Source organism: Salmo trutta, chromosome 18 (genome assembly GCF_901001165.1).
Source record: "Salmo trutta chromosome 18, fSalTru1.1, whole genome shotgun sequence".
In the NCBI taxonomy this organism is placed as follows: Eukaryota; Metazoa; Chordata; class Actinopteri; order Salmoniformes; family Salmonidae; genus Salmo; species Salmo trutta.
Window position 1 is genome coordinate 45,707,932 of NC_042974.1, and position 123,027 is coordinate 45,830,958.

Sequence of the window (123,027 nt, forward strand, 5' to 3'; positions counted from 1 at the left end):
AAGCTGGTCCTGGGGCTCTGTTCACAAACAGGACCCAGGACAGCAACACAATTAGACTCAACCTATCATGAGAAAACAAAAAGATAATTACCTGACTCATTTTAAAGAAATAACAAAGAAACAGAGCAAACTAGAATGCTCCTTGGCCCTAAACAGAGAGTACGCAGTGGCAGAATATCTGACCACTGTGACTGACCCAAACTGAAGGAATGCTTTGACTATGTACAGACTCAGTGAGCATAGCAAGGTGCTGTTGAGAAAGGCCACCGTAGACAGACCTGGCTCTCAAGAGAAGACAGGCTATGTGCAACACTGCCCACAAAATGAGGTGGAAACTGATCTGCACTTCCTAACCTCCTGCCAAATGTATGACCATATTAGAGACACATATTTCCCTCAGATTACACAGACCCAAAATCTAAATTGGGGTTGTTTTCAAATTCTTTATCTCCCATATCTACTGTGTGCCATCACAGCCATCACAGCAGCAAGATTTGTGACCTGTTGCCACAAGAAAAGGGCAACCAGTGAAGAACAAACACCATTGTAAATACAACCCATATTTATGTTTATTTATTTTCCCTTTTGTACTTTCACTATTTGCACATTGTTACAACACTGTATATAGGCATAATATGACATTTGAAATGTCTTTATTCTGTTGGAACTGTGAGTGTAATGTTTACTGTTCATTATGCACTCCACTTGCTTTGGCAAGTAAAAGCCCTTGAATTGACATAGAGAGAGAGAAGGTGAAGGCAGAGTTGAATTCATTGAATAATTTATTGATCTCGTCCAACCCCTGAGCTATAAATTGCCCTTTAGTTACAGATGTAGTCAATAGGTAATTAGTTGGTGGTGTATAGAAGAGGCACACAGTGCCTGTAGCCTGGGAGGCTTCTGATTTTGTTTATTTATTAAATGTAACCTTTTTTTAACTAGGCAAGTCAGTTAAGAACAAATTCTTATTTACAATGACCGGGGGAACAGTGAGAACGACGGATATTTACCTTGTTAGCTCTGGGATTCGATCCAGCAACCTTTCGGTTACTAGCCCAACGCTCTAGCCACTAGGCTACCTGCCGCCTCTGATTGCAGAGCTTCTATTCTCTACACCAGATGTACCGGGACACATAATATAACAACACACCTCTACTACCACTGAGTAAAGGCTACACCAAGGTTATAGACAAAAGGATTTCTGATCCCATTTGTTACTACCACACCAGTGCTGCTAATGAGTGTTTTAATGAGGTATAGAGCTTATTCACGCCATGACCATGATCGTTTGAAATCCAGGCTCGCGTGGCAGTATTGAAGTACTTCATAGAGTCTATGGGAAATGTTTTAACACTTTCACGTTCAACCTTTAAATTAACAGACAATTAATAAACCGACCAACTGAAAATACGAGTATCTGTAGAAGTAGTTAAGTTTTGAAACTGGTTTTCCAGTTGTTTTTTTCTCAAATGTTTTGCCGTTTGAAATACTTCCGTCAGATGCCAGCTAGTGGTAATGTAATGTGAACTAACAGCCAGCTGTACTGTGTATATTTGTATGAGTTTGGTCGGCACTCTTGACAGCTCTGAATCCCTTTTATCTCCTGGACTCTGTCAGTGTGGTTGTTGTTTTTATCATGCTGTGCATCAGTACATTCCATGTTTATGATGCAGTCTGTGGAAGTGTAGTAATATAGACTGGATGAAGTTCTACATCAGCTATTTGCTAGTTCTCTAACGTTGGAGATATTTCCATTGGCAGTCTCAAAAAATACCCTTGCTAGCTAGCTAACGGCTTGCTATCTGAGGAAGATACAGAGCTAATCGGAGGCCAGCTCTTTCTCTTTACTGTAAATTAAGCCCAATGTATTTTTCTAGTGATGCCGATGAGACTAATCAGAATTATATTTGTGTTTCTCTCTCTCTCTTCCTCAGGCGGGGAGTCCCACCTCCGTCAACGCCCCCTGCAGCTTTTCACGGTCATCGGTCACCCCCTCCAACCAGGACATCTGCAGGTACTGTACACACACCTTTAAACAATAACCTTTAAACTCTAACCCCTGAACCCCTGACCTTTAACTCTCCAACCATGACATCTGCTGGTGTACATCCTTCAAATGCTTTGGGCTGCTGAGGGTAATGCTTGGCTCTGGATCTTAGCAGTCCCATGTTTAGTTGATTGTATGTAGGGTGAAAGCATGGTGCCAGATGGGTTACAGACGGTGTTGTCTGATGCTAAACAGAATAGATGGGAGCTAGATATGGCAGTGAGGAGTACTACACTGTACTGAAGAATAATACGTTATTGTCCAGAAATGGTGTTCTGCTTTATGCCAACCCCTTTGTGCAAGGTCAGGGAGGGAGCTTCCCTGATTTAACTCTCCATCCTTTCCTTTATCTTTTTTGTTTGAATGCATGCTGGCCTTTTGTTTCATTTCATATATAATTTTTCTACCCATCTCTCCTGTACTGGTTTTCTGCTATCGTCTGCCCGACCATCCCTTCCTTTCTCCCCTCGTCCAACCTCCATCCCTCCGGTCCCTCACACACAGCCCTACCGCCACATCTCCAGACCAGGGCTCCGAGAAGCCTTTGCAGACCACCGTGGTTCTGATGAACTCCAACAGCAAAACCTCTCAGGGGTCAGGAGGGGGCATCTCTGTGACAACACTCTGCCTGGACACCCCCCCAGCCTTCAAGCCCTCCAAAGGCCGGGGCAGGCTCTCCTTCGGGACGGAATGGCTCTCGTTGCTCCGCCCCTCCACCGTCAACGGGACGCTGAAGTTCTCTCACTCTCTGAACGATGTAGGCCAGCGAATGGACAGCCTCTGTAGCGGACTGCACTTCATAGACCGGACCTGTTCTGAAGGAGAGCTGGATGTAAAACCTAAACAACTCAACACGGACCAGAAGTCCAAGATGTTCAACAGCAAAGCAGCCACACTCCCACACCAGGCCTCGAACCATCCTCCCTTCCCCACGCACACACTCACCCGCACACACACTCACCTTGTTCCCTCATTCACCAACAACTACAAGTACCTCACCCACGAACACTGCCTCCAACCTCACTCTTCCGACGTCCCTCCTCCTCCACCACCACCTCCTAACTCCCACCTCCACCCGCCCAGCTCCAAACTCCTCCGCCTCTTCCTCCCCTTCTCTCGCTCCTCTACCTCTGCCAGTCTGCAGTGTTCTGAGCTGGGTAGCTATGCCTCCCGCCTCCATGTGACCAAATCCTCCAGCACCCTAATGGGGGGCAATGAGCCTCCCCTGGGGGGAACAGAGGGCCTCCTGGGGGATGACGATGTGTTTGAGATCCCCCAAGGAAGGACCGGAACTTGGACAGGGGCTGGAGCCCCAGGAAGTGGTGCCAGAAGCGGGGATTCGGGTCTGCTTGGGGCAGCCCCCCTTTGCTACATGGACGAAGACAGCGATCTGGACCGTTTTTCAATTCTAGACCGGTGTTCGTCACCTGCCCATTCTGACAAAATGGGGCCTCTCACGCCAGGCCCGCTCTCGCCCTCTTCGCTGTCCGGAGACTGCTGCAGGTGGGTGATTCCTGGATAGTGACCCCCCTGTGCTGTGAAGTGGTAGACTCCTCCTGCTCACCCCCGTGCTGTGATGTGGTAGAGACACATAGAATTCCATGGCTGGATCCTGCCTACGCCTCCTGTGATATGACGTGGTAGAGCCCTGCCCATCCCTCCTGTGAAGTGGTAGTGACTGTGCGATCAGGACTAGCTGGAATGGAATGGTCAGTCACACTGTGGTCTACTCTCCAAGTATGCTTGCGTGGGTGTATTTTATTTTTAAATTGAAAAATAGAATTTAAATAATTAGCTTGCTGGTTGTCCACAGGGACAGCAGGCGTGGTGGTGGCGGGGGGGAGAGACACAGACAGAGGAGAGAGAATGACAAAAAGAAAGGGCGAGAGGGAGCAAGTGCTTTTGGATGAAGGTGTTCTGATTTATCACTCCTCCTCTGTACCAGTGGAGGCTCCTCAGAGGAGGAAGGGGAGAACCATCCTCCTCAGTGAATTTAATAAAAATTGTGAAACATTAAAAACGTTATCCTTTTTAGATAACACTATACTAAATATATTCATTCACGTGTCACCAAATAATTTATTAAAACACACTGTTTTGAAATGAAGATCTACAGTAGCCTCAACAGCACTCTGTAGTGTAGCACTATGGTGTAGCTGGAGGACAGCTAGTTTCAGTCCTCCTCTGGGTACATGGACTTCAATACAAAACCTAGGAGGCTCATGGTTCTCACCCCCTTCCATAGATTTCCGGAGGACATCCTCCAACCTATCAGAGCTCTTGCAGCATGAACTGTTGTCCACCCAATCAAAGGATCAGAGAATTCATCTAGTACTGAAAGCATAAGCTACAGCTAGCTAGCATTGCAGTGCATAAAATGTGGTGAGTAGTTGACTCAAAGAGAGAGAAAGACAATAGTTGAGCAGTTTTGAACAAATTCATTTCTTCAAAAATGAAGGAGAAGCTAGAGAGATGGAGTGAAAGAGGGCTAGCTATATTTTGTTGCATATTCACTTAGCTAGCGAATGCAGCTAGCTAGTTTAGCCTACTCAAACACCAGGCTCAAACAGTGGAGGATGCTATGTTAGCTAGCTGGCTATGGCTATCCAACGCTGGAACCTCTTCCAAATCAAGGTAAGCTTTTGGTTTTATGAATTTATTTTCACCGGGGCCCACCGATGTAACTGCTAAACTGATTGCTGAATGTACACCGCACTGCATGATTGTAGTGGGTTTACTAACTCGTTAGTTCTAGTAGCTATGTTGACTATGATGTGAGCTAATATGCTGACAACGATGTAGGCTGTGTGTAGCGGTAATGATTTGAAGGTTTGGTTCGGAAAGGTTGTTTCGCCTGGTCACAGACAACTGATGTGTTGTGCACTTAAGTCCACAATTGAAGGGAAAAGGTGAGAGGAGAAGAGCGCGTAGATGCGATAAGGAATTATACAATGAGCAAAAATGATCTGCTGTTTGTATGTGGCTGCTAAGAAAGTGAACTGTGTCTGCATGTGATCAGGGGTGTATTCATTCCTCCGATTCTGTTGAAAAACATTTCTTAAACGAAAGAAAACGGAAAGAAACGGGGATAAACATACCTGAATTTGTTCAAAAGAAACTCTTGTTAGCAACTGATAGATGCAGGCAAGAGTGTGCAAGGTGGTATTGAATGTGTCACTGTCTGCCACCTTGATTACTCAAATTTTTCGCTTGACCTGTAAACGTTCATTCATAGGCCAGGTTAGGGTGTAGCAACCTCATGATGGGTACAGGGAAAATGTGAGTATCATGTAGTAGCCTAAACCTATCAATGTTACATTGAACTGGGTGAATGGAATATGAATGACAGTCATCCAATATGCTGTAATAGAAATAAGGCCATGCTCATAAAAAATATTGTTCTCCCTCATCTTAAATTTTACCGACTGCCACTGCTCTGTACTTCCTGTAGTGTCAGTGGTAAAATAACCTTTACTTAACTAGGCAAGTCAGTTAAGAACAAATTCTTATTTACAATGACGGCCTACACCGGCCAAACCCGGACGATGCTGGGTCAATTGTGTGCCGCCCTATGGGACTCCCAATCAATGCTGGTTGTGATACAGTCTGGATTCGAACCAGGGTTTCTGTAGTGACGCCTCTAGCACTGAGATGCAGTGCCTTAGACCTCTGCACCACTCGGGAGCCCAAGGAGCTTTAATTGGACCCTGTTCCCTTTATATGGGCCTATGCACCCTGGTCAAAAGTAGTGCCATTTGGGACGCACACATGGACTTCAGGGTTGAGACAATTCTAATTTAATTCCAGGCAATTCAGAAAGTAAACCAAATTCCAATTACACATTTTCCTCATTGAAAAGCATTGAAGAGAATTGGAATTTCAGTGTACTTCCTGAATTGACTGGAATTTAAATGGAATTGACACCCAACCCTGATGGACTGAGATCACCACTTATCCAAATCCTTCCTGTTTTGTCTGCTCTGTTCTGTTCTGTTCTGTCCTGGCTGCTAACCTAATAAAACAGTCTTTCTGACACATTATTGGAGTGGCTCTCCCTAGTTCAAGTCAACCTGAACAAGAGGAAATGATCAGAAATCGAGCCAGCACAAATGTGTTGCAAGAGATATCAGTACAGTGGGAGTTGGAGAGACAGAATTTTGTTGCTGAGAATTTTCAGATGAAGAAATGCAGACGAGCTTCTTGATTTCCATAAATTCACTGAAAACCTACACTAACATATGATTATTTTGACAGTATTGCACTTTCCATGTATACTTCAAGCCATCTACTGTAATAGCCTAACCACTGATCAAGCAACGTTATGGACTAAACGTTCAAATCCTGTTACTGCAAGATTATTTTGCTGTGACAATGTAGGTCAAATGAAGATCCTACATCTCTGCAGGAATACACAGGCGGTGACCCGACATCAAGGCGGTGACCCGATCCTGTAGGTTCATGCTCTACAACATTCGCAGAGTACGACCCTGCCTCACACAGGAAGCGGCGCAGGTCCTAGTCCAGGCACTTGTCATCTCCTGTCTGGATTACTGCAACTCGCTGTTGGCTGGGCTCCCTGCCTGTGCCATTAAACCCCTACAACTCATCCAGAACGCCGCAGCCCGTCTGGTGTTCAACCTTCCCAAGTTCTCTCACGTCACCCCGCTCCTCCGCTCTCTCCACTGGCTTCCAGTTGAAGCTCGCATCCGCTACAAGTCCATGGTGCTTGCCTACGGAGCTGTGAGGGGAACGGCACCTCCGTACCTTCAGGCTCTGATCAGGCCCTACACCCAAACAAGGGCACTGCGTTCATCCACCTCTGGCCTGCTCGCCTCCCTACCTCTGAGGAAGCACAGCTCCCGCTCAGCCCAGTCAAAACTGTTTGCTGCTCTGGCACCCCAATGGTGGAACAAGCTCCCTCACGACGCCAGGACAGCGGAGTCAATCACCACCTTCCGGAGACACCTGAAACCCCACCTCTTTAAGGAATACCTGGGATAGGATAAAGTAATCCTTCAACCCCCCCCCCCCCCAAAAGATTTAGATGCACTATTGTAAAGTGGTTTTTCCACTGGATATCTTAAGGTGAATGCACCAATTTGTAAGTCGCTCTGGATAAGAGCGTCTGCTAAATGACTTAAATGTAAATGTAAATGTAAATGTTATAATGAAGTTATCTTTGTTTCTCTATCATCCTGTTTCCATCATCATTTTAACCCGTGTTTCCCGCTGGCATTTGAATGCGTTCCATGTCGAGATACTCTCTGGCACCTGCCATCTCACTATCTCTGCTAAACAAGACGTGTTCTGGCTGACGGAGCAAGGCAAATTTAATCCCTGTTTCTGTAATATTCCCAGCAAGCCAGCAGTGCATAAAATGTACACCAATACAGCCAATTTATTTGCCAATCAACAGAGAGCTTAGGAACAGCTCACAGTCGTCTGGTAAAGCACTGTCTCACACATCTGAATACTAGTACACATACTTTATGAATACCATTATGGACTCAGTCTGGTGTGGTACGTGTTGATTATAATCTCTCGTTAACTCTTCTAAATTAGTGAGACGGATTGAGGGAATCAATTTGTTTTTCTCAGTGCTTTGCAGAGCTGCATACAAACACACCACAACAACCTACCCCAGCAATAAACACTACCTCTTCTTTATCCCTCCATCTATTCCTCCATCCCACTCCATCTTCCTCCACCTCGACGACTCCTTTGTTCATGTTGTTGTTTAATCTTGTGAGGCTTTGGGCAGATCAAACTCATTATCCTCTTACCTGACTCGCTACACTCACCTCCCCACTTAACCAAGGTGTGTGTGTGTGTGTGTGTGTGTGTGTGTGTGTGTGTGTGTGTGTGTGTGTGTGTGTGTGTGTGTGTGTGTGTGTGTGTGTGTGTGTGTGTGTGTGTGTGTGTGTGTGTGTGTGTGTGTGTGTGTGTGTGATTCACCTCATGGTTATGATCAGACAGGAGGCACTCTTTTGACAAACTTATTTCTAAACCCTGCTGTGCTCTCAGCCTCTGTTCATTCCTTTCTTCTTTTCTGCTCTGTTCCGTTTTGTTATTTTATTCTGACTGAATATCATGCAAAATGCTGTTTTCATTGTAATATGGCTCTATGAACACTTGTCAAGGACAACTAAGAAGGCTTTGTCAGTAAATTACAATGGCAGGTCATTTCAAGTGTCTTTAGGCCTTGAGGGAAATCACTAGTTTCATGTTAAGTATTAATCTTCAAAGAATTGCCCTTTACTCTGTTTGAACACAAATGATGCCTTCATTTTACATTCATTTTGAAGTAAAGCCAACGGTATTGGGTGAGAGAAAGGGCAATATATTTTAAACCAAACTGTGACCATCTCAACTATAGTGGTTGGTTTTTCTGCCAGAGAATTATCACCACTTTGTCCCATAGCTCCCTTTACTCAACACAATCCTATTCTGTTTTATATAAAACCACTTTGTCCCATAGCTCCCTTTACTCAACACAATCCTATTCTGTTTTATATAAAACCACTTTGTCCCATAGCTCCCTTTACTCAACACAATCCTATTCTGTTTTATATAAAACCACTTTGTCCCATAGCCTACTTCCTTAAAAAATAAAACCACTTTGTCCCATAGCTCCCTTTACTCAACACAATCCTATTCTGTTTTATATAAAACCACTTTGTCCCATAGCTCCCTTTACTCAACACAATCCTATTCTGTTTTATATAAAACCACTTTGTCCCATAGCTCCCTTTACTCAACACAATCCTATTCTGTTTTATATAAAACCACTTTGTCCCATAGCTCCCTTTACTCAACACAATCCTATTCTGTTTTATATAAAACCACTTTGTCCCATAGCTCCCTTTACTCAACACAATCCTATTCTGTTTATATAAAACCACTTTGTCCCATAGCTCCCTTTACTCAACACAATCCTATTCTGTTTTATATAAAACCACTTTGTCCCATAGCTCCCTTTACTCAACACAATCCTATTCTGTTTTATATAAAACCACTTTGTCCCATAGCTCCCTTTACTCAACACAATCCTATTCTGTTTTATATAAAACCACTTTGTCCCATAGCTCCCTTTACTCAACACAATCCTATTCTATTTTACATAAAAACCACCTCATATTTTCCTATTTCAAATCAGCCAGGCCTTTTTGGAGAATTGTGTTGTGAAGCAGACTCATTGAGGATTAATCTCTGTTCTGTTTCGGCTCAGCTCTGTTAGAGGGCAAGGTCAGTGTTCTGACAAAGGCCACATTTGCTTGAAATTTCAATCGTCTTGTGCTCCTGCTCTCGTTTTATATTAGCCTGTCAGATTGTGGGGAGTGTGTGTGTGTGTGTGTGTGTGTGTGTGTGTGTGTGTGTGTGTGTGTGTGTGTGTGTGTGTGTGTGTGTGTGTGTGTGTGTGTGTGTGTGTGTGTGTGTGTGTGTGTGTGTGTGTGTGTGTGTGTGTGTGTGTGTGTGTGTGCGCGCAGGGGGGGTGTGTGTGCGCGCAGGGGGGGTGTGTGTGCGTGGAGAGTATTGACTTCAGAGATTTCTGTGCTGCCCTGACAAGTTACTCTGCATTTTCAGCAGTGAGTCTAATCCCACCCTCCTCGCTCTCAATTTTTCTCTCCATCGATTTTCCTCCCTTCAACTTCTTGCAACACTGGCAGCAGCTACCACAGATCTGATTTACAGGTGAGGAGGAAGAGAAAGGAGAGAAAGAGAAAGACAGAGACAGCGTGAGAGAAAGAGACCGGACAGAGAAGCAAGTTGATAGAGAGAAGAGGTGCAATGTTACAGATCTGATTGGTTCCCTGAAATATACCTTTCCTGTGAAGGAGCAGATATTTGATTGAACGTGTATGGTGTGTGTGTGAATGCTCAGAATTCTCAATAGAGGGGCGTGTGTGAATGCTCAGAATTCTCAATAGAGTGGCGTGTGTGAATGCTCAGAATTCTCAATAGAGGGGCGTGTGTGAATGCTCTGAATTCTCAATAGAGGGGCGTGTGTGAATGCTCAGAATTCTCAATAGAGTGGCGTGTGTGAATGCTCAGAATTCTCAATAGAGGGGCGTGTGTGAATGCTCAGAATTCTCAATAGAAGGGCGTGTATGAATGCTCAGAATTCTTTTGTTGTATTTGAATTTGTATTGTTGTATTTGTAAGCCATACTGTAATAAACTATACATGTCATTCTAGGCCTTCCCTATGGATGAGTACCACAGTATGAGTCATAATACCCATAAAACCTAGCGGTCAAACAGGGAAATGGTTCCAATCGTTTTTCCACCATTCATTTTTCCCACAGGGGATTTTAGAAGTCACCTTGTCTGAGAGAGATTTACACGGTTATCAAAACGTCACGCCAGGGTAAGCCTACACAAAACACAACCCTTATTTTAAGTGTTTCTAAATTCCCCTATGGGAAAAATGTATGGTGGGAAAATTATTGGAACCATTTCCAATTTCCAGTTTTATGGGTATTATGACACCTCCCACCCATGTCTCTTAGAAAACAGCAAATGATTCATGACTGTGAAGTTGATTTGGGAATAATTACATTAGTTTGTCATTATTGAGTTTCCTCTTGGGGACATAGTCTCTGTGTTGGTTCAGATGTGATCAGTATGTCTGTCTGTGTCTGATATAGACTCTGATATCTACATTTCCTGGTAACATCACTGAGTTGTGTCTCTGTCTGGGCTGTATTCTGCCTCTGGAGTCCTGTCTGTATACTCCTCTAGGGTCACTGAGAGTGTGTTAACTCTGTATCAGTAACTGTCTAGAGACTGTCTGTTGTCTGCGTATCTGCTATGGTCTACTAATCTGTGTCTGTGTCTCTCTCTGTAGGATCTGTCACTGCGAAGGAGACGATGACAGCCCACTGATAACACCGTGCAACTGTACGGGCAGCCTGCGCTTCGTCCACCAGGCGTGCCTGCAGCAGTGGATCAAGTCCTCAGACACACGCTGCTGTGAACTCTGCAAGTACCAGTTCATCATGGAGACCAAGCTCAAACCCCTTCGCAAGGTGAGACTGAAGGTGTGTGTGTTTTTTGGTGGGGGGGGGGGTTGCGCATACTACACTCATTCTGTTCTAGTTCTACACTCCCAGAGATGACTGTGACCAGAACATGCAGATGTGAATCCCACTCGAAGACACTGACAAGACAGAAAGCTGTTTTATTTATCTAATACTGATAAGAGTAGCATGACATTGGGTTTTCGGCTTCTGCAATTGGTTTTGAGTGTTTTGAACATGATACAGTCTTATTTAAGGCATTTATCAATCTTTAACGCTTGCAGATTCAACATTTTAATTAAAATGATAAACTGAACAAAAGCACTTAAATTCTGTTAATGGTTATCGTTGTTGCCCCCCGGGTTAATTTAGATCCTGGGTTAATTCAGTACAATACCATGGAAACCAAGCCAAATCCTCATTACTCCTCATCCTCCCTCCTCCTCCTCTTCCTCCTCCTCTCTCTCCCTCCTCCTCTCCCTCTTCCTCCTCTCCCTCCTCCTCCTCCTCCTCCTCTTCCTCCTCCTCTCTCTCCCTCCTCCTCCTCCTCCTCTCTCCATCAGGATGAAGTGTCTTTATTATCTACCTCTGTTCCTCTGTAAACGTTGCATTATTCAGGAAGTCATGGTGCCAGGATATTGGTTTATAGGGTTGGCACACTGGGATCTATCGCCAAGGAAGACAGATCTATACCTCCTTTCTGCCAAGGAACAGTGGATGGGCAGAGAAGTCCGCTTTCCCTCCCTGCTCCTCTTCTTCCTATTCTCTAATCTGTACTCTCCCCATTCTATATTCTGTCATCCCTCTCCTCTCCTCCACTCTCATCTCTCCCTCTCCTCGAATCAATGTCAAAAAATTGTCTACATTCATTTCCTGTTTGTCATAAATCATTTCGACATCTATGAAGGTTAGGGAGAAATTGCATCTGATATTCAGGAGGTATAATGTAGCAAAACCTTTCTTCATGTATTTGACTTTGAACATTGATTTCAATGGGTTTCATGGATCAATAAAGAAACAGTCCAGTGTGTTGGATCTATAAGAAGTTGAGTAGTACTGGATAGCTGATAAATGGTTAACCAGCATCAGTGTGTAACTGAATGATCCACATAACACGGACAGAATGATGGCCATCAAATATTTAGCACTCATTTAAGCAGCTTGTGAAGAGGGACATGCGAGCACTTTCTGCCAGACTACTCATAGTCCATTAATGGTCAATCGCCCAAACCCTGTCCGAGAGAACATAATGGACTATTTAAGTGTGTGTATCTGACTTAAACTTTTTCCTTTTCCCTCCCTCCCTCCCTCCCTCCCTCCCTCCCTCCCTCCCTCCCTCAGTGGGAGAAGCTCCAGATGACGTCTAGTGAGAGGAGGAAGATCATGTGTTCTGTGACGTTCCATGTCATCGCCATAACCTGCGTGGTGTGGTCCCTCTACGTGCTCATCGACCGCACTGCAGACGAGATCAGAACAGGTCATCACAGGCACCAAAACAACACCCCTCAGAATGGACACTGCATACCCTTAAATACTTTCACTGCATGGCAAAAAAAACATTACACCCCTCACTCAATACAGTCATAACAATGCCAAAGCACCACAACGCAATAGGCAACTCTAGTACAGTACATGGTGCAAGACAATTACAACTGTTTTTCTGGGTCTGGTAAAGAGCAACTGAAGGCAATAAACAACTTCTTCGGTAGAAAACAGCCTATGATATTAGTCAGAAACATGTATTCTAGTGTGAAATATACAAAATATGATACTTTTGGTCATAAAGTCAGTCTCATTCAAAACAGAGATTTGCGAGATAATTAGGAAAAAAGTTATGTCACTGAATGAAGGGTATCGTAAAAGTTTTCCTTGAATTTGGTTTATTTCAATCCTGCCCACATGCCCACAGCTGGCATCATCCAAGTAATCATCAATTCTAAGAGCGTCTGCACACAACCGATCGTAATGCCCATGGTCAAAATTGTCCGAAATTCGATATCCCTATGGAGCTAGTTTGGGAACATCAGTAAATTACACAATATACATGGGACAATATTTAAAAATGTCAATAGCTCCACATTTCAATGACTTAACCTCAAACCAACTCTAAATTGTAGAAAGGCATATACAAATATTGAAAGCATTTAATAAAACAACTAAAAGGTGTGCAACATGAAAATATTGTTCCATTTACCTTGTGAAATGTATTGACGGTCCCTAACTAGCCCCATAGATAGGCTACCCGTATGAAGCTAATTGGCAAAAGAAGTTGCCTATCTTGCGAGATAGTCTTGGCTACTTCCAGACACAAGACCTGGTTAGACTGTTTCAAGTTGTCTAGAAGGGTGAGTGACTGTAACTGTGCACTGTGTTGGCAGAGTAAAAAGACAAAACGCTTCCCACGTTCGAACACGTACACAAGAGACACCCACCTCAAAGCACGCCTCCAAAAAAATCTCCATCTCAGTCGCATTTCCTAATGAGGAGAATTGAAACCAGGAAGTTCAGTTCCCCTTTAAGCTATTATTGTACTGCTAGAGAGAGGAGTGGGGAGAGAGGATAGGGCCCCACTCTCTTTTCACCAGTGTAAGTGAATAAGCAGTATAAGTGCATGATAAACTGAGTTATAAACTCTTTACCCTCTCTGTCTATCTGTCTATCGCTGGTAATACATTGTAATGGCAATCTCTTCACCCATGCAGCCGGAAGAATCCCAGGTAAACTTTTCACCTTTGACCGTTAACCATGTTTTATTTAATTTCCTGTGAGACTGGACTTTGGTCTATAGGGCTTTTTCTAATTGAATCTTACCTTGATTCCTGTCATCCTCCATCTTTGCCCTCCCCCCAGCACTGACTTTGTTGAGGAGAAGTTGTACTTACTGTACTATGACTGTGATATGTGGTTGTCTTACCTAGCTACCTTAAGATGAATGCACTAACTGTAAGATGCTCTGGATAAGAGTGCCTACTAAAATGTCAAATGTTTTTAAAATGCATTGGAGAAGGCCAGAGTGGAGGGACCTTGGACCTTCTTCTCCAATCTGTTTGGGAAGGAGGTGAGGAGATAGGATGCAAGGAATTGCAGAAAGAGGAATTGAGATAGAGCCTAGTTCCTGTTCCTCCTTCCTACAGTACAATACCCTCCCTTTCTTTACCCTCCTCTCCTCTTCATGGTAGAACTGATCCAATTCTTTCATCCTCCATCTCTTGTAGCATCTGCATCCTAGATAAGCATATAAATATTTGTGACTGTTGTGAATGTATTTTACATGTCTCTCTCTCTCTCTCACTCTCCCTCCCTCCCTCTTTCTTTCTTTCTTTCTTTCTTCCTTCTCGCTCTCGCTCTTCTGACTCTAACCCCAGGTATCCTGGAGTGGCCATTCTGGACCAAGCTGGTGGTGGTAGCCATTGGCTTCACGGGTGGCCTGGTCTTCATGTACGTCCAGTGTAAAGTCTACATCCAGCTGTGGAGGAGACTCAAGGCCTACAACCGGGTGATCTACGTCCAGAACCGCCCAGAGATGTGTAAAAAGCAGGTGTTCGAGAAGCTGCCCCTCATGGAGCCCAGTTTGGAGCACAAGGAGGCTCTGGCCCTCACCCAGTCTGACAGAAACTCCTCCCAGTACACAGAGACAGAGGACTACAGTATGGAAGTGCTACATGTCTGACCAACATATTACTGAAGCGCCCACACCATTTTACATATACTAATACACAGACACACTCTGGCTGGCCAACATATACACACACAACCACGAGCAAACCGAGTAAAAAAACACAAAACACACAGACATACATAAGACTATATTATGGGGTTTGTACTAAGGTGTGAGTGACCCACCTTCACCCTGCCCCCATCTCCACACAGTCTGAACAGTATGGACCAGTTTCCTCCCCTCTCCCAGGACTAGACCTATTTCACTGGGGCTCTGAAAAGCCAATAGTCCCCTCATAGCCAATGGTCCCCCCCCCCCCCCCCCCCCCCAGGACTGAGACAGATGATCTCACTCGGCTCCAGAGGTTTCAGTATTTCTGTTGAGCTGTTTGTTTGTTGCTTTGTGTGTTTGTTAGCTTGTTTGTTTGGTTTATTTGTTTTACTTCCTGTGAATCATGGGCTAAACCATCATGGATCAGTGTGGTGCGCCCCCGTTTCTCTGGAATATTATAGAACATTCTGGAACATTGAACATTCCAACTACTGCCACCGTACTGCTGTCGTCCGAGAGCCCGCTAAGGCCCGTTCCCCCGCCTCTCTGAGTTTAGGTCTGGATCTGACTGGATTGGACCGGATCTGACCATGCATTGAAGCACTTTTTGGTTTCTACCAATACCCCTCTCAACCCACTTCTCTTTTAATATGAATAAAGTACTTTATAGTATATCCCAGCAAACAGGGGACGTCCTAAGCAACATAGCCAAAACCCTAAAAGGGGCCTAATGGCAAAATGTTATTCCACTGCCGTTCTGAGAACATTCTAGGAATATTAAAACATGACATTAACTTCAGGACGATAAGGGGACGTTCAGTACTGATCCCCGTTTGGTTGTAGTATAACGTTATAATAAGGTCATTTGATGTCCAATAGGGAACATTACAAATAGGTTCCGATAACCGGGAAGTAGACAAAAACACAAGACCATGACACAATGTTTAGGATACAATATCCTGACGTTCCGGGGACGTCCTATGTACACTTTTGTTTGCAGGGATAAGTGTGGGAAATTGTACAGCGACAAATAGGAAGATTTGTGTACAAATCCCTTGTTTTATATTTGACATTTCTGTCCCACACACAGACCTGCCCTCCCTTGGATGGAAATCGTGGAAAGCAATGAATGATGGGGGGAATGGATTTCTGCTGAAATGATCATTGCACTTTTCACTTAACACTGAAAGTAATGCTAAATATGGCCTACTGGTTACTCAAGCCCTGTGGTTTTTAATACAACCAAAACACAACTTTGGGATAACATCAGATACAGCCATCCACCTGACATTACCTCCCTCTACCATAAGAACTCTCAGAAGGCTCTGAGAATGTAACGTTTTTAAAAGCATTTTCTACCAACCATTCATTCACAGGAAATCGCTAAATAATCTCCCATGTCAGTCATCATCATAGCATGACCTTTGGAAAACCAACCAATCGGTCATGTTTTTTCTATTGTGCGAATGATACAGTACTTGTGGTATTCCATGTGCAGTTTTTAATAATAGTAATCATGGGTTCTATGATGCCTTGAGGAAGCTACAGCCTGCTATATTTAGACTGTTCTCTTCTCATCCTCCTATTGACTTCTCTGATCACACTAATAATGATCATGCAGATGGGATTATTCAAATCCAAATTTACATAAGATTGTGAATTTGATCAGAGGCAGTAAGAGAGAAGCCCTGTATCCTATTATCATTATTATGAGAGGCCCTATGAGACAATACTGAGCCTATTTTTACTATGGTGATGATCGTGGGTGGGTTATACTGTAGCATGTCTTTTTGGTTTAGTTTTATACATACAGTCAGTCAGTGAGACTCAGGTGAGCAACGGACAATCACCTGATACAGAGACCCGCGACACAACATACATTTTTCAGTCGAGCTAAAGTCTCTGTTGCACAGTCAGACAGCCTCCAGTTTCCAACCACGATAACTCAGATGTATTACGTTACAACGATCAGTCCCTAACCCACCTGCTGTTTCACTAATTATTATTCAATGTAACTTCATGTATCGTTCTTCCTCACATCTGGCATTGTGAGGGTTTGATTAGACGCATTTGTAAATTGATCATTTTCAGTTCAGATAATGTTTTCTAAAGTAACATCTGATGGCTGCTCTCCAGTAAAGCAGAGTTGCCATATGTTGACAATAAAGACACTGTTTCCCTGAGCCAAATGCCTTGTGTTGTTAGTCATATGCAGTGGTGTAAAGTACTTAAGCAAGTACTACTTAAGTATGTTTTGGGGGTATCTGTACTTTACTATTTATTTGTGACAACGGTTTACTCCACTACATTCCTAAAGAAAATATGTACATTTTACTCCCATACATTTGTCCTGACAACCAAAAGTACTCGTTGCATTTCAAATGCTCAGGCAGGGCCGCAATATGGTTGTCATCCCTACTGCCTATGATCTGGCGGCCTCACTAAACAAAAATACTGCGTTTATAAACTGTCTGAGTGTTGGAATGTGCTCCTGTCTGTCTGTAATTATTTTTTTAAGTTACAAAAATGGTGCCGTCTGATTTGCTTAATATAATACATTTAATTTAAATCATTTACTTTTACTCAAGTATGAGAAAGGAGTACTTTATCCACCATTGTACTGAAGTACATTTAAAACCAGAAACTTTTAGACTTTTACTCAAGTAATATTTTACTGGGCCACTGACTTTTACTTTAGTTATTTTCTATTAAAAGGTATCTTTACTTTCACTCAAGTATGACAATTGAGTACTTTTTCCACCACTGGTTAAATGTAACTTGGTGAGAGTCTAATATAATGTAAAATTCAAGCTGCACAGAAATGCAAGAACATGATCTCTTGACTTAATTACAATACTGTAAAAGTGCAGAGCATGACAGAACATGAACTATTGGAACTGTCAGCAAAAAAAGTGAGGGTAAGGACCTGATTGGGTCGCCATCTAGTGTTGGGAGTAGGGAAGTGCAGTCTAAACAGGCCTTCTCAAGGCAGCACGGTTTTGGGCTTACAGTCTGTTGTGTAAGTGCTTTTGTATCTGTGAGAGAACCACATTGCCAGTGTCTTCTCGGGCCCTATACAGCCATTCCAGCAAACACACATTTTTAACCACGGTGTTTTTGATACCAGTGTAAATATACATAACAACAAGAGGTCCAACCAATGCGGCGTCCATGACACTTCTACTGTACAATGACGACAAACAAAATTGTTCTTTCAACATCTGTATTTCCTGAAATGTAAAGCTCCATCGTATTCTCCAATTGTAAAAGTCAGGTTTGGAGTTGTGGGTAGTGTAGTATTTGAGAAGCATGTTTGATAAGGGCCTAATGCTTCTCAGGACCAGCACAGAGATGTATTAATACATATTATCTTTGTATTATATCTGTGGACACGATTTCAATGTACAGTGTACATTTTAGGACACCCTCACACAATTACCAAGACGCTCTGTACGATTAGACAGAAAAAGTGCAATTACCTTAGTTGACCTGGTCAATTCTCCAGTACTGTCGCTGTTTCTCATCCAGAGGTTCACTCTCTGGATACAATATTGCTTAAATTGTTTGTGTCGTATTTATATTTGCGTCAAAAGATACCCCTTCAAATTGTGATTTTATGCAACTAACACTATCAGTATCCAATTCCAGACATGAGCTATTTGAGCTTTCTCCCTGGAAACCAATTCCACTTCTTCTGTATGTGACTTTCTCATACTGTCCTAGTTATTGTCAGAGGCAAAAGTCTTTGAGAGGGCAATACTTAATACAGTGAGGCCAGCATTCAAACTGCACTGCATTTGACTTTTAAAGGTAACTTACACTTCAGCTGTCATCTATAGTTCTACCCCTATAAGATATTCAGCCAGCTTTTATCACCACTGTACCCAATGAATACAATGGATCCAAATGATCAATGCTTTTATTGTATTCAGAGAAATATTTGAATGTACACGATTGATAAATTAATTTAAATGATGGATTTTTGATTATGTATAACTGGCTCCTATAATTGTGATTTTGAGAGAAGAGACTAGATGTTGTCCCTTCATGCTTCTTTGCATTTTTTACCTTAAGACTTTTATGGACAAGGCTTTGCTTAGCTACATGAACAGTTTTTATTGCTAAGCTCTATAATAACTTTGTAATGGCTACAGTCTCAAAATTCATGCAACTTTACCCAAATTCCCAGGTTTTGTCACAAATGAAAGATTCCCGGATTTCTTGAAAACCTGGGAGTTTTGGGAAAGTCAGCAACACTTTGCAACCCTAAACCATATTGTATAACATTACATTTTATTTTGGGGATGACCCTGTCAGAGTGTGTTCTTTTAAAGTAATTTAAAATGTAAAAGAAAACACAGCTCTTCTGCAGAACATGACATAAGCAGCCATTCCATCCCCCCTCATAATAACTCTTGCTGTGCTGAGAAAGTGTTACTTGCATAAAACTACAGTGCTTTACTACAGACTCGACTTGAACATACAAGACTGTTTCCCTCCTTCAGATATAATTCCACACGTTTGTCTCAGTTTACTTATGAATGGTAACTGTAAATATATATTTTTTTTAAGTACTTGTTTTTGAAAATAAATATTGATGTGTTTTCATTTGTTTAATTCCCAAATGTTTGAACAAAGTATGTAGAATGAAAAACCAACCAAATAAAAATGAAAACCTAAATGTCTTAGTTTTAGCTACTGGATATGCTTATGTTTTCATTGTCACCAACAGTTTTACACTACTATAAGGAGAAATAGAAAATACAATTTTGAGCATTTTTATTTGACATTTGAAATGTACACCAATGAAGTTTAATAGATAGTCCCACATTGAAATCATGTGGATTTATCTGTAGAAATAGCTAGCAAAAAAGTTGAATGGCATCAGTGGGTATGTGCTTATCATAGCAAACGATACTTACAGCACAGTATGTAAGAAACAACACCATAAATGTTTGCAATACACTGAGTATACAAAACATTAGGAACACCTTCCTAATATTGAGTTGCACCCCCTTCTGCCCTCAGAACAGCATCAATTCGTCGGGGCGTGGGCTCTCAATCTGGTCTTAGAGCATTTTGTATTATTCTCTATGTAAATCCAAGACACTCCATTTCATATGGTATGTATTAATTTGTGGATGTCCCATTTTTTTATGATATGTTATGAATTATAATTTGTATTATGTGTTACGAATTTGCAAAAAGTACAATGTTCCCAAAAAAATTTAAACATACAATATGTTATGAATTTGCAAAAAGGTACAATATGTTTCATATTTGAAAAACGTATATGTTACGAATTTTAGCTAGGTGGCTAACGTTAGCTAGGCTAGGGGTTAAGTTTAGGAGTTTGGTTAAAGGGTTAGGGGGAGGGTATCTAAAAGGGTTAAGATTAGGGGAAGGAATAGCTAACAAGCTAAGTAGTTGCAAAGTTGCTAAAATGCTAAAGTTGTGAGATTCGAACCCGCAACCTTTGGGTTGCTAGACATTTGTGTTACATGCCCACCCATCCACCCTACTTTCATTTTTGACTAAATAAGAATTTGTTCTTAACTGACTTGCCTAGTTAAATAAAAAAATACTTAAGTAACCATCTTTCTAATGTAACCATACCAAACGTATCATTCTAAATGGAGTGTCTTGAGTTTACATACAGAATAATATGAAATGCTCTGAGACCAGGTTGGGATTCTACAAGGGGTCGAAAGCTTTCCACAGCGATGCTGGCCCATGTTGACTCCAATGCTTCCCACAGTTGTGTCAAGTTGGCTGGATGTCCTTTGGGTGGTGGAGCATTCTTGATACACACGGGAAACTGTTGAGTGTGACAAACTCAGCAGCGTTGCAGTTCTTGACACAACCAGTGCGCCTGGCACCTACTACCACACACTGTTCAAACCACTGTTCGTGGTTGTTCCACTGGATATCATAAGGTGAATGCACCAATTTGTAAGTCGCTCTGGATAAGAGCGTCTGCTAAATGACGTAAATGTAAATGTAAAGGCACTTAAATATTTTGTCTTGCCCATTTACCCTCTGAATGGCACACATACACAATCCATGCCTCAATTGTCTCAAGGCTTAAAAATCCTTCTTTAATCCATCTCCTTCCCTTCATCTACACTGATTGAAGTGGATTTTAACAAGTGACATCAATAAGGAATCATAGCTTTCACCTGGTCAGCTTGTCATGGAAAGAGCAGGTGTTCCTAATGTTTTGTACACTCAGTGTAAATCTGACTATATAGCTATCCCTCCTCCTTGTTCCCTTCCTTGCTCTCTCCCCTTCATTCCTTTCTCAGACAGCCACACTGTTAGGGATGCGGTCGGGAGAGAAGTAGTAGTAGGGTAGTTTCTTGCCTTCGTTGCGAATTTTGATGACACTGCTGACCTCTGCCAGTCTCTTCCTGAACGACTCCATGGCCTCCTTCACCGGCTTCTCTATGAAGTGCTCATCTGGGTACATCCCCAGGAAGAGCTGACAGAGAGAGGACACACAGGAATTGGAGGGATTTATTTATTATTAAGAACAAAATTAGACAAACACCATGTGTGTTTATCCGTACGTGGGCATGTGGTGTGTGTACCTCGTTCTCCTGGAACTGACTGAGGGCCCAGACGGCCCCTAGGTGCCAGCAGGACCGGCCGCGGTCAGGGAGACTCTGGATGATAAACTTCACATCTACCACCCCCTTCTGTCTGGGAGGGGGCTTACGCATGGTGGGGGGTGCATTGGGGATCCACGAGCACCAGTCATACTGAAATACACAGAGTAGGCAGACATTAACATCTAAGGGAAGCTAGGTAGTGCTCTTGACAACGTACAGGCTCTTGTTTGTAAGCACTGATCAAGCTCATCTACAGTAATGTTGACCAACTGTCCCAAGGCTACCTGACTATATAGCCTACCTGAGCAAATCTTACATTTACAAAGCCTAACTGACCAAGTCTTACCTGTCCAAAGCCTACCTTTACAAGGCCTAGATTCAATCAGATCAAGCGTTGCAGACACCAACATAGCGGATATTTTGGGGGTGTTTGAGGTGGAACTGCATTGGAGCCGTCAAATTCGGTGAACAGTTGCTAACGAAACCACACCCGCCCCACTCGCATTAAAAGTTCAGAATGAGAAACTGTAGGCTATATAGACATATTTATGCTCAGATTGAAAAATCATGAAACAAATAATGAGGATTTCAATTATCCTAATTGAGGTGTAGATTAAATCTCACATTCCAGTAATCGAACTTGGAAACAAGGCTAGATGGGATTTCTGTTAATGCGACTCAGTGCAGCCAAAGGCAATGTCCGTTTCATAATGCCTGGAGCCACTTGGAATTGACAGCTCTGACGTAGTTCCACCTCAGACACCGCCAAAACAACTGCTAAGCGGATGTTTGCTAAAACGGATCTGATCATATCGAGCCCCGAGCCGTACCTGTCCAAAGTTGACAGCAGCGTGATGTGCAGAGGCAGTGAAGATGATGACAGTCAGATACTCTGTGAGCTCCTCGCGTGTCTTCAGGGACTTGGGAAACCCTACAGGAAGGGTTATTTGCGCAACACATGTTTATTTTGACACTTGTTTCATCAGTGAGTCACTAAGGCCAGTCCCTAGACACACAGTGTCATGCAATCACAGACTACAGTATTGCTTAGCAATGCACAGCACCAGTCTATGAAGGCTGCATCTCCTGCTGGTTTTTGAGTCCCCTGGCAATTCATGTTGACTGGGCAGAGGTGGATATACACCTGGTTACCCAGTGGTTCTGTCAGATGTAAACCAGCAGAGTGGCCCTCGAAGAGTGGAGTTGTGGCCCCTACTAGCCTGATCAGACCAGACTGAGTTTCTCACTCGCACACCACTGTTACCACAGTAACAGACAAGCACAGAGGCTGTTGGCCAACTTAAAAGGGAAGTACGTTTCTGCATAGCTAAATATTGATAATGTTACTTTCAACACAGTCCAGAGAAATAAGAAGTGTGTATTTGTATTGCAGATAACTAAAACAGCATTTTAATGCAGGATAGGCCATTGTAGTGTTTGCTGGTTATAATGTGTTTGTACCCACCACAGCAGTCAAGGTCCTGCATCCCAAAGCTGCAGACATCTTTAACAAACGCCTGGATCTCCTCATCCTTCTGTACTGTGTCATCACTGTCGTAGTAGATACACACCACGTCCCACACAAAACTAGGGAAACGGCAAATCAAATTTAGGGTTAGGGTAATGGCTAAAGCTTTAGGGTTACGATTATGGCTATAGGGTTAGGGTTGAGCTGGGGTGTGGACATGAAGCTAGGGTTAGGGTAATGGCTAGGGATTTAGGGTTATGGCTATAGGGGTGGGTTGAGCCAGGGTGTGGACATGAACCTAGGGTTAGAGTTAGCCATCTCATGGCCATTTCATGGCATCTTTTCCTGGTGATTGGCCTGGTTCTCCTCCTCCTATAAATGTGTCAAGAAGGACACACACAGACCCCCCACATCCCCACGATCTCTGACCTCTTGGTGACATCCCAGACCCTGTTCCCGTCGTCTCTGTAGTAGTAGTAGGGTAGGTCCTCAGGGCTGTCCACCCCGCGGGCCTTAATGGCATCAGGGAAACACAGAGACCTGAAGGTCAGTGACCTCATAGCCTTCTGGATCATCTCTACATGTCCTCCACCTCCTGTACCATTGGCCTGGGGAGAGACAGTACACATTAGCTCTCTATGTCTCCGTCTCTAGGCCCATTTTTACCTGGTGCTAACATGCATCCTTTGTCCTGATCGTGTCCACATTCTGATTGGGCCCACATTTTTAGACAGGTTTAGACGATTAAAAGACATATTTTGATCTGATTGTGATCAGATCATCCTGACCACCTCCGGAAATAATCAGGCACAAATTGTGTCTGGAGATCTTACAAGTGTAGACAGATCTGGACAGCAAACCATTTCAATCATAATAATCCCGCCCTCAAAAACACAGGAACTATTACTGCACGTTATCAATCGGTGCTCATAGTATAAAGACTAGGGTTGCAAAGCTTCTGTAATGTTTGTAATTAACAGGTGATCTATTGTCATTTATACTTGAATAACTTAAAAAAATGTATTCATATATAGTATTTATTTTTTGTGTCCATTTTGTCCATGAGTTTCTTGTGAATAGACCATATAGTTCGAAAGAAAATAGCCTAATCAAAAAAAAAAGAAAAAAGCATCTAATCAACAACGGCATTATATTCAACTGCAACTCTCCCAACTATTTACTTTTTCCACAACTGCCACCAGTTCAGTGCAAAAACATTTACAACCAAGATATAAACTCATGAATAACATTGGTGTTTAATATGAGGGTTTCAACATGAAATATCTTTTATTTATAAACATTTTTACACACTTATTTATCTTACTATGTCTATGGTTTATATTTAGGATAATGTTTTACAGCTTTATTTGTTTTATTTAAAAATCATCTTATTTGATTATGTTATATATTTTACATGCGATAAGGCCAGATAGAGGGTCAGCGATAATTAGACACCTATGATAAACTGAAGGGCCACTAGATGTCTTGTGATAAATTACATAAAATCTTTGAAAGTTACAAAAATTCTGGTAATTTACTGGTAAACTTTAAAAGTTTCCAATAATATGAGCCTCCCGAGTTGCACAGCGGTCAAAAGGTACTGCGTCACTACAGACCAGGGTTCGATCCCGGGCTGTATCACACCCGGCCGTGACCGGGAGTCCCATAGAGCAATTGGCATGCTGACTGCAGGAATGTCCACCAGAGCTGTTGCCAGAGAATCTAATGTTAATTTCTCTACAATAAGCCACCTCCAACGTTGTTTTAGAGAATTTGGCAGTGCGTCCAACCGGCCTCACAACCACATACCACATGTACCACACCAGCCTAGGAATCCACATCTGGCTTCTTCACCTGCGGGTTCGTCTGACACCAGCCACCCGGACAGCTGATGAGACTGCGGGCTTGCACAACCAAAGAATTTCTGCACAAACTTTAAGATACCGTCTCAGGGAAGCTCCTCTGCGTACTCGTTGTCCTCACCAGGGTCTTGACCTGACTGCAGTTCAGTGTTGTAACCGACTTCAGTGGGAAAATGCTCACCTTCGATGGCCACTGGCACACTGGAGAAGTGTGCCCTTCATGGATGAATAACGGTTTCAACTGTACCGGGCAGATGGCAGCCAGCATGTATGGGGTCATGTGGGCCAGCGTTATACTGATGTCAACGTTGTGAACAGAGTGCCCCACGGTGGTGGTTGGGTTATGGTATGGGCAGGCATAAGCTACAGACAACGAACACAATTGCATTTTATCAATGTCAATTTGAATGCACAGAGATACCGTGACGAGATCCTGAGGCCCATTGTCGTGCCATTCATCCACCGCCATCGCCTCATGTTTCAACAAGATAATGCTTGGCCCCATGTCACAAGGATCTGTACACAATTCCTGGAAGCTCAAAATGTGCCAGTTCTTCCATGGTCTGCATACTCACTAGACATGTCACCCATTGAGGATGTTTGGGATGCTCTGGATCGACGTGTATGACAGCATGTTCCAGTACCCGCCAATATCCAGCAACTTCGTACAGCCATTGAAGAGGAGTGGGACAACGTTCCACAGGCCACAATCAACAGCCTGATCAACTCAATGCAAAGAAGATGTCGCGCAGCTTGAGGCAAATGGTGGTCACACCAGATACTGACTTGTTTTCTGATCCACACCCCTATTTATTTTTTTAAGGTATCTGTGACCAATTCCCAGTCATGTGAAATCCATAGATTAGGGCCTAATATTTTTATTTCAGTTGACTGATTTCCTGATATGAACTGTAGAATCTTTGTAAAATCTTTGAAATTGTGGAGTGTATATATTTTTTTCAGTGTAATTTACATACAGGGAGGGACCAGGAAATCTAGTCACAATGAAGACAGATAAGAGACAGATTTTAGTACCATGTGTAGATGCACTTCTGAATATGTCTCAATGTCCCTCGCTCACACACTCACCTTATCGAAGATGCCAAACTCACAGATGAGCTGCTCTCTGGCCTTGGTGTTGATGGCGATGGTGAAACGAATGTGAGGAAGGAGCAACTAGAGGACAGACCACCAATAAATAAATAAACAAACAAACAAACCAATCAACCAACCATCTAACTAAACAATCCATGAATCAACTAATCAGCCACATTATCAGTCACAAAACACAGGCACAGACTGAAGTGTACTTGGTGTACCTTATAAGCAGGGTGTACAGCAGGCAGCTGTCTGAACATGGCCACTCCAAACACCTCAGAGACCAGGTGAGTCCTCAGCAGGTGTGTGACTGTCTGGTGGATGTGGAAGTCAGAGGAGCGGACCCAGATCTTAGCTAGCATCCAGTCATACTGACCATCACTGGGCAGGAAGATAGGGTTGTCCTTCCCTGGAGTCTGACCCAGCTGGGAGAGAGAGAGGAGGAGGAGTATGTTTTGTTAGATGGTGAAGAAACACTGCTCCATGCTCTTTTTCTAACCATGCAGAATAGCCTACCTGTATGGCCAGAGGCAGGATCTTGCTCTGGCTGTTGTTGTACAGCAAACAGATAGGAGCAGCCAGGTACTGTAGAGTACAGGGGTCTGTACTGTTGGGACTGATGTCTTCCATCAACTCATAGTCTGCTATGTAGATGTTACCAGCCTGCAAACAACACGTAATACAAGTTTGTTTTATTTAAAAAAATATATATATATTTCACCTTTATTTAACCAGGTAAGCTAGTTGAGAACAAGTTCTCATTTACAACTGTGACCTGGCCAAGACAAAGCAAAGCAGTGCGACACAAACAACAACACAGAGTTACACATGGAATAAAATCTATATACAGTGTGTGCAAATGGAGTGAGGAGGTAAGACAATAAATAGACCGTAGTAGCGAAGTAATTACAATTTAGCAAATTATCACTGGAGTGATAGATGAGCAGATGATGATGTGCAAGTAGAAATACTGGTGTGCAAAAGAGCAGAAAAGTAAATAAAAACAATATGGGGATGAGGTAGGTAGATTGGGTGGGCTATTTACAGGTGGGCTATGTACAGCTGCAGCGATTGGTTAGCTGCTCAGATAGCTGATGTTTAAAGTTAGTGAGGGAAATATAACTCTCCAGCTTCAGAGATTTTTGCAATTCGTTCCAGTCATTGGCAGCAGAGAACTGGAAGGAAAGGCGGCCAAAGGACGTGTTGACTTTAGGGATGGCCAGTGAGATATACCTGCTGGAGCGTGTGCTACGGGTGGGTGTTGTTATCGTGACCAGTGAGCTGAGATAAGGCGGCGCTTTACCTAGCATCGACTTAGATGACCTGGAGCCAGTGGGTCTGGCGACGAATATGTAGTGAGGGCCAGCCGACTAGAGCATACATGTTGCAGTGGTGGGTGTTATAAGGGATTTTGGTAACAAAACGGATGGCACTGTGATAGACTGCATCCAGTTTGCTGAGTAGAGTATTGGAAGCTATTTTGTAAATGACATCGCCAAAGTCAAGGATCGGTAGAACAGTCAGTTTTACGAGGGTATGTTTGGCGGCGTGAGTGAAGGAGGCTTTGTTGCGAAATAGGAAGCCGATTCTAGATTTAATTTTGGATTGGAGATGTTTAATATAAGTCTGGAAGGAGAGTTTACAGTCTAGCCAGTCACCTAGGTATTTGTAGTTGTCTACATATTCTAGGTCAGAACCGTCCAGGGTAGTGATGCCAGTCGGGCAGGCAGGCGAACGATTGAAAAGCATGCATTTGGTTTTACTAGCGTTTAAGAGCAGTTGGAGACCACGGAAGGAGTGTTGTATGGCATTGAAGCTTGTTTGGAGGTTAGTTAACACAGTGTCCAAAGAAGGGCCAGATGTATACAGAATGGTGTCGTCTGCGTAGAGGTGGATCAGGGAATCACCCGCAGCAAGAGCGACATCGTTGATATATACAGAGAAAAGAGTCGGCCCGAGAATTGAACCTTGTGGTACCCCCATAGAGACTGCCAGAGGTCCGGACAACAGGCCCTCCAATTTGACACACTGAACTCTGTCTAAGAACTAGTTGGTGAACCAGGCGAGGGTGAATGTCTTACAATATGAGCCTGTAAACCTTGGAGTCGGTCTGTCTTTCTGCATGTCTTGTCAGTTTGTGTGTACAATAGGTCACAGATTCTGTGAGTGGATGTGATCTGTGCATGCATGTGTATAGGCTTGCATAAATGCGTGCATGTGACATGTGCATATGTGTGTCTCAGTCTCCACCTCAATCTCCTCCTCCAGAGTCATCTCTCTCTCCAGACAATCTGCCACCATGTCATGTGTAACGGGGAACTTCTCTGGCAGCTTGGTGCACTTCTGGATCATCACTGGGTTACAGCCGTTCAGGTACTGGTAGCCGAACATAAAGTCTTCTTTCCAGTGCTGCATTACATACTCTAGAATAGGAATACGGAGAGGATGATTTTTTGAATAGGATCCGCATTAGCTAAGCTGCTCAAAGAGGAGAGAGGAGTCAGAGACCACATTCTATGGAGAAAACAGAGACCACACACCTGAGATGGTGTTTTTGATCCTGACGAAGATCCGCTCAAAGTCAGCAAAGTCATTCCAGGAGGACTGGAACATGTGCATGAACTGGTTCACACAGAGGTTCTCTATCCTGGGGTGGAGAGAACAACATCATCAAGCTGCAGGGAAAGATTTAAGTAGCCTGAGCCACCATCTTGACCGCTGCAAAACCATAGAAAAACAGAATGTCATTTTGCGAGATCAGGATGGTCGAACGAGGCTAAGATTTATGTCTAGAGTTATTTTCTTCCAATTTCACTGTGATCACCAAACAAAAACTAATGGATTCAGAAAATGTCAGTCACTGACTTACTGACAACAGGGAGTTGACGTTTACTACTCATGTATTACACACGTATCCACGTTATTTTCAATCGTTAGCAGCGTTGGTTGCCACTTTCCAGGGATGAATTTATTAAGAAAAAGAGTTTCTGCTTCCCTTCCTGTCTATGATTCACACACACGTGTGCAGTACTTTGCCAGTGCTCAACACTTGGGATGCTAAGGATGTTGCTGCTAACCTGCTGGTGAGTAAAGTTTGCTAGTCATTGGTACAGTACATTGATACTGTCAATGTAGGTTATTATGCTTTAAATCTAATCCTATCCATTACCAGTCTGGTAATGCTACATCAAGCAAGCAATGCCTGAATAGCATAATGCACTGAGTAATAGTTTATACCCTGTGCTCTCTGCAGATGAGCTGTTATCAATGCAAATTCAGCTGCACAAACAAGCCACAAGTAAGCAGCAGAACCACAGTCAGTCATAACACTTCTATTAATACACGTCAGTACGTGTCTTGCTAACCCCAGCCACTTCTTCTAGTTCCTCATCAATACATGACAAGTCTATTATAGATGGTTGTTGTTGATAATGAGGGCTACTCTCCCATAACTGAACTACTACAGAGCAAAGACACACAACCTGTCTGGAAGGTTGTTATCCCTCCTAAGCAATCAAAAGATGAAAAAAAGCATACTAGTACGCTGATAGGTTTGAAGCAAAGTATTTGTCAGAGCACACAGCCAGTCTCATTAAGACAATATGTGTATGTGTTCAGCCTGTTGGTGTGTAGGATACATGCAAATGTCCCTGGTTACTCATACAATGACTCTCCTGATCAACATGATTTCATACAGAGCTTTAAAACAGGCTTCCTTTTAGTCACATCCACATACTCCCGAGTGGCGCAGCAGTCTAAGGCACTGCATCTCAGTGCTAGATGCGTCACTACAGACCCTGGTTCGATCTTGTGCTGCATCACAACCGTCTGTGATCGGGAGTCCCATAGGGCGGCGCACAATTGGCCCAGTGTTGTCCAGGTTAGGGAAGGGTTTGGCCGGGGTAGGCCGTCATTGTAAAATAAGAATATGTTCTTAACTGACTTGCCCAGTTAAATAAAGGTTCAATATTTAAAAAAAATGTTTTTAAATACTAGTAGTTCCACATACTACTCACCAACCACCCACCTACTGAACTAACAGCTTCTTTCTGTTTCCCATTTAGCTTTTATTCAAACCAGGAAGTCCTGACATTTAGAAAATAACATCACTGTAATAAACAAATACTGACCCCAATGAACGGAAAATCCCCTACCATGACAAGTATGGGCTTTCTACATGGACATCTCCACATTAGAAAGAGGCCTACTGTAGGTTTAACACTGGATGAGTGTAAAAATGGAACAGAGTATAAGACTGTATGGACAATGTTGCAAATAAGGGGAAATAGTTGCAGCAGAGTGTAGTGACAGGACAATGACACTACTCTGCCATAAAACCCCAGAACTCTTGGCAGAGTCTGCAATGCATATAACAAATAAAGGGAGTCTACACTAGGTTACAGAGTGTAGTGTGAATGCAGTACTTACGCCTTACTGTAGTTGAGTATGAAGTCCACCCCTTTCTCGCTATCAAACTGGATGTCTCTGGGAAGCTCCTTGTGAGTGTTGGCATCTATACTCATAGGAATTCCAGGCTGCCACTCCCTCCATCTACACACAGGAAGACATCATAGAATCAGGTTAAGCACCACTACGTAAGACTGTGTACAGGTCATTTAATGTTGGTAGGCTACACTATATGTAGTTTCAGTGCATTGAATAAATACTAGAAAAACATTTACTAGTTCAATACATTGGATAAATGTATTTGTTGAATGCATCTTGGTATAACATCAATACGTCATTGTGAGGTAGATGTGTGATACACAATAAACCCAGCTCTTGCCTGTAGGTTTTCCGTCTGCTCTCCAGCTCTTTGTGTCGGTGTTGCTTTACCAGTCTGGTCTTGTCATCCTTTGGCAGCAGTGCTTTAAAAAAAGGGTGAATAACGATAGTGAGGATGATTTTAGATTCACTTCTATGTTCCTTAAGCTAAAGACTGGGGACAGTTTATTGACAGACATGACCGACCGGCAGACATAGACCCGACAGACAGGTACCTTTGCCGTCCCTGAGGACCACCTCCTTGTCGTCCACCAGCCAGTGGAAGCAGGGGAACTCTACGTAGTCTCCAGAGGGGGTCTTCACTGTGATGTACTTACAGTACCAGTCATCTTGAACCCAGTACTTCTTCTTCTCTATCTTCACCAGCTCCAACTCTCCCAGGTTCTCCCCCACCGTCACATCATACGAGTCCACCTGAGAACAGACAACCAGGTTTAGAGAGATTTGAGCAAAGTGGACAAAATGGGACAGTTTTCCGGACCCAGATTAAGCCTAACCTGAGGACGGACAATGGTCGTTACCAAGTGGTAATTATTACATAAAGTGCATTTTTTTAATCAATGGCTTTATCAATGTGTTTGTTTGGCTGCCCATTAGCTGTTCCTTTTGCACCAGATACTTTTTCTGCGGTCCTGACACAACCGCCCAAAACAGCAAGAAAGAGACAGCATGAGGTTAGTAGCAGCTCATGAGTCATTAATGGTTGGTGCAATATACAGCCACTTGCATCATGAACTAAAGAGTACAACTGGATGTAGTGTCCAGGATTAAGACACTGGTGAAGATTTTAATGCCAGAATGAATTGACAGTTTATTAGATAGGGAAGCTTTTGTATTGATCTTCCATGTGGTGTTCATGGGCCATAAGGCCATGAGCAGGTCACTAATCAGTAATTGGCTGTAATAGAGGTTTGGTAATAGGCCTTGTTATTATTTTTGCGTCATTAGAGTAAAAGCACAGAGAAATACACTCATACACAGAAACGGTGATGGCACCTATAGGGCGCACTCTGCACTGGAGTTTAGCCTCTTCATCTGTCACTGTACTTGGCAGTGGATAAGGCAAGTTTCTACAAGACAATGTAAAGTGATTTGAGCACCGGGAAAAGTGTTTTATGGAATCCAATCCATTGTATTTCCAAGTGAAAATCAAGTAAAAAGCACTCTGTAAATGGCTCTTATTGCTTGCCTGAGTATCACAGTCCCTCACATAGTAGTATTGAGAGCAATGACCATTTATTTCCTCTTTATGCTATGGATTACTCTCATTACCTCATTTTGCAGCACCGTTTCAAGCACTATTTATTGAATAGAATAGAGGGGCTGGGGTTGCTCCTGCAATACATTCTGTGGCAGATCTTACACCAGGGAACAGTAAAATAAAACAAATGATTTATTTGTACATTTGTTAAGGAACTTTGTGCAGTTATTAGCAGTATGCATTTAAAACATTGCACAACATTTTCTGTCAAATGTCAGTCCTTAATTCCGTTAAAATAATAAAAAATGAATAATACAATGTTGGTGTAATAAATATGAATATGTCCAAAAGGCATGTCAAATGTTATTGTTACACTACAATGTAATGTAAGTTCATTCACCCAGACTAAGGTATTGTGAGGGCTTCCAGAGGGAGATATCTTGTGGTCTAACAAGTATGTCATTTTCAACACAAACTAGTAATCAGTCCAATTAGTATGCATTATTTGAGTTGAGGCTTCAGGACAGATACTAGAGGAAGTGTGCTTTTTATTAAGCATTGACTGAGAAGTGATGAGAAGTGTGCACGTGCACATTGGGGGAAGGGTGAAGAATCAGGATGCAGCCACAGTTTCAAATCTGATAGTTACTGGAAATACATTCTCTCTATCATTAACAAGGTCACCTCTGAGTGTATTTGAAGTAATGCACACACTGTGAAACTTTCAAACTGACTCTTGCCACTGTAACTCAACTCACCGCCCCTCTCTCGAAGTCGTTGTAGAGTGGTTTGTCCAGTAAAGTCCTCTCACTGCATCCCTCTGTTCCCACCAGGGTGATGTATATGTAGTCATCAGTCCCTGCAAACCACTGGCTTCCTGTAGCCACTGTCACTGTGTAGGATGGCATGATGGTACACACACACACACACACGATGGACAGGAGAACTGATATCCACTGGTTGTCTGCAGGCAGATATGATAGTCAACAACCGACACACTTGTAGGAGGCTAAGAGTCTGGACAAAATTAGATTTCCCCTTTTTGCTAATGAATTTATGTAGACCCTAACACTTTCTAGATATCCTACTCTCGGTCTCTCTCTCTCGCTCCTCCCTCCCTCTATCTCTAGCTCACTCTCTCATAAACATCCCCTTATATACTGACACCACACATGTAATGCAAATGCTGTTAAACAGCTAGCTAGAGGATGCAGAGGCATTGGATAATGTTTCACACTGGCTGGTGTACTTGTTTGAGTGAGTGTTTGACCCCACCCTCTTATCATGCCTGAAGGAATGGCCAGATCTCTCTTTCACTCTCTCAATGTTTATGACAATACCAATATACAGTGCATTCAGGAAGTATTCCACATTTTGTTGTGTTACAGCCAAATTTTAAATGGATTCGATTTTTGGGTCACTGGCCAACACACAATACTCCAAGTGGAATTATGTTGTTTTTCAAAATGTTTACAAATTAATTGAAAATGAAAAGCTGAAATGTTTTGAGTCAATAAGTATTCATACCCTTTGTTCTTGCAAGCCTAAATAAGTTCAGGAGTAAAAATGTGCTAAACAAGTCACATAAGTTGGGTCACTCTGCTGGGAGACAAATTCACCTTTCAGTAGGACAATAACCTAAAACACAAAACCAAATATACACTGGAGTTGCTTACCAAGACGACATTGCTTACCAAGATGTTCCTGAGTGACCTAGTTCCAGTTGACTTAAATCGGCTTGAAAATCTATGGCAAGACTTGAAAATGGTTGTCTAGCAATGATCAACAACCAACTTGACAGAGCTTGAAGAATTTAGAAAATAATGTCCAAATATTGTACAATCAAGGTGTACAAAGTTCTTAGAGACTTACCCAGAATGACTCACAGCTGTAATCACTGCCAAAGGTGATTGTAACATGTATTGACCCATTTTATTGAATACTTATCTAATCAAGATATATTAGTGTAACATTTTTCACAAATGTACAGTACCAGTCAAAAGTTTGGACATACCCACTCATTCAAGGGTTTTACTTTATTTTTACTATTTTCTACATTGTAGAATAATAGTGAAGACATCAAAATGATGAAATAACACATGGAATCATGTAGTAACCAAAAAAGTGTTAAACAAATCAAAGTATAAAATAAGTAGCCACCCTTTGCTTTGATGACAGCTTTGCACACTCTTGGCATTCTCTCAACCAGCTTCATGAGGAATACTTTTCCAACAGTTTTGAAGGAGTTCTCACATATGCTGAGCATGTGTTGGCTGCTTTTCCTTCACTCTGCGGTCCAACACATCCCAAACCATCTCAATTGGGTTGAGGTTGGGTGATTGTGGAGGCCAGGTCATCTGATGCAGCACTCCATCACTCTCCTTCTTTGCCAAATAGACCTTACACAGCCTGGAGGTGTGTTTTGGGTCATTGTCCTGTTGAAAAACAAATGATAGTCCCAAAAAGCTCAAACCAGATGGGGTGGCGTATCGCTGCAGAATGCTGTTGTAGCAATGCTGGTTAAGTGTGCCTTGAATTCTAAATAAATCAATCACCAGAAAAGCACCCCCACCCCATCACACCTCCTCCATGCTTCACGGTGGGAACAACACATGCGGAGATCATCCGTTCACCTACTCTGCGTCTCACAAAGACACGGCGGTTGGAACAAAAAATCTCAATGTGGACTCATCAGACCAAAGGACAGATTTCCACCGGTGTAATGTCCATTGCTCGTGTTTCTTGGCCCAAGCAAGTCTCTTCTTCTTATTGGTGTCCTTTAGTAGTGATTTCTTTGCAGCAATTCAACCATGAAGGCCTGCTTCACGCAGTCTCCTCTGAACAGTTGATGTTGAGATGTGTCTGTTACTTGAACTCTGTGAAGCATTTATTTGGGCTGCAATCTGAGGTGCAGTTAGCAAACTTATTTTTGGTTACTACATGACTCCATATGTGTTATTTCATAGTGTTGATGTCTTCACTATTATTCTACAATGTAGAAAATAGTAAAAATAAAGTAAAATCCTTCAATTAGTAGGTGTGTCCTAACTTTTGACTGATACTGTATACACTACTGTTCAAAAGTTTGGGGTCACTTAGAAATGTCCTTGTTTTTTAAAGAAAAGCAATTTTAGTAAATTTTTAAAATAACATCAAATTGATCAAAAATACAGTGTAGACATTGTTAATGTTGTAAATGACTATTGTAGCTGGAAACGGCAGATTTTTAATGGAATATTTACATAGACGTACAGAGGCCCATTATCAGCAACCATCAATCCTTTGTTCCAATGGCACGTTGTGTTAGATAATACAAGTTTATCATTTTAAAAGGCTAATTGATTATTAGAAAACCCTTTTGCAATTATGTTAGCACAGCTGAAAACTGTTGTGCTGATTTAAAGAAGCAATAAACTGGGCTTCTTTAGACTAAAATCTGGAGCATCAGCATTTGTGGGTTCAATTACAGGCTCAAAATGGCCAGAAACAAAGCACTTTCTTCTGAAACTCATCAGTCTATTCTTGTTCTGAGAAATGAAGGCTATTCCATGTGAGAAATTGCCAAGAAACTGAAGATCTCGTACAACGCTGTGTACAGTACTACTCTCTTCACAGAACAGCGCAAAGATAGACTCCAATGGCAGAAGATTGTTGCAGTATTACATGTACACTGTATGTCCTACCCGGGACAAAGAGGACTAAGTAAGTTAGGATTGTGTATGTTTGCCATTCAGAGGGTTAATGGGTAAGATAAAAGATTTAAGTGCTTTTGAACGGGGTATGGTAGTAGGTGCGAGGCGCACTGGTTTGTGTCAAGAACTGCAACTCTACTGGGTTTTTCCTGCTCAACAGTTTCCTGTGTGTATCAAGAATAGCTTACCACCACCCAAAGGACATCCAGCCAACTTGACAACTGTGGGAAGCATTGGCGTCAACATAGGCCATCATCCCTGTGGAACGCTTTTGACACCTTGTAAAGTCCATGCCCCGAAGAATTGAGGCAGTTCTGAGGGCAAAGGGAGGGTGCAAATCAAATTAGGACGGTGTTCCTAATGTTTGGTATACTCCGTGTATAAAAGCTTCAGAAAGTTATTAGTAAAGGTTTTAGACATCATAAGATATTATCAAATCCACTTCCTTTTCCCCATCACAGTGAATACTTCTTCTGTTTGATGACATCACAGCTATATTGGCTCCATTATATTATTTGGTTTCCAAATCATGAGCAGTGCACACCTGTATAGCTCAGCCGACTAGTCTAGGGGAACACCCACACAATCACTACCACTGAGGATCAAATGGGAACTTCCAATGTCAATATTCAACCAAATATCTGTACTTACAGGGTTCATTTTACTAATGCTCCCAATGTTCCATTACCAATGAGAGGAGATGGGAATAGGCCGTATAGGTCTAATGGAATATGTTATGCTATATATGGGAGAGGGAAATGTCTCTGTGTTCCAAAATGATTACATTAAATAGGTCTAATATAGCCTGGTCCAAGAACTGATTGTGCCGTCTTGCCAATGCAAAATTACTATAGAAAAGTGGCAAGACAGCAGAGCTGGCACAAGGCTAGGTTAAATATAGGATGGGGAAAACAAGGGTGCAGAGATCATTCCATTGACAGTGAATACTCAGAAAGGCAGAGAGCAGCTCTCTAGTCAGTAATAGGCTACACATATATTTACCAGTCAAATGTGCTGAAGTCAGACAACAAGTGTTGGATGGTTTCAAGAAAAATACATGCAAATATGGAATCCCACTATTTCACTGCTGGATACAGTATGATATACTAATATACTTCCATATTGTAGCAGTACTGTATGTGGTTTGGTTTGTTCTAGTCTCTCACTCACAACCAAGGAGTAGGCTGCAGTTGCACTGCCTAGACAGTCATCTAAAGTCAGTTTTGTGTCGATTGGATTGGTGGAGGGTAAACTGATCCTAGTTCAGTTACAGGCAGCTTCTAACTCAAGCCATGGAGGAATGAAGAAGCTCAATAATATCCAGCTTACTCTAATGTTATGCAGCAATCTAACCTTAATGTTACAGTTGTGTGTAAAGCAACGGGCAAGACAACATCCACAGCAGTCCTACTAAGGGGAGCTGCAACATAACAGGTTTAGCCTACATATTCAAATTATATATTTATGTAGCTAATTTTGTTGGATAACAATACATTTCTTACTTGATCAGTAAGTGAAAATGTATGCACTCCCTACTGTAAGTCGCTCTGGATAAGAGCATCTGTTAAATTACTAATATAAACCACACGACCAAATCATAAGTACTGTATGAGAAATAAGAGCCTTTATTTTCATATTGACTCAATAAGACAACATTTTAGCCAATTCAGATCTTTTATAATTTATAAAATCAGAACAACCAAAACTGACAATTTCTGCCTAAATGGACAAATGAACCTGGTAAAAAAAATAAAAAAAAAAAAAAAAAAATCATTCTTCAGTAGTACCCAACAAATTATTTACATTTTCAGACAAAACCAAAATTCCCTTCCTGATATTATAATAATATATCATCATATACATTTATCATAAATAGACCGACCTGAAGACAGGGTAGTTCTAGCCTGGTTACACCACCAGACATAATGCTGTGCTCACCATTGTCCAGAGTGTAAGGTGAGCACAGCGTTTAGTCTGTTTTAACCAGGCTAGGATAGTTCATGTGTAGTCTATTGTCAGGTTACAATGAGCAGCAGTGAGTTGATTGTACTCTTTAGGCCTGAATCCAGACAAGATTTGGCTCAATTCAATATTAATTCCACAGGTAAACCAAAATTCTAATTCTCGTCATTGCTTTTCAATGAGGATAATTGGAATTGGGATTTCAGTTTACTTCCTGAATTGAAATGGAATTGACTTGGACTTCTCTGTAAACCATGTATCGATATAAATGGGGAATTTACCTGAACATTTGAGTTACAGTGAGGGAAAAAAGTATTTGATCCCCTGCTGATTTTGTACGTTTGCCCACTGACAAAGAAATGATCAGTCTATAATTTTAATGGTAGGTTTATTTGAACAGTGAGAGACAGAATAACAACAACAAAAATCCAGAAAAACATGTAAAAAATGTTATAATTTGATTTGCATTTTAATGAGGGAAATAAGTATTTGACCCCCTCTCAATCAGAAAGATTTCTGGCTCCCAGGTGTCTTTTATACAGGTAACGAGCTGAGATTAGGAGCACACTCTTAAAGGGAGTGCTCCTAATCTCAGCTTGTTACCTGTATAAAAGACACCTGTCCACAGAAGCAATCAATCAATCAGATTCCAAACTCTCCACCATGGCCAAGGCTGGAATGGGATACAAGACCATCGCCAAGCAGCTTGGTGAGGTGACAACAGTTGGTGCGATTATTCGCAAATTGAAGAAACACAAAAGAACTGTCAATCTCCCTCGGCCTGGGGCTCCATGCAAGATCTCACCTCGTGGAGTTGCAATGATCATGAGAACGGTGAGGAATCAGCCCACAACTACACGGGAGGATCTTGTCAATGATCTCAAGGCAGCTGGGACCATAGTCACCAAGAAAACAATTGGTAACACACACCGTGAAGGACTGAAATCCTGCAGCGCCCGCAAGGTCCCCCTGCTCAAGAAAGCACATATTTATTTTACCAGGTAAATTGACTGAGAACACATTCTCATTTACAGCAACGACCTGGGGAATAGTTACAGGGGAGAGGAGGGGGATGAATGAGCCAATTGTAAGCTGGGGATGATTAGGTGGCCGTGATGGTATGAGGGCCAGATTGGGAATTTAGCCAGGACACCGGGGTTAACACCCCTACTCTTACAATAAGTGCAATGGGATCTTTAGTGACCTCAGAGAGTCAGGACACCCGTTTAATGTCCCATCCGAAAGACAGCGTCCTACACAGGGCATTGGGATATTGTTTAGACCAGAGGAAAGAGTGCCTCCTACTGGCCCTCCAACACCACTTCCAGCAGCATCTGGTCTCCCATCCAGGGACTGACCAGGACCAACCCTGCTTAGCTTCAGAAGCAAGCAAGCAGTGGGATGCAGGGTGGTATGCTGCTGGCAATCATATATACATGCCCATCTGAGGTTTGCCAATGAACATCTGAATGATTCAGAGGACAACTGGGTGAAAGTGTTGTGGTCAGATGAGACCAAAATGGAGCTCTTTGGCATCAACTCAACTCGCTGTGTTTGGAGGAGGAATGCTGCCTATGACCCCAAGAACACCATCCCCACCGTCAAACATGGAGGTGGAACATTATGCTTTGGGGGTGTTTTGGGGGTGCTAAGGGGACAGGACAACTTCACCGCATCAAAGGGACGATGGACGGGGCCATGTAAATCTTGGGTGAGAACCTCCTTCCCTCAGCCAGCGCATTGAAAATGGGTCGTGGATGGGTATTCCAGCATGACAATGACCCAAAACACATGGCCAAGGCAACAAAGGAGTGGCTCAAGAAGAAGCACATTAAGGTCCTGGAGTGGCCTAGCCAGTCTCCAGACCTTAATCCCACAGAAAATCTGTGGAGGGAGCTGAAGGCTCGAGTTGCCAAACGTCAGCCTCGAAACCTTAATGACTTGGAGAAGATCTGCAAAGAGGAGTGGGACAAAATCCCTCCTGAGATGTGTGCAAACCTGGTGGCCAACTACAAGAAACGTCTGACCTCTGTGATTGCCAACAAGGGTTTTGCCACCAAGTACTAAGTCATGTTTTGCAGAGGGGTCAAATACTTATTTCCCTCATTAAAATGCAAATCAATTTATAACATTTTTGACATGCATTTTTCTGGATTTTTTTGTTATTCTGTCTCTCACTGTTCAAATAAACCTACCATTAAAATTATAGACTGATCATTTCTTTGTCAGTGGGCAAATGTACAAAATCAGCAGGGGATCAAATACTTTTTCCCCCTCACTGTCCTAGCGTACAGTGGCAAGAAAAAGTATGTGAACCCTTTGGAAATACCAGGATTTATGCATAAATTGGTCATCAAATTTGATCTGATCTTCATCTAGGTCACAACAGACAAACACAGTATGCTTAAACTAATAACACACAAACAATTATACGTTTTCATGTCTTTATTGAACACACCGTGTAAACATTCACAGTGCAGTGTGGGAAAAAGTATGTGAACCTTTGGATTTAATAACTGGTTGACCCTCCTTTGGCAGCAATAACCTCAACCAAATGTTTTCTGTAGTTGCGGATCAGACCTGCACAATGGTCAGGAGGAATTTTGGACCATTCCTCTTTACAAAATTGTTTCAGTTAAGTAATATTCTTGGGATGTCTGGTGTGAACTGCTCTACTGAGGTCATGCCACAGCATCTCAAATCGGGTTGAGGTCAGGACTCTGACTGGGCCACTCCAGAAGGCGTATTTTCATCTGTTGAAGCCATTCTGTTGTTGATTTACTTCTGTTTTGGGTCGTTGTTCTGTTGCATCACCCAACTCAATTGGCGGACAGATACACTAACATTTTCCTGCAAAATGTATTGATAAAATTGGGAATTCATTTTTCATTCAATGATGGCAAGCTGTCCAGGCCCTGAGGCAGCAAAGCAGCCCGAAACCCTGATGCTCCCACCACCATACTTTACTTTGGGATGAGGCTTTGATGTTGGTGTGCTGTGCCTTTTTTCCTCCACACATAGTGTTGTGTGTTCCTTCCAAACAACTCAACTTTAGTTTCATCTGTCCACAGAATATTTTGCCAGTAGCGCTGTGGAACATCCAGGTGCACTTTTGCAAACTTAAGACGTGCAGAATTTTTTTTTTGGACAGCAGTGGCTTCTTCCACTGTTTCCTCCCATGAACACCATTCTTGTTTAGTGTTTTACATATCGTAGACTCGTCAACAGAGATGTTAGCATGTTCCAGAGATTTATGTAAGTCTTTAGCTGACACTAGGATTATTCTTAACCTCATTGATAATTCAGCGCTGTGCTTTTGCAGTCATCTTTGCAGGACGGCCACTCCTAGGGAGAGTAGCAACAGTGCTGAACTTTCTCCATTTATAGACAATTCGTCTTACCATGGACTGATGAACATCAAGGCTTTTAGAGATACTTTTCTAACCCTTTTGAGCTTTATGCAAGTCAACAATTCTTAATCTTAGGTCTTCTGAGATCTCTTTTGTTCAAGGCGTGGTTCACATCAGGCAATGCTTCTTGTGAATAGCACTCACATTTTATGAGTTTTTTTTTTTAATAGGGCAAGGCAGCTCTAACCAACATCTCCAATCTCGTTTCATTGATTGGACTCCAGGTCCTGACTCCAATTAGTATTTAGAGAAGTCATTAGACTAAGGGTTCACATACTTTTTCCAACCTACACTGAATGTTTAAATTATGTACTCAATATAGACCAGAAAAATACAATAATTTGTGTGTTATTAGTTTAAGCACACTATGTTTATCTATTGTTGTGACTTAGATGAAGATCAGATCAAATTTGATGACCAATTTATGCAGAAATCCAAATAATTCCAAAGGGTTCACATACTTTTTCTTGCCACTAGATCTCAAGTTAGGATTTCGGACCGTAGCGTTTCAACAGCATGATTTAGGCCTACAGAATAAACACATTACTACATTCATTACAGGCACTCCACTTATTAATGCAACCAATCTCACTCTAATTAGACATTTACAGAGACAATTATGGTCCTTTGTAGCTCAGGGTAGTGGGTTCGATTCCCGGGACCACCCATATGTAAAATGTATGCACGCAGGACTAATTTGCTTTTATCCAAAGCTAAATAGCATACATTATATGTAAAACCCATGTGAAGGTTAACAAAAGAGTTAACAGGGCCACGTTCAGTAAACACCAAATGGGATAAAACATTTTGAAACGGAGAAGGAGATGCTACCTCAATCTGAGAAGTGTTGTCCTCAGACCTGGAGGGAAGCTAAAGTTATTTGACTACCCAAGATTGGTAATGAACCCTTTACTGATTCTAACAGCCAACCAATCAGCTTGCTGCCAGCTCTTAGCAACCTTTTGGGAAAAAAATTGTGTTTGACCAGATACAATGCTATTTCTCTGGACAAATGAACACAAACTTTCAGCTTGCTTATAGAGAAGGGCACCAAACATGTACTGAAATGACATTAATGATTTGTATGTTGTTAGACTTCAGTGCAAAGTTCGATATTATTGACCAGAATCTGTTACTGAAAAAATGTGTTATGGTTTTAAATCCTCTATCAAACTAACCTGTCTCACGATGGTCTAAACCCAGCTCACAGAGGCTTCTATAATGTAAAACAAGTAAAGTGTGGTATTTCGCAAGGCAGCTCTTTACTGTTCTACATTTTTACTAATGATCTATCACTAGCATTAAACAAAGCCTGTGTGTCTATGTACGCTGATGATTCAATATTATGCATGTCAGCAACCACAGGTAGTGAAATCGCTGTAACCCTAAAACAAAGTGTTGGTCAGTTTGGGAATTGGTGGCTAGTAATAAACTAGTCCTGAACATACCTAAAACTAAAAGCATTGCATTTGGTACAAATCATTCCCTAAGTTCAGCTGTTGAGCAAGTTGAGGAGACTAAACTTTTTGGTGTCACCTTAGACTGTAAATGTTCATGGTCAAGCCATATTGATTCATGTGCTGTAAAGATGGGGAGAGGTCTGTGTGTTAAAAATCTCTAACACCACAGTCAACTAAAAGTCCTGCACGCTCTAGTTTTATCTAATCTTTACTATTGTCTGGTGATATGGTCAAGTGCTGCAAAAGACCTAGAAAAGCGGCAGCCGGCGCACAACAGAGCAGCACATCTTGCCCTTCAATGTACAAAGAGGGAAAATGTCAACAGTATGCATGTCAGTCTCTTATAGTTCAAAGTAGGAGAGATTTACCGCATCAATTCTTGTTTTTGTGAGAAACAATGTGTTAAAAATGCCAAAATGTATGTCGGTCTTTGCTATTCAGAAAATATTCAGACCCCTTGACTTTTTCCACATTGTTACGTTACAGCCTTATTCTAAAATTGATTAAATACATTTTTTTTTTTTTTAAATACCTCAATCTACACACAGTAACCCATAATGACAAAGCGAAAACAGGTTTTTAGAAGAAAAAAAAAAATCTGAAATACCTTATTTACATAAGTGTTCAGACTCTTTGCTATGAGCCTCAAAATTGAGCTCAGGTACATCCTGTTTACATAGAAACATCTCAAGGATGATCAACAACATGATTGGAGTCCACCTGTGGTAAATTCAATTGATTGGACATGATTTGGAAAGGCACACACCTGTCTATATTAGGTCCCGCAGTTGACAGTGCACGTCAGAACAAAAACCAAGGTGACCAAGAACCAGATGGTCACTGACAGAGCTCCAGAGTTCCTCTGTGGAGATGGGCGAAACTTCCAGAAAGACAACAATCTATGCAGCACACTACCAATTAGGCCTTTATGGTAGAGTGGCAAGACGGAAGCCACTCCTCAGTAAAAAGGCACATGACAGCCCGCTTGGAGTTTGCCAGAAGGCACCTAAAAACTCTCAGACTATGAGAATAAGATTCCTTTGGTCTGAGTAAACCAAGACTGAACTCTTTGGCCTGAATGCCAAGCGTCACATCTGGAGGAAACCTGGCACCATCCCTTCGGGGAAGCATGGTGGTGGCAGCATCATGCTGTGTGGAGATTTTTCAGTGGCAGGGACTGGGAGACTAGTCAGGAACGAGAGAAAGATGAACAAAGCAAAGTACAGAGAAATCCTTGATGAAAACATGCTCCAAAGCGCTCAGGAACTCAGACTGGGGAGAAGGTTCACCTTCCAATAGGACAACAACCCTAAGCACACAGCTACAACAACGCAGGAATGGCTTCGGGACAAGTCTCCGAATGTCCTTGAATGGCCAAGCCAGAGCCCAGACTTGAACCCGATCGAACATCTCTGGAGAGACCTGAAAATAGTTGTGCAGCAACATTCCCCATCCAACCTGACAGCGCTTGAGATGATCTACAGAGAAGAATGGGAGAAACTCCCCAAATACAGGTGTGCCAAGCTTGGAGCGTCATACCCAAGAAGACTTGGGTATGACGCTGCCAAAGGTGCTATAACAAAGTACAGAGCAAATGGTCTGAATACTTACAGTTGAAGTCGGAAGTTTATATACACCTTAGCCAAATATATTTAAACTGAGTTTTCACAATTCCTGACATTTAATCCTAGTAACATTTCCCTGTCTGTCAGTTAGGATCACCACTTTATTTTAAGAATGTGAAATGTCAGAATAATAGTAGACAGAATGATTTATTTCAGCTTTATTTCTTTCATCACATTCCCAGTGGGTCAGGAGTTTACATGCACTCAATTAGTATTTGGTAGCATTGCCTTTAAATTGTTTAACTTGGGTCAAACATTTCAGGTGGCCTTCCACAAGTTTCCCACAATAAGTTGGGTGAATATTGGCCCGTTCCTCCTGACAGAGCTAGTGTAACTGGGTCAGGTTTGTAGGCCCCCTTGCTCGCACACACTTTTTCAGTTCTGCCAACAAATTTTCTAAGGGATTGAGGTCAGGGCTTTGTGATGGCCACTTCATTACCTTGACTTTGTTGTCCTTAAGCCATTTTGCCACAACTTTGGAAGTATGCTTGGGGTCATTGTCCATTTGGAAGACCCATTTGCGACCAAGCTTAAACTTCCTGACTGATGTCTTGAGATGTTGCTTCAATATATCCAGATCATTTTCCTCCTCGTGATGCCATCTATTTTGTGAAGTGCACCAGTCCCTCCTGCAGCAAATCACCCCCACAACATGATGCTGCCACCCCCGTGCTTCATGGTTGGGATGGTGTTCTTTGGCTTGCAAGCCTCCCCCTTTTTCCTCCAAGCATAACCATGGTCATTATGGCCAAACAGTTCTATTTTTGTTTCATCAGACCAGAGGACATTTCTCCAAAAAGTACGATCTTTGTCCCCATGTGCAGTTGCAAACCGAAGTCTGGCTTTTTTATGGCTGTTTTGGAGCAGTGGCTTTTTCCTTGAAGAGCGGCCTTTCAGGTTATGTCGATATAGGACTCGTTTTACTGTGGATATAGATACTTTTGTACCTGTTTCCTCCAGCATCTTCACAAGGTCCTTTGCTGTTGTTCTGGGATTGATTTGCACTTTTCGCACCAAAGTATGTTCATTTCCAGGAGACAGAACGCGTCTCCTTCTTGAGCAGCGTGACGACTGCGTGGTCCCATGGTGTTTATACTTGCATACTATTGTTTGTACAGATGAACGTAGTACCTTCAGGTGTTTGGAAATTGCTCCAAAGGATGAACCAGACTTGTGGAGGTCCACAATTTTCTGAGGTCTTGGCTGATTTCTTTTGATTTTCCCATGATATCAAGCAAAGAGGCACTGAGTTTGAAGGTAGGCCTGGAAAAACATACACATTTCCAATTTACATTTAAGTCATTTAGCAGACGCTCTTATCCAGAGCGACTTACAAATTGGTGCATTCACCTTATGATATCCAGTGGAACAACCACTTTACAATAGTGCATCTAAATCTTGACTCAAATGATGTCAATTAGCCCATCAGAAGCTTCTAAAGCCATGACATCATTTTCTAGAATTTTCCAAGCTGTTTAAAGGCACAGTCAACTTAGTGTATGTAAACTTCTGACCCACTGGAATTGTGATACAGTGAAATAATCAGTCTAAACAATTGTTGGATAAATTACTTGCAAAGTAGATGTCCTAACCGACTTGCCAAAACTATAGTTTGTCAACAAGAAATTTGTGGAGTGGTTGAAAAACAAGTTAATGACTCCAACCTAAGTGTGTATAAACTTACAACTTTAACTGTATGTAAATGTGATATTTCAGTTAATACATTTGCTAAAAATAAAAAACACCTTTGATGCACCTGTACTGACCTCGCCTTCTGGATGATAGCGGGGTGAACAGGCAGTGGCTCGGTTGGTTGTTGTCCGTGATGATCTTTTGTGACATCGGGTGGTGTAGGTGTCTTGGAGGGCAGGTAGTTTGCCCACGGTGATGCGTTGTGCAGAGCCTTACGGTTGTGGGCGGAGCAGTTGCTGTACCAGGCGGTGATACGATTGTGCATCTGTAAAAGTTTGAGTGTTTTTGGTGACGAGCCAAATTTCTTCAGCCTTCTGAGGTTGAAGAGGCGCTGTTGCGCCTTCTTCACCACGCTGTCTGTGTGGTTGGACTATTTCAGTTTGTCCGTGATGTGTACGCCAAGGAACTTAAAACTTCCCACCTTCTCCAATACTGTCCCGTCGATGTGGATAGGGGGCTGCACCCTCTGCTGTTTCCTGAAGTCCACGATCATCTCCTTTGTTTTGTTGACGTTGAGTGTGAGGTTATTTTCCTGACACCACACTCTGAGGACCCTCACCTCCTCCCTGTAGGCCATCTCGTCGTTGTTGGTAATCAGGCCTACTACTGTAGTGTCGTCTGCAAACTTGATGATTGAGTTGGAGCCGTGCATGGCCACGCAGTCATGGGTGAACATGGAGTACAGGAGAGGGCTGAGAACACACCCTTGTGGGGCCCCAGTGTTGAGGATCAGCGGGGTTGCGATTTTGTTTCCTACCCTCACCACCTGGGGGCGGCCCGTCAGAAAGTCCAGGACCCAGTTGCGCAGGGCACAGTCGAGACCCAGGGTCTTAATGACGAGTTTGGAGAGTACTATGGTGTTAAATGCTGAGCTGTAGTCGATGAACAGCGTTCTTACATAGGTATTCCTCTTGTCCAGGCGGGTAAGGGCAGTGTGATTGCGAACCAGGGGACTCTTCACAGTCCCCAGGTCCAGAACAAATTCAAGAAATCGTACAATATTATATAGAGCCACGATTGCATCTCATAGCGCAAGTAAACAGCAAACTGGGTTAAAAAAAAAGAAATAAAGCAACACCTCACAACGCCTCTCCCCCATCTGACTTAATTTTTGTGTGTATGTACTAGTGAAAGGTTTGGACACACCTACTCATTCAAGGGTGTTTCTTAATTTTTGCTATTTTCTACAATGTAGAATAGTGAAGACGTCAAAACTATTAAATAACAGATATGGAATCATGTAGTAACCAAAAAAGTTAAATCAAAATATATTTGAGATTATTTCGCCTTGATGACAGCTTTGCACATTCTTAGAATTCTCTCAACCAGCTTCTTGAGGTAGTCACCTGGAATGCTTTTCCAACAGTCTTGAAGGAGTTCCTACATATGCTGCTTTTCCTTCACTCTGCCGTCCAACTCATCCCAAACCATCTCAATTGGGTAGAGGTCGGGTGTTTGTGGAGGCCAGGTCATCTGATGCAGCACTCCATCACTCTTCTTGGTCAAATAGCCCTTACACAGCCTGGAGGTGTGTTTTAGGTCATTGTCCTGTTAAAAAACAAATGATGATAGTCCCACTAAGCCCAAACCAGATGGGATAGCGTATCGCTGCAGAATGCTGTGGTAGCCATGCTGGTTAAGTGTGCCTTGAATTCTAAATAAATCACAGACAGTGTCAGCAGCAAAGCACCCCCACACCTCCTCCTCCATGCTTCACGGTGTGAACCACACATGCGGAGATCATCCGTTCACCTACTCTGCGTCTCACAAAGACACGGCGGTTGGAACCAAAAATAAAACATTTGGGCTCATCAGACCAAAGGACAGACTTCCACCGGTCTAATGTCCATTGCTCGTGTTTCTTGGCACAAGCAAGTCTCTTCTTCTAATTGGTGTCCTTTAGCAGTGGTTTCTTTGCAGCAATTCGACCATGAAGGCCTGATTCACGCCATCTCCTCTGAACAGTTGATGTTGAGATGTGTCTGTTACTTGAACTCTGTGAAGTATTTATTTGGGCTGCAATCTGAGGTGCAGTTAATTGCCGATTAACTCTAATGAACTTAGTCTCTGCAGCAGAGGTAACTCTGGGTTTTCCTTTCCTGTGGCAGTCCTCATGAGAGCCAGTTTCATCATAGAGCTTGGTGGTTTTTGCGACTGCACTTGAAGAAACTTTGAAAGTTCTTGAAATTGTCCAGATTGACTGACCTTCATGTCTTAAAGTAATGATGGACTGTCATTTCTCTTTGTTTATCTGAGCTGTTCTTGCCATAATATGGACTTGGTCTTCTACCAAATAAGTCTATCTTCTGTACATCACCCCTACCTTGTCACAACAACTGATTGGCTCAAATTCATTAAGGAAAGAAATTCCACAAATTAACTTTTAACAAGGAACACCTTATAATTGAAATGCATTCCAGGTGACTACCTCATGAAGCTGGTTGAGAGAATGGCAAGAGTGTGCAAAGCTGTCATCAAGGCAAAGGTTGGCTACTACTATTATTGAAGAATGTCAAATATATTTTGATTTGTTTAACACTGTTGGTTTCTACATGATTCCATGTGTTATTTAATAGTTGTTGTCACGATTATTCTACAATGTAGAAAATAGTAAAAAGAAAAGAAAATCCTGGAATGAGTAGGTGTCCAAACTTTTGACTGGTACTGTATGTGTAACTGATAGATGTGCACACACCCACACATTATTCTTTTTTCATATTTTTTTGGCCTTTAACATTTTTCTATTAAATGTTTAATATACAAGTCTGTAATGTCTATGTTAAAGTTTTAAATGCATGTACATTGTAAAGTCTTTTTCGTTATGTGTCGGACTCCAGGAAGACTGGCTGTCGTCGGCTAATGGGAACCGTAATAAAATCATAAATCTTTCATTTGAAAATGTTTTCTCCCGTTTATACCCGCTGAATACAATCCCGGTTTCAGTCAACTATGCACTGTTGTATAAAGTTTTCTAGCACCGAAAGAACAAAACACCATAGAGGATAGAGTCTGAGCATCAATGATATGGGCTTGGAGGTGTAGGCAAAGGGCTGGGAGAAATCATAGGTAAACATAATCTCATAGGAGAGAGATGAGCATTGGGACAGGGCATTAGTGCTCCAAAGAAAGTACGGTTTCACTTTTTTGTTATAGCACTGCAACATGTAAGTAACACCTCCCCCTTTGTCGCTTGGCATTCATGCATCCACCACCTGTGAAAGTGTGAGGGTGCATCTCAATAGTCTAGTGGCTTCCTCTCCTCGCCTTCATCTGCACTGATCTGAAAACACAGGATGGGTGAAAGCAATATGTAAAGCTGCCTATAGTGTTTTCCCTCACTACACAGACTAGCCAGCCAAGTAGAAAAAAGTAGCCATCCCTGGCCGAACAAGCGCCATTTGTGGCGGCCTCTGGTACATTCTAATGCCTTGATTACATCTCAAATACACAGCAAAATTATTGAATACTTTATCGAGTACACATCCCAGATTGGTAAAATGAGTTGTGGTAGTGTGTAGAAAGACATCACTTTACAATTTAAATGACTGAAAACGTGTGAATTCAGTGTATTGTTAGTTGTTTTGGATATTTTCTAGGCCTATATGATCAGGACTATTTTCTAAGAGGCAAACATAAAAACATTTAACCTGTCTTCCCTTAAAATTAAAGTCGTATTTACAGTTTTACTGCAATATATAAATTGCCAGAATGATGTTTGTTGTTCAAGTTAAAGTAAATAGGGCACATTATCTTGAAAAATAAATTAAAGTTTAAATTGAAAAAAATAAAATGGTTATCAGTCAGTATTATAGCTTTCTGATTTTGCAGAAATGAATTAAAGTAAAATTAGCATATTTAGAACAAAATTAGGCTCTCGCTCCACTACCCATTGTTCCTGTAGCGAGGATTCACCTTCTTTATGGACTTTTTTAAAATATATACCAGTATGCAAAAGAGGGAGCCAAATTAACAGTTCTCTCTGATGCGATTCGGTACGGAATAGTCACTCAATTTTGCGCCACTATCTGTAAAGACCCGACATGGACTTCATATCCTAGGAAAATACAAACGAGATCTTTGGTTTACTTGTACAGGAGCGATTCCATGAACATATAACTACGTTGTATGATTTATGAATTCCAAAGGGATATAGATGATCACTTTTATTCAGTCAGTTTGACACGTTTTATAAACTAGTCAACATTTGCCGTTCGGTCGTCAATCAAAGCACAGTAAATTGCCTATGCATCACGATTCCGTGGCTGGCTATAGGGAACACACAAAATAAAACAAATGTGCAAGAAAACAATAATTAGGCTCAGTGGATTTCGACTCATCGTTACCACGATGAAGGCGCATCTTGCTATCTGTAAAGAAATGTGACTTCAAACCAACCACAGCGCACACAAATCCCACAGGTACCTGGAGGTGAGACAGACAGCAGATTGTCAAACCAGCAGCGTTTCCCTGTCATCGTTCACATTGTGACTGACAAGTGCCTGTCCTATCAATATCGTTCATTCTTGCGCAGCATTTCCCAAACTCGGTCCTGGGGACATTTTGGTTTTTGCACCTGCACTACACAGCCGATTAAATATTCAAAGCTTAATGATTTGTTTATTATTTGAATCAGCTGTGCAGTGCAAAAAACTAAATGTGCACCCCTTGGGGTCCCAATGACAGAGTTTGGGAAACACTGTTCTAGTGTGAGAGGGCTCAGACTTTTCTGAATAGCGAATTTAAACTTTTATAAATCAAAAGTAGAAGTTCATTTTTTAAGTGGAATAAGTCTGGGAAAACAATGTGCCTACCAGGAAGTAGCTTTTACCTATCCAGCTCGTTCAGTGCATGTGACGGAAAGTACAGTAGATTGGGAAAGGAAGTGACTTGAGACCAGTGAGATGTGCATTATGATAGTTGTCTTCCTACTGCCTTACATCATTTTGCTAAACAAGAGAAGAACAGGGCATACTGTCATGAAGCACTAGTACTGACATCAGGTCCTCCTCTTATTCATTATGATCGAAAAGGCAAAACTGACACTTCATGAATACGGGTACAGAACACAGATGTACATTCAAACCAAGAGGAAAATGACATATCCAAAGTCATCATGATGATACATGGACAGACCAGAATACATACGTCGCTGTAGTAGTGGATATGAAGGCTTCAGCATGGCAATGTATGTCCAGTTACATGCAGGGCAGGCTACAGATGATGTTGTCGGTAAACGTATTACTGACTCATTGTGGACACCTTGTGGCCACACAGTCACATTACACTTCCATAAATAAACACAAAAAAGCCAACGGCTCCAAAGTGCTAGTTTTTTCCCCCTTGAAGTACTTAACTCAGGTTTCCATTTGAGTGCTTCAACTATATAGCAAATCTTACATAGGATACAGTATATAGCATATCTTTTAATACTAGTGTCTAGATCTTGTTCAGTTGCTGAGAAATGCTTTCTACACCCCGCGACACACACCTGAACACAGAGAAATGTAGGCAAGAGGTAAAAACACAACATATGTTAAAACCACCACTGTCAGTCCATAGCCTACCTCAGTTCATTGTCATCTCACAGGAACAATATCAAAATCCTCCAACCGGAATTTCTGGGAAAGCAGGGCATTTTGGGAAAGTTGAATTTTGCAACCCTGCTAGACTCTTTCCTCAACAGAAATCTCTATCATTTCAAAATCCTCTTCAGGTAGGTACACACCATCATTAGCCAGAGAACATGAATGTTTCTGCACGCTACACCACTGCCTTGTACCCAACGTTAGCCTACATTGTTACGTCGTAGCCAATGACAAGCTGGCCTGGTTAAAGTAAAAACTGACTAGCAGCCATGGTTATGTCCAAGATGACACACTTTTCCCTATATAGTGCACTACTTTAGGCCAGAGCCTGACTAGTGCACTATATAGGGAATAGGTTGGCATTTCAGACACTATGTCTCTGTTGCAATTAGATATACATCTATATAGATTTGTTGGCTATACGGGTAAAAGATTGGCAAAGTGCACCGAGGCTTTTTGGATAGGAACACAACACATAAATAGCAACTTGTATACAACAAGGCATTGGACCCCAAACCTGCACAGTAGAGAAGAGACTTACTACACACTAAACCCTGAATGGACACAAACACACGTCAAAACCAAAGACAACACTCCTACAGATACACACCTGTTATATCTGTTAAACTGCATGGGGCAAACCTGTTTCAATGTCCGACAATAAGACTTTTTGGAGACCATCAAAATAATACAATTTGATGTTCAGTTTTGAACAAACTGAATGTGATGTTTTGGGATTTTATCATTTGGATTCTACTAAACTCAGGATGCTCAAAAAGCACAGTTCTGTGTTAAACACAAGCTTGGGGAGAGTGTTGTTAATTCTCATAAAATGTAGGAGTTGTCCTATAACTCTTACAAAAACGGACATATTACACATTTAAATCCTTGTCTCATTATTTTATGTGTCTAGGTTTGTACTCACAAGTGTCAGGTAGGTACATGAGGAAAAGAAGACCTCCGATTATGTTAAGGCAGATTGCCCGGTGTGACTTTCCCCTCCGTTATTGTCTGTGTGACTTCTTAGGTAGGGTGGGAGGCAGTGTACAGAATTGGGTTGCTATGGCATTACCAACGAAAGTCATTAGGGGTTCATTGCACATAGCCACCCATCGAAGCAGAGGGAGTATTGTCCATAGGTATCCATGGCAATAGTTGCCGGGGTGTTGTCCAAAGCCACAGGTTGGGCGGTTTTAGAACGACATTATAAGAGGGAGAATCACAAAAGCAGGAGCTGAGAACAGACAGGGGCACTGGATTGGCATTGCCAGTTGTTTGAGGCATTGCTATGGGGCCCAGTGCCTTCATCTGCTTTCCGACTGGGGCAAAGAGCGACTGGGCTCAGCATGGCTCCAGTGGCTGAGCCCCAATGGCCTCCTCTGGTAGCAGGGTTCAATACCTCCAAGCGGAAGCCGACCTCCTTAAAACAGAAAAGGTTTACTAGGGTAAATTAACACATCTAATAAGGAATATTCAGGGCACTGAAAGACGTTCAGAAAAACATTTCAGAATGTATAGCCCCAGTGAATGCTCTCAGTCAGGTTGTGTTGAGATGCAGGGAGTTTCTAAGGAAGTTCCTAAACATTTCAGAATGTATAGCCCCAGTCAATGCTCTCGGTCAGGTTGTGTTGAGATAGATCTCTAGTAGTGGTCTTTCTCTCTCTAAACATTTCAGAGTGTTTAGCCTTAGTGAACGTGCCCCAATCCAGCTATGCAGAGATGAAGGGTGGAGTTGGATGGATGGGGAGGGAGCAGCTAGTTGAGGTGGAGGGTTTGCTTCATGAACTCATAGGTGGTGAAGGCCACAGCCTGAGAGGGCACACAGCGGATGTAGTTGAGAGACAGCCCTCTGTACAGACCCTTCTTCATCCCATACTGACTGTACACATACTTCAGAGTCTTGGTCAGGGTACTGTAGAGGGAGACAAGTAGGAAGACAAAAAAAGTTAATTTATTTTACAGTGCAGGGCTTACCAGGTACTTATCAATTACATTTTAATATGTTAATTCAAAATAATAACATTTGCATTTTCTATTTGTTAAAGATGTTCAGAATAGGTTATTCTGCCAGTGCCAGTCTGTTTCGGCATTCTAAACCTCAAAGACAGAGCTGTTTAATACAGACACAGTACACAGGCTGGGGACTGACATCATCTAAAACACAAGCTCTCATTGTATGGAGTAGAACATAGTGACTCAGTCTTACTCTAAGTGAGTAGTCTATTCTTGCCCTGACAACCCAGAGGTTGTCCACCTCTAGAAAATCATTATTACGAGGATACATTCTAGAAGCATAGTGTCAGGTGGTGAAGTATTTCTACTGCCACTGTGAAGCAGGCGAACTTTGAAAGGCATGCCTGGTACAGAGCTGTAGTCTTCTGGAAGACCAACCAGGGCTTAGGACTCAATAATACCATACACTCCACAAAACTCCTATACCTAAGTGATTTTTCTAAGTATTCAAACAGGGTCCAGGGTAGTGTTGGGCAGTAGCCAGATTTCGATACCGTTCCTGTACCATACTGTGCTATGCAGTATAACCAGCAGTGCACACAAGGGGTGTTATTTTTCCCAAACTAAAACATATAAATATAAACAGGTCAAAAGTTTGGATACACCTACTCATTTCCGTGTTTTTCTTTATTTTGACTATTTTCTACATTGTAGAATAATAGTGAAGACATCAAAACTATGAAATAACACATGGAATCAGAGTGAAGTATTCACACCCCTGAGTCAATACTTTGTAGAAGCACCTTTGGCAGTGATTAACAGCTGTAAGTCTTCCTAGGTAAGTCTCTAAGAGCTTTCCACACCTGGATTGTGCAACATTTGCCCATTATTCTTTTAACAATTCTTCAATCTCTGTCAAATTGGTTGTTGGTTATTGCTAGACAACCATTATCAGGTCTTTCAGACTACAAGCATACCATAACATGATGCTGCCACCACTGTTCTTGAAAATATGGAGAGTGGTACTCAGTAATGTGTTGTATCTGCCCCAAACATAACACTTTGTATTTAGGAGAAACATTTCTTTGCCACATTTTTTTCAGTATTACTTTAGTGCCTTGTTGCCAACAGGATGCATGTTTTGAAACATTTTTATTCTGTACAGGTCTCCTTCTTTTCACTGTCAATTAGGTTACTATTGTCAAGTACGTACGATGTTGTTGACACATCCTCAGTCTTCTATCACAGCCATTAAAGTCTGTAACTGTTTTAAAGTCACCATTGGTCTCATGGTGAAATCCCTGAGTGGTTTCCTTCCTCTCCGGCAACTGAGTTAGGAAGGACGCCTTTATCTTTGTAGTGACTCAGTCTATTTATTTACCATCCAAAGTGTAATTAATAACTTCACCAAGCGCAACGGGATATTCAATGTCTGCTTTTCCCATCTACCAATAGGTGCCCTTCTTTGCGAGATATAGGAAAACTTCCCTGGTCTTTGTGGTGGAATCGGTGTTTGATATGCACTCCTTGACTGAGGTACCTTACAGATAATTGTATGTATGGGGTACAGAGATGAGGTAGTCATTCAAAAATCATGTTAAACACTATTATTGCACAAAGAGGGAGTCCAAGCTATTTATTATGTGACTTGTAAAGCACATTTTTACTCTTGAACCTTAGTTCTGAACACAACAAAATGTGGAAAAAGTCAAGGTGCATGAATACTTTCTGAAGGCACTAGCAAAGTACTAGTGAATTCCCAAAGCGGACGCTAGCTAAATGCTAACAAGATCAAGCGAACACAATGTGATTGCAAGGACAAAGAACCCAGCTCATACAACTATCTCAAAAGGCTACTCACACTTGATCCAGGAGGGGATGATTGTCTCCGCTGTAACCAAGAAGCTTGATCTTGCAAGCTAGCCACCTATAGCTAGCAAGTTAGCAAACCAAATGCATGGCTGAAGCCCTGACTGGAGAATTAGATAGTTAACTTAAAGTTATAAGATATTTTGCTGGCAAATATTAGTAGTGAATTTCAAGTGTAACTTGATCACCTCTATTTCTTCCTCTGAACAGTGGATCATCACATCACAAAACTTCAATTTGCTCCATGTAGCTCTTTGTAGACAAACATACCATGTGACTGATTCAATTGACTTTATGAATAAAAATGTAAATAATAGAAATTGGGGAGGGTATTGAAAATCATACAGCTATTTCAAAATACCCCAGTATACAGTATATCCAGTACACCCCCTAAGTCTAGTCCAGGGTCCTTTTTCCTTTTAGAACTGGATTATATGGAAAGGGAAACCTGATCCTAGATCAGCACCTCATTTTGTAATACGAGCTCTGGGTTTGGAGAGGAAGGGGTAAACGGTGCCACTTACAGACATTTGTCAGAATCAGGAAGCACCACTCCTAACTGCATCCTTCTCCTGGCAACATCCAGAGGATAGCTGGGACAGGAGACGGGGAAGAGAAGGGGGGGGGCAGAGAGAGCAAATGAGTTAACCAACCATATCGATCAACCAACCAATTACCCACCCCTCCACAGAGCAGTTGACATAGGTCTTTAAAATCCAATGAATCCATCAGTCAAACACCCAATCAATCAATCAACCTACGAAATGGTCTGTGCGATAGCTCCAGCCACCCCTCCACAGAGCAGGTTGACGTGGGTCTTCAGCACCATCACCTCTGGGTTGTCTGAGGACGGTCGCCCCAGTAGCTCCGGGAAGTGGGCCAGACCTATACTCTTCAACGTGCCGAAGGTAAAGAACGAGAACCCTGGAGGATGGAGGGCAGAAGAAATGAGGCCCACAAAACTCAACAGAAAGTTCTTGACAACACTGTGTGTGTGTGTGTGTGTGTGTGTGCGCGCGCGCATGTTCACCTGCGTATGGAGCCATGCCTATAAGGGTTGGGATGAGACCCTTGTAGAAGCCAGGGATGCCTCCTTCCTTTAAAAAGAGAACACCAACAGCTGAGCCTCAATTCACGATAAAACACTCAACTCAAGATAAACACAGGAGGGAAACTTGCACACCTCCCTCAAATTACAGGTATAATTTTAAACGGAGAGGAACAAATAAAAGGCACCTTTAGGTATATAGTCTGGAAGGCATTTCCGATGCCTGTGTAGCGATGGTGTCCTTTCACCTGGTATGCCAGACGGGCTCTGATCACATCCAGAGGGTACGTACATATCACTGCTGTCATCCCTGAAGAAACAACAACATGGTCAGATAAAATATACTTAACTGTCGTTGTATCTACTGTGGAAACTATTGTTGTTGACAAATAATCAGGAATGAGGAAGTATCTTCTCTGCATTATACAGACTTCCTATTGTCTTTTTTGGATTCTTCCCACTGATCCTCTCACCTGCCATAGAACCGGCCATAAGCCTGTGGATGTGTCCAGAGATGCCCAGCTGTTGACTGAGGATCTTCTTGTATTTGTCAAAGGCCATGAACTGGATGGCTCCGTAGGGGAATATCCTGACCATCATAGCCCCGTTGCCTTTATACAGCCCCAGGTAACCCTCCTTCTTTGGCACAGCACGGAGAGTGGCTACCACTCCTACAGGAGAGAGGAGAGACGGAGGGAGGGGAGAGAGCAAAGGACAAAAATAAGAAAGATCAGTGTGATGTCATTGCTTAGTTTCTGGTGCCATCTGGTGTAAGATAAAACATCTCCGATTAATTAATCGGGACATGATACAACATTTACATGGGAGGGGGAATACATCAGTGGCACTGACAAACCATTTGACAACCAACAGACATGTTTACAGGAAGAGGAACACTCCATTTCAGAACAGCAGAGTTATCCAAACCTTACCCAGATCTTTGTAGTGGGGGCTATGAGCTTGCAGTAAGATCTTTACTCTGTCCAGAGGAGCGATGGTGGACTTGGCACAGCATCCAGCTACACCTAAACACACCCAGAGAGATACAGACACCCACAACATGAGCATCTCTGAGCTGGACTGAGTAAAATAACCATTACATTAATCTGCAGATAATTATCTGTTAGATGCATGTTTGCTCAAACTGGAATCTAGACGCATTAGTTTGAATTAGTGCATATTACACTGAACAACATTTGCACAAAAAGCTTTTCTCTCTCAAATGTTGTGTACATCCCTGTTAGTGAGCATTTCTCCTTAGCCAAGATAATCCATCCACCTGACAGCTGTGGCATATCAAGATAATTAAACAGCATGATCATTACACAGGTGCACCTTGTACTGGGGACAATAAAAGGCTACTCTAAAATGTGCAGTTTTATCACACAACACAATGCCACTGATGTCTCAAGTTGAGGGAGTGTTCAATTGGCATGCTGACTGCAGGAATGCCCACCAGAGCTATTGCCAGATAATTGAATGTTCATTTTTCTACCATAAAAATGTCTCCAATGATGTTTTAGAGAATTTGGCAGTAAGTTCAACCGGTCTCACAACAGCAGACCACGTGTAACCACGCCAGCCCAGGACCTCCACATCTGGTTTCTTCACTTGCGGGATCGTCTGAGGGGGGGTGCTGAGGAGTATTTCAGTCTGTAATAAAGCCCTTTTGTGGGGAAAAACGTATTCTGATTGGCTGGGCCAGGATCACCAGCAGGTGGGCCAGGCCGCCAAGTGGGTGGGCTTATGCCCTTCCAAGGCCCACCCACAGCTGCAACCCTGCCCAGTCATGTGAATTCCATAGATTAGGGCCTAAATAATTTATTTTAATGAACCGTAACTCAGTAAAATCTTTGAAATTGTTGCATGTTGCATTTATATTTTTGTTCACTACAGATTACCATGAAATTGATAGTGGATCTAAATGTTTTTCCTCAATCCTGGACTATCAGACCACGATCTTATTACGTTTCCAATCGCAACAAATAATTTGATTGGACACCAACCAAGGACTATCAAAAGCTGAGCTGTAAATTCTCGGAAAACAGTAGTTAAGATGGAGAGAAGTCTGTCCATAATAAAGCGCTGCTCTGCCTTTTAGTTTTGTCGCACCTGGACTACTGTTCAGTCGTGTGGTCAGGTGCCACAAAGAGGGACCTCGGCAATTGGCTCAGAACAGGGCAGCATGGCTAGCCCTAAATGTACAGGGAGAGCTAACATTAATAATATGCACGTACATCTCTCATGGCTCAAAGTGGAGGAGAGATTGTCTTCATCACTACTTGTTTTTATAAGAAGTGTTGACAAGCTGAATGCACCGAGGTGTCTGTTTAAACTACTAGCACACAGCTCAGACACCCATGCATACCCCTCAAGACATGCCACCAGAGGTCTCTTCACAATCCCCAAGCGAACAGACTATGGGAGGCGCACAGGACTACATGGAACTCTATTTCACATCAGGTAACTGACAAGCAGAAGATTCCAAAAAATGTTTTAAACATAAAAAGACACCTTATGGAACAGCGGAGACTAAAGACACACAATAAGACACGCACTCTACACACACATGGATTTTGTAATGTAGATATTCGGGCTCCCGAGTGGCGCAGCGGTTTAAGGCACTGCATCTCAGTGCAAGAGGCGTCACTACAGTCCCTGGTTTGAATCCAGGCTGTATCACATCCGGCCATGATTGGGAGTCCCATAGGGCGGGGCACAATTGACCCAGTGACGTCCAGGTTTGGCCGGGGTAGGCCTTCGAATGGGGCTACAGTGTCTCCTGACCTCTCCTGACCTCTCCTGTCTCAGCCTCCAGTATTTATGCTGCAGTAGTTTATGTGTCAGGGGGCTAGGGTCAGTCTGTTATATCTGGAGTATTTCTCCAGTGTCCTGTGTGAATTTAAGTACGCTCTCTCTAATTCTCTCTCTCGGGGGACCAGAGCCCTAGGACCATGCCTCAGGACTACCTGGCATGATGACTCCTTGCTGTCCCCAGTCCACCTGGCCGTGCTGCTGTTCCAGTTTCAACTGTTCTGCCTGCGGCTATGGAACCCTGACCTGTTCACCGGACTTGCTACCTGTCCCAGACCTGCTGTTTTCAACTCTCTAGAGACTGCAGGAGCGGTAGAGATACTCTCAATGATCGGCTATGAAAAGCCAACTGACATTTACTCCTGAGGTGCTGACCTGTTGCACCCTCGACACCTACTGTGATTATTATTATTTGACCATGCTGGTCATTTATGAACATTTGAACATCTAGGCCATGTGCGGTTATAATTTCCACCCGGCACAGCCAGAAGAGGACTGGCCACCCCTCATAGCCTGGTTTCTCTCTAGGTTTCTTCCTAGGTTTTGGCCTTTCTAGATTCCCCTAGCCACCGTGCTTCTACACCTGCATTGCTTGCTGTTTGGTATTTTAGGCTGGGATTCTGTACAGCACTTTGAGATATCAGCTGATGTAAGAAGGGCTATATAAATAAATTTGATCATTGTAAATAAGAATTTGTTCTTAACTGACTTGCCTAGTTAAATAAAAGGTTCAATTAAAATATATATAATAAAGGTTCAATTAAAATATAAATAATTATAAGTGACAGAGTAGTGGCCTGAGGGAACATACTTAATGTGTTGTGAAAAGGTATGAAATGTAATATTTGTATATAACTGCCTTAATGTTGCTGAACCCCAGGAAGAGTGGGGATCCTTAATCAATACAAAGATTCCTAGATGCCCTTCCAGACTCCCTTCACCTACCCAAGGACATTGGAGTACAAAAATCTGTTAACCACCTAACTGAGGATCTAAATTAACCTTGCGTAATACCCTAGATGCGGTCGCACCTGCTAAAAACAAAAAGTCACAAAAAACTAGCTCCCTGGTATACAGAAAATACCTGAGTCCTGAAGCAAGCTTCCAGAAAATTGGAATGGAAATTGCGCTCCACCAAATTGGAAGTCTGACAAATCCGACTAGCTTGGAAGGACAGCACCACGCAATATCGAAAAGCCCTCACTGCTGGTCAACCAACCTACTTTTCCAACCTGATTGTAGAGAATAAAACAATCCTAAATTAAAATGTTTTATACTGTCGCAAAGCTAATGAAAAAGCAGCATTCCCCAAGTGAAGTTGGCATTCACATCAGCAGTGATAAATTCATTAACTTCTTTGACAAAAAAATCATGATCATTAGAAAACAAACTACGGACTCCTCTTTGAATATGCGTAATACTGCTAGGACCTCAGATCAATGGACACAAGTGTTTTACAGCAAATGTCCTCCAATTCTACATATTTTGCCATAGGGTGGAGCCAAACTTTTGCATTTTTGAATATGATATCTAAGCGAGGCTGACTAACAAAATCAAGTGGGCCCCCTGGCCGGTAATTCGACCATGATTATTATTACTTTTACATACAGTGCTAGATAACAGAAACCAGAGTTCACAAATAACAAAAAAAGTATACTTATTTTATTTATTTAACAAAGTTATGAAACACTCAATCCCCTGTGTCAAAAAACAATTTCCCCCTTATACTCAAAAACTGGTTGTGCCATCTTTAGCTGCAATGACAGCAAACAAATGCTTCCTATAGTTGTTGATCAGTCTCTCACATCGCTGTGGAGGAATTTTGGCCCACTCTTGCATGCAGAACTGCTTTAACCTAGCGACATTTGTGGGTTTTTCAAGTATACAAACTGCTCGTTTCAAGTCTTGCCACAACATCTCAATTAGGATTAGGTCGGGACTTTGACTAGGCCATTCCAAAACTAAAAAAACAATTTAGATTTCATTGTGTGTTTTGGATCATTGTCTTGCTGCATGACCCAGCTGTGCTACAGCTCACAGACGGATGGCCTGACATTCTCCTGTAGAACTATCTGATAATAGAAGGAACTATGAATTCTGCTCTTTAAAGGTAAGTCATCCAGGACTTGAGGCCAAAAAGTTGACTCAAGTTTGTCAAAAAGCACCTGGAAGCATCTGGATGATCACCAAGACTCTTGGAAGAAATTTCTAGGGTCAAATGAGTCAAAAGTATAACTTTTTGGATGACAAGGGGCCCATTATGCCTGACGAAAACCAAACACTGCATTCCACAGTAAGAACCTTACACCAACAGTCAAGCATGGTGGTGGTAGTGTGATGGTTTGGGGATGGTTTGCTGCCTCAGGAGCAGGACGACTTCCACTTCTGACAGAGTATTTTGTGTAGATTGTTGACAAAAAAATGACACTTACTTAAAAAAAAAATGTAATCCAACCTTGTAGCATAACAAAATGTGAAAAAAGTTAAGGGGTGTAAATACTTTATGAAGGCTACAACCTTCTCTGTTGTAATGGATATTGCAGTTGCACAAGCAGGACGCAGTGCCTACACTTTTGACACATTTTGTGTGATGATGTAAGATCATCTTTATAGCTGTTGCCATATATCAGTTCCTGAAAAAATAACAGTACTTGACTGCCTGTTTGCCTAAAAATAGTCTGACAATGGGCAAGTGCGTTTTGCGTCGCCCTGTGCCATAGTTATACCATATATGCTGATATCGTGGTGAGAGTAAAGTTGCATATAACTCAGCTGCTAAGAAGAAAATGTAATCACTAGACTGCCTGTTTGTGTCGTACTTATGTTTGTAATACTGACAACAAAATTTGTAAGAACTCCTGAAAATATAACATGAAATAGTGCTTATGCTTACTGAGGCATGGAATGCAATAGGTCAAACAGTTGTGTGTACAACATTAAGTTTTGTAGGCTACATCAGTGACCAGACAAAAGCGATCAAGGAGGTGGTAGCGGCTGTGGAGCACTCAGCACTGCAGTAGGCACCGGAGTGGGAACTCGGCTAAGTAAAAAAATAATCCTACACATGCACAGAAATATCCATATTTTTAGTCTGGGCAAATTGAGATTAAGAAACTCTGTATCCATAGCCACTCCATATAATTTAACAGTTCCATATCACGTCATGCTGTTGAAACCGATGTGAAATGGCTAGCTAGTTAGCGGTGGTGCGCGCTAATAGCGTTTCAATCGGTGACGTCACTCGCTCTGAGACCTTGAAGTAGTTGTTCCCCTTGCTCGCAAGGGCTGCGGGTTTTGTGGAGCGATGGGTAACGATGCTTCGTGGGAGGCAGTTGTAGATGTGTGCAGAGGGTCCCTGGTTCGAGCCCAGGTAGGGGCGAGGAGAGGGACGGAAGCTATACTGTTACACTGCTCAAATAAAGAATTATAATTTACCAGCTTCACGCAGTTATTTACTCCAGGAAAAGGGAGTGGGTTTTGTCAGGAAATCTCTGTGAATCTTCATAACCCTGTTCCAGTTATTCAACTCTAGACGGTACCCATTTCTTTTCTGGATCTCTGGTGAGGTTAAGCCATTATTTTAAAATCAGGGGTTGGCTACTGGCGGCCCACGGAAGGTCCTCTGACAACTCAGTCGGGGTTTCAACATACAGATGCAAGTTAGAATAGTAGAATACACAAGGTGCAATTTTGAAATTTGGTTGTGCAACAGCAGTTTCTCTCTTGTTATGTCAGTCACTGATAGTCACTCAATTAGCCCATGTCAGCTAACCTTTTTAGATTGGTAAATTAGTCTAGTAGCCAGCTATCTAAACTTAGTATTCATGGTTGAATAATCAGCCGGGGGGGGCCCACATTGAATTTGTTAGTCAGTCTCACACTGATATCATATTAAAAACTGCAAACATTTCTCTCCACTCTATGGCAAAATGTGTAGGATTACAGGAAATTAGCCAATTTTCCTCTCCAACACGTGTAGAATTGCAGAAAACTTGCTTTAAAAATCCAAAATTGTCTCTATGCACCATGGCAAAATGTCTAGAATTGCACAACATTAACTAAAACAAATACATCTCTCTGCCTTCAAGAAGAGGGCTGCTAAAATGTTTTGCTCTCGATGTGGTGGTGTTGCCCATCCCTGATTTAGATTATAGTAGTAGTTATTGCTGGACAAAAAGCCTGCACGCCACGCAGCTCATCAGAACCAGGGTTTGTGTCACTGGATGTGTACTACTGTATGTTCTGTATTGCATTTCTGTATTATAATCACAAGTTAAGTCTGCAGCCACACTTACCTCCAGCAACGAAGGAGCGGACAAAGTGATAGTCCCCCTGAGAGTGGTTGGGGATTGCAGGACGACCAGGGGTGGAGACTGCAGCCTCCGTTGCCATGATGTGTGTTCAATCAGGACCCTAATGCATCCATAACTATGGAAAGAATAAAAAACAACAGATATATAGTTACCTTTTCACCCACAATTAAAAAGGATATCACTCTACATCACAATTGGACAGCCAATAAGACATTATTGCCTTGCCTGGGAGGGGGGCACATAATGATAATGAGGCATAACGTTGTATGTAAGGTTAACGTCAGTTCATCACTGAAACAAAGTATAAATCAAGACATAGTGTGGTTTGGCTAGCTAAGTAGCTACTAGCCGGCTAGTCACGTATCAAAACAAAACTAGCACTAGTAGTTAGTAGTAACTGTCATTGAACGTAGATAATGTTAGCTATCACTGAACTCGAACTAACCGTTATCGTGTTACCGTTAGCAGATTAACTTTAACTAGCTAGCTAAATACAATCTTCAATCTACCATTGAATGGACTGTTCAAACAGTTACTCACAGTTCAAACGATTGTTGCTGTATTGATAACGTATATTAGCAATCTTACCCGCTGCAAGGTCAACACTATCAGATGAACGAACGTTGCACAATTGAGCTAGCGGGCGCGTTAGCATTTGCAGGCAGCCTCAGGTCCTTCCGGATTCCCCAAGTAAACAAACATGCTCAGAGTGCGCTCGCGGAGACAACTTCCCCGAGCGACAAGTCTGTGAGTTCAGTTTTCGGTCCCTGTTTTTGCGAGTCATCCGTAGCTAATTAATAGCCAAAAACAGCAATAAAACCAATTTGCTACCTGGGTTAAATGTATGAAGGGTGAAGGCACGTGTTTTTATGATCACCAACCACTAGTGCCCTTCATCGTGCACAGATGGAGAGTTGCACCGGCGCATGTCAATGACGTCACTGATTTTTTTAAAAAGTGCACAATAAAACCATAAACGTGTCAATTAATAATAACATGTCAACTATGCCCAAACACTTTATCATTTGCTAAATATTGGGTCATATAGCACTTGTGGGGATCAGGTTAGTGTTTTTAAAGGTATTATTATTACACAGTTGTAAAACAGTTATTAACTTTAATACAGACTATGAAACAAAATATAGGGTTGTCTAGGGTTTGAAGTAGTTTGATATAACTACTTCAAACCCTAGTTGGAGAAAGTGGACAAACGTGAATTCCATTCCAGGTTTTCCCGATAACTCTTTACTCCAGAGCTGAGTTGACTCGATAGGTTGCATCTGGGAGAGGAGGGAGAGAGGGCTGCCCTGAAGGGATTGACACAAGAAGGATTTACGCTTTAAATTGTGTTGTATCCAGTATGGCTACATGCATGTTTTACACTATCAAAACCCGCTTGATATAAACATTATTGCTAGATTGTGTCAATGTATCAGTGTGGTAAAGAAGAACCAGACATATTTTCCGAGGGAAACCAATACAATGATCGTCAGTGTCTAACAGGAGGGGAGTATTATTAGCGATTCAGACAGTGCAACTGTCTCTGGTATGTAAAATATTTGAGCTGCCTTTTAAAGTCAACGTGTAAATAAAATCCACACCAACAACACTTAATTAGGCTATGTTCTTGGTGACATTCACGAATAGCTTAGTCAGCCGTCCAATGCCACGAGTGTCAAATACTCGATCTTTTTCAGACATTCGGTCAACTGCAAGAAAATCTACTCGATGCGGCAATGTTGCAAGCTGGTTACAACATTGTCATTACGCTTCCATCCGAAACTCGTGCGGAAAAGAACTAACTAGCTAGCCAAGTCCGGTGCTGTGTAGCAACCTATACTTTTTAAAGAGCTTCACCTCTGCTTTTTAACTGTTAATAAAGGACTTAGTTTAAATAGAAAATAAATACCGCCGCCAGGCGGAAGTAGGATCTTTAGCATATATAGATGAATAGTAAAAGCTAGATATATTGCAATGAACAATTTATTTATAGGAAATTGTGTAATCTGTTGCATGTGTTTACTTCACGGATAATTGCTTTGACAAGGTGTAGGTTGTGAACTTGTGACGGTGTGTGCCTAGCCAGAAATTGACTCTATTTGGCATGGCAGACCCGCGCCATTCCTTCCGTTAAGGAAGTGAGTGGGTTCACAAGACCAGTTTATTGAAAATTATAAATTAAAAATGAAATACATGGCTGGTAACTGGACAAGCTAACAAACTAACCCGTATTGTCACACCTGATACCTCATACATTTGAATAGTCACACACTTAATTCCCTAATGCAACAACATGCAATTTAAGATTTCCAAACATTTGCTACAAATTATACAATTTGGTGCTATTGTAAACGGTACATTAAAAAAAACTAAAACGTGCATGTTTTATTCAGGAAATAAAAAAAGTGATGTCAATCAAACATGGACTTGCAGGCACTAGAGGTCGAACCAATTATTTTAACATGTTTTTATTTTCTTTGTCAATTCCCTCCAGGTACTTGTACGGCTTTTTCAACATGGTGGGGAAATAACTCAGAATTTTGGTGTCCAAAAAAATTTGGGAAGAGAGAAAAAAAGTGAAAGTTGGACTAGGGCTAACAACCATTCACCTGGTTCCCATGCCGACTGCCCCATCTCCGCCCTCTCATATCATACACTATGCCTCCTACTCCCAAACCCCCTAAGAGACAACCCCCACCACTGACAAGGAATGGCCGCAAGGTGATACCCACAACAACCTCCACCGCCAAGAGACTGAATTCCAGCAAGCCCAGAGGAAAAGCCTTTCAGAGTCCACAGTCAACTTTAGAGCCACCCCGAAGATCCACAACCAGGACCCAGGCCCAGCCGGCCAGAAGCCCAGGGAGGAGTGGGGTTGGCAGGTTTGGCGGTCAGGGTCCGGGGGCATCCCCTGGTAGGGTTAACCATGCCCCTGTGGGTATAACAGGATCAGTGAGGCTAAGGAGCTGGGGTAATCCTCTGCTCCAGCATGGTGTGGGAGAGGACCCCCCTGGGCGCAGGATATCCTTAAGGGGCATGGGGGGCGCCAAGCAGTTTCCTCCCCTGGCAATAAAGCCTAGAACAGGAGGGAAGACAGCAAGGGGGAGGGGAGGGAGGGGAGCGGTGGGTCAGAGAGGGAGCAGGGGCGGGATTGAGAAAGGATCTGAGGAGTCTGACACTGTTAGTATAGACCCTAGTGAGATTAACCAAGGGAATAAAGTATTTGGCCATGTTGGTAAGGGCAAACTTCCTAACCTGAGGACTGAACTTGATGAAACTACCTGTGTTGCCCAGGAGGAGCTGGGAGTCGGCCATGCTAGTGAGGGCAAACCTCGTAACCTGAGGACTGATGATTCGGCTAGTGATGACAAACAGGAAGAGTTAGTTGCCCATAATGGTGAAACGGTTGGGGCTGACTCACACGATCAGACTGTCAGCCATAGTGGTGAGGGCAACCACTATGACCTCGATGAGCCCACCAGTGTTGACCAACAACAGGAAAAGCTAATCAACAATATTGCTGAGGGCAATTCTTACAACCTGAGCCATGAGCTTGGTGACTCTACCAGTGATGACAGGCAGGAAGAGTCAGTTGGCCCTAAATGTGAAGACAACGCCAAGATAAACCTCGGAGCTGAGCAGATTGAGATGGAGCAAAGAGAGAGAGATACCCATGCAGGGGAGCAGAGAGGAGGGGAGAGGTTGGAGAAGGAAGGAGAGGAAACAGTGAAGCAGGAAGAAGAGAAAGATGAAGAAAAGAAGGAAGCAGACGGTAAGCAGAGAGTGGAGAGAGTCAAGGTGAATGAGACGGAGGAAAGAAAAGAGAAAAACGAGAGACAGGAGGGAGAGGTTATCAGCAGACCTTCAGACACAAGCACCATTATGTCTGTCGCTCAGCCCCAAAAGCCTATTCCGCAGGATGACGCGTTGATGATGCAATCACCTGTCCATGCCTCACCTGTCTCTGAACCAGCTACCTCAGATCTGGCATCACTCCCTCTCCTTCATCTGCCCTCTCCGCCTCACCCCACAGTGTCACATGGTATGAAGGTTCTGAACCAAGGTGTTAAACCAATCCAACCTACCAAAACTGTTGAAATCCATAAACCTTTAAAAGACCCAACTACTTGCCATGAGACATCACAGGTGAGCCCAATGCATCCAGTATCACTAAGTCTCTCAGTTGCCTTCCTTAGTGAACCCCACATGCCCCTGTGTGTAACCCCAGCAAAACCAGCACCCAGTCAGAGCCTAGAGATCCCTATCTCTCTGGAGGCTAGACAATTTCTCAGACCAGTGGACGAAGAGACCAAAGAGTCATCCAATCACAGTAACACAAAATATATGTCATCTTCATCATCTGCATCATCTTCGTCACACCTGAACACGAACGCGTTGGTCCCCACCACTCTGTCTCAATCAAACACAGACGTTAACATCACTGTGTCTGTACCAGACCTAAGTCCAGTGCCAAAGAACCACAACAACAACCCAGAAGCGCCACCATCATCATCATCACTCCCATACACAAAGATAGACCTCTTCACCACTGGATCTGCACCAGATAAAGACACCGTGTGTGTCTCTGTATCTGACCTAGGTTCTGTACCAAATACCCACAACAAGAACAACCAAGACGAGCCACCACCATCACTCCCATACACAAACACTGGATCTGAACCAAACACAGACATTGCATCGGTCTCTGTATCTGATCTGGGTTCAGTGCCAAAGACCTCCTCCATCCCTAACCAGGAGAGTTGTACCTCCAAATTCTCCTGCAGCTCAGAGAGCACCCAATCCTCCTACTCCTTCGACACAGAGTCAGAGCAAGGCTATGGGGCCCCTAGCCCCCCTGGACACCCTAGCCTGGGCCCGAGACCCCTGGAGGAGGGCACATCTCTGCCCCGACCTCCACGAGTCAACCAGAGGAGGGAGAGGAAAAAGAGGAGTAGTTGTGGAGGGTGTGAGCCATGCCTGAGGAAGATCAACTGTGGCCAGTGTAGCTGCTGTCTGAACCGCAGGACTGGACACCAGATCTGTAAGCTGAGGAAGTGTATGGAGCTGAGGAAGAGGAGGCCCATGTCACTGCTCGCACTAACATCTGCTCAGGTAAGGCTTCTCTAAGGTGTAGAGTAGACTTTAGGCTAAAACTGGAAAAGACTGCTTATAAACTACTTATAAACCTCATAACTTTTTACTTATTTTTGTGATTCACTAACTTGTTTATAACTGTTATGAGCAGTTTAAAAGCAGAACTTCAAGTAAAATTGACAAAGACAATTTACTTTTCTTTAGAGAATACTGTACGTGCTGAAAAATAAACATAGTTATGATGCTAGTGCACATGACCCCAAAGCCACATAGGGTCTAGAGACAGCTTGTTATTGTCACTAATTCTTGAAGTTGTCATGGCCTGGTTGTCATGCCTTTAGCGATGCTATGCTATGGACTGACTGAGAGAATACGTGGGGCGTAGTCTGCTGGTCTGTGGCAGTTTTTGGTGTGTGTGTGTGTGTCTGCTCTAGGTTCTCTATAAGATATGGTTAAATGAAGTGAGAGCAGAGAGAGCATGTAAAGGGCTAAGGATAGAAAAAGGATGGAGAGTTGGAGAGGATAGAATGTACTGGATGGTGAGATTGCATTGATATGCTATATGACAAAGAAAGGGATACTGTGCTGGCAAATTGTGGGAACCTAAGGAGGGAGTCCCGGGTCCCTGCGGCTGTCCTCCACCCACAAGGGCCAAAGAGACCACGGGCCAAGTAGATGGTGGGCCGGAGTCTTAAAACATGAAGTTCATCGATCCCCGTCGAGGGGGGAGCAGATTTTTTGTATATGGCAGTAAACCATTCTTATGATGACTATAACATTTGTTGGCACCTTCTATTCTTGCACATTTTCTCATAAAAAGTACAGTGAGCTCCAAAAGTATTGGGACAGTGACACATTTTTTGTTGATTTGGCTCTGTATTCCAGCACTTTGGATTTGAAATTAAACAGTGATTATGAGGTTAAAGTGCAGACTCAGTATTTTCGTCCAGATCAGGTAAACCGTTTAGAAATTACAGCACTTCCTTGTACATAGTCCCTCTATTTTAGAGAACCAAAAGTTACAGAGGCATACATTTCATACCCCCCACAAATGCTAACCTCCCTTTTTATTGTAATGGTGAGAGGTTAGATTGTCTTGGGGGTATGACATTTGTGCGTCTGTAACTAACTCTCACTCATCATTAGTCACGATTCATTCAGGGGTATCCATTATCACGGTAGAATCCACATTAATGTAGAAGGGTTTGGAAACATATTATATTCTTATTTACAATAAATGTCACTCCAAAATGTCACAATACATTTTTTACCATTCATTTCTATTGGGCACAAAATCTGAAACACAACCAAAACAAACAGAAAATGCATCCAACAAGTTTGTACAGTCACAAGCTTAATATAGTAATTGCGTGCTAGGAATATGGGACCAAATACTTCACTTTTTACTACTTTAATACACATAAGTGAATTATTCCCAATACTTTTGGTCGACAAAAAGTGCTGTAATTTCTCAACGGTTCGCCCGATATGGATTTAAATACCCTCATATTAAAGCTGACAGTCTGCACTTTAACCTCATAGTCATTATATCATTTCAAATCAAACGTGCTGGAGTACAGAGCCAAAACAAACAAACAAATTCACTATCCCAATACTTTGAGCTCACTGTATAGCATACATTGTAATAAAATATTCTCTAAAAACAGTTGTACAATGTGCTCTGCAATAAGATAATCAGAGTTTGTTTTCTTAAGCTGTCACGGCTGTCGAAAGGGTCGGACCAAAGCGCAGCGTGTTGATAGTTCCATATTTTATTTATTCTGTGAAACTCATGCAATACATAAAAATAACTGAATAGACGACCCCCCCAAAAACGTGACGCAGAGGAGAACAAACACTACTCACAAACATAATCACCCACAAAACCCAGGAAGAAAAACCCCTACTTAAATATGATCTCCAATCAGAGGTAACGAGGACCAGCTGCCTCCAATTGGAGATCAACCCAAAAAACAACAACATAGAAATAGAAAAACTAGAACTTAAACATAGAAATAGAAAAACACAAAACACCCCGTCACGCCCTGACCTACTCTACCATAGAAAATCACATCTTACGATGGTCAGGACGTGACATAAGCAGAAGAGTTCTCGAATAGCACCTGCCCAATACCATGGTGGACATGCATAAGGTTGGATGCATTGGAATATAAGGTATGGAAAATGATAAAGAGCCTGTAGGAATATAGATAAATGTTCAGTCAATGTGATTATATTTAGGATGGTTTAAATTATTACTTTCCTACTAAGATCAAAGTTGATGGTGCCAAAATCTTGCCAATACGTTCATTATTCTTTTAACCTCTACAACAGTATTTCCCAAACTTTTTATAGTCCCGTACCCCTTTAAACATTCAACATCCAGCTGCGTACCCCCTCTAGCACCAGGGTCAGCGCACTCTCAAATGTTGTTTTTTGTCATCATTGTAAGCCTGCCATACACACACTGTATGATACATTTATTAAATATAAGAATGAGTGTGCGTTTCTGTCACAACCCGGCTCGTGGGAAGTGACAAAGAACTCTTATAGGACCAGGGCACAAATAATAATAATCAATCATTTTGCTCTTTATTTAGCTATCTTACATATAAAACCTTATTTGTTCATCAAACATTGTGAATAACTCACCACAGTTTAATGAGAAGGGTGTACTTGAAAGGCTGCACATAACTCTGCAATGTTGGGTTGTATTGGAGAGAGTCTCGGTCTTAAATCATTTTCCACATACAGCCTGTGCCTGTATTTAGTTTCCATGCTAGTGAGGGCCGAGAATCCACTCTCACATAGGTACGTGGTTGCAAAGGGCATCCGTGTCTTAACAGCACAATTAGCCAAGGCAAGAAACTCTGAGTGCAGCCCTATCCAGAAATGTGGCAGTGGCTTCTGATTAAATACAATTTTCACAGAACCGCTTGTTGCAATTTCGATGAGGCTCCCATGTTCAGATATTGGTAAGTGGATTGGAGGCAGGGCATGAAAGGGATAACGAATCCAGTTGTTTGTGTCATCCGTTTCGGGAAATTGCGCACCCAGCTCACTCAGGTGCTTCGCTATATCACATTTGACATTGTCCGTAAGCTTGAGTTCATTTGCACACAAAACAATCATACAATGATGGAAAGACCTGTGTGTTGTCCTTGTTAATGCAGACAGAAAAGAGCTCCAACTTCTTAATCATAGCGTCAATTTTGTACCGCACATTAAATATAGTTGAGGAGAGTCCCTTTAATCCTAGATTCAGATCATTCAGGCGAGAAAAAACATCACCCAGATAGGCCAGTCCTGTGAGAAACTCGTTATCATGCAAGCAGTTAGACAAGTGAAAATTATGGCCAGTAAAGAAAACTTTAAGCTCGTCTCTCAATTTAAAAAAATGTGTCAATACTTTGCCCCTTGATAACCAGCACACTTCTGTATGTTGTAAAAGTGTTACATGGTCGCTGCCCATATCATTGCATAATGCTGAAAATACACGAGAGTTCAGGGGCCTTGCTTTAACAAAGTTAACCATTTTCACTGTAGTGTCCAAAATGTCTTTCAAGCTGTCAGGCATTCCCTTGGTAGCAAGAGCATCTCCGTGGATGCTGCAGTGTACCTAAGTGGCGTCGGGAGCAACTGCTTGCATGCGGGTTACCACTCCACTATGTCTCCCTGTCATTGCTTTTGTGCCATCAGTACAGATGCCAACACATCTTGACCACCAAAGTTCATTTGATGTCACAAAGCTGTCCAGTACAAAAAATATCCTCTCATGTTGTCCTGGTTTCCAGTGGTTTGCAGAAGAGGATGTCTTCCTTAATTGACCCCCCCCATAAACATAACGGACATACAGTTGAAGTCGGAAGTTTACATACACTTAGGTTGGAGTCATTAAAACTTGTTTTTCAACCACTCCACAAATTTCTTGTTAACAAACTATAGTTTTGGCAAGTTGGTTAGGACATCTACTTTGTGCATGACACAAGTAATTTTTACAACAATTGTTTACAGACTGACTATTTCACTTATAATTCACTGTATCACAATTCCAGTGGGTCAGAAGTTTACTTACACACTAAGTTGACTGTGCCTTTAAACAGCTTGGAAAATTCCAGAAAATGATGTCATGGCTTTAGAAGCTTCTGATAGGCTAATTGACATAATTTCAGTCAATTGGAGGTGTACCTGTGGATGTATTTCAAGGCCTACCTTCAAACTCAGTGCCTCTTTGCCTGACATCATGGGAAAATCAAAAGAAATCAGCCAAGATGTTGTGGTGGTGCTTTGCTGTAGGAGGGACTGGTGCACTTCACAAAATAGATGGCATCATGAGGAGGAAAATTATGTGGATATATTGAAGCAACATCTCAAGACATCAGTCAGGATGTTTAAGCTTGGTCGCAAATGGGTCTTCCAAATGGACAATGACCCCAAGCATACTTCCAAAGTTGTGGCAAAATGGCTTAAGGACAACAAATTCAAGGTATTGGAGTGGCCATCACAAAGCCCTGACCTCAATCCTATAGAACATTTGTGGGCAGAACTGAAAAAGCATGTGTGAGCAAGGAGGTCTACAAACCTGACTCAGTTACACCAGCTCTGTCAGGAGGAATGGGCCAATATTCACCCAAATTATTGTCGGAAGCTTGTGGGAGGCTACCCGAAACGTTTGACCCAAGTTAAACAATTTGAAGGCAATGCTACCAAATACTAATTGAGTGTATGTACACTTCTGACCCACTGGGTATGTGATGAAATAAATAAAAGCTGAAATGAGTAATTCTCTCTTATTCTGACATTTCACATTCTTAAAATAAAGTGGTGATCCTAACTGACCTAAGACGTGTCATTTTTACTAGGATTAAATGTCAGTAATTGTGAAAAACTGAGTTTAATTGTATTTGGCTAAGGTGTATGTAAACTTCCAACTTCAACTGTATACCAGGAGCTGTGCCAGGCTCACCACGTATGTTGACTCATCCAGCTGTAACGTATATAATTCACTGGTGTCACGGTTGTCATCGGTGAAGGAGGACCAAAACGCAGCAGGCATACGGTTGTTCATTTTGAACATTTATTAAATCAAAACGAACACTCCAAAACAACAAAACAAACTACAGACAGTCTGACAAGGCTAAACTCAGAACAATCTCACAAGTGACAAACACCCTCATATATGGGACTCTCAATCAAAGGCAAAAGGGAAAACACCTGCCTTCAATTGAGAATCCCAATCCCAATTAACCAACCATAGAAACACACTTACTAGACTACACATAGAAATACATAAACATAGACCATAAACCAAAAACCCGGAAATACTAAATCAAACACCCTTTTACCAAAACACCACCCTGAACCACATAAAACAAATACCCTCTGCCACGTCCTGACCAAACTACAATACCAATTAACCCTTATACTGGCCAGGACGTGACAGTACCCCCCCCCCCCCCCCCCCCTTAAAGGTGCTAACCCCGGAAGCACCTTAACAAAAATAACCCCAAACAACAAAATAAAAATTCCCCCTTACTAAAGGGAGGGAAGGTGGCTGCCGTCAACGACGGCACTGTGCTACACCCCCCCTCCCCAACCCACCTATATCTGGAGGTGGCTCCGGCTCTGGCCGTTCCTGGCAGCTCGGGGCACTCTGGCCGCTCGGGGCACTCTGGCCGCTCGGGGCACTCTGGCCGCTCGGGGCAGTCTGGCCGCTCGGGGCAGTCTGGCAGCTCGGGGCAGTCTGGCAGCTCGGGGCAGTCTGGCAGCTCGGGGCAGTCTGAGCAGTCTGGCAGCTCGGGGCAGTCTGGCAGCTCGGGGCAGTCTGGCAGCTCGGGGCAGTCTGGCCACTCTGGCAGCTCGGGGCAGTCTGGCAGCTCGGGGCAGTCTGGCAGCTCGGGGCAGTCTGGCAGCTCGGGGCAGTCGGGGCAGTCTCGCAGCTCGGGGCAGTCTGGCAGCTCGGGGCAGTCTGGCAGCTTGGGGCAGTCTGGCCACTCTGGCAGCTCGGGGCAGTCTGGCAGCTCGGGGCAGTCTGGCAGCTCGGGGCAGTCTGGCCGCTCTGGCAGCTCCTGACTAGTGGGTGGCTCTGGCGATTCCTCACTGACGGGCGGCTCTGGCGATTCCTCACTGACGGGCGGCTCTGGTGACTGTTGACTGGCGGGCAGCTCTGGTGACTGTTGACTGGCGGGCAGCTCTGGTGACTGTTGACTGGCGAGGCTGGGTTTACGCACTTGAAGCCTGGTGCGTGGTGCTGGTACTGGGTGTACCAGATTGGGAACACGCACCTCCAGGCTAGTGCGGGGAGCAGGAACAGGACGAGTCGAACTGGGCTCACGCACCACTAGCTTGGTGCGGGGAGCAGGAACGGGCCGGGCCGGACTGGGGACACGCACCACTAACCTGTTGCGGGGAGCAGGGACGGGCCGGACAGGACTGGGGACACGCACCACTAACCTGGTGCGGGGAGCAGGAACGGGCCGGGCCGGACTGGGGACACGCACCACTAACCTTGTGCGGGGAGCAGGAACGGGCCAGACAGGACTGTGAACACGTACTGGTGACCTGAAGCGTGGAGCCGGTTTAGCCACTCGTCCTGGCTGGATGCCCATCCTAGCACGGCATGTGCTGGGCATGTCCACCGGACGCACCGGGCTGTGCGGGCGCACTGGCGACACAGCGCGCAACTCCGCATACCATGGCTCCTCCTCCAGATCTTCCCTCTGCAGGTCCTCAATCAACTGTCTCATCTTCGTCTCCTCCTCCGCCGTCATCCCCCACGAGAGCAGTGGTCTGGGCTCTTCCTCTGCCCTTCCGGACCACCCCATTAGCCCCCCCCAAAAAAAATTATTTGGGGTGTCTTCCGGGCCTCCTTGACCGCCGCCTGCGACTCCGTCCACCGGCTGGCTTTACCTCCTCGACCTGGGAATCCTTCCGCCAGGGTCCTTTCCCCGACTTGATCTCCTCCCAGGTCCAGAACTCCTTCCCCTCGCGAGCCCATCTCTCGCGCTCCTTTCTCTGCTGCTTGGTCCATTGTTGGTGGGAGATTCTGTCACGGTTGTCGTCGGTGAAGGAGGACCAAAACACAGCAGGCATGCGGTTGTTCATTTTGAACATTTATTAAATCAAAGCAAACACTCCAAAACAACACGAACTACAGACAGTCTGGCAAGGCACAAGGCTAAACTCAGAACAACCTCCCACAAGTGACAAACACAAACACACCCTCATATATGGGACTCTCAATCAAAGGCAAAAGGGAAAACACCTGCCTTCAATTGAGAATCCCAATCCCAATTAACCAACCATATAAACACACTTACTAGACTACACATAGAAATACATTAACATAGACCATAAACCAAAAACCCGGAAATACTAAATCAAACACCCTTTTACCAAAACACCACCCTGAACCACATAAAACAAATACCCTCTGCCACGTCCTGACCAAACTACAATACCAATTAACCCTTATACTGGCCAGGACGTGACAACTGGCTTGTATGCGAAGCAGTAATTGTTTCAAAACATCTCCTTCCATGTCACTGATGCGTCGTGAAACAGTGTTGTTTTATGAAGGCATTGTCTGTATACTTTTTTTGGCCTTTTCCCCCAGCATTGTCCCAGCCATATCCGCGGCAGCAGGAAGAATGAAGTCCTTCACAGTGCTATGGGGCTTGCCTGTCCTAGCCACTCGGTAGCTCACCATATAAGACGATTCTAGCCTCTTCTTATTAATGGTATCTGTTGCTTTTATACATGTCTTACTACTCGAAAATTGACTTTATTCTCGCTCAAAAAACTCCTGTGGCTTATTTTTCAAATTGTCATGTTTTGTTTCTAAATGTCTGCGCAAGAGTGAAGGTTTCCCGCGAGAGTGTAACGGTTAATGTGATTGGATGTTAATTATTTGACTAGGCTACTTGTATTTGACATTGTGTTATTTCACTGAACACTAGATGGTTTAATTTTATTTTTGGCAGTGAAACGAGGCTACTCAGGCAAAAAAAGAAACTCAGCCAAATGTATAGCCCCGTTGGAAAATATAAATGTACTGTTTGAAAATGTGAAAAAAATTATGTGAATCACATTTTTATTTGGCGTACTTCCGACGCTTTGGGAATACCTGCTCTACGGGATCGGTGTCCTCCCCGCGTGACGGTTGAGCTAACGTAGGCTAATGTGATTAGCATGAGGTTGTAAGTAACAATAACATTTCCCAGGACATTTCCCAGGACATAGACTGTAATATCTACTGTAAATTAGACAGTGCAGTTAGATTAACAAGAATTTAAGCTTAAATTCTTGTTAATCTATCTGCACTGTCTAATTTACAGTAGATATTACAGTGAAATAATACCATGCTATTGTTTGAGGAGAGTGCACAGTTATGAACTTGAAAAGGTATCAATAAACCAATTAGGCACATTTGGGCAGACTTGATACAACATTTTGAACATAAATGCAATGGTTCCTTGGATCAGTCTTAAACTTTGCACACACACTTCTGCTGTCTAGTGGCCAAAATCTAAATTGCACCTAACCTGGAATAATACATTAGGCCTTTCTCTTGCATTTCAAAGATTTAAAAAAAATACACGTTTTTTTTCCTTTGTATTATCTTTTACCAGATCTAATGTGTCATATTCTCCTACATTAATTTCACATTTCCACAAACTTCAAAGTGTTTCCTTTCAAATGGTATCAAGAATATGCATATCCTTGCTTCAGGTCCTGAGCTACGGGCAATTAGATTTGAGTATGCCATTTTAGGCAAAGATTTAAAAAAGGGGTCAGATCCTTTTTAACTGAGTGTGAGACATTGTTTCCAAAATATACATTTCATACATATACTGTACATACTCTATGTCAAATAGTATTTGTTGATCAGTGAGACAAATAGCAAAGGTGTCTCAGGCAGTATTTGTAGTATCTAAGTATAGTATAACCTACCAATCAATGTATGTCAAGTCCGTGGAGGGCACAATCGTACAGTGTTGCAGTACAGAAATGAGAGCTTTACCATCGATACCAAACGTCTGGGCCTCTGATGGAGACTGTATAACTGTCATCAAAGCATGCTTCAGTATTCCCCCTTCTCTCTAGGAGCATTTGTGTGCCCAGGCCCCATAGGCATATCGAAAGGATCCCACCCTGGCACCAAGGTAGCTGACCGATGTGGAGAGAGACAAGTGCCTTAGCAGAATGCAATCCAAAGCTTTTGTGGTCCAGAGATGAGAACTGTACCATCTACTATGGCAAAAGCCTGGGCTCTTGACAGGGACAATAGAATTCTCCCATCTGCTTGTTACAATAGTAAAATAATCTGTTTGTCACCTGTTACACTGATTCTACATTTAATTTAGTCTTTGAGATGCTCAAACAAACACGTCTATCTGTAGTTGGTGTTCTTCAACTCTAAAATGCACTAGACTGTTTAAGACAAAACCCACAAAGAAAAGACAACAGGCAAATGCATATGTGGTCCCAATGTCCAAATAGTGACTGCAGTGCTAGTTCAAACTGGAGTAGGATGGTTCTCCTCACAGGTGAGTGAATCAGCCAATGCTTAGTGAATAGCACTTGGTTGCAGTGGTGTAAATTCCTTAAGTAAACATTTACATTTACGTCATTTAGCAGACGCTCTTATCCAGAGCGACTTACAAACTGGTGCATTCACCTTATGATATCCAGTGGAATAACCACTTTACAATAGTACAGCTATATCTTTTTTTGGGGGGTGGAGGGTAGGGGAGGAGGGTTAGAAGGATTACTATATCCTATCCCAGGTATTCCTTAAAGAGGTGGGGTTTCAGGTGTCTTCGGAAGGTGGTGATTGACTCCGCTGTCCTGGCGTCATGAGGGAGCTTGTTCCACCATTGGGGTGCCAGAACAGCGAACAGTTTTGACTGGGCTGAGCGAGAACTGTGCTTCCGCAGAGGTAGGGAGGCGAGCAGGCCAGAGGTGGATGAATGCAGTGCCCTTCTTTGGGTGTAGGGACTGATCAGAGCCTGAAGGTACGGAGGTGCCGTTCCCCTCACAGCTCCGTAGGCAAGCACCATGGTCTTGTAGCAGATGCGAGCTTCAACTGGAAGCCAGTGGAGTGTGCGGAGGAGCGGGGTGACGTGAGAGAACTTGGGAAGGTTGAACACCAGACGGGCTGCGGCGTTCTGGATGAGTTGTAGGGGTTTAATGGCACAGGCAGGGAGCCCCGCCAACAGCGAGTTGCAGTAATCCAGATGGGAGATGACAAGTGCCTGGATTAGGACCTGCGCCGCTTCCTGTGTAAGGCAGGGTTGTACTCTGCGAATGTTGTATAGCATGAACCTACAGGATCGGGTCACCGCCTTGATGTTAGCGGAGAACGACAGGGTGTTGTCCAGGGTCACGCCGAGGGTCTTAGCACTCTGGGAGGAGGACACAATGGAGTTGTCAACCGTGATGGCGAGATCATGGAACGGCCAGTCCTTTTCCGGGAGGAAGAGCAGCTCCGTCTTGCCGAGGTTCAGCTTGAGGTGGTGATCCGTCATCCACACTGATATGTCTGCCAGACATGCAGAGATGTGATTCGCCACCTGGTTATCAGAAGGGGGAAAGGAGAAGATTAATTGTGTGTCGTCTGCGTAGCAATGATAGGAGAGACCATGTGAGGATATGACAGAGCCAAGTGACTTGGTGTATAGCGAGAATAGGAGAGGGCCTAGAACAGAGCCCTGGGGGACACCAGTGGTGAGAGCACGTGGTGCGGAGACGGATTCTCGCCACGCCACCTGGTAGGAGCGACCTGTCAGGTAGGACGCAATCCAAGAGTGAGCCGCGCCGGAGATGCCCAACTCGGAGAGGGTTGAGAGGAGTATCTGATGGTTCACAGTATCAAAGGCAGCAGATAGGTCTAGAAGGATGAGAGCAGAGGAGAGAGAGTTAGCTTTAGCAGTGCGGAGAGCCTCCGTGACACAGAGAAGAGCAGTCTCAGTTGAAAAACCAGTCTTGAAACCTGACTGATTTGGATCAAGAAGGTCATTCTGAGAGAGATAGCAAGAGAGCTGGCCAAGGACGGCACGTTCAAGAGTTTTGGAGAGAAAAGAAAGAAGGGATACTGGTCTGTAGTTGTTGACATCGGAGGGATCGAGTGTAGGTTTTTTGAGAAGGGGTGCAACTCTCGCTCTCTTGAGATGGAAGGGACGTAGCCTGCGGTCAAGGATGAGTTGATGATCGAGGTGAGGTAAGGGAGAAGGTCTCCGGAAATGGTCTGGAGAAGAGAGGAGAGGATAGGGTCAAGCGGGCAGGTTGTTGGGCGGCCGGCCGTCACAAGTCGCAAGATTTCATCTGGAGAGAGACGGGAGAAAGAGGTCAAAGCACTAAAAAAATACTTTAAAGTACTACATAAGTAGTTTTTTGGCGGTATCTGTACTTTACTTTACTATTTATATTTTTGACAACTTTTACTTTTACTCCACTATATTCCTAAAGAAAATAATGTACTTTTTAGTCCTTACATTTTCCCTGACACCCAAAAGTACTCATTACATTTTGAATTCTTAGCAGGACAGGACGATTGTCTAATTCACGCACTTATCAACATCCCATGTCATCTCTACTGCCTCTGATCTGGCAGACTCACTGAACACAAATGCGTCGTTTGTAAATTATGTCTGACTGTTTAAGTGTGCCCCTGGCTATCCGTAAATGTAACGGCTGTCGTCTGAAGAAGTGGACCAAGGTGCAGCGGAGTTAGTGTTCATTATTAGAATTTAATATAACCAACATGAACACTATACAAAACAAGAAAAGAGTAAACCGACAGCAAACAATCCTGTCTGGAACAAAACACTGACAGAAACAATTACCCACAAACCCAAAGGAAAAACATGCTCCTTATGTGTGACTCCCAATCAGCAGCAACGAGCTTCAGCTGTGCCTGATTGGGAGCCACACACACGGCCCAAAACAAAGAAATACAAAAACATAGAAAAAGGAACATAGAACGCCCACCCAATGTAACACCCTGGCCTAACCAAAATAAAGAACAAAAACCCCTCTCTATGGCCAGGGCGTTACAGTACCCCCCCCCAAAGGTGCGGACTCCGGCCGCAAAACCTGACTCTGAAGGGGAGGGTCCGGGTGGGCCTTCTTACGGCGGCGGCTCAGGTGCGGGACGTGGCCTCTGCTCCACCCTTGACGTCGCCCTCTTCGGTGGCGCACCTGGCCGCGCCGAAGGTCTGGTGGGCGACACTGACTGCGCCCGGCTGGCGGGCGGCGATGGTTGCGCCCGGCTGGCGGGCGGCGATGGTTGCGCCCGGCTGGCGGGCGGCGATGGTTGCGCCCGGCTGGCGGGCGGCGATGGTTGCGCCTGGCTGGCGGGCGACCCTGGCTGCTCTGACGGCACTGACCCAGGATTCACCAGGCTGGGGAGACATGACAGAGGCCTGGCCCTAGGCGTAGGCACAGGACTCACCGGGCTGGCGGGCGTCCCTGGCCACTCTGGCAGGTCGGGGCAGTCTGGCCACTCCGGCAGGTCGGGGCAGTCTGGCCACTCCGGCAGGTCGGGGCAGTCTGGCCACTCCGGCAGGTCGGGGCAGTCTGGCCACTCCGGCAGGTCGGGGCAGTCTGGCCACTCCGGCAGGTCGGGGCAGTCTGGCCACTCCGGCAGGTCGGGGCAGTCTGGCCACTCCGGCAGTTCCGCGCAGTCTGGCCACTCCGGCAGTTCCGCGCAGTCTGGCCACTCCGGCAGTTCAGCGCAGTCTGGCCACTCCGGCAGTTCAGCGCAGTCTGGCCACTCCGGCAGTTCAGCGCAGTCTGGCCACTCCGGCAGTTCAGCGCAGTCTGGCCACTCCGGCAGTTCAGCGCAGTCTGGCCACTCCGGCAGTTCCGCGCAGTCTGGCCACTCCGGCAGTTCAGCGCAGTCTGGCCACTCCGGCAGTTCAGCGCAGTCTGGCCACTCCGGCAGTTCAGCGCAGTCTGGCCACTCCGGCAGTTCAGCGCAGTCTGGCCACTCCGGCAGTTCAGCGCAGTCTGGCCACTCCGGCAGTTCAGCGCAGTCTGGCCACTCCGGCAGTTCAGCGCAGTCTGGCCACTCCGGCAGTTCAGCGCAGTCTGACCTCTCTGGCGACTGTTGACTGGCGGGCAGCTGACGACTGTTGACTGGCGGGCAGCTCTGACGACTGTTGACTGGCGGGCAGCTCTGACGACTGTTGACTGGCGGGCAGCTCTGACGACTGTTGACTGGCGGGCAGCTCTGGTGATGGTTGACTGGCGGGCAGCTCTGGTGATGGTTGACTGGCGGGCAGCTCTGACGACTGTTGACTGGCGGGCAGCTCCGACGACTGTTGACTGGCGGGCAGCTCCGACGACTGTTGACTGGCGGGCAGCTCCGACGACTGTTGACTGGCGGGCAGCTCCGACGACTGTTGACTGGCGGGCAGCTCTGACGACTGCTGACTGGCAGGGCTGGGGACACGCACCTTGGGCTTGGTGCGGGGAGCAGGGACGGGCCGGACAGGACTGGGGACATGCACTGTGGACTTGGTGCGGGGAGCAGGGACGGGCCAGACAGGACTGTGAACACGCACTGGTGAACTGAAGCGTGGAGCCGGTTTTGCCACTCGTCCTGGCTGGATGCCCTTCCTAGCACGGCATGTGCTGGGCATGTCCACCGGACGCACCGGGCTGTGCGGACGCACTGGCGACACAGCGCGCAACTCCGCCTCCCATGGCTCCTCCTCCAGATCTTCCTTCAGCAGGTCCTCAATAAACCACCTCATCTGCGTCTCCTCCTCTGCCGTCATCCCCCACGAGAGCAGTGGTCTGGGCTCCTCCTCTGCCCTTCCGGACCACCCCATTAGCCCCCGCCAAAAAATTTCTTGGGGGTGTCTTCCGGGCTTCCTCGACCGACGCCAGCGACCCCGTCTGCTGGCCGGCGTCTCCTCCATTGACCGGACCTCCCTCTTCCGCTGCTTGGTCCCTTGGTGGTGGGTAATTCTGTAACGGCTGTCGTCTGAAGAAGTGGACCAAGGTGCAGCGGAGTTAGTGTTCATTATTAGAATTTAATATAACCAACATGAACACTATACAAAACAAGAAAAGAGTAAACCGACAGCAAACAATCCTGTCTGGAACAAAACACTGACAGAAACAATTACCCACAAACCCAAAGGAAAAACATGCTCCTTATGTGTGACTCCCAATCAGCAGCAACGAGCTTCAGCTGTGCCTGATTGGGAGCCACACACACACGGCCCAAAACAAAGAAATACAAAAACATAGAAAAAGGAACATAGAACGCCCACCCAATGTAACACCCTGGCCTAACCAAAATAAAGAACAAAAACCCCTCTCTATGGCCAGGGCGTTACAGTAAATTTAAAAAACTATAAAATCGTGCCGTCTAGTTTGCTTAATATAAGGAATTTGAAAGGATTTATACTTTTATTTTGGCTTTTGATACTTAAGTATATTTTAGCGATTACATTTACTTTTGATGCGTAAGTATATTTAAAACCAAATACTTTTAGACTTTTAATCAAGTAGCATTTTACAGGGTGACTTTCATTTTCTTTTAAGGAATCTTTACTTTTACTTAAGTATGACAATTGGGTACTATTTCCACCACTGCTTGATCTCTAGGAGCAGGACACAGGAGCACTAAATAGATCATGTAAGACAAAAGTGACAGACAAGAATTAATCAAAGAAATCATCGCAGCAAAGGAATGTAGTTTGTGAGCTAGAAAATGAACATCCTGACAGTCTGAGGTAGGGTGCGATGCAATCATTCTTCTCCCAACTATTGACAGGGATAATGTGACATTTCTTATTTGTCAGTATGAATGAAATTAGTGGGTCCTGCCTTAAAAACAAATCAAATATTATTTGTCACATGCGCCAAATACAACTTACAAGCCCTTAACCAACAATGCAGTTTGAAGAAAAAGATGTGTTAAATAAAAAATAAAACTAACAAATACTTAAAGAGCAGTAGTAAAATAACAATAGAGAGGCTATATACATGGGGTACCGGTACAGAGTCAATGTGCGGGGGCACCAGTTAGTCAAGGTAATTGAGGTAATATGTACATGTAGGTAGAGTTAAAGTGACTATGCATAGATAATAAACAGAGAGTATCAGCATTGTAAAAGAGGGAGGGGGGGGGCAATGCAAATAGTCTGGGTAGCCAGTTGATTAGCTGTTCAGGAGTCTTATGGCTTGGGGGTAGAAGCTGTTAAGAAGCCTTTTGGACCTAGACTTGCCACTTACCGTGCGGTAGCAGAGAGACCAGTCTATGACTAGGGTGGCTGGAGTCTTTGACCATTTTGTGGGCCATTTGTGGGCCTCTGACACCGCCTGGTATAGAGGTCCTGGATGGCAGGAAGCTTGGCCCCAGTGATGTACTGGGCCGTACGCACTACCTTCCTTAGTGCCTTGCAGTCGGAGGCCGAGCAGTTGCCATACCAGGCAGTGATGCAACTGTTCACGATGCTCTCGATGGTGCAGCTGTAGAACTTTTTGAGGATCTGAGGACACATGACAAATCTTTTCAGTCTCCTGAGGGGAAATAGGCTTTGTCGTGTCCTCTTCACGACTGTCTTGGTGTGTTTGGACCATGATAGTTTTTTGGTGATGTGGACACCAAGGAACAGCTCTCAACCTGCTCCACTACAGCCCCGTCGATGTGAATGGGGACGTGCTCGGTCCTCCTTTTCCTGTAGTCCACAATCATCTACTTTGTTTTGATCATGTTGAGGGAGAGGTTGTTGTCCTGGCACCATACAGCCAGGTCTCTGACCTCCTCCCTATAGGCTGTCTCATCGTTGTCGGTGATCAGGCCTACCAATTTTGTGGCATCGGAAAACTTAATGATGGTGTTGGAGTCGTGCCAGGCCATGCAGTCATGAGTGAACAGGGAGTACAGGAGGGGACTAAGAACGCACCCCTGAGGGGCCCCCGTGTTGGGGATCAGCGTGGCGGATGTGTTATTACCTACCCTTACCACCTGGGGGCGGCCCGTCAGGAAGTCCAGAATCCAGTTGCAGTCCTAGGGTCCTTAGCTTAGTGATGAGCTTTGAGGGTATTATGGTGTTGAACGCTGAGCTGTAGTCAATGAATAGCATTCTCACATAGGTGTTCCTTTTGTCTAGGTGGGAAAGGGCAGTATGGAATGCAATAGAGATTGCATCATCTGTGGATCTGTTGGGGCAGTATGCGAATTGGAGTGGGTCCTGGGTTTCTGGGATAATCGTGTTGATGTGAGCCATGACCAGCCTTTTGAAGCATTTCATAGCTACAGATGTGAGTGCTACGGGGCGATAGTCAGGTTATCTTTGCGTTCTTGGGCACAGGGACTATGGTGGTCTGCTTGAAACATGCAGGTATTACAGACTGGGTCAGGGAGAGATTGAACTTGCCAGCTGATCAGTGCATGCTCTGAGTACGCGTCCTGGTACTCCATATGGGCCAGCGGCCTGTTTAAAGGTCCTACTCACATCGACTACGGAGAGCGAGCTCAGACAGTCATCCAGAACTGCTTGTGCTCTCGGGCATGGTTTATTGTTGCTTGCCTTGAAGCGAGCATAGGCTTGCATCACTGTGTGTGCATGTGTGCGTGTGTTTATGTTTACACACAGCCAGAGAGGTTGGTAATGTTTGGAGACTCCATTCACTCTAATGTAAACACATATCTACAGTGCTGCTGCAGCTGACGGTATAACCTAGCATGTCTGGCCTAGCACTGGTTTAGGATCAGCATACTCTCCCCAATTACTTACTGTAACCATTTAAGGGTAAAAGACACAGAACTGACCTCAGATCAGTGTTCATGGTTAGGTTTAGCACATACACTATATATACAAAAGTATGTGGACACCCCTTCAAATGAGTGGATTCGGCTATTTCAGCCACACCCGTTGCTAACAAAATCGAGCACACAGCTCTGCAATCTCCATACAGTAACATTGTCAGTAGAATGGCCTGTACTGAAGAGCTCAGTGACTTTCAACGTGGCACCGTCATAGGATGCCACCTTTCCAACAATTCAGTTCCGTAAATTTCTGTCCTGCTAGAACTTCCCCAGTCAACTGTAAGTGCTGTTATTGTGAAGTGGTAATGTCTAGGAAGCAACAACGACTCAGCCGCGAAGTGGTAGGCCACACAAGCTCACAGACAGGACTGCTGAGTGCTGAAGTGCATAGCACGTAAAAATCATCTCTACTCAGTTGCAACACTCACTACCTAGTTCCAAACTGCCTTTGGAAGCAATGTCAGCACAAGAACTGTTCATCGGGAGCTTCATGAATTGGGTTTCCATGGCCGACCAGCCGCACACAAGCCTAAGATCACCATGCGCAATGCCAAGCGTCGGCTGGAGTGGTGTAAAGCTCGCAGCCGTTGGACTCTGTGGCAGTGGAAACCAGTTCTTTGGAGTGAGGAATCACGTGTCAACATCTGGCAGTCCGACGAACGAATCTGGGTTTGGCGGATGCCAGGAGAACGCTACCATAGTGCCAACTGTAAAGTTTAGTGGAGGAGAAATAATGGTCTGGGACTGTTTTTCATGGTTCGAGCTAGGCCTCTTAGTTCCACTGAAGGGAAATCTTAAAGCTACAGCATACAATAACATTCTAGACGATTCTGTACTTCTGACTTTGTTGCAACAGTTTGGGGAAAGCCCTTTCCTTTTTTCAGCATGACAATGCCCCCCATGCACAAAGCGAGGTCCGTACAGAAATGGTTTGTCGAGATCGATGTGGAAGAACTTGACTGACCTGCACAGAGCACTGACCTCAACCCCATCAAATATCTTTGGGATGAATTGGAACGCAGATTGCGAGCTAGGCCTAATCGCCCAACATCAGTGCCCAACCTCACTAATGTTCTTGTGGCTGAATGGAAGCAAATCCCCGCAGCAATGTTCCAACATCTAGTGGAAAGCCTTCCCAGAAGAGTGGAGGCTGTTATAGCAGCAAAGGAGGGACCAGGTGTTCGACGAACAGGTGTCCACATACTTTTGGTCATGTAGTGTATTTCATAAGGCCTTATTTCGAGGGCATAGTTTTACCCTAATACAGCAGCCTGAATCTCATGGTTTACAGGCAACATCAGGCCCGCAAGTCACATTATGCAGGCTTGCAAAGCGATATATAATTCCTATTGGAATCCATCCAGAGTGGAGATATCCAACATTTGACATTTTTATTCACCAGCAACCTGCATTCAGAATGACTACCGGATTGGAAATACTAAGATATGAGACTACCTAAAGCATCTAAACTGGAACCATTTCTGTAACGGGTGCAATAAGTCAAAGTAACACATTTGATTAGATTAACAAAATGTATGTTACTTATATTTGAGCAGCATAAGATTAATTCATCAATCAATTTACATGCAAAAACATAGATATTGAAAAGAAATATTTTCAAAATCAACCTGCAATAGAACATGCTGGGAAATATGATAATGATGCTTGTGGTTATGGTTTATTACTGGTTATTAACACCAACACTGGGGTTCTTTTACACCAATGAGTGTTAATTTAACACTTACAAAGTTAATTTAACACCTGAATCAACACTAGAAATGTTTCACTGAAAAATCAACACTAGGCAACACTGGCCAATTTGCTGTGTAGGCAATGTAAGGGGGAACTAGCCTTCGAACTGTGAGATAACAGTTTGGAACACTTGAACCATAGAGTGATTCAAGTGTAATGTACTGTAGTCATACACATTATGATAGTCATCATCATATGAAATCAATTTCCTCTCTATTTTTCCCTCATTTGGTTTTCATTTTATACTTGGCGATTTGTTTGATTGTGGCTCAGAACAGTTTTCCTTTGCTATGAACTGGAAGTCATTTGGAATAAGCCCAAACCTGTGAGCTAAGTCAGTTTGTAAGCTAAACTTGGATTCCCTCAGAAATCCTGGCCACTTCATGTCTGTGTGTGTGTGTGTGCGTGCGTCCGTGCATGAGTTTATGCGGATGTGTTCTGAGTGGTTCTGTGCAAATGTTCTTAGTCCCGGAGAAGCTTTGAAGCCGTGCCACTTGATTTGTCTCGGTGAATAGAAATTAGAAATGCTCACTTTGCCTCAAAATACCACTCCACTTTGATTCAGACAATAGCCACCTGGACAAACAGACAGGGACAGTTCAAGCATCAAACTCGCAGACAAAGTTAAGAATATGTAAATCTCCCTTCCCTTATTTTCAGTTGCTTTATACCCATTAATGAACGTGGGATTTTTATCCTTGTGAGGTTCATTATTGAGTTACATGTTAGTTAGTGAAATAAAACATGAGACTGATCTATCTCTCCTGTTACATCTCCCTTCTCTCGTTCACTCTCCCTTCTCTCCCTCTTTCTGATCTCTTATCTCCCGTCACTCCCTCTTTCTCTCCTCTTTGTAGAGAGTAGCCGTAGCCTCACATGCAGCAGTGCGGTAATGCTGGTGTGCCTGCATGTTTGTGTGTATATGTGTGTGTGTATGTGTGTGTGATTGCCAGCACTCAGGCCTCTTCCCTGACTATATTTACACAAACTTGAGGCAAGCTGCTTCCTGTGAGAGGAGGGTGGGCCCCAGTACACACACAGGCAGTGTTTGTGTGTGTGTGTGTGGACATCAATTTTCTATGAAGTTCTCATATATCTGTGGTGTATGTGGTTGTGTGTATGTGGCGTCATTGTGTGTGTGTGTGTGTGTGTGTGTGTGTGTGTGTGTGTGTGTGTGTGTGTGTGTGTGTGTGTGTGTGTGTGTGTGTGTGTGTGTGTGTGTGTGTGTGTGTGAGAGAGAGTTTGCTAGAGTATGTGTGTGCTTGCATCTACGTTGACAGTGAATGATGGAGCACTCATCTTGCTTCTCTCATCTCAAGGTGAGCTCCATGTGAGCTAATCTATCACCCAGCCAGAGTCTCTGATACAGATTAGAGAGTTAGAGAGGAGAGACTAAGACATGTCCAGCTTTGCTACAATGTACGAATCAATCAATTAATCAATTCACCAGTTAGTGGCGCTTTTCACAAAATGAGCTTTTCACAAATTTCACGGGCTTTTCAGTGAGCTTTTCTCAAATATGTCTGCAGCTGTGTGTGTATTATACAGCGCATTCGAAAAGTATTCAGACCCTTTGATATGAGACTCAGAATTGAGCTCAGATACATCCTGTTTCCATTGATCATCCTTGAGATGTTTCTACAACTTGATTGCAGTCCACCTGTGGTAAATTCAATTGATTGGACATGATTTGGAAAGGCACACACCTGTCTATATAAGGTCCCACAGTTGACAGTGCATGTCAGAGCAAAAAAACAAGCCATGAGGTCGAAGAAATTGTCCTTAGAGCTCCGAGACAGGATTGTGTCGAGGCGTAGATCTGGGGAAGGGTACCAACAAATGTCTGCAGCATTGAAGGTCCCCAAGAACACAGTGGCCTCCATTATTCTTAAATGGAAAAAGTTTGGAACAACCAAGGCTCTTCCTGGAGCTGACCGCCCAGCCAAATTGAGCAATCGGGGGAGAAAGGCCTTGGTCAGGGAGGTGACCAAGAACCCAATGGTCACTGACAGCGCTCCAGAGTTCCTCTGTGGAGATGGAGAACCTTCCAGAAGGATAACCATCTTTGCAGCACTCCACCAATCAGGCCTTTATGGTAGAGTGACCAGACGGAAGTCACTCCTCAGTAAAAGGCACATGACAGCCCGCTTGAAGTTTGCCAAAAGGCACCTAAAGGACTCTCAGACCATGAGAAACAAGATTCTCTGGTCTGATGAAAGCAAGATTGAACTCTCTGGCCTGAAAGCCAAGCGTCACATCTGGAAGAAACCTGACACCATCCCTACGGTGAAGCATGGTGGTGGCAGCATCATGCTGTGGGGATGTTTTTCAGTGGCAGGGACTGGGAGACTAGTAAAGATTGAGGGAAAGATGAATGGAGCAATGTACAGAGAGATCCTTGATGAAAACCTGATCCAGAGCGCCCAGGACCTCAGATTGGGGCGAAGGATCATCTCCTTTGTTTTGTTGACGTTAAGTGAGAGTTTATTTTCCTGACACCACACTTCCAGAGCCCTCACCTCCTCCCTGTAGACTGTCTCATAGTTGTTGGTAAATCTCTCACTCACCTTCCAACAGGACAACAACCCTAAGCACACAGACAAGACAACACAGGAGTGGCTTCAGGACAAGTCTCTGAATGTCCTTGAGGGGCCCAGCCAGAGCCCAGACTTGAACCTGATAGAACATCTCTGGAGAGACCTGAAAATACCTGAAAAATGGGAGAAACTCCCCAAATATAGGTGTGCCAAGCTTGCAGCGTCATACCCAAGAAGACTCAAGCCTGTAATCGCTGCCAAAGGTGCTTCAACATAGTACTGAGTAAAGGGTCTGAATACTTATGTAAAGGTGATATTTCATTATTTATTTTTATATTATTAATTTGCGAAAATGTCTAAACACCAGTTTTTGATTTGTCATTATGCAGTATTTTGTGTAGATTGATGAGGGAAAAAACGATTTAATACATTTTAGAATAAGGCTGTAACATAACAAATTTGGAAAAAGTCAAAGGGTCTGAATACTTTCCAAATGCACTGTATATACTGTCAAATGTGTGTAGGGTGACATGAGTTCCAACTAACTTACTTAGCCAACCAACGGAGAGAGAGAGACAAGGTTATTAGACAGAGAGGCAGAAACACAGAGAGTTTGACTGTGACTAGACCTAGATCTTTTTCCCACTGTAGTGTTTAATTTGAACGCTGTAGTTACTACAGTGTAGTACAGTGTAGTATGATCCATCCCATGGGTGTCCTGTATGAGCGAGCCATTGTCGTCTGTGTTCGGCCTCTACATGGCTTTACTGCCCCACTGTGCCTTTCATGGAGAATTAAGGCCCTCGTTTTTCCTCACACCTGGTGTGTAGGAGTTAATATACAGTTTTAGGGTGTGGGTTGTGTGTGTTTCCGTGCGTGTGTTTGTGTGTGTTTGTGTATGTATGTGTGTATTTGTATAGCTTTACAGAGTGTGAGTTTAGTGTCGGGGATGGGGACAGGTCCAGGCATGGAGTCATGTTTTCCCAAGGTTGTCACCACGCGCTCCTAGTCGGCTCCAGAAGAACAGGCAGCTTTTTCCACCGCCACTAGAAAGTCAAATGTCCATCTGACAATTGAGCATGTCTTTCAGTGATATGACAAGAGGAGAGGAGAGGAGAGGAGAGGAGAGGAGAGGAGAGGAGAGGAGAGGAGAGGATAGGAGAGGAGAGGATGAGAGGGCAGGAGAAGAGGGGGAGAGTAAGAGAGGAGAGAGAGAGGAGACATAGGAGGAGCGAGGCAAGAGAGGAGAAGGGAAAGACATAGGCTAAGAAGCAGAGAGAGACGAGAGAGATGCAAACAAGGGACGGGAGCTAGGAAGTAGGAAATTAGTGGTTCTTGGCATCTACCTTGTGTTATACCTAGCAAATGAGAGACATTAACAGTATATTACATTGACATTACTATTGGCAGTAATGGCGGTCTATTGGCAGTGCACTGCCATTGTCAGCTTTTGGCAGTAACAACGTTTTGCCATAAATCCGATCTGTCCTGTGGAATTGGTTTCCAGATGTCATCAAGACACATTACAGCTTAGCAGCAGAGGGACTACTTTACCTCGCCAGGGTGCTGAGAGAGTGGAGGATGATTAATGCCAGGACTACTTGTGCCTAACGAGGGCTGGACAACTTTAAAATATAAACATATTGGACATTTTAAGAGCACGCTATTAGGGGTCCAGTGGAGGGGGTAGGTGATGGGAGGAGGGGTGCAGGAGTAGGGAGAAGGGGTAACTATGGAACAGGAGTTAGGGGTGCTGTAAAGGGGTGGTGGGGAGAGAAAAGGGTATTGGAAGGGGCTGAGTGGTGCAGGACTTATAGTAGTTAAAGTGGTCCATCCACTCAAAGGCTTCAGACTTTCAGGAATCAATCTTCAACTGTAGGCTACATTACACTTTGACTGTGTAGATCTTTGGAGTGCTGGTAGCCTAGTGGTTAGAGCGTTGGACTAGTAACCGGAAGGTTGCAAGATCGAATCCCTTAGCTGACAAGGTAAAAATCTGTCGTTCTGCCCCTGAGCAAGGCAATTAACCGACTGTTCATAGGCCGTCATTGAAAATAAGAATTGTTCTTAACTGACTTGCCTAGTTAATGTCTGAGGAAGCATTAGGCTATGTGTTGTGTAGTGGTTTCAAGTAGAGAGATTCATTCCCGCGAGCATCCCGTGGGACCCGAGAGGTGGCTCAGTCTGCATTTTTCATTTTCATGCTACGGGCGGGAGAGGGCGGTCAGACAGATAACTTTGGGATGAACATATTTTGTTTTCCCGCAGATTATTTAGAACGGTTGTCTTTCTGTTTTGAATGTGTTATCTGTTGTATTAAAAGCACCTCTTTCTCGCGCTATTCACAAACTCTCATAGGATCGTTCTGCTTCAAGTTCAGTAGCCAACCTAAACTTGGTGAGCATGTGAGATGAAATAAAATCACATTTTATTGGTCACATACACATGGTTAGCAGATGTTATTGCGAGTGTAGCGAAATGTTTGTGCTTCTAGTTCCGATAGTGCAGCAATATCTAACAAGTAATATCTAACAATTCTACAACAAATACCTAATACACACAAATCTAAGTAAGGAATGGAATAAGAATATATAAATATAAATATATGGATGAGCAATGTCAGAGCGGCATAGGCTAAGATGCAATAGATAGTATAGAATACAGTATATACATATGAGATGAGCCAGTGATGTCTGTTTAACAGCCAGAAATGTGCCTATGCGTGGTCTCATTTAAAAAGACTGTAGGCTATGCAAGCATGGGCAGAGAAGCAATTAAATTAACTTCCTAAATACTGTATTATAGGCTATAGTTTAGGTTCCGACATTGACAGAAAAAAAATATTGATAACACATTTATCTGCAAATCATCCCACTCCTAAAAGTTATGTAAAACGTTGTTCAGGTCAAGTAAGTGTCCGCTCTCCTATTTTAATTTGTCTTTCAAACTACGTCTACCCTATTGGCTGATGTAGCCCAATAGAGTCCCATGGTGGAGGTGTCATAATACCCATAAAACCTAGTGGTCAAACATGGAAATGGTTCCAATTGTTTTTCCACCATTAATTTTCCCATAGGGGATTTTAGAAACACTTAAAATAAGGGTTGTGTTTCGTGTAGGCTTACCATAGTGTGATGTTTTGATAACCATGTAAATCTCTCTCGGACAAGGTGACTTTTATCAATATAGTCGGCTCTATTTACTCTCAGATTCGAAAAATGCTAATTAGCATCAAAGTAAAATCATGCAAAACTACAAATCCCTGCAAGCTCCTGCACGTCATCTCTAGCTGACACCTTTGCTAACAGGTATTGTGTCAATATAAAACTTGCACAAAACAGTTCACAGACTTGTCAATTTAAGACATTTTGATCATTTATTCACTACTACATTTAACTAACATTAGAAAGTTAATGCAGAGATTCTTATTTTTGCCTCGATTCGGCAGTCTCAACCAGGTCATCGTGGTATTTGTAGTTCTTTATGATAGCCACATCAGCAGCTAATTTGCATTTAATTTTGGGGGGGTAAATAGAGGCGAATATATTAATAAAAGTCAACTTATTCTAGAGAGATGTACAGGGTTATCGGGTATTATGACTCATCCTGTGGTACTGATTACCTAATATAAGGGGTCATGTGAAAATCTCTGGTATTTTTTTGAATGACTTTAAACATATATATATATTTTAACAAAACATACACATACTAACAACATACAGATGCACACAAACATCAACGACATCACACCTGCCCAGACCCAGCTCACACCACCATCACCAGTGCCCGCATCATTCTCCGCCACATGGCCTCAAACTGCACCATTTTGTTTCTATCCGTCGCCCACGCACTTTCAACATTTAGACAATAAAGCATTTGACCTTTCCATTGTGTTGACAATGGAGGATTGGTTGATTTCTAGTTTTTAAGTATACGTTTTTTTCAAGATGATTGACGTTCAACCCATCGGGTATCTCACTGCACCCATATGTCATGTCTTGAAATATGCAGACAGACAGATTAAAGGTCAATTTACACTTTCTAACTCCGCCCATAACTTTTGGACTTTATAGCATTCCCAGAAGGCATGGCTTATTGAGTCATTGTCAGTTTTACACTTAAGACATGACTGCTGTTGTGCTGTGTAATTTGTGAATTTTGTAGAGTAAATTCTATACATTAGTTTAAACTGGATTAAGTGTACATTTTCATTTCCTGTAATTTACCTATGATATGAATATCCTTTTCTGACTCAAATAGGATTCTCTCAAGATTGCTCTGATGTCCCAAAATATTTCAAAAACAAATGTTGTGATATGAAGCTTTTAAGTTCATTTGAAAATAGCTACATTAGCCGGTCCAAAATTGCTTTTTAATTCTGTCATGGAACTTTTTACATTTCCTATTACCAAGTCATTTACCTTTAGTGTTCCATGTGAACCAATTTATCAGTGAATTCTGAAAAGCTATTGAAGGATTGTTCCATAGAGTTGTGTTATTAGGGAGTGATATTGTTTCTTGTAGAATATGTTTAATTTTCTTCCATATTGTTATAATATTCTTAACTATGAAGTTGTTCATGTTCTTAGATTTATCCTTTGAAAATTGACATGTGAAAAGGTTTTGGGGATGAGTATGGCCATCTTCAATATGCCCCCATGGTTCCTCTTTAGTTTATTTAACTATATGTCACAAGTAAAAGGCCTGGGTGGCGAGTTGATACAATTTCAAGTCTGGAAGGTGAGAATCTCTGGTAGTTTAACCTGTGAAACGGTTGTTTTGGAGCTTAAGTGGTACCCACTCCGTCAATTTCAGTCAGAAAATACAAAGTGACATATAACTCTAAAGCTACAGCACTTGTCTTTTTGCTGGGGAAGTCATAAGAATGCCCCCCTCCCCCCCTCTACAGGCCATAAATCATACACTACAGTCATATTTATAGAGTATGCAATGTAGGGAAAGTCACAGAAAGTGAAAAAAAGTTGTATGCAAGGTCATCATAATGCATTTCTTTTCCATCAACATTTAATGTTACATTTACAATACACTCTCATCCAGAGAGACTTACAGGAGCAATTAGGGTTAAGTGCCTTGCTCAAGGGCACATCAACATATTTTTCACCTAGTTGGCTCTGAGATTCAAACCAGTGACCTTTTGGTTCCTGGCCCAACGCTCTTAACCGCTAGGCTACCAGCCACCCTGATATTACCTTGAATGCATCCTCCATATGTGCCGCTGATCTATCTCACTCATTTCAAATGGGGGAAAATATGTTTTAGAACTTGAAAGGCCTAATCGCTAGGGTCATTTTATGATGTCAGGCTTGAGAATCCGTTCAGACATTTTCACACAGTGAGGTACAACCCAAACCAGATCAAACCAGACACTTTGGTTTCAAGTGGCCAAGTCACGTGATGTGATCTTCTAGTGGACTAACTGGGAATCAGACATGAGATCTAATTACATCAGTGAAAAGGTTACGACTTCTGCTTTCTCCTCATATGTACATCATTCCTGTAAAACGTAAAATGAAGGCATGGCACGTTGCGCAATCCCTGCGCCCTGAAAATGGCTGTGTTCCAATGGGAATCTGCGCATGTTTAGAGCACTACCATAGTAAAACATATGGCACATTGTTTATTTTTTGCGTCCTTTTGGAATGGTAATTGGTTACATATTTGATATCAAACCTAGACTTTCATATCTGTTATTCCTCAAGATGGGGACAATTTGTGTTTGTAGGACTTATAGTTTTGAAATGTAAATGTATCTAATGAAGGTAGTTCAGAATATACAGTATGTGCCGCTTAGAGAATGCTAAAGAGTTTAACAGGTTAACCTATTTCTTAGGCTATTTTTGCACATTTTTAATCTTACCTATGGTGGCAAAACTGCTAAGACCCGGGGCAGCAAAGCGAGCTGTGTCACATATACCTACAATAACATTGCGGGACTACGGTCAGGTTCGAGACCAGTTCTTGCGGTGGGTTGGAGACCAGGTCTTGCGGCCGGGTTCGGGACCAGTTCTCTCTCTCTCTCTCTCTCTCTCTGTCATCATCTACCTATAGCACTGGCACTAGCTGTTTAAGTCCAGTCTTCACTATAGCCTTGTCTGCATCTAAACTTTCCTTTTCTAACCTGCCTCAATTACACCTTGTAGTTGAATGGAATTCTAAAATATATTTTTTCCTCTGCACTTAGATTTTAATGTAATTGTATAGACTGTCAAGTTAGAATGAGGATTCTTATGAACATTAGAACAGTAGTCTGTTAAACACTGCCCCATCTTAGTTGTGCTTACTATGATGTCCTTTTAATTCAGTGGTTTATGCTCAAGAGAGATGTCCGTGTGTGTTTGTTTGGGGTTGGTATGCTGCCTGTTGCTAGCGGTTGTTATGAATACACTTAAAAGCTGTTGTCGTAGTACCTGAGCTACACCACAGACACACACACACACACACACACACACACACACACACACACACACACACACACACACACACACACACACACACACACACACACACACACACACACAGGGAGCCTGCCTGAGTTTGTTCCCTTGTCCTGATATGACCTCCGCCTTGCCGACACCACATGGTCATCTTTAGAGAGGAGAGAGAGAAGAGGGAGTTCTCTCTGAGAAGAGGCTGAGAAAGAGTGGGGAAAGAAGTTGCTGGGAGAGAGTGAAAGAGAGGCTAGAGGAGAGAAAGGGGGAGGACCTGGGAGAGATATAGATAGAAATGACAGAGGGAACGAGAGCGAGAGAGAGAGAGAGAAGGGCTGGGTGTCTACTCATCGGAGTAAGGGGTGTGTTTCTTCTCCACCCCAAACACACACAACTCGTGCCACTACCCTTGTATGCCAGGGAGTAGAGAGTTACTGGAGCAGAACCACTGTGGGCTGGTGCTACACTCATGCAGCAGTAGTTGACCACCTGACTGTGTTTTGGTGTTTCACAATGCTGGGTTGTGTTCATTAGGGTACGAAACGGAAAACGTCTGACAACATTTTGCAACGGAAAACGTACATTGGGTTTATTGTAAAAGTGCAGGTAGTCCGTCCTTGTTTCAGTCCATTTTCTTCCGTTTCGTGCCTAATGAACACAAGCCTGGAAAGTGTGGCATGGCTTAGGGTGGATTCTGTCATGTTTTGTGTACATTGAGTTAGTTGGAGAAATAACAGCTTAAAGAAATCACAGCCCCAAATCACAGCTTAGATAATAAAAATACTTTGCAACTCTCGTCTTGTTATAAAACTGATACTTTTAATATATATTTTTTAAGATTGACGTTTTCTCACAGCGTTATGACACAGAGTTCATAAAAAGCTAACGTAACGAGTCCATAGAGGCTAGGACAAGTGTTTGTAGTTTGAACTCTGAGGTGACTTGGAGGAACCATCGGAGCTATGACTGATGCCAGACAGACAGGAGTGTGTGCTTTGCATTACAGTCAGGGTCCATTAAGATGCTAAATAATTAAACCAGTGATATGAATTCAGTCATATGCAATATCATCTCAGAGTAATTGTATTTTCTGTCTAACTCTGAGCCTGTCTACTTCTGTATGAATAGAATATAATACAATAGAAAACAATATAATACATGTGTTAGACCTTTTCAACTTTTCCATAATGTTGAATACGCCATTTCTAAACATATTTTGAAATAAAGTGTTGTTTCCCACACCCAGTTTGTGAGTGGCGTTTAAAGGGTTAATATCTCAGACAGACACAGCTCAGTGGACACATCTGTCTCTTCTTCCTCAGCTCAGCTCCAGTCTGGTGCGTGTACGTTGTCCATTCCACAGTTTGTGTGTGTCCCGTTCCTAGGGGCTGGAGTAAAAGCCCACATAGGAGCTCCTTTGTTTAGGAGGGACTAGGCATGGGAGATCATTTACAAGCCGCTGACGCCCTCACCCCATTGGCTGGTGGGGCTCAGTCTGTGTCTGCGAGAGGCATGCCGTGTGTGTGTGTGTGCGTGTGTGTGCGTGTGTTTACGTGAGTGTGTGTATGTCTGTGTTCGTGTCTGCGGCAACAGCAGTTCTCTACACAGTGTCTCGCAGGCAGGCAGACAGGCAGGCAGGCAGACAGGCAGGCAGCCTCTCTCTGCTCTGGCGATGGTAGTGGAGAGCTCAGCTCGCCCTCCTCTCAGAGACTGCTGTTATAGTAGCCTGCTATTCTTCTATCTAGAGCTGAGGGGAGCAAAAGCAAAGCAAGATGGCCACCGGTACCTTGTAGGAATATAATGCTACCCAAACTGGAGGCTCTGCCTCTGAGGACAGACAAGGTAAAGCTGCCCGGAGCCTTTAGTAGCCCTGGAGGCTATTGTCTAGACGCATATTAATACAGTACAGCATTCTAGCAGGAGACTAACCCTGTCTGCTGTGCTGCTGGGCTGTGTGTGGATTTGGGAACAGTTTCAGGATATCAGGATACAAACAATGTAGTGTATGAAAGATACTTTACAGTAGAATGTATTATTATGATAACTATCTCTACTGTTTTTCAGTGTTGTGTGTGTTGTGTTTGTATTTGGAAGCAGTTTCCGTATACTACTATTAGAATACAAACAATGTATGAAAGGTTTGATACAAATAGTTGATTGTTATTATTACTATTCCTGTTGGGCTGTGTAACATCTAAATCACTAACGGTGTGTGTGTGTGTGTGTGTGTGTGTGTGTGTGTGTGTGTGTGTGTGTGTGTGTGTGTGTGTGTGTGTGTGCGCGCGTCTGTTTTCCAGGTGGCGTGCAAGGACGTGGCCAAAGGAGCGTTAAAGAAACCAGTTTCCACGGTAACAACCACCCTTCTCTTTTTTTCTCTTAATGTCTTTTTTAGCCGTGGTGGGGCAAGGATCCTTCTGCGTCCTTCTCTTTCTGTCTATCTATTCATTTGTTTGTGTGAGAGAGGAGAGTTAACAGTAGTTAGACTAGCATTACTGTCTGGTTCTAGTAGAGGGAAATACCTAGTCAGTTGTACAACTGAATGTGTTCAACTGAAATGTGTCTTCCACATTTAACCCTCTGAACCAGAGAGGTGCGGGGGGCTGCCTTAATCGACATCCACGTCATCAGCGCCCGGGGAACAGCGGGTTAACTGCCTTGCTCAGGGGCAGAACGACCGATTTTTACCTTGTCAGCTAGGGATTCAATCCAGCAACCTTTCGGTCACTGGCCCAACGCTCCTACCCATCAGGCTACAGTAGTAGTAGTAGTTGTAGTAGTAGTAGTATATGGTGTAAGGCATATCATTATATATTTTGGTGAGATGCAGACGCTTCTTGTCTTTCTGTTTGGGGATGCTAGGGATGGATACTCCCTGCGTGGAGTGTGTTTGTGTGTGTGTGTGTGTGTGTGTGTGTGTGTGTGTGTGTGTGTGTGTGTGTGTGTGTGTGTGTGTGTGTGTGTGTGTGTGTGTGTGTATTGATGCGTGTCTGTGTGTGTGTTTGTTAGGGATGGATAGTCCCTCGGTTGAAACCTCCTTGGAAACCCTTCTCCTCTGAGAGGGTCGTTAGGAGTCAGAGAGCAGTCGTAGTCTTGTTGCTAGGACAGGAGTAGTAGTAGTAGTAACCTTTCATTGAAAAGTGGAGACGAGTGTTTGTAGGTTGTGCTGTGGTAGTTTTAGCTGCAGTAGTAGCAGTAGTGATAGTACATTATGCAATGTTTTCTTTTTGTGCTACTGTGTTTGCGTGAGTCTGTTTGATTCGGTTTTTAGCCTGACTGGCTGGAAGAAAGAGTATTATTAGGACTTAAAGTATTTGTGCACTGCTCTGTTTAGTCAGTCTGTGTCTGACTCTGTGAAGTTGAGTTCAGCGAGGAAGGCGGCATTACGCTCTATGAATGAAACGAATACGATGCACAGAACTTCAGAGAAACACACTCACACACTCAGCCCAGGAAGGAAGCATGTTTTTTTAATGTCTTATCTTAAGCACAGCACACCGTGGGATAGTTGTCGTAAGATTGTCTGCAGCCTGTGGTCTGGCTTTGAACTCTGTGGATGTTTTTGAGGATTATCAGAGCTGAAAGCAGCCTAAGAGCTACTTTATCAGGAATTACTTTTCAAATACTTTTAAATAAGCTTTTTTAATGCATCATTTTAAGAGAATGTTCTGAAAGGATTGACAGTACAACCACCTGTTTGCTGTCTGTGACATTCAATAAGGATGTGAAAATGCCTACTGTATTCTTATGATGTCACTTCTTTTCAGAAGTAAAATAAAATAAATATTATTTGTCACATGCGCCGAATACAACAGGTGTAAACCTTACCGTGAAATGCTTACTTACAAGCCCTTAACCAACAATTCAGTTCAAGAAATAGAGTTGAGAAAATATTTACTAAATAAAGTTTAAAAAATCATTTTAAAAAGTAACACAAGAAAACAACAATACCAAGGCTATATACAGGGGGTACCGGTACCGAGTCTATGTGCGGGGGTACAGGTTAGTCGAGGTAATTTGTAATTAGTCTGGGTGGCCATTTGATTAATTGTTCAGCAGGGGGTAGAAGCTGTTAAGGAGCCGTTTGGACCTAGACTTGGCACTCCGGTACTGCTTGCCGTGCGGTAGCCGAGAGAACAGTCTATGACTTGGGTAACTGGACTCTTTGACAATTTTTTGGGCTATCCTCTGACACGACCTAGTATATACAGTTCAAGTCAGAAGTTTACATACACTATCTTAGGTCAGTTAGGATCACCACTTTATTTTAAGAATGTGAAATGTCAGAATAATAGTAGAGAGAATGATTTATTTCAGCTTTTATATCTTTCATCACATTCCCAGTGGGTCAGAAGTTTACATACACTCAATTAGTATTAGGTAGCATTGCCTTTAAATTGTTTAACTTGGGTCAAACATTTCAGGTAGCCTTCCACAAGCTTCCCACAATAACTTGGGTGAATTTTGGCCCATTCCTCCTGACGGAGCTGGTGTAACTAAGTCAGGTTTGTAGGCCTCCTTGCTCACACACGTTTTTACAGATATGCCCACAAATTGTCTATAGGGTTGAGGTCAGGGCTTTGTGATGGCCACTCCAATACCTTGACTTTGTTGTCCTTAAGCCATTTTGCCACAACTTTGGAAGTATGCTTGGTCCATTTGGAAGACCCATTGCTCACACATGCTTTTTCAATTCTGAGGTTGAAGTCATTAAAACTTGTTTTTCAACCACTCCACAAATGTCTTGTTAACAAACTATAGTTTTGGCAAGTCGGTTAGGACATCTACTTTGTGCATGACACAAGTAATTTTTCCAACAATTGTTTACAGACAGATTATTTCACTTATAATTCACTGTATCACAATTCCAGTGGGTCAGAAGTTTACATACACTAAGTTGACTGTGCCTTTAAACAGCTTGGAAAATTCCAGAAAATTATGTTATGGCTTTAGAAGCTTCTGATAGGCTAATTGACATCATTTGAGTCAATTGGAGGTGTACCTGTGGATGTATTTCAAGGCCTACCTTCAAACTCAGTGCCTCTTTGCTTGACATCATGGGAAAATCAAAAGAAATCAGCTCCTCAGAAAGACCTCAGAAAGAAAGACCTCTCTTTCTGTCAAAGTCTGTTTCATCCTTGGGAGCAATTTCCAAACGCCTGAAGGTACCATATTCATCTGTACAAACAATAGTACGCAAGTATAAACACCATGGGACCACGCAGCCGTCATACCGCTCAGGAAGGAGACGCATTCTGTCTCCTAGAGATGAACGGACTTTGGTGCGAAAAGTGCAAATCAATCCCAGAACAACAGCAAAGGACCATGTGAAGATGCTGGAGGAAACCGGTACAAAAGTATCTATATCCACAGTAAAACTAATCCTATATCGACATAACCTGAAAGGCCGCTCAGCATGGAAGAAGCCACTGCTCCAAAACCACCATAAAAAAGCCAGACTATGGTTTGCAACTTCACATGGGGACAAAGATCATACTTTTTGGAGAAATGTCCTCTGATCTGATGAAACAAAAATAGAACTGTTTGGCCATAATGTCCATCGTTATCTTTGGAGGAAAAAAGGCGAGGCTTGCAAGCCGAAGAACACCAACCCAACCGTGAAGCATGGGGTAGCAGCATCATGTTGTGGGAGTAATTTGCTGCAGGAGGGACTGGTGCACTTCACAAAATAGATGGCATCGTGAGGAAGGAAAATTATGTGGATATATTGAAGCAACATCTCAAGACATCAATCAGGAAGTTAAAGCTTGGTCGCAAATGGGTCTTTCAAATGGACAATGACCCCAAGCATACTTCCAAAGTTGTGGCAAAATGGCTTAAGGACAACAAATTCAAGGTATTGGAGTGGCCATCACAAAGCCCTGACCTCAAACCTTTAGAAATTCTGTGGGCAGAACTGAAAAAGCGTGTGTGAGCAAGGAGGCCTACAAATCTGACTCAGAAACACCAGCTCTGTCGGGAGGAATGGACCAAAATGTATTGTGGGAAGCTTGTGGAAGGCTACCTGAAACGTTTGACCCAAGTTAAGCAATTTAAAGGCAATGCACCAAATACTAATTGAGTGTATGTAAACTTCTGACCCACTGGGAATGTGATGAAACAAATAAAAGCTGAAATATATCATTTTCTCTACTATTATTCTGACATTTTACATTCTTAAAATGAAGTGGTGATCCTAACTGACCTAAGACAGGGAATTTTTACTAGGATTAAATGTCAGGAATTGTGAAAAACTGAGTTTAAATGTATTTGGCTAAGGTGTATGTAAACTTCCAACTTCAACTGTAAGTATTACATACTCGGTCAGGTAGAGGTTGGAAATGTTAGTGAAGACACTTGGTCCGCGCATGCTCTAAGTACACATTATGGTTATCTGTCTGGCCCCGCGGCCTTGTGAATGTTGACCTGTTTAAAGTTCTTGCTCACATGGGCTACAGAGAGTGTGATCACACGGTCGTCCGGAACAGTTGGGGCTCTCATGCATGCTTTAGTGTTGCTTGCCTCGAAGCGAGCATAAAAGGGAAATCTTTGTATGCTTTTCTGTGTGTGGAGTGCATTGTATATGGTGTATGAACCCTGTGTGTGTGTGTGTGTGTGTGTGTGTGTGTGTGTGTGTGTGTGTGTGTGTGTGTGTGTGTGTGTGTGTGTGTGTTTGTTAGGGATGGATAGTCCCTCGGTTGAAACCTCCTTGGAAACCCTTCTCCTCTGAGAGGGTCGTTAGGAGTCAGAGAGCAGTCGTAGTCTTGTTGCTAGGACAGGAGTGAAAATTTGTGCAAGCTGTCATCAAGGAAAGGGTGGCTACTTTGAAGAATCTAAAATATAAAATATATTTTTTGGTTACTACATGATTCCATGTGTTATTTCATAGTTTTGATGTCTTCACTATTATTCTACAATGTAGAAAATAGTAAAAATAAAGAAAAACCCTTGAATGAGTAGGTGTGACCAAACTTTTGACTGGTACTGTATATCTTACAAAACAATTACAGACACCCATATCTACAGTATATGTCAAAAAATATATTTATGTAGTGTTACATGAAATGTTCTGATTCATACACACTGCTGGCGTACTGCTGGAACCCAGCCACTACTGCTTTGTTATGAAAAGCAGGTTAACGTGAGGGACACACTGCCTTTACCCCTTTCTTTCTCTCTCTTTCCTCTCCCTATTTCTCTCCATCAATTTCTCTCTCTCCTACTGTCTCCTCTTTCTGTATCTGTCTTTCTTTCTCTCTCTTTCCTCTCCCTATTTCTCTCCATCAATTTCTCTCTCTCCTACTGTCTCCTCTTTCTGTATCTGTCTTTATTTCTCTCTCTGTCCCTCTCTCGCTTTCTCTCCTTCCCTCTCTCTTTCTCTCCCTCTCTCTTTTTCTCTTGCTCTCTCTCTCTTTCTCAATAGTAGCTCATTTCCACATTCTCTGTGATGTCTCTCTCTCTCTTATGATTTCAGCAGCAGTCAAGATATTGCCTCAGCCTCCTCTCCCGCTATCAGTAGCAGCATGCTCTTAGTGGTAAGGGAGGGTCACGAGACCAGGAGAGGAGGAGAGGAGGGCTGTTCTGAATACTACATGACTCTAAATAAAGTTGGGGTTTTACTACGGAGCATTGGGAGGGTATTATTGTGTATAATTCTCATCTCTAGTGGAAGGAGAGAAGAGGGCTTCACCCCGTAATTGACACACAGACTGAGTTTTCTGTTTGGTGTGTGGGTTAAAGAAAGTGTAGACAGTGTTTTAAGTTCACAGTTACTATGCTCTGTTCAATGTAAAGTGCATTTTTCTTACTGTATGCTTATGGTGACGATTTTATGTTGTATGTTGCCTTTCTATTGTTGTTGTTGCTATTGTTGTTGGAAGCAATGTCCCTCTTGCTAATCTAATTTAATATCAGTGACCTACAGTAGCAGCTCAGACTATTTATAGGGTTGTTGTAGGGTTTGTAAGGCTTTAGAGTACCACCAATACTGTAAAAGTATGTTCACACTTCGTACTACCTGCCTACCCTTTGTCTGTCACGTAAGGGCATCCTTTCTCCATTAGATAGACAAGTCTTGATTTACCCAGCAACAGAGATGTGATGATGATGTGAGCTGCACTGGTCCTCTGTGAGATAGAGCTGTCTCTGTGCCAGTAACAGCAGTAACACAAACCCTCGTGTGTCTTATTAGCCCAGTTAATCCTGTACTACAGCAGTGTTTCTCAACTCCAGTCCACATTTTTGTTCCAGCCCTGTACTAACACACCTAGTTCAACTAATTGAACTAGGATTGAGTCAGTTGTGTTAGTAGTGGCCTAGAAGAAGGATGTGACCTAGACTAGACTGCTGGTGGCTGTCCTTTCTCACAGGGCATGTTGGGTACTGTAGGCCTGGAGGCGTTAAAACAGAGAGTGCATGCTGGGTAGTGTAGTCTATAAAGAGTGGTTAAACAGTGAGTTTAATGACAGTTCAGACAAGGTAAACAAGTAGCTGACATCCACCCACCTCCAGGCTCCCTGTAGTTAGAACAGTTCATTAGCTTTACATAAAACAGGCACACACACAATTTAGTGGGCGGAGTCTTGGCCCTGTGGTGTTTTTATCTCTGCCATATTGTTTTAATCAGAGTGGATGTGCCAACGACATTATCATTAATTATGGAAAGTGTTGCAAGTTCCTATTAATATAGAAACTCTGGGGTTCAGCAAAGATTTGACCTTGCTCCATGACAGTATTATGGTATGTACACTACTGTATCAATTCACACACACACATAAAGCAGTAAGGTACAGATCTGCTATCTTAATTCAACCAGTTTCTCACAGCAAGACAATAATCCTACAGCAACAGGAAATTTGAATTATTATGTGGATTATAATTAATGGAAATGTTTGCAGGGGTTGATATATTTGTCGTTAGGACAAATCAAGTCTGACATTTTAAAGTGGAAATTACAGATTCAAATCTGTCTTTCTCTGTGTGTCTCTCCCTCGCTTTCTCTCTTGCTCTCTCTCTCTAAATTCAATTCAATTCAAAGGGCTTTATTGGCATGGGAAACATGTGTTCACATTGCCAAAGTAAGTGAAATAGATAATGAACAAAAGTGAACAATAAACATTACACTCACAAAAGTTTAAAAGGAATCGATACATTTCGAATGTCACATTATGGCTATGTACAGTGTTATAACGATGCGCAAATGAAGTACAATAGGGAAAATAAATAAACATAAATGTGGGTTGTATTTGCAATTGTGTTTATTCTTAACTGGTTGCCCTTTTCTTGTGGCAACTCTCTCTCGCTCTCTCTCAGGTGGTTCCAGAGGGCGTCGCAATAAATGGCAGAAGCCCTGTCCAGATGGTAGAGGAAACATATACGGCAGAGGAGGAGGGTCACATACCTCTCACACACCCCCAGACAGACCCTCACACACACCCTCCCCACGCCCACACTCTCACCCCAATCCTAGATGGCCGACCAGCAGTACTTATCAAGAGAGAGCCTGGCCTGGAGGACACCAACGATGCACTTCTTCTGCAACACCACTACTCTTCATCTGGGACTTTTCACAATAATGGTGCTGACGAAAACCTGTCTAAAGCCAACGGTGCTCCAGTGTCACCAGAGTCCCAAAAGACTACAAGACAATTTGAGTCCCAAAGGACTACAAAAACCACATACCCCAAAGGCAGCTCTGAGCCCAATGATGCACTTCCGGATGACACCATGGCCGTTCCTCTGAAGAAGATCAAGTTGGAGGAGCCGTGGGTGTGGTCTACGGACCAGTCCTCCACCCCACTAGGGGGCAATGATGACGATGTCTATGTGGACGCTCTGTCCACACTAGCAGCAGTTGTGTGTTTCTCTATCACAGACAGGAAGGGTCTGGAGGACAAGCTGTGTAGCTCCCGTTCCCCTGTGCTACACTCGTTAAAAACAGAGTTAAAAACAGAGCCGGAGGACTTTAAGGTAGACCTTCTCCTGAAAAGCACTCCCATCAGTCCACGGAAAGGTCTTGACATTATTGTCAAACGAGAGCAACCCTCTCCAGATCTCTCTCTGCCAAGCATCCAGTCATTGGTACAAGAGAGGAATATTAGCAATGACCAAGCTATCGCTATCGAGGCGCTAACCTTACTGGCATCTATCCCCCAAAACCCACCAGAACCCTTTAGAATGGACGCACATGGTCAAAACCCCACCACACCTTCCATGCACTTATCCAGTAGAAACACCTCTCTCCAGGACGTCAAACCCCCTACAGGTTTCCTCCCCAACAAAGTTCTAGTCATCAGCTCCCCTCTGCACCAGACCTCAGTGATACGCTCCCCTCTGCACCAGACCTCAGTCATCAGGTCCCCGGTGGCCAGACAGAGTCTTGTCATCCAGTGTCATTCCCGTAGTCCCGCCGCCACTGGCAAGCTGTCCCTACAGGACCTGCTAGAAGCAAGCTCGGACTGTGGCAGACTTCCCTACGACAGCACCGAGAGAGCAGGGCAACACCTGTACAGGAGAGCAGACCAAGACCTTGGTTCTCACCATAACAGGTCCGAAGGCACTTTCAGAGAGCGGAAAGACATGGAGAGGAATAGTAAGGAAACAACAGAGAGGACGGTGGGTAAGAGCGGGAGGAACAGGGATGAGGAAGAGGTGGCGGCTCAACTGGCCGAGTTGGCATTCATCATCCAATCACGTCACAAGCAGCAGGGTTTCCAACCCTCCCAGCACTCTGAGAACAACCCTCCCAGAGGAACTCCAGTCTCGGCCATCAAGTACAACTACAATTCCCAGCATGCACCACCCAACAACAAGAAAATCCCTGTGAGGAAACCAAGGTCCACGCCTTCCAAACCTAGGAAGAAGAAGGGGATGGAGGGGGTTGAAGAGGAGGGCTACAAACCCAACAACAAGACCCCCCTATCCAAACGGACACCCAACGGCAAGACCCCCCACAGAGCCAGGGTGCAGAAGGTTCTGCCCCAGCCGAAGACATTGTCGCTCAGCCACAAGAGGAGCCTGTTCCTGCCTCAGACTCAAATGGATCTAAAGAGATACCTGGCTGAGGCTCAGGAGGAACAACGGCAGCTCTTTTACTACAGCAACAGCCACAGTGGGGTCAAATACCACAAAACCTCTGGAGCCATCGATCGTGGTCAATGTCAAGGTTATGGTCATGACAACCGACAGTGGTCGCATTTGAACGGTGACCACAATGGTCCTCTGAACGGTCACCTGGACCCTTTACAAGGACAAGGAGTTGGACAAGGACATGATTGTGAAAGAGGATTGTATTCTCAGGTATCGCAGCCCTACGTTGGGCAGCAGCACGGTGCTAACCTAAAGGCTAGCTCCACTAACCCCAGTTTCACCAGCATAGACTCTAACAACCACAGAACCGGGTTGAACAATAGTTTACCCAACGGCTACTCCTCTGGGGGTCAACGGCAGGGGTATTACAAGGTGGAGAGGTCCGGTCCGGTCACCATCTTGTCCACGTCAACTGACGGCGCTTTGGACCTATCGGAGGAGTTGACGCCAACCAAACACAACGTAAACAGCTTCCTGGAATCGCCCCTCATATTCCTGGACACGCCCACTAAGAACCTGCTCAACACCCCGTCTAAGAAACTCTCTGAGATCCCCTCCTGTGGCTGCATGGGTGAGTCACCTTGGTGATGATGATGATGATGATGGTAGTGGTGGTGAACATAATAATGATGAGGATTATGATGATTATGAATATGATTTTCTCTGAATGCCACAACATGACTGGTTAACTGGGGCTGTATTTGTCACATCCATGTACGTAGCATTTGCTTACCGGGAAATAAACTGAAGCTGCGTTCTACAAACGACTCTCTCTCCACAGAGCAAATCATAGAGAAGGAGGAGGGTCCGTACTACACTCACCTTGGTGCTGGACCCAGTGTGTCAGCCGTCAGAGAGATGATGGAGAACAGGTAACAACAAAAACTAACATGCCAAACTGCATCAGTTGGGGGGAAACAAGTGTTTGTTGCTGCCTAGCCATTTTACTTTCTACATTCATAGTCCATTGGGACGGCAAACCTGTGAGGTGCTAATCCACTTCTGTTTTCATGACAAATCTATTGGCTGTATAATACTGCTAAGGTAAGAGTTGATATGAAAACAGGAGTGGCTCAGTGCCTCACAGGTTGGCTTACCAGTAGGCTTATAGAGCTAGCCTAATATGTACCACTGCCACTACTCTATGTAGCTGTATATATTTCTAAAAGTCTGGTACATACTCTTATTAGCCTACTGTATGAACCATTTGCCCTGCCAAAGACCTGGTTTCCCAAAGGGCTCTTGGTGTTCATGGAATGAGGTAGGGCTTACAATCATATTATAGCTCATATATTATAGAGCCTGTCGTTGAAGGAAAGCAGCACCCCGCTGGCAAAACACACACTTGTACACACACACATTCACAAATACAAAAACACACCCTGCGAGTTAGAACAGGAAACCCCTAGGGCCAAGTCGAGGGCCACATGAGGAGAAATGACAACCTCTACAACAACCACACACTCACAGTCTCTCTGCTCTGTAGTCTCACTGCTGAATGGCCTCAGTGGCTGGTTTTGAACTGTTTTGACAGTTACTCCAAAAACTATTGCTGCATTTTGGCTAGTGATGTAGTCCCACTGTCCCATTGTATTTCATGAAGTTCTCCAAATGTGATTTGTTGTTGTATTGGCATTCATTGAAAGATGTTGGTGGTCGCAGATAAAGGGAGAAATGCTTTACACAGTATGTCATTGCTTAAAGGATTGTGTTTGTGTTCTAAGATGAGAAGTGTGAAATGTCATGAAGATGTGATTTACGTTATCAGGTCCGTATTAAGAAATCATAGGCCCCGGGGCTTTGTTTTTTTTTATATCTAATTAAAATGGCCAGTGGCACACTGACTCACCTAAGGAGGAAGATGAACCCAGAGGCTACTCATGGTGATGGCCAATGGGCTCGTTGTGGCAACAGCCTATTTCAAGATGAGCTACTTTGAAAAACAGTGCTGCTGTTAGCTACAAATTAGGAGTTGTTGAGAAAAATCATTTATATTGGTTCTACAGACAGATTCATCTTCTCTTTTCAGCAGTAGGCATTTTCTTTCCAAACTGTACGTTTTTCCCACGATTGTATTTTGAAATCTGCAAAAGGAAACTGACAGCCGTAACCAAGCATATAAATATATTGCACAGATGGCTGCTCCAATTCAAGTCAGGACTGGCATCCATTGCTAGTGTACCCATGACTTTTAACAGTCAAATTGCCAGGGTACGGGGTTACAAAACCCTTCTATGGATTATATGCCTATGGCCACAACGCAACAAGCTGTAGCCTATTTGGCACGTATGCTGCCCAAACTGCAGCCTTGCTGACTGTAGGCATACCGGTGAGTGCCAAAATAAAGGAAACACTTGAGTAAACAAGGGATACCAAGTATATGTTATGGTGTGGGGTGCATTTTCCTAGCATGGTTTAGGTCTTTTAGAATCTATGCCAAAGCGCATTGAAGCTGTTCTGCAACACCCTTTTAAGACAATTTATGTTGGTGTTTCCTTTTTGGCAGATACCTGTATGTGCTTGTGACAAAACTTCATCCACAGTTATGTTTTTATAAACTATTGATCCTCTATGGGTAAATGATGTTCTCTGGTGTATTTTTAACATTGAGAGTGGGCTGTGTTTGGATAAAGAATTGTAATATAAAAAAAGGAACATATACTGTATATACATATATATATATATTTATTTTTTTCTGCCTCTTGTGTCCCCCGTTGGCCTGGACCCAGGGGCTTCATCCCCAGTAAGTCCCTGCAATAATCCGGCTCTGTATGTTATTGCTGTGTATGTTCAAAGGTATGGAGAGAAAGGGAAGGCAGTAAGGCTGGAGGTGGTGGTGTACACTGGGAAAGAAGGACGCAGTTCCCAGGGTTGTCCCATCGCCAAGTGGGTAAGTACCTCCTGTGTGTGTGTGTGTGTGTGTGTGTGTGTGTGTGTGTGTGTGTGTGTGTGTGTGTGTGTGTGTGTGTGTGCACGTGCCTGTGTGTACACTGCTGCGTGTGTGTGTGTGTGTGTGTGTGTGTGTGTGTGTGTGTGTGTGTGTGTGTGTGTGTGTGTGTGTGTGTGTGTGCGTGCGTGCGTGCCAGTGTGCCTGTGTGTATACTGCTGCGTGTGTATTTGTATGGTGCGTATATGGCTGTGTGTGTGTGTGTGTGTGTGTGTGTGTGTGTGTGTGTGTGTGTGTGTGTGTGTGTGTGTGTATACACATCTGCATGTCTGTGTAGTAAATCTTCTCTCTCCCCCAGGTGATCCGTCGGGGCAGTGAGGACGAGAAGCTGCTGTGTCTGGTGAGACACCGGGCAGGGCACCGCTGTGAGAGTGCCGTGGTGGTGATTCTCATCCTGGCATGGGAGGGCATCCCCCGGGGGGTGGCAGACAGTCTGTACCAAGAGCTCACCCAGACCCTCTGTAAATACGGCTCCCCCACCAGTCGACGCTGCGCCCTCAACGAGGAGTGAGTTACTGAAACAACAGACCTATGCGTATTTTTCAATAACAGGCTAACACATACACATTTACATTCATAGAACAAAGGAGTGAGTTCTTTCCTTTCTAGCACTTAGTGACCTGTCTCTCTCCCTCTCTCTCTTCAGTTGCACTTATGTGCCAGGATCTAAATGGATCTTCTTCCCCCTCTCCCCATCTCTCTCCCTCTTTCTGTCTCTCCAGTCGGACGTGTGCGTGCCAGGGTTTGGACCCAGACACTTGTGGCACCTCGTTCTCCTTCGGCTGCTCCTGGAGTATGTACTTCAACGGCTGCAAGTTCGCCCGCAGCAAGATCCCCCGAAAGTACCGCCTGCTGGGAGACATGCCGCAGGAGGTGAGGACCAGGACACTCCAGTCAAACTGTGTCAAACTCTAGTCCTCTAGGGCCGGCCACAGTGTCAGCAGGTCTTCGTTCCTCCCTTGCACTTATATGCTCAGTTAAGGTCATTGATTAGCTAGGGAGTCCACATACCTGGTTTTCCTGGTCTAAATCAGAACTAGCTTAAGGGAAAGAGCAAAGAACCAGCAGCCAATTTGACTCTCTAGGAATTGAGTCTGACACCCCTGAATTAGATTTGAGAGCCTGGTCTGAAAAGAACCCTAGCTCTTTGCTTTGCTAATCTAAGCCTTGTTATAGCTTCACAAACAATGGTTTAGAATAGATATTCCTCTGTGAATAGTCTTCTTGGCATGTTAAAGTGGCTAATAGACACATCCTAGTGGCCTCAGGTGGATATGACAGTCAAAGCGTGACATGGAGGATAGTGACTTAAACATTACCGGTATTATCTTGAACACTCCCACATTCTCCAGGGGCCTCTCCTTTATTTCCTCATACCTTTTCCCTCATCTGTTCCTGTCCCTTTTTGTCCCACTCTTCCTCTGATCTGTGTGTTGTCTGTCTGTGGGCTGTTCAGGAGGAGAAGCTGGAGAATCGGCTGCAGAACCTGGCCACTGACCTGGGTCCTGTCTACCAGAGACTGGCCCCGGAGGCTTTCCAAAACCAGGTGGATCAGGAGCAGGCGGGCCAGGACTGCAGGCTGGGTCGGAGGGCGGGCCGACCTTTCTCCGGGGTCACGGCGTGTGTGGATTTCTGTGCCCACGCTCACAAAGACACACACAACATGAACAATGGCAGCACTGTGGTACGCCGCTCACATGACTGTTTGTCAATGGACACACACACAGGTGCACACACATTCACTGTCAAACACACAGAGACATAGACACAGATACATACGCACGATCGCTCAATCGCGCACACGTACGCACACACACCCACGCACACACACTCACTGTCACACATAGAGAGAACCACAGACACAGATACTTAGACACTCGCTTCTGATTGCGTGCCAGCATATTAATGGACATATCATATATTTTTTATTTTTGGGGGGCTGGGTAAGTCAGCTTTAATACTGCAGAGAGATTGTAGCATTGTACCATCAATGTAATGTCTGCATAATTTCCAATCCCCCATATATTATTTTGTAAATATATACAGTATATATACACATATATATTTGTTATATATTAATGAACATATCTTAGACAAATGTCAATATCAAATCATTAACATGTTTCCATAGTTGAAACAAAAATCAATATCCGCTATCATATCACCTCGCGGCACAACGCCTCTCCCCTATTTGATAGTTTGTCTGTATGCACTGAGATGTAGGCTACGTGTGCCTTTTTAAAAATGTAGGTAGTTCTGTCCTTGTCTAATGATGTTCTGTATTATGTCATTCTGTATTATGTTTCATGTTCTGTGTGGACCCCAGGAAGAGTAGCTGCTGCTTTATCAACAGCTAATGGGGATCCTACTAAAATACCAAATATACCTGTTTTCACTTCAACCAAGATAGGCATTTTATCCTGGGAAACTGCCAGATACTGTGTTAGTCTTTTCCATTTACGTAAAATGTCTGACCCTCCTGCAGGTTTGCACTTTAACCAAGGAGGACAACCGTGCAGTGCGTAACGTCCCTGAGGACGAACAGCTCCACGTCCTGCCCCTCTATAAGATCTCACAGAGGGATGAGTTTGGCCGTGCCGATGGCCAGTGGGCCAAGATCCAGACTGGGGCCCTGCAGGTGCTCTCAGCCTTCCCCAGAGAGGTAGGTTCCTACGCTCCAGGTTGAAGTCTCCCCTGGGTAAAGCTCTATGAGCAGCTTCCTCTCCCCCAGTCCTAACCTTATTAGTGGGGAAAATGTGAAACTGACCCAAGAGATCAGCATCTAGGGGCAACTTCACCCTAAATTGGTTCGTACCCCCTGTAGCGACCAGGAGAACCAAGAGGCTATAAGATCAGGTGGCCAACCCTCCTCTTATAGAGTTACTGGGTGTGCAGGCTTGTGTTCCAGCCCTGCTCTACCACACCTGATTTTACTAATCAACCTGCACATCCGGTTGCTCTCCAGGGTGAGGGTTGGTCACCATTGTGCCCTTTGGGATTGAAATTAGTTGGTGTCAAGGACATGTCAATAGGAGAGTTTTGGGTTTGATTCTTACATGAGTCACATTTGCGTGTTTACTTCAAGACACTTGATAAAAGCATCTACTAAAAGCTCTCCTTAATGACCATGTTTATATCATCACCAGGTGCGTCTGCTGGCTGAGCCGGTGAAATCAGCCCGTAAGAGGAAGCAGGAGGCCAAACTGAAGGCCCAGGCTGACAAACAAGCTGCAGCTCAGGACAGGAAGCCTGGACAGAGTCCACTAACCCCGGGCAAGGTCAAGACTGCCAACAAAGGTAGAGATCTCTGGTTGATTGATTGGTTGATTGATTGATTGGTTGATTGGTTGGTTGGTTGAATGATTAGTCAATTGGTTGGTTGGGTCATTGATTTATCAATTGATTGATGGATGGGTGATTGAGTGGGTGGATAGGGTGGGTGGATTAATTGATTATTTGGTTAATTGATTGTTGCTACAAAATCATGTTCAAGAAAAAGCTTGAAAAATGTGGTATGTAAATACTCATCAAATACTCATCATTAATCCCGGTTTGTATGTTTAACTTGACAGGTTTGAAAAGTGCTTCTTCAGCAGATCAGTCCCCCTTGTTCAAAAGAGAGCCTCAGTCCTTCAGCTCTTACAGGCCAGGAAGTGTGGGTGCATATGTACCAGACTCTAACTCCCCTAGCGCTTACAACCACAGCACCCCCACCTACCCCACTCCTCCTGGAAGATCCACACCAGGGATGGAGGCTCTTTCCCCCCATCGCCCCGGCCTGCCTGCCCCCCAGTACAGAGGGCCACCAGGGGCCCAGAGCAATGGTTCCCCATTCCATTACAAGAAAATGGAAGAGGCTGTGGCTGTGAATGGTTACTCCCCAGGACTCAGCAGAAAGCAGCTGGTGGACCCTGAGACATGTCGGACCCCCCCAGGGATGCCCCGGGGTGGCGACTACCCCCTCAGGATTTTTAAAACAGAGCCCAACGAGGTGCACTGCTCCCCTCTCCTCAGACCCCCTCACAGCCACAGCACTCCTCCTCCCTCCTCCACCCACACCCACCCAGAGGGCCTCCACAGCAGACTCAATGGGCTCCTCAGGGCGGAGGGGGAGGTGGGAGTCAAGGACGTGGTTAGAGGTCATGTAGGTCATGTTATTCCTCATAGTGCCCCCCATCCCCCTCATCAGGCCCCTCCCCCTCTCTTCCCCAACCCAAAAGAGGTCAAACAGGAACAGGAAGAGGTGTGGTCGGACAGCGAGCACAACTTCCTGGACAGTGACATCGGCGGGGTGGCAGTGGCTCCCTCCCACGGTTCCATCCTGATCGAATGCGCCCGCCGAGAGCTCCATGCCACCACCCCCATCCTCCGGCCCGACCGCAGCCACCCCACCCGCATCTCCCTGGTCTTCTACCAGCACAAGTCCCTCAACGAGCCCGACCATGGCCTGCACATGTGGGAGGCCAAGAAGGCCCGGAGGGAGCGGGAGAGAGAGGAGGAGGCTGAGAGGCTGGGGATGGGCCTAGACCTGGAAGAGGTTAGCCCGGTCAAGGGGAAGAGGGGGAATGGGGCAGGCGGTGAGAGTGTGGAGCCTGAGGAGGAGGTAGAGGAGGAGGGCCCGGAGGAGAAGAAGGGTGTGTTGACGGTTCCTACCCGGAAGGCGGTGACTGTCCCGCGGGATGGGGTGGTCACTGTTTCCCCTTATGCTCTGACACAGGTCACGGGCCCTTACAACCGCTGGACATGAGATGATACTGTTATGTACACACACACAACCAGACACATACGACAAATACATTTGAACACACACCACCATACACACACACACACCAACCTGCGCTACTGCCTTACCTCAATCAACATTACACTTCTAGTCTCGTTATGTGTTATTTCGTTGTGTTACTTTTTCTAATGTATGTCTGTTTATTTTTGTTTCTCTTTGTCTCTGCTTTCAAAGTGATGAGGAAGACTATCGTTTGTGGGGTTTTAACTGTGAGTTTTGGTATTTGATGATAAAACATTTTGGTCTGGTTTTTCATGTAAAGAGATGTTGCTCTGAATCAATTTTTTTAACTGATTTTATATAGGAATTGATTAATAAGAACAAACAAGATGTGATTATTTATTCTGATTATTTTTTTAATTTTTTTTGGTGCAAGGCTATTTACTGCAATTTTACTGTCAACCAGCATTTTACACTAGTAAACACTCATGTTAAATCTCTGTGGTCTTTGTTTCAGCCAAGAGTGCTCTTTTCACAAGATGAGTTTTTATCAATGATTGATTTATATAATGGTGCTATTTGTAGCAGCAACTTTTGATAAACAGACCACATATTACACATTTGACACAGTATGTAGTTTTATGTGAAAATAATGAACACATGTAGCATGGTGCTTTTCCTTCCCTTCCCCGTTCCTCTATTGGTGGTCATGAAGGAACAGTACTTCCCCGTTCCTCTATTGGTGGTCATGAAGGAACTGTACTTCCCCGTTCCTCTATTGGTGGTCATGAAGGAACTGTACTTTCCCGTTCCTCTATTGGTGGTCATAAAGGAACTGTACTTCCCCGTTCCTCTATTGGTGGTCATGAAGGAACAGTACTTCCCCGTTCCGCTATTGGTGGTCATAAAGGAACTGTACTTCCCCGTTCCTCTATTGGTGGTCATGAAGGAACAGTACTTCCCCGTTCCGCTATTGGTGGTCATAAAGGAACTGTACTTCCCCGTTCCTCTATTGGTGGTCATGAAGGAACAGTACTTCCCCGTTCCGCTATTGGTGGTCATAAAGGAACTGTACTTCCCCGTTCCTCTATTGGTGTTCATGAAGGAACTGTACTTCCCCGTTCCTCTATTGGTGTTCATGAAGGAACTGTACTTCCCCGTTCCTCTATTGGTGTTCATGAAGGAACTGTACTTCCCCGTTCCTCTATTGGTGTTCATGAAGGAACTGTACTTCCCCGTTCCTCTATTGGTGGTCATGAAGGAACTGTACTTCCCCGTTCCTCTATTGGTGTTCATGAAGGAACTGTACTACCTTAGTTTTTGTTTTGGTCTGGATAGTTTTACTCTTTTTGTTCAATATGATGACATATTGAAAAAGCACTTTTTTATTTTTCATAACTTGAAAAGGTCCTGTTCCAATATGTACAGATCGAGAGATATATCAGACAGCTTGTGTGAAACCTCTTCTCCTCTTTATTCAGTAGTTTTGTGTTTATTTGTAGTTTTTTGTTGTAGAATGATAAATTACATATCAGTCTCACAGAAAACCAAGCTTACTAAGCAATTGTGAAATGCTGCATATAAAGATTGTGTCAGATTATGGTGCTTATTGTCAACGGCACTTCATTTATATGAATCTGGATAATCATGTTTGTTCACTGTCTGGACTTCTAGAGTTTTTTTAAATAGGACATGTTTTTATACCGACATAGCTTAAAAGACCACATAAAACCTGTTCAGAAATGGTTACTATATTACTGTATATTTGTTACTGGTGCTAACAAGGTCTGTACCCTCTTTTTAACTGACTAGGGCATTGATTGACAGTTATCTTTTTCCATATGCTGGGTATAAATACATTATACAAGTGGATACCAAACCAATCAAACCCCTTTGTTGTTTCTCATTGCCTCCTCTTCAATTTTTGGGAGACGCTGCTCTGACAAAATAACACACTCCTCAGATCGTTTCATCTCCTCAGATCGTTGCATCGTCATAAATTGTAGGCTTATCACGTATTGAGTCTGACAGTAGACCTCCGCAGATTATAAACCTTCTTCTGATAGGGGCAACCATTTTGAGTATTAATTCATGCTCACATTAGTCAATCATAACCATGTAATAATAGGCCCATTCACTAATACTCAGTGCTTTGCTGGGGTAGGAGCGAGCCGGAGCTGAATACCATCACCTCAAATGTTCTACAGCTTGAGCTCCTGTTCCTCTTATAGACTATTAGCTCAAAAGTATTGTGGAGCTCCTGCAAAATACATATAAACAGTACCGGCACCCAAAAGCGGTACCGACACCTAGTGCAGTCCAAGTCAAGCACTGCTACTAATGTAATCGATTAGGCATCTGTTGTATTGATCTGTCTTAGCATATGCTGAATCTAAATCAGCTCAACGCAGATAAAGATTTCACTGGTGCTTTCATTTTACTAATACACAGAGCTGGAAATGTTTGTTTGGTTTTTGTCATCTTTTTTCTGTTGTTTTTCTCTTTGTTTCTCAGGTGTGAGTGAGGTTGTTAATTTACCCAGTCTTCAACAAAACTAGGGCATTATCCAGGCTTCAACCCAACTAGGGCATTACCCAGTCTTCAACCCAACTAGGGCATTACCCAGTCTTCAACCCAACTAGGGCATTACCCAGTCTTCAACCCAACTAGGGCATTACCCAGTCTTCAACCCAACTAGGGCATTACCCAGTCTTCAACCCAACTAGGGTATTACCCAGGCTTCAACCCAACTAGGGCATTACCCAGTCTTCAACCCAACTAGGGCATTACCCAGTCTTCAACCCAACTAGGGTATTACCCAGGCTTCAACCCAACTAGGGCATTACCCAGTCTTCAACCCAACTAGGGCATTACCCAGTCTTCAACCCAACTAGGGCATTACCCAGGCTTCAACCCAACTAGGGTATTACCCAGGCTTCAACCCAACTAGGGCATTACCCAGTCTTCAACCCAACTAGGGCATTACCCAGTCTTCAACCCAACTAGGGCATTACCCAGGCTTCAACCCAACTAGGGCATTACCCAGTCTTCAACCCAACTAGGGCATTACCCCGGCTTCAACCCAACTAGGGCATTACCCAGTCTTCAACCCAACTAGGGCATTACCCAGTCTTCAACCCAACTAGGGCATTACCCCGGCTTCAACCCAACTAGGGCATTACCCAGTCTTCAACCCAACTAGGGCATTACCCAGTCTTCAACCCAACTAGGACATTACCCAGGCTTCAACCCAGCTAGGGCATTACCCAGTCTTCAACCCAACTAGGGCATTACCCAGTCTTCAACCCAACTAGGGCATTACCCAGGCTTCAACCCAACTAGGGCATTATCCAGGCTTCAACCCAACTAGGGCATTACCCAGGCTTCAACCCAACTAGGGCATTACCCAGTCTTCAACCCAACTAGGGCATTACCCAGTCTTCAACCCAACTAGGGCATTACCCCGGCTTCAACCCAACTAGGGCATTACCCAGTCTTCAACCCAACTAGGGCATTACCCCGGCTTCAACCCAACTAGGGCATTACCCAGGCTTCAACCCAACTAGGGCATTACCCCGGCTTCAACCCAACTAGGGCATTACCCAGTCTTCAACCCAACTAGGACATTACCCAGGCTTCAACCCAACTAGGGCATTACCCAGGCTTCAACCCAACTAGGGCATTACCCAGTCTTCAACCCAACTAGGGCATTACCCAGGCTTCAACCCAACTAGGGCATTACCCAGGCTTCAACCCAACTAGGGCATTACCCAGTCTTCAACCCAACTAGGGCATTACCCAGGCTTCAACCCAACTAGGGCATTACCCAGTCTTCAACCCAACTAGGGCATTACCCCGGCTTCAACCCAACTAGGGCATTACCCAGTCTTCAACTCAACTAGGGCATTACCCAGGCTTCAACCCAACTAGGGCATTACCCAGTCTTCAACCCAACTAGGGCATTACCCAGTCTTCAACCCAACTAGGGCATTACCCAGGCTTCAACCCAACTAGGGCATTACCCCGGCTTCAACCCAACTAGGACATTACCCAGTCTTCAACCCAACTAGGGCATTACCCAGGCTTCAACCCAACTAGGGCATTACCCAGGCTTCAACCCAACTAGGGCATTACCCAGTCTTCAACCCAACTAGGGCATTACCCAGTCTTCAACCCAACTTGGGCAGACACAGTCTCCTAAAAAACTCTCTTGTCATCCAATAATGTCTTTAACAGATTCACAAAGTCAAACCATATACTTAGACCTTTCCTCTGAGATAAGTATGTTGACACATAGATTGAATACATTTTATACAAAGTAGAAAGGTATATACAGTACATATATAGTCTATTACATTATATTGAATGTAGGCCGTTGCAAGTTACTGATGTGGTAGAAAACACTCACTTTAAAATGTTTCCACCTTTACATAAGACAGTTTGTAAGAAAAATATGATCCTGTAAACTTTTGTAATTGCTTCACTTGAAGATTTCTCGGGATCTTCCTTCATGTGTGACTTGAAAAATGTAACTTACATCAAGGAGGAAAAACTAGCACCAGCATTTAAAACTCAAGGTTTTTATTGGAATAAAACTATATAAAATACACATCATGTGAAACAGACTGTTTTTACTGTACTATTCATGGTTTGTAGAAAACGAGCAGTCTTGATATTTTGAAACTGATTGCCAAAATTACTGTACATAACTGAAAGGTGTGTATATCAATTTGACAGACTTGAAAAAAATACTAAATTCAGCATTCCTGTCAATGGCTGCCCTCTGGTGATTTTGAAATAAAGATGTATTTATATTTTGGACTTGTGTGTCTGTTTTTGCATTATTGACAATAAGCTACTTCAAACTGTACAAGCTATAATACAACGTGTGTGTGTGTGTGTGTGTGTGTGTGTGTGTGTGTGTGTGTGTGTGTGTGTGTGTGTGTGTTCTGTCTGTCCACTGTGTCACATTGACCCATTTTGAAATGTGAATTAAACTCATTCAGACCAGAGAGGAAGAGGCGAAGCGAGAGGGATAACCGGGCCCAAAATCTGTCTTCTCTAGCAGGTGCCGTTTTTGTTTTGTTTTGCTCACCAAGCTAGGAGTTTTTGTATGGAAGTTAATGAGTGTCAAATTTGGTTAATAAAATATTATATGGCTTATTTTCTACCTGTGGCTTATTTGATCAAATATATGTTTCGTAATGCTTAGGTTGTTGCGAGTGTACTGATATAAGTAGGCAAATTTGAGAGAAAAAACACTTTATATTGGAGTTGTACTACAGAAGTCCAGAGATGACATATTAATACATTTAAAAAATCCCTTGTTTTGTCGATATCACAAGATAAACTCTATAAAATAGGAGTGGACTTACTGATTGACACTGAAAGTATAGCTGAGGAGGCAGAGTCCACGGTGGATCACCACATCCATTTTTATTTTGTTCAGGGATTAACCCAGGGAAAAATGTCATTATGCCTGTCAGTTATAGATGTCTTCCAATTTTGTCTCCAATCTAATTTTAAAGACATGTAAAAGTGTGGTTGCATTTCTATTTTAAATGGATTGAATGAAATGTTCAGTGCAAGAAAAGTTAACATTGAGGTCTGTGGTTGCAGACTACCAATGAAAGCTTACCAAAGTTTACCAGACTACCAATAAAAGTTGATTTTAATATTTTTAACGGAGAGGTTGGCCTGTCAATAGCAGAAAAAACACAGTCACAAACAACAATTAACAAGTTGCACAGAAAAATACAAATAGTAAAGCAGGTGAAGTGAATCACATGTCGAGGTTTCTAAATTATCCAACATTTCAGGTAGGCTACAGTCTATTTGTCATTTCAGCCACAAATGGTGGGCAAAATGTTGTGGTGCTGAAGGACAATTCCTCCATTCATCCAGCTATAAAAATTGTCTCACTGACTAGACACATTCTGTAACATGTGCATTTTGTTTGGAATTTGTAATTCCTCAGTTTGCCTTTTATTTCTGGAGCTTTGATAAGAAGGCCCAGGCCTATAGACTAACACATGGCTACTTACAGTACAACACTATCATCCACTTACAATACAACATTATCATCCCCATGCCCAAGAAAAGGAAAGTAACTGAACTGAATGATTACCGACCAGTAGCACGCACTTCTGTCATCATAAAGTGCTACAAGAGGCTAGTCAAAGACCATATCACCTCCTCCCTCCCCGACACACTCGACCCTCACAAATTTGTCTACCGCCCTGACAGATCCATGGACGACACAATCGCCATTACACTGCACACTGCCCTTACCCACCTGGACAAAAGGAATGCATATGTGAGGATGCTGTTCACCTACTACAGTTCGGCCTTCAATACCATAGTGCCCTATAAGCTCATTACAAAGCTCATGGTCCTGGGTCTGAACTCCTCCCTATGTCCTGGACCTCCTGACGGACTGCCCCCAGGAGGTGACGGTAGGCAACATTATCTCCTCAACACTAATTCTCAACACGGGCCCACAAGGGTGCGTCCTTAGTTTCCTCCTGTATTCCCTGTATACCCACGACTGCGTGGCCTCACACCGATCAAATCAAATCAAATGTATTTATGAAGCCTTTTTACATCAGCAAATGTCACATAGTGGTATACAGTTCCAGCTCCATCATCAAGTTCACTGACGACATGACAGTAGTAGGCCTAATTACCAACAACGACGAGATAGCCTACAGTTAGCAGGTAGGCACATTTGAGGTGTGGTGCCAGGTAAACAACCTCTCCCTCAACGTTAGCAAAACAAATGAGCTGATTGTGGACTTCAGGAGGAACCAGGCTGGACCACCCCCATCCTCATCAACGGGGCCACCGTGGAGACGGTCAATAACTTCAAATTCTTCGGCATACACATCTCAGAGAAGCTGAAATGGTCTGACCACACGGACACCATAGTGAAGAAGGCATGACAGCGACTCTTCAACCACAGGATTCTGAAGAAATTTGGCCTATCCCTGAGGGCCCTCACAGTGTCCTACAGGAGCACCATCGAGAGCATACTGTCGAGGTGCATCACAGCCTGGTACGGCAAATCCACCGCTGCGGACCGCAAGGATCTTCAGAGGGTGATACATGCAGCCAAACACACCATTGGGTGCACACTGCCTTCCCTACAGGACACCTACAACACCAGGTGCCGAAGGAAGGCCAAGAAGATAATCAGGGACCCCAGCCACCCAAGCAATGCCCTTTTCTTCCTGCTTCAATCACTCAGACACGGGTAGTACAGGAGCATCATTGCAAAAACTGAAAGACTGGCCAATAGTTTCCACCCTCAGACCATCAGGCTGCTGAATAGCCACAACTAGAACTACATTCTGTCTCCTGCTGCCCAAAGACAATCCCTTCTTACCCAGTATCAAACCTCAGATCAAACACAAACTCAGACGGCTGGTTCAGATGTAGCTGGCTTTAGATACTTACAATAGTCTACCCACTCAGAATTCATGAATTTCAAGATTATGAATCAACAACATGCATCACGGTTGCAGTTGTTAATATGTATATTATTACAATTGAACTACAATTTTTTATTTTTTTATTTCACTTGGTCCCCACACCCCCTCAATGGTCATGCTGCTCCCTCTATGGGCCATTTGTGCACCGCCCTATGGGACTCCCGATCACGGCCAGTTGTGATACAGCCCTGGATCGAACACTGGATAGACCGCTGCGCCACTCGTGAGGCCCAACAAAACAACTTTTGTTACATCATGATCACGAGATAAATAAGTTGTTATCTCGACATAATTAGGGATTTATTGTATTTTATTCATATGTCCTCTCTGGACTTCCGTAGTTGCTCCGCGTATCTGCCCTCTCATTGGCTAGAATGATCCCACCTGATCTTGTCCCCTCCCGGTAGTGGCCCGCTGCCGACAGTGAGGTATAATCATAGATATTTTTAAGGAGATAACAAACTTCCTTGGAGTCGTATTAACAACCATTGTGGACGTTGCCCATGCTACGTCAACAGGCCGCGCGGTGCATTTTGGGACAAGGCGAGCTCTCCTCCAAGGAGTGAATTGGGCGCCAGCTCAAAAATCCAACATTAGCATGAATTTCGTGAACAAGAAGTACAATATAATTATTTTCCAAGATGTGAGAAAATTAACTTGCTATCTGTAACATTGTACATCTTTGGAATCGTGACATTACGTACTTTCGAGGAAAATAGGCACGTTTGAAGATTCATACCCTGACTTTGAGAAAGAATTGCATGCGATTCGTTTATCAACTGCGTGAAGCAGTATGACAACGTGAACACGATTGGTCGACAGTTTGCTGCGTTATACGTTCTACCTCTCTTGTCCATCGGGATTCCCATCTCCTTTCTCTAAAATATCTGGTATAATTAAGCCTGCCAACTGCCTTCCATGTTTGAAGATTTATT

General features: G+C 43.7%; 4 protein-coding genes across 5 annotated transcripts in view; 2 read left to right on the forward strand and 2 right to left on the reverse strand.

Moving 5' to 3' along the window:
- The window catches only part of LOC115152684 (uncharacterized), an 87,706-nt gene extending 70,748 nt beyond the window's left edge, over window positions 1-16,958 (forward strand). The window contains exons 3-7 of the mRNA XM_029697420.1: window positions 1,900-2,014; window positions 2,552-3,550; window positions 10,895-11,075; window positions 12,408-12,543; window positions 14,432-16,958. Coding sequence (XP_029553280.1) covers window positions 1,900-2,014; window positions 2,552-3,550; window positions 10,895-11,075; window positions 12,408-12,543; window positions 14,432-14,736 — 1,736 coding nt within the window. The 3' untranslated portion in view covers window positions 14,737-16,958. The remainder of the gene's footprint in view (window positions 1-1,899; window positions 2,015-2,551; window positions 3,551-10,894; window positions 11,076-12,407; window positions 12,544-14,431) is intronic.
- Window positions 16,959-20,993: 4,035 nt separating this feature from the next.
- Window positions 20,994-33,223, reverse strand: LOC115153372 (arachidonate 5-lipoxygenase). Its single transcript, XM_029698767.1, has 14 exons — window positions 32,559-33,223; window positions 30,815-31,013; window positions 30,601-30,682; window positions 30,243-30,365; window positions 28,355-28,461; window positions 28,065-28,237; window positions 26,331-26,477; window positions 26,036-26,239; window positions 25,806-25,892; window positions 23,284-23,462; window positions 22,852-22,973; window positions 22,217-22,317; window positions 21,366-21,536; window positions 20,994-21,256 (listed from the first exon to the last, which is right to left on the reverse strand). The coding sequence occupies exons 1-14, from the start codon at window positions 32,706-32,708 to the stop codon at window positions 21,077-21,079; spliced, it is 2,025 nt and encodes a 674-aa protein (XP_029554627.1). The 5' UTR covers window positions 32,709-33,223; the 3' UTR covers window positions 20,994-21,076.
- A 16,566-nt stretch (window positions 33,224-49,789) lies between these two features.
- Window positions 49,790-64,145, reverse strand: slc25a16 (solute carrier family 25 member 16). Its single transcript, XM_029698771.1, has 9 exons — window positions 63,812-64,145; window positions 63,206-63,338; window positions 57,029-57,121; window positions 56,570-56,767; window positions 56,285-56,406; window positions 56,079-56,145; window positions 55,810-55,972; window positions 55,573-55,641; window positions 49,790-53,138 (listed from the first exon to the last, which is right to left on the reverse strand). Exons 2-9 carry the CDS (start codon window positions 63,300-63,302, stop codon window positions 52,982-52,984), a joined length of 966 nt encoding a protein of 321 aa, XP_029554631.1. The 5' UTR covers window positions 63,303-63,338; window positions 63,812-64,145; the 3' UTR covers window positions 49,790-52,981.
- A 347-nt stretch (window positions 64,146-64,492) lies between these two features.
- tet1 (tet methylcytosine dioxygenase 1) lies at window positions 64,493-116,485 on the forward strand. Of its 2 annotated transcripts, XM_029698768.1 has the most exons (12): window positions 64,493-64,769; window positions 65,718-68,335; window positions 98,145-98,195; window positions 105,157-107,503; window positions 107,714-107,804; window positions 109,729-109,822; window positions 110,178-110,386; window positions 110,602-110,752; window positions 111,336-111,563; window positions 112,365-112,541; window positions 113,026-113,176; window positions 113,452-116,485. In XM_029698768.1, exons 2-12 carry the CDS (start codon window positions 65,882-65,884, stop codon window positions 114,624-114,626), a joined length of 7,128 nt encoding a protein of 2,375 aa, XP_029554628.1. In that variant the 5' UTR covers window positions 64,493-64,769; window positions 65,718-65,881; the 3' UTR covers window positions 114,627-116,485. The 2 variants fall into 2 exon arrangements, with proteins under 2 accessions (XP_029554628.1, XP_029554629.1); XM_029698769.1 differs by lacking the exons at window positions 64,493-64,769; window positions 65,718-68,335 and adding an exon at window positions 97,492-97,689.
- The last annotated feature ends 6,542 nt before the right edge of the window (window positions 116,486-123,027 follow it).

Bases quoted from the DNA above. Each gene is read 5' to 3' on its own strand.
- LOC115153372 (XM_029698767.1), bottom strand. From the start codon at position 32,708: ATGCCATCCTACACAGTGACAGTGGCTACAGGAAGCCAGTGGTTTGCA. The intron at 26,240-26,330 runs GTAGGCTATTCT...TCTCTCTCCCAG, and splicing joins TCCTGCCTCTGGCCATACAG to CTGGGTCAGACTCCAGGGAA. The intron at 22,318-22,851 runs GTGGGTACAAAC...CCCTTCCTGTAG, and splicing joins GCAGGACCTTGACTGCTGTG to GGTTTCCCAAGTCCCTGAAG.
- slc25a16 (XM_029698771.1), bottom strand. From the start codon at position 63,302: ATGGCAACGGAGGCTGCAGTCTCCACCCCTGGTCGTCCTGCAATCCCC. The intron at 56,768-57,028 runs GTAAGGTTTGGA...TCTCTCCTGTAG, and splicing joins CCCCCACTACAAAGATCTGG to GAGTGGTAGCCACTCTCCGT. The intron at 53,139-55,572 runs GTAAGTGGCACC...CTCCCTCTACAG, and splicing joins CCTGATTCTGACAAATGTCT to TACCCTGACCAAGACTCTGA.
- tet1 (XM_029698768.1), top strand. From the start codon at position 65,882: ATGCCTCCTACTCCCAAACCCCCTAAGAGACAACCCCCACCACTGACA. The intron at 111,564-112,364 runs GTACGCCGCTCA...ACCCTCCTGCAG, and splicing joins TGAACAATGGCAGCACTGTG to GTTTGCACTTTAACCAAGGA. The intron at 112,542-113,025 runs GTAGGTTCCTAC...TATCATCACCAG, and splicing joins TCTCAGCCTTCCCCAGAGAG to GTGCGTCTGCTGGCTGAGCC.